The sequence below is a fragment of the Equus asinus genome, chromosome 2, assembly GCF_041296235.1.
Source record: "Equus asinus isolate D_3611 breed Donkey chromosome 2, EquAss-T2T_v2, whole genome shotgun sequence".
NCBI classification, from domain to species: Eukaryota; Metazoa; Chordata; class Mammalia; order Perissodactyla; family Equidae; genus Equus; species Equus asinus.
The window spans coordinates 140,418,605-140,562,783 of NC_091791.1; the positions used below are offsets into that span (position 1 = coordinate 140,418,605).

At 41.7% G+C, this 144,179-nt stretch overlaps 1 protein-coding gene across 3 annotated transcripts; it reads left to right on the plus strand.

The window, feature by feature from the left end:
- Nucleotides 1–6,802: 6,802 nt before the first annotated feature.
- Nucleotides 6,803–97,962, plus strand: ALDH1A2 (aldehyde dehydrogenase 1 family member A2). 3 transcript variants are annotated; one of them, XM_014839447.3, is made up of 14 exons: nt 6,803–6,934; nt 7,225–7,423; nt 44,586–44,690; nt 44,869–45,009; nt 47,894–48,023; nt 59,809–59,870; nt 61,873–62,001; nt 62,128–62,241; nt 84,241–84,343; nt 86,050–86,234; nt 87,643–87,807; nt 88,509–88,666; nt 88,990–89,064; nt 96,109–97,962. In XM_014839447.3, exons 2-14 carry the CDS (start codon nt 7,307–7,309, stop codon nt 96,179–96,181), a joined length of 1,557 nt encoding a protein of 518 aa, XP_014694933.1. In that variant the 5' UTR covers nt 6,803–6,934; nt 7,225–7,306; the 3' UTR covers nt 96,182–97,962. The 3 variants fall into 3 exon arrangements, with proteins under 3 accessions (XP_014694933.1, XP_070356924.1, XP_070356932.1); XM_070500823.1 differs by lacking the exon at nt 6,803–6,934 and adding an exon at nt 7,020–7,145; XM_070500831.1 differs by lacking the exons at nt 6,803–6,934; nt 7,225–7,423 and adding an exon at nt 7,595–7,965.
- The last annotated feature ends 46,217 nt before the right edge of the window (nt 97,963–144,179 follow it).

Genomic DNA, 144,179 nt, shown 5'->3' on the forward strand with positions numbered 1-144,179 from the left:
ACTGAAAGTTCAGGCTGTTTTAGTTACATAACAGACTCTTTTCTCTTTTCACAGCAGAAAAGTTGGAGCCCTTTCGACTGGCAAGCAGATGTTGCCCCAGTGCTGCCTCCATATTCATTAGCCCATAATGAATCCATTAATTGAATATGTAAGTTTGGCTAATGAGATGTAAGACATTTCTTCAGAGTTAAAGGGTAATAATAAAAAATTTAAACTGCAACACCAGATCAAGCATTTAAGAGTTGATAAATGTGAACTGGAAAGTGCACAATTCCAATATAAATTAGTTAATTGCCTCTGTTAATTTAGGTGAAATACATTAGCAGAAAGGTCAATCCATTTGAGGCTTGATGTGTTTTTCAAATAGTAAATTGAAAATAGCAAATCAAAGAGCACCACAAAGAAGGAGGCACGGAATCCGCTTTTCCAATCTGGAGATGGCAGAATGGACTCAAGTAACCCCACAGAGTTAACCTTCTGTGGGTTGACCAGTGGTTCCCAAACCAGGCCGTGTCTTATGGACACCAGGAAGCTTTGTTAAAATATCAATGCCTTGGACCCTGCTTTAGACTAACTGAAATCTCTGGAGGTGGGACCAAGCATCCGTATTTTCAAAAGCTCCCTAAATTACTATAATTGGAACCTGGGTTGAAAACCATTGGACTATCCTATGAGTGTTTGAACCTCCAGTTAAGCAGGAGTAAATCGGCGACATCAATCTCCAGCAGGTACGTAAGCATAGAAACATGACCTAGTGTCGTACCTAATGCTCTCTTTTCTTCCTAAGTGGAGAAAAAATAAGCTACCCTTGGTCCCTCCTCTATTTTCTCTTCTGCTTAGGTCTGTACCAAAGCCTGCTATACTTGAGAACATTTAAGTCAGATTTGGGGAGTGGGAGGCAATCTCAGCTCCATGTATTTGCTTTAGGGAATTCCAATTTTACAAATAGTCAATTTACCGGATAACATTAGTTACCTTCACAGTAAAACATATCAAAGTTGGGCCATGTTTTGGAAAATGTTATCTTTAACTCTTGTGTCTTATGTGCCGCACAGCACATAGAAGAGTATAAGGCCCATGGAAAGCCCCAGCAAAAGCATTTGTGATTAGGTCAGTTCCTTTCTGACATCCTTTTTCCTTCTCCTTCTGCACTTGCATATTCTGACTTCTTTCCTGTCTCATATGGCCCTTGTATAGCTTCACATATGCAATTACTGTCATTCTACACACTTCTTTTTTTGTTCTTCATAGACTCTATGTCAATGCTTGGCTCATAATGTATCATCACTGAGTATTTGCTCAATGGAAGCCACTGATTGATAGAGGGAGAAAAAAAGAATCCAGGGTTAGCAACAGCAGTCAAGGAGTCACAGATGCTCGCACCGGAGAATATGCAGGCCTGAAGCAAGACACCCCTCCTCTGTAGTTTGAGGCTGCATGTCCAAATTAAATGCCTGCATCCTGGATCTCACTGCCTCCCATTTTTGCTCTGTGCTTTTCACAGATTGAACTGTGTGGTCGAGAAGAAGGAGGCTAGCATTCCGCCTTTGTTGTCAAGATATATAAAGTGTTCCTCATTATCTTTTCAGTGGCTCATTCCAGCATGGAGAAGAGGGAAACAATGACTGTCCCTTCAACCTCGTTTTCTAGTGAACATGAATATGGATCCCTGTTCCAAATATCACCAAAGTTCCTGTGAGAATTCCTATGCCCCAAGACCCTTTGGGTGAATGACTGCATAAGGGCAGAAGGGCTTGGGGAAGAAGCTTATGTTTAAGAATGGGAGAGTCTTAAAGTAAGTAGCAACAGTTAAGAGCTACTGTAGATGTGAAGAGTTTTAAAAGTAAAAAGAAAAATGCAAACTAAGGAACAGGAAAGGAAAATAAAAAAGCAAACTTAACTCAGTTACATGCCAAGCACTTCTCTGGGCAAGAAGAAAATATAAATTCTGGAGCTTGCCTATTAGCAACTCCTCTTTGCCCATCGCAATAAAAATGGTTGCTTCTCATCTGAGACACACCCACGTGACTTGCCCTGGGGTACTGCATGCTCTGACTGACTGCATGAGCCCCACTGCAGGGTTCTTAAGTCATTTACTTTCTGTGGTTAACTTGGCTAATGAACACTATGATTCTTTTCCTAAAAGTCAAAAGGTCTTTTAATGAAAATCTATCTCCTAAGCTAACTATACTCTAAAATTTGCCTGCATTCTGAGATTTTTTTCCTCCAAACTAATTCAAATTAAAACTGTAATGTCTCCAAAGATTTCTCAGCAGCAGCAGCTAAAATAGCTTGAATCTAAGCTGTTGCTTTTTAATGATACTCACTTGCACATACGTGCCATCCACTGCAGAGGGAGCTAATGCCTTTTTCCTCGGGCTGGTCGGAAAAGGCTGCATAGCTGGGATTTTAATTTCTCCCTCTGCCTGTTAAGTGTGATTATTGATAGAGTTCTGAGGTCCTCTCCAGACCTAGATTGAAGCATCTAAAACATAGATGAGGTGGAACTGGGCTTTACAACAAAGACAAATCTAGTTTCCACTTTTAAAATAGTCTCTTAAGATTCCCAAAATGTGGAGGACCTATTTTAAAAGGAAATAATTATGTTTTGTATCAAAACATGACTTTTGGAGTCATAACCAATTAGGAATCTACTCCCTGCAGCCATAAATACCCCTTTTCATAGAATACAGTGACCAGAGGCCACATTGGGGCATGAGGCACTTCACATGGAGAGAATTTTTACAGTTAATAAATGCCATAATCTCAGCCTCTTTTCTTCTAGATGTTGGAAGGAAAAGAATAATTAAATGAGCGTTTAGATCCCAAATAAAAAGTTATTATTCATGTTAAGTAAAAATATAAGTGAATTTATTTTCTAGATGTTTTCATAATGGGTCCAAAATACTTCATTAAGCATTTCTGGATAAAATTATATAAGCCTCTTTATAACCTTTTGTTAATAAATTAAATACCATTTCTCTGTAAATACACCTTGCATTAAGCTTTGCTGTTAGAGTTTTCAGGAAACATTTCAAATCAAGTAGCTGAGCACATCCCACTGGAGACAGATGATATCGTTAGGAAACACATCTCTGCAATAAGCACCGAGATCATTCTGCATACAACCCAAGGGCCCTAATTTTTCAAATATTTCAAACAGTGTGCCCCTTTCAAATCATTAGACTTAAGGACATTTAAGGAACTGATTCAATTAACCCAGAAGATAGAAATGCTATAATGTGTGATTTATTTTTGCAGATAAATTAAAATGCAAGTGTATCTGTTAGAAGAGGTAGGCTGTCATCATGGTTAGTAATGGGAACAGGAAGGCAATTAGGCAGGGCCACCTGAGGCTGAAATAGCCCCTGAACATGGAAGCTTGAACTTCAAGCCGGACACTGTTATTGTCAAACCCAAAAGTGTTCCTTTTGTGGGAATCTGTGTTTCCCTCATTGATTTCTAAAGCATGTTTCTCAATTTAACAAACACTTTCCCTCTTTAACTGAAAACTAAAAAGAAGCCTACCTGGCTATGATTTCATAACTTAAAATCAAATTTCACATGAAGCTGATGGCTTAAAATTACAACTTTGCATTCTATTATTTAGGTGAGGAAATATGAGGCAAGAATTTATTTTTCTCCTCCACAACTCCAGGATATTGGCTCCACCAGGCCTAATAAATTGTTTTCACAAGGAACTACAGCATGCTGTAGCTTACGTTCCCTTGTGCGAGGGGTTTTAAACAAGATGTATCCTAAACAATAAATAATTACAGATGGGGGATGGTGCAGCAGGAAACATTATAAGGGTGGGAAGAAATGCTTCTTAACTGAATCAGGGAAAAGACTGAAATTCAAAAGGTTAGAAATCTGACAGCGGTTGTGGGGAAGACTGTCACTTTTACCATCATGAAATGAGAAGATAATAAAAGGAAGAGAAGAGGAGGAATGAAAAAGAATGTGAGAAGAGATGTTAAGACAGCCTCAAAAGTAACTAATAGCAGGGGCTGGCCCCGTGGCCGAGTGGTTAAGTTCTCGCGCTCCGCTGCAGGCGGCCCAGTGTTTCGTTGGTTCGAATCCTGGGCGCAGACATGGCACTGCTCATCAAACCACGCTGAGGCAGCGTCCCACATGCCACAACTAGAAGAACCCACAACGAAGAATACACAACTATGTACTGGGGGGCTTTGAGGAGAAAAAGGAAAAAATAAAATCTTTAAAAAAAAAAAAAAAAGTAAGTAATAGCAGAGTAGCCCTATGAGCAGAAACCAAGAAGATGCCCATTAAAGAACTAGTTAAAATTCACTGTTCTTTTCTGCTAGCTCTCGTCCCTCATCTTGAATGAAAGAGCTTTGACAAAAAAAGGCTGCAATCATGAGCTGAAGATGGGGGAAAATTTTTTTTTCAGAGGATGATTCCATCAAGAAACAAATTCTTAGAAATCTATGAATAGAAAAGTTTATGGTAAGAGATGAAGCAAGGGAAACCTAAAGTCAGGAAAAGAAAATGTTGGAAGTAGTCAACAGTGCCATAGGGAATATGCTTCGTCTTTTGCTCAAATCACTTAACAAAAATTCTTATGAAATAGTTACTATGTGCTTCAAGCTGTTTTAGGAATTGAGGAAGGCACGAGGGAAATAGAAGACGTGGTCGCCATGCTGATGACTTTCCTGTCTAATTGGAGAGGAACTCTTACACAAAAGAAGCCATAAGTGAACAATTCGAACCAGTATGCTGTCTGTCACTGTACTAGGCCTCTTGGTTATGTTTATGAGAAGACTCCAAAAGATCCTCTCTTTCCTGCTTGAGAAGAAGGGAATGTATTTGCTCTGCCTCACTGTGCAACAAATGCTAACAACCGAGCATATTGTTCCTTCCTCGGGAGAGATTTTCCAGCCATGGTGACAGAACTTGGGTTAGCAAGCAAGAGGTGGGTCAGGGTGAATAGGCCCGTCTTACGCTTTGAGAAGAACGTAAATCAATGGTTTCTAGTTTGTGATAGTCTTTCTCGGCAATATTCATTCATCAGTTCAATTTATACAGATTTCCCTTTTCTCTTCCTCAGAAGCTTTTGATGGCTTCCCAGTGTCTCAGGAATTAAGGTCATTACCACCTTGAGTCAACTGCCTTGTCAGCCTATGTGTTCCTCCTCCAGTCACACTGATGTCCACTATAGAGTATTCTCACATCTCTGTGCTTTGCTTTTGTGGACTCTCCTGCCTACACTGTCCTTCCCTCCCTTGTTGAAGCCTCGCCTTTCCTTAAAAGGCCCAACTCCAAAGTCACCTTCCCCAGTGAGCTCTTCTTTGATGGAGCACCCAGATCACGTAGCTGATGCTCTTTTGTAACCCTCCCCACAGCCTCTCACAGTCAGGGATCTGTCTCTCTCTGTGGGCGAGCGTTTCAAGCTCACTGACAGCAAGGGCTGTCCCTCTTGTTTGTAACCCAGCCTCTAGCATGGAGCCTTGCACTGGAAGGGGCCCAAAACACTTTCGAGGAATTGTTCCACGAGCATCATTGACTTCCCTTGCTGCTACCTTACCCTTCTCTCCCTAATAAACTCCAAGACCTTACTTTTCTATTCCTCAACTGTATCTCTAATTCACTAAGGCTTTAATAAAAGTGTGTCTCATAAACACATACTGTTACTAAAGCACAAGTTTGGGCCATAGAGATCCCTTGTGACTCAAAATTCCCCAACCACCGAAGCTAAGGTCCATAGTTTCTTCACTTAGGGAACCTTGAGTGAAACAATTCACTCAAGGAACCTTGGCTAGATACTTTGGGTTCTGAGAGGCCGCAAGTTATTGCTATAGCCCTAATGCTAAAATGAAAGATTTTTGTCTGTTCCTACTGTTGTTTAGCATGAAAGCCCTGAGGATTAAGCGGTTTTAGTTACTGTTAAGTATCTAAGGCAAGATCTTTTCTGGCTCACCCTTAATATCCAAAGAAACGGGGTTCTAAGGGGTCTGAAGACAGTGTTTAAGATGAGAATCAGTAGGCCCCTGTCAGGTTTACACCAGGAGTGAGGAGGGGAAATGACCTATAATGGTGTTTTCATCTGGACCTCAGATTTAGCCCACTGAGCCCAAAGCCCATTCTGGGATGGGGGTCCCTGGGTTCTTGATGACCTTCTATATGCTCACCTCTAGAGTCCCACAGACTAGAAGGCGGCTTCTTGGAGCTACAGAAACACTTAAATTAGGGAGTGTAGATGCGGAAGCTCAACCCTAAAGGGGCAGTTAAGTGAGGAGGTCAATGTCTGGCAGGATGGTAGCTGTTAACGTGAAGAACAACAGAAAAGCAAAACAAGTGTATCCACGTGTATTTTGGGGCGACGAAGGTAAGGGCTGGAAGGAGGGATCGAGCGGAAAGACTGGAGGGGCCAGTGAAACGTGCAGCTCCGAGGCGTACATGAGGACCAGGTCCACAGGCTCCGGACGGGCCGTCCCGGCCGGCAGAGGGCAGCAGCTGGGCGGGAGAAGCCTGGCGAGGGCTGCCCGGCGTCGACCGGCTCGCGGGGATACTCACTCCGTGTGGGGCGAGGGACTCGCACTCATCACTACCCGTCCCCGACCCTGCGGCCACCGCGCCCCTCGGGCCCCGTTACGGGGAGTGGCTGGGTGAGGGGGCGGGGCTCGCTGCGGAGGGCCTGGCCCTCTGCCCCGGGAAGGAGAGCGGAGGGGGCCCCCACCCCGAGTCCCCGGGAACGAGAGGGACGGGGTTTGGCGGGCCCCAGTACGCGGCTGGGAGGGGATCTCCGCGCTCGCTGCAGCATCGCCCGCCCCATCCTCGGCTGGACCCCTGGGCGCCCCGGGAGCCGTCCTCCAGGCCTCAGGCTTCTCCGCCGACACCCTGGCTGCTCGGGTTCCCGGCCAATCCCCGGCAGTTCGGCTTCCCAGGCCACGACTTGCGCCCGACAGCGGCCAAGGTGCGCCCCCGCCGACGCTTTCTGGAGTCGGGTCCAGCTCGCCGAGTCCCGCGCGGCAGCTTGGCGCTCGGGCCGTCGACGACAGCCGCGGCGTGGACGTGGGCTGGTCCCCGGGGCGCCGGGCGCACTTGACCGTGGGCGCCGAGCATCCGGGCGGCGCGGCGCGGGAGGCGAGCTTTATGTAAATCGGGGCTGCGCCCGGGCGTCCTAGGTAGGATGGACCAGCCCCCCGCGCCTCGGCCCTCACGTCCAATAAGAAAAGCCCCAGCTTGACACCTGCCTATATACAGGCGAGCGCGCCCCCAGCCCGCGGACCGCGCGCACAGCCCGCACAGCCCACGCCGCGGGCCAGCGAGACCTCGGCCCGCCACCATGACTTCCAGTAAGATCGAGATGCCCGGCGAGGTGAAGGCCGACCCCGCTGCCCTCATGGCGTCCCTGCACCTTTTGCCGTCGCCCACGCCCAACCTCGAAATCAAGTACACGAAGGTAAGGGACAGCCGTCTACAGAGACTTTCTAGAACCTTCCTTCCTTCCTCTCCGTCATCTGTTAGGGGGCGAGGGAGGCGGGATGGAGTCGGGGGCCGGGGTCTCCTGGGCCTGTCTGTCATCCCCGCGCAGCCGAGGGACGCCCCGTCCTTGGGGCTGAGGCTTGTGAAGTCCTGCCCGGGTCTGGGGACACCTCGGGGACTCGCCCCCACCTGAAGCTGAAGCGCCGCGCCGAGGGCTCGCCGTCAACGGCTCCTTCCCCGAACCGCATCTGCCGCCGCCTTCTGAGTCTGTTCTCCGGGTCCCCACTGCGGCGGGGAAGGTGTCGGCGCCGCGTGGACTCCTCGAATGGAGAAGCAGGGGACCGTGCAGTCGGGCTGTCGCTTCTTCCCGGCCCTCCGCCTTCGGGGGCCGCTCGGGGCTCGTCCCGCCCGGGTCCTCGCAGCCGGCACGGTGCGGAGCGGCTTTCCCGAAGGAATTGTCAAGGACGCAGCGCTGTGGCCGCCCTCGCAGATTTCCTGGAAACCTGGCTGCGGAGCACGGTAGATCCCATGTCAGCGTTTCATTCGGATTTTGTAGGCAGTGGCAGTTTTCCTGGAAAACTCGCAAACTCTTTAAATTTTGTGCAAATGAACGGGTTCGCCTTTGAACGGAAAAAAATTATTGTTTATAACGAACCCTGACATCTTGGGTTTGCCAGCAGGAATTTCTTTTCGTTGTTGGACCAAGGAAAAAAAGAATATGCGTTCGCCCCCTTAATGTAAATTGAATTTACTTTCTTTCTACAAATACGACATCGGAAAAATTTATTGATCACACACGGGGGCATTATAATGATATAGCATTTTCGTGGGGGAGAGGTAGATGGGGTTTAAAGTCGTGTTTCTTGGAGTTCATTTTACAATTCTCTTGTTTGATTTTCTATTCCTTTCAGTTGATTTTTATCTTAAACTTCTCCCGATTGACTTAAACACATACTGAGCACGTACAATATGGTTAAAGTTGTTTTCCATCATACTTATTACAAGATAAACTAAATTTTGTCGAGGAGTAAATTGTTTGGTTCTGGCTTAATGGTTGAAAGAGAAACTTTTTAAAACCCCACGTCAGAATATTGAGATTTTACTTGCATTGAGTTTTAGGATACAAATCAGGGTGATTCGTGTTTTGATTGCCGATTTAGGTGGATTTGGTGTACCTGTTAGCTTTTTTAGATGGTGTGACAAATTTTTGAAAGCCGTTTTAATGAGAAGTCGTTAGTGGTTACAGCCGTTTAGGCATTGTTTGCATAATAATTGTGGCAATGTGTTGCACGCCGGGTTTAGGAACAAGCTGGGAAAGCATGCAGCATAAAAGTTTTGTTTTATGAGGGTCTCTAACCTCTTCAGGCTCTCTTTTAAGGTCTTAAGATGCAAGATCCGCGAGGGAGAGAGGACCTAACCGTAGGCACTGGCATTGGGAAAGTCTAATTTTAGTCTTACTTTTGATTTGATTTTCCTCCCAGCCCTGGAAAGTTGTTTTCCGCATGTAGTAGGTATCTCGGAATTTAATTTGGAAGCTCTTCCAGTTCTCTTTTCTCTAAACACCCCCCTCTCTTTTTTCCCTCTTGTTCTCCCCCAGTAGGAAAGACAACTGATTTATAGCTAATTGAAGCCTTTAATGTGGGCTCTTTTAGCTCTGGGGGACTTTTATCCAGTATCCACTTTCCCACTTATTACAAAGAAAAACAATCAGAAATGAAATAATGGATTGTAACTTGATTCTTTAATTTGTGGGGAGGAGGCTCCTTATTTTTGGTTTGACAAACAACCCTCATAAACACTGAGTAATGCTGATCTAAAGGCAAGCTCTTTGCGCGAAACCTTGTAAAGTCAGGTATCTGAGAACGTTCGCGGCAGCTCTCCCCCTCGGCTCTTTAGGGAGACTTCTAAATTCTCCGGGACAAGCGTCGTGGGCAAGCAGCTTCTTTAACACGAACAGCAGAAGCTGCTCTTTTGGTAGCCGAGGGTAATGGATAATGATTTTTTACTTAAAAGGAAAATAAGATTAATGGAGAGGTTTTTAAGAAAATTCGCTTATGATCAGAAGTGAGGGAAATTATATCAGCAATTTTAAGCAGAAGAATGAACGAGGTAGAATAGACAGTCCTTTAGAACAGTGATACCACATTCATTAGGAATTTTTTAAAGGGTGATGGCTAAAAATAAAATTATTATGTTGGAGAGCTTGTCGAATAACGTCTGGGAAACAAATATAATATTTGTGTCAGAAAATGGTACCAGATGTAGACGGATCCTTCATCATTTTTGTCTTGTTAAACGAATACATCTTTAGTGAAGGATGCTATGATAGGATCTTTGAATATGATTTTGGGACCAACTTAAAGTCACAACTTATGTGTAAATGGTCATATTATGAGACTTTCAAGTAGCACGCGTTTAGAAAACTTTGCACTTGTGATCTTGTAGTTTTCTGTATTTTTCACCATTCTCTTTCTTCTTCTAAAAATATTTTACATTTTTTATAAAAGGGGAATGGGGGAGAGCGTTAGAAATAAAAGTTACTGCCTTTGTCTGTCAAAGGTTCAGTGAAAATGCTCCAGAACTAAAGTTCAATCCCCAAGGATGCTAAAAGGGCGAAACTTGAGGTTCTGTATCGACTTTCAGGCAGTTAGACTTAGTTTTAAAAATAAGCCTACCTCTCTGAAGTTCCAATACCCATTTTAGACTAATGATCAATGACAATACCGTCTGTGGAATATGTTATTTTTATTTCCCTAATACAGCAAGCTAGACACCAAGATTTAAAGATGGCTCTATATTAAGGAATATGTTTGGGAAAAAAAAAAAGACTGAGTTAGTCAAGAAAGAGTGATAACTCAACCAACATGAAGTAGCAAGGGGATCACTCTGGAGTGAGAGAATGTGTACTCTCCTTGCTTGTATCCTAAGGACACTGCTTAACAGCTAGCATAGGAGTCTGATTGCTTTTAGTTATGCTTTTATGAATTAAAGATTTTCTGAGTTGCTTCTGTTTGATCAGTCTGGTTTTTAGAATTCTGTATAGCTGAATATATTACAGGAGTACACACGTTGTAAAGTCAAGTCTAGCACTTTACCGATTGCCCTTAACTGCAGGGGAGATCTCTGCCAGATTCCCAGAAGGTCTTTCCTATTGGAAACTTTCCTATCCCACCCCTACCTTCTCTATTGTCTCAATCATCAATTCTGGCTCTACTAGTCCCTGCTTCCCCCGACCTCCCCACTACACACACACACACAAACACACACACACATTGTGCAGTCTCTCTGTTGATCACTTTTTCAGTGAGAGTTTATGCCCATAACCTACTGTAACACAAAGAGTTAAGTTTCCCTCCAGCATCTGATACTGTGGGTAGCCAGGACAGAGGGAAGAAGGGGACATTTAGGGAGTACTGACTTACTAAACCAGAAGAGAAAAAATAAAAGACAGTAAACTGAAAATTAGAGCTAACGTGCGTTGGGTAACTACTATTTATTTTATTTGTTCATTTAACAACCTTTTATTGAACATCTGCTGTGTTCTGGGGTCAATTTTGATTCGGTTTAAAAGATATTTGGATGGCCATGTTCCTAACAACGGTGCTTGCCACTATGCTAGCTGGGCTGTGGAAGTGTCCGCCTTCTGGCAGCTTAGGGTCTCATTAGAAAGACTGAGTGCCAAAAATTGGTTGTCAGCGTGGCGGCAGTTCAGTTGATCAATGTAATAATTACAGTAATGGTAATAATACTTATAATGCTGCTTACATTGTTTATATGGCCTAATGGTTTACCTAGCCCTTGCATATATATCTTATTTGATCCTTGCAAAACCTTTTAAAGGAGAGAGAGTAGAAAGAAGTAGTAATTGATAAGGAAGACCTTGGTCTTGACTTTTAAAAAATTGATAGAACTTTCCTCACCATACGCTTTGTTTTTTCTAACAGTTACATACTTTTTTTCTTTTTGAGAGAGAGAAAGAATTTAAATCTTTATTTTTTGTGTTGCTTCTGTTGCACACATGGAGAGACTATGAACTGGTCTACTCCTCTTAAGAAGGAGCTACCTTGTGGCTTTTGATTATCTGACGTTAAATTACTGTTTTTGATGTTTCTATGAGGGTTTTTTTTTAGGTCTGGGGCAAGATTCTTGCCTGTCTCAGGGATCATTTCTTAAAAGATGATGTGGATCTAGTGGCTTCCAACCCTCTAATCAAGATTGTCTGTCTTGATCATAAATTGTTAATCAAACTTCATGTTGATAGTGGACCTCAGGCTTTCAAAGAATGCTTTTTCATAATCGTACAGCTTTTTGATGTTTGTGTCATCTCCATATAGCCCAGGGAAGCTAAACAACCTCATCGTGGCACTTAAATTAGATCATTCTCCTGGGGTCCTGCCCCGATGCCTCCTACTATACGGGCTTACATTACCATATGGAATCATCGTTTGCTGAGGCACTTCTGTCCTTTATTTCCAGAAAATGAGGAGTGATAGTCTCTCTAGTTGGGGGTAGAATATTCTCTCCGAAGAGCCTGTTCTGTGAGGTCTGATTTACTTTAAGCCAGGCGTGCATATAAGTTCTCGCTGCATTAGACAAGCATGATGATCAAACCATGACCAAACCAAAAACATCTCAAATACCAATAGACACAGTTTTCTCTCAAGGCTTTCTCAGTTGGATGATGGAATACAAATACTGATGTATTCTTTTGTCTTTTTAATTATCTTAGTGACAGCTTGCAGGGGTCAGCGAACTACGGACTGTCTGCCTGATTTTGTAAATAAAGTTTTATTGGAACACAGCCACACCTATTCAATTACATATTGGCTGCGGCTGCTTTTGGACTACAATGGCAGAATCAGGTAGTTGCAACAGAGACCATATGGCCTACATTTTAGAGAAAGTTTACAAGCCCTTCACTTAGAAAAATAAAGTCTTGGGGTTAAAATAGGCCGTTGTTCAAATCTTGGTCAGATGTGTACTTATTAGCTGTGTGGGCAGTTAACATTTATTTATCACATGGTGCCAGGTATGGTGCCAGGTTATGGAGATGCAATAGTAAACAAGGTATGGATGGGGTCTCCTCCCAAGGAGTTTCTTCACTGAGTGCCAACTTCAACATCCATCAAAATTGAGATACTTGTTGTCAGGATTAAATGAGCAAGTTTCTGGAAGCAAGTGGCATATAATGACAATAGCCAAGGGCTAATTCTATTTCATATTGGTAAAGTGATGATTGCGTTCCAAATTAATGGAGACCCATTTTAAGAACGATCAGAACTGTATGATCAATAAAGTTTTACAAAATAGGCTGTTGTTTACTATTTTACTTATCCATAAGAATTTAATATTCCAGGTAACTATGGAATCCTTATATGTTTTCACTGGATTTTCATCAAATGGGATTCCTTGAGGTTTCCCTACCAAGATCTTATCTTTACTAAAAAGTCATTAAATCAGACAATTTCCCAGCGAGTATTTTAGTAATCATATTAGATGTCTGACACATGCCAAAATTCAGCATTAATATGCCTCAGTATACCCACTTGGCTGGGCCTAAATGTCAGATTGCAAGCTGCCATTTCTGATATTTTAAGTATTTTGGACAAAGATGTTGCTAAGTCATCGGTAGGTAAATCTGGGAAGTATGGCAGCATATGAGGACATTCTCAGAAGACAGATATCTTTTGAAAGTGGGAAGCTGTCTTAGTTTATATAGTTTAAAACCGAAAAGACATTCACTGGTCCTGAGTGCCCCATTTGGGGGCACTTCACCTTCCAGAAAGTAAAAGCCCCTTGCAGTGACTATTTTGAAAGCCCTCCTAACATTTCTTTAATTTCTTTATTCACTGTGACCAGTCATTTCAACTCCAGTCATTTCCCCTCAAACACTAAATCTAATGCACATGGAAGTGATTGCCATAATGTCACCTTGGTTAATTTTTAATTGTTTTTTCAGACATGTCTTTGAGCTCTATTCCATTTTACCTTTCAGATATATATTATCCAAAGTTGGAATTTCTCATCTCTGGCATTTCTCTATTGCTTGTTTGTCTGCCTTTCACATGGAGTTATGTTTAAATGGTTTCCCTTCAAAATCTTAACTCTTAATGAGTTTATTTACAGCAAGTGTCTGTTGTGTCACATGATTTCAACACTTTTCAGGCTTTGAAAATTCCAGTTGGAATAATTATTGGGTGCTTTCTCCATCTAGACTTTTGCTGGGCTGGCAACAAAACTTCCCTGGGGCTAAACAGGGGGTTTATTGACCTCTGGAGAATGTGGTTAAAGATTAGAATGTCTGTGAGTGAACATTCTAATTTGTATTGTAGAAGGAAGCTTTCCTTTTACTCCAGTTCAGCTCTGTTACCTCCAGAAGTGGTTATCTGCTCTGTTTCCTTTCCTCATCACAGTCTGACCTTTGGAGAGCCCAAGTAGCAGTTTCTTTATCCCCAGACCTCTGGAAAGATAAAACGATTGCCCAGTTGAAACTGGAAACACCTGTCTCTTATTTAGAAAGAATTTAGGATATCATGGATACCAAAACACTTTCCAATCTTGATCATAAAGTATAGGGGAAAAAATTCAAAATAATTAAAGATTATAATTTTATACATTTTTTCATGCATAATTGTCATTCATCTAGTCTAAACCTTCTGATTTCAAGTCTGATGACTCTTAGAGTTTTTTGCCCCAGGTCATTCCTAGGTATCTTTTAAAGGTTAAACTCAGTCAAAAAGTGGTATAAGTTGTGTGGCTCTTTCCACAGGTAGGATGAAACCTATCACCAGGTAAGTGGATCTGGTGAAATATTGTGGGTTTCGTAAGCCCACTAACAGGCAAAAATAACCTACTTCCTTGCTCCCCCACCAATACACACCCCAAATCTGTGGGCTGAGGTGTGTGTAATGATGGAGGATTTAGGGTGGCAAGAAGAGGGGAAATGAGAAGACCTCACCTGGGAAGACAACATTATGAAATGTCTATACAGATCTACAGAGGGTAACTTATAGTTTTAATTTCCTGGGTGTGAAAATTGGACTTCCTCACTGAATGCTTTTTGGGAGGAGATCAGGAATCAGTATGAGACTGTTTTCGTTAAATTCTCCAGCAAACGTGAAACCAGTGAATACTGCCTCATCTATATTTAGAATCTGATACCCAATCTACCAATATAACTTGATTTTCACAGGAAAGGTTATCTAATTGTGTTATCGCAGGGTCATTTTTATTTTTAACTGCAGCCAGATCTGCCCTTTTGCTTCCCTGAATTTATTCATTTGTTTATTCATTTGACATTTATTAGAGCCTCTTGTGTACAAAGCACTGTTAGTCACTGTCTGGCATGAAGAGATGCATAGATGTGGGCCCTGCCCTGAAAGGCTGGAGAGGGTTCCCGCTTGGGTGCAGACGTGCACACGGTGGTGTGGTGGTGGTGTGTGGTAGAAGATGCTAAATGCCTGAGATGAATGTGCTAAAGCGCTGTAGGATTCAGAAGGTGAAGAGATGTTTCAGGCTCAGCAGGTCAAAACACACTGTATTGTTAGACACACTAGACAGGAAATGAAATGTTTCAATCATACAGAAGAGTGTAGACAATAACACAATAAAAATGAGTATACCCATAACCAGATTTGTTAGTCTTAACATTTTGTGATATTTGCTTCTAATTTTTTCAAAGAAATCCATTGAAGCTCTCCCTTTGAACTCCCATTCCCCGCTCTTTCTCCCCCTTCCTCAGAGGCATTTATCTTTTTCACAGGTGTATGTATGCATACCTGGATATGTATTCATAGACAATATATGCTTTATGAATGTTTTCTGTTTTGCATGCTAAATCTTTTTATATAAATGGTACCATGATGGTATATCCTTTAATTTGCTTTGTTTGCTTAGCGTAATATTTTCAAGATTGACTCATGTCGTTAGATATACCTGCAGTTCACTCATTGTAATTGTTACATGCTATTCCATTCTTTGAACATATCACAATTTTTAATTCATTCTACTATTGACATTTAAGATACTTCCAGCATTTTGCTATTACAATAATGCTGCATAAAACATTCCTGAGCATATTTCCTATGTGCCTGGGTGAGAGACCTTCTAAGATATAGACTTAGAAGTGATACTGCTGGCTCATGGCGTATATGGGGCTACAACTTAACTAGCGATTGCCAAATTTCTGTCCGACATAGTTAGACGAGTTTCCACGGCCACCAGCAGTATGTCGGAGTCCTCACCTGTATTTGGAGTTCTCGTACTTAGTAAATTTCGCCAACCTGATGAGTGTGAAATGTTATCTCATTGCTGTTTTGATTTGCGTTTCATTGATTTCTTGTGAGCTTGGGCATCTTTTCATATGTCTATTGGCCATTTGGTTTTCTTCCTTTGTGAATTGGCTAGTATATCATTTGCTCATTTCTGTTTGTGTATGTGTGATTTTTACTGATTTGTAGCAATTTTTGTATATTCAGGATTATAATCCTGTGACAGTTATACACCATGAGAACATTTTCTTCCCCCTTGTGCTTTTTCTTCCTTCTCCTTCTTTTTTTGGTATAGTTGTCATATAGTTTTAAATGCCAATGGAGAAGAATTTTTCTTTTTTTTTCCTTTGTTTCATGCTTTTTGGTGTCTTGTTTAAGAAATCCATTCTTATTCCAGGTTTTTCCAGATATGCTTCTGTATAATCTTCTGAAAGTTTATTTTTATTATTAAAGATTTTACTTTTTGTGTTTGTGTCTTAATCCACCTGCAGTCGGTATTTGTTTATGTATAAGGACACAGATAAATCTTAAGGACAGGTGATGTAACTTAGAGGAAAGGCAACCAATATCAATGTGTAAAGAATTTTTCAAAGTTGTACTCTATGCGATTTGACCAGAATGTTTGGCTTTTCTCTTTTCTCCGTAATAGGACAATATCAGAAGCTAGTCCTTCGTTGGTGGATGATTTTAGTACATGTTTATGTCCTTAAACTAAGAACAATAGTGCATGCCATAAACCTGCCTTTAAGGGGTCATTGTACAAAACTCCAGGATAACGTGATCATTGTAACTTTTTCATGTCAAGACTGATTTCCCTACCTTTCTTACATTACTGCAACAGAATACGTGCTCAAACGTTAGCACGTGTGGTTTCTTCCTTTCTCTCACTCACACACACACCTCCGACTCATTTTTGAAGGGCCATCACCTGGTAAATAGATGAATTCTTCACTGTGTGCTGTTTTGTGTATAGGACTGGAGAAAAACTGGAGAGGTGACAGTTAAATAACGTGAAAAAGAATTTCTAATAGAAAGAACTTTCTCTTGAATAGCTAGTTCAGTACTGTGTTTTGTCTTGTTAGTTTAAAGAATTTAAATTAGTCCTTAGCACCAGGCTTCAAAATAACATTACTTTGTATTTTGTTAATGTTTTAACTTACTGTGTTTTAAACTGAAAGCTGGTGTTATACATTTATCTTTATCTTTGGGTTTCACAAGTTATTCGATCCATACGCATGTGCCTCTAATTCTAAGGAAGCTACTGAGGAAGAACTATTCTCCAACCTTAAAACGTAATCTGGCCTTCTGTGTTTATTACTCACGCAATACCTAACAGGGCTGGCCCCACACGTATTTTTTTAGGATGAACCTATGTTCTCTGAACAGCCATGTTGCTCGTTTGCACTACTCCTAAATGGTACAATTTTTGCCTTGTGTTACGTTTTACTGTGTAACTCCCTCCTCCTAAACTGTACCAGATTATAAACCCTTTTTCATCTTGGTGTTTCTGAAGCATCCAACTCAGTGTCTCACAATGTAAATGCTTAGGAAATGTTTGTTGAATGAATACTTGTTATATTTTATAATTAATAGCTACTAATAGCTACTCCCTTTATTAATAATACTACAATTTCCAAAGTGCTTTTCACATATAATTACATTTAATCACTGTGACAGTCCTACGGTGTGGATATTATATTAATATCCCCCATTTTATAAGCAAGAAAATCAAGCGTGTTCAAGTTAAATAATTTTTCCGGGCTCAGTAGTTGGTAGGTGGCAATTTCAGGACTTGAATGATCGTCTTCCTTCCCCGCTTATGACAACAAGAACAAGCATAAGAAGCACAGCAAAGACAGTCAAATTGGAACAATTTGCCTGAAGCTCTGCTGTGTTTTACAGGATAATCCCAAACCCAGTTTTCTGACTACAAATCCCGAGCTGAATTCTAGTTGGTATTGTCGTGGCTACCATTAGCAACAAGTTCAACCTGCCGTAAAGATGAGAGTATGCATTCAAACCAAAAAAAAAAGAAACGAAAAGAGAAGGTATTGACGTGCTCGCCCCTTTAGGTATGAGTGACCTGGGTAGGTGTGATTCTTTAGACGACGGTAAAGAACTGTTTCTGGATTCTCACTGGTTGGGTAGTCACACAGGGCCCTTAATAACACCTGTTTTTTTTTTTTTTCATTCAAAAAGTACTTTCTTTGTTATAGTTATTGAGATTCATTTGGGAGTGAGGATGGATGAGATTGTTGAAAGCAAGTCTGTTTCACCTTCTTTCTAATGCCTCCTCTCCCTCTTCAGGCCATCGTCTTGTGTAACTTGACTGTGACCTGTGTGGGAGAGACACTTGCTAGAAAGAGTTGGGTGGATGTATTGCACCTTGCCTTTTATGAGCAATCATTTCTCAGTAAGGCTTTATTAACTACTATTAGATCCGTTTCTTACGTGTAAGCTCAGTGGGGATGCGGAGTAGAGAATTAGAGAGTGTTCCCCAGAAATTCGTGCACTATCCAAACTTTAATAGAGTTTCAGTGACAGAGGGTGGTGGTGGTTGGGGAGCACGATTAATGTTTCATTGTAAATGGCTCAAAAATCCTATCTCAAGAAACTGCTAACAAGTGATCCCCTTTAAGCCAGATCTTATAGTCTCCAGATTTCTCTGTCTTCACTTTTAGGCAGAACACATTTCTCTTTCTCCTCTGCTTCCCAGTCAGACTTACCCCTTCTTGTCACCTTTTCCGTCTCCTTTTTAATTGTTACGCACTTGTGCTTCTCTTCTGCTTCCCTAAGTATTTCTCTCAGGACAGGCCCTGATGAGCCCCATTTCTTGGTTAGACTCATTTACCTGTTTTCCTAAAATCGTTAGTTATGCCTGGGAACCTTTGTAGTCAGCTTTTCCAGCTGTTGGCCTAAATGGCCCTTAGGGAGACCAGAAGCAATGAACCTGGAATAACCACATTTGACTTCCGCGAGCCCTCTTGAGAATTTAGTAATTACTTAATGGATTGAATTGGTGACATACACTGTTCCAGATAACAGCCTGGGTTGCATTAAATTAACCTTCACAAATGGGTATTTATTGGTGTACTTTTAAAAGACTACATGTGTTGGCTGTAATTGCTCTTCCGTGTTTCTCCACGCTGCTAGGTATTTGTACTGGGTGAAAAATTTCTCAGATTAGAGCCTGGGTGGTAGTTCTAGCCATTTAGTGATGTGTGTCATTGTGTTCAGCACATTGAGCATAAATCCTGTCTTGTAAACAGCAGGGAGACTAATGAGGTTTGCCCACATTCTGGTATCATTACCAGGAATTCCAGCAGAGAAAAAGAGAAGGCTTCGAAACGAAGTACACAAGACAGAGGGATTTTTGGAACTCTTGATCTGAATTAAGGAGAGAGATTTCTGCTGAACATTTAGTACAGACGTATGTACAGATATGGGTACATAAACTCCAATTAGCTAAAAAAGAAACCAAACATTTGCTTTTAATGACTACTTGCACAGTCACTAACTTAGCTCTACAGAGAGCTAATGAGGGGCTTATTTATGAGTGTCTCTAATTGTGAGTGGTATAAAGGGGACAGCTATTGAAATAGCGCAGCTGTTAAAATGATAGCATGCTTTTTACTTTCTTGGAACTCTTCAACATTTCAGCCAACTAGAATTTCAGACCAATTTTAGTCTTAGAATTTTTGGAGGGATGCTGCTGTTATTTTTATAGTGAAAAATGACTTCTGAACACACCAGATCTCTTGCAAGAGGCCTTTCAAATGTGGTTTTTTAGGTTTATTTCAAATCTGTGTTTTTATTATTACTGTTAAATAACTTGCGTGTTTTATAATGTCCCATCAGGGATACAAGTGTTGTTTAGCGCCTAGACTAGTTTTCTTCCTGGATTTGAGTTTTCGTGAAAGCTGGTATCATGGCAGCCTTGACACAAAGTGTGGTGCACACATCGTTGTGTTTGAATAAATGAGTGAATGAATTAATACTAGAAAATAAAATTATCTGGTTCCATTTGCCGAGTTACTAGGAGACAAAATGCCAGGACTAGAAACTGAATTCCAGGGCCTAGTGTTTTGAAATGAGTAGCTTTCTTCCTTTGAAGAAAGCGTGCGCGTGCACACACACACACACACACAGTCTTTAGGATGGAAAACTCCCCTCTTCCGTTCCTTCCCACTCACTTACCTCTTCTGAAGTGTAAACCCCTAAGGGTGCACTGTAGAGTAGTGAACAAGGCTGTGGTCTGGGCATTAGAAGACCACTGTTCCGGTCCCAGTTCTGCCACTGATGTGTGCTCATGTAACAGTTCCTTGTACGTGTAGGCACACAAAAAATGTTCATTGAATTAATGAACGAACAAATTGCTTGATCACTCATTGAGTACTTCCTTCTGTATTAGGCTCTGGGGATATGAAAATGCCTTGTGATACTGGGTAAGTTACTTAAATTCCTAGACGTCGGTTTTAGTACTTCTAAAATGACAGTGTGGAATGAGATGCTTGTTTATTAATCCACTTACTTATGAAAAGGACTGGCTTAGAAGTGCTATGAGATTTCTTTACCCCGCCCTGACTCTTCAGAACGCTTTAATTTCCTGGGCCCAAACCTGGCATTATGAGGCTCAGAAGAAAAATGCTGAACTTGTTCACACGTCTAGTTGTTGTCTTTCTGGGACCCAAAATTTTCACTCAAAACAATCTTGTTTAAAATATTTTCCCAAGGATGTCCTTATAATTACAGAGAGTAGTCGACAGAAATCTGTGTTAATGATTCTCCTTATATAAGTGAGTGATTTGCAGTGTCATAAAGATCCACTGGAAATCAAAATTTTTGTTCACTGAAGACTTACAGGACTAGAAATTAAAGCAATAACTCCCAAGAGAAATAGCCCTTTAAATCTTAGAGAAAATGGATTTTAATACTTGGTAATGGTGGTAGAAAGAAAAGGTTTGTTGGCACTTTTCCTCCAAACCATTTCAGCTGCTTTTCTGTCGGCCTAAGCTCGTGAAAACCATGGTGGGTCGGGTGAACTCTGTGGAGAGGGAACTTGTCAGGAGCTTAGGGCTTTTCACTTGAGTCTAATAGAGACTTAGCACTTTGCAGGTCAGTGCCACTGCTATTTGTCTCTGACCTAAGAGATCTGCAGTTCTTCACATCAAAACCACATCTTGCTGAGCAGAGATCAAACGCAGGAAGGTAAGGATTCTGCCAGTGATTTATCATGCCAGGGAGAGTGATCAGGCCAGATGGGGCCACTGCAAATGAAGTTGACATTCTGGCAGTTTCTCATATAGGTCTCACATGTAGTTATGGCTAGTTTTTCTTGTAGAGGAATTCCGGGTCAAGTGGCAGCTTTCAGTGGCATTTCTTAGCAAGACTTACCTCCAACATGAGGTTTGTTTCAAAATCAAGTCCTAGCAAGATTTTTCTAATGTTTTATTTAACTGGCAAATGGGGATTTCTTGACCAAATATTTGAAGGTTAATTTGAACTTTTCATTTGATGTCTCCTTTCCTCATTTTTCCTTTTCCAGGAAGGTGCCTATTAAAAAAAAGAAAAGAAAAAGAAAAATTAAGATGCTTTGAGGTCTAGAAAAAACCTTTCCTCCTAAATATTAGATATAACTTTAAGGTAATGAAATTGACTATAAACTGTGCACACTTAGGCTTGTTAGTTCAGCTTCACATTCATTAACTCAGAGACTTTAGGAATGAATTCCTGCAAATATTACCATCCAGTGCTGGGCTGGGGGAATGCATCCCATAGACCTTTTTGCATATTTGTGATCACCAAGAACAAAGAGGGAGAATTTAATCATTTAAGTATAAAATAGGTATAATTATGTTTGAAAGTATTTGCTAAGATTTGAGTCAACGGCAAGAATTTTAATTGAAAGAAAAAATTCAATAATCCCTCTCTTCATTTAACCATGTATGTCAACAGATACATGAAAATGATTGTGCTGCATAAAATTCAACTTACTTTTTGTTTACACTCACAAGCGAATGTTGAGTCTCCCGTGGAGAAATCACTCATTGGTTGGTTCAAAGGCCTCTTCAACCTTAGGCTACGCACTGTTCCTGGCCCTCTGCCCAGGATGTTTGCCTTGTATCCTCAGTGGAAGATGATATTGATGTTTAAATGTAGTAGTTCATGCCATTAACTTCTAATTCAATGGAAGATACCAGTTGTCCCTTTTGTGTTTTGCTTTTTCTTAATGAGGAAAATTACCATAAACAGAATGGACTTGGTGGTTAGAACCAGGTCTCATCCTGTAGTCAAAGTTCACTTGATTCCCTGAGGTATCAGTTTATCTGTTCATAAACTGGGAATTATTATCCTGACTGATGAAGTACTTCAGTTCTGCAAGGAGCAAGTTTAAGTTATAACAATGAAATGGAATTTCTCCTAGTATTCACTTGGCATCCTTGGAATGTGTACAATATCCATGAAAACCTGATAAGATTACCAGATAAAATATAGTGCATCTAGTTAAATTTGAATTTTAGGTAAATAATGAATACTTTTTAAATATAAGTGTGTCCCATGATTTGCCAGTGATTTGGGACATACTTATACTGAAATTTAACTCATTGTTTTTCTGTAATTCATATTGAACTGGGCATCCTGTATTTTTACTTGCTAAAACTGGCAGTCCTAACCCGTTATGCACATGGTTTGTGATTTTTATCTGTGACCAGCAAATAAACATAATTTTAATGTAAAATTAATTGGCAATAAAATCAAAGACCAAAGGAATCCTTTAAAATTATTGCACTCAAATACTGAAGAAGAGTGAAGTAGACAGACTTTCTTTTTTAACCCTAGCAAATACTATGAATAAATAAGGCAACTAGGCCCATTGCAAAGACAGCTTAATCTCCTAAATGAATCCCTCCAGCCTTTTAATTCAAAATCATACAAACAAAAACATTGAGATAAGCTGGGTGCTTTTTCAAATGGGGACCCCTGTGGCTTTGAAAATAAACACTTCAGCCTCCTTCCCCCCACCCCCAACACCCACGCTCACACTCGCTAGCCTTTCTGATGTCTTCTATTTGCAAATGAACAGGCTGAATTCTGAGAAAGTCAGAATACTAATTGAACCTAGGGAAGATAGGCAAAGGAACATTTGTTTCCAAGCAGAAGACAAAAAGAAACATGTTATGACTTGCTTTCTCAAGACTGACAGGAGGATGGTAAAGCCCTTCCCAGTTTCCTCTTCTCAGAGCACATTCCCACCCGCCTGCTAAGACCCTCTCAGGGCCAGGCAGCCCTAGTAAGTTTGAACCAGCCGGCCTTAGCCTGTCTCTGTGGCAGACTCAGAAAACAGTAGCAATCAGAAATTCTGGGAGACCAGTTAATGCGTTGGATAGCCTTCACTATCTTTACCTTCTTCCAGCTTCCTTTTCCCCTTTGTGTCTCTGATGGTTTGGCAAAGGGGTCTTAGTTACTAGCAATAGAAAAGAATAAGTGAATGAAGAAACAAACACACACAGAACAAGGAGTGACTAGCTTCTTAAGAGCACTGATAAATTGCCTTAAATTGATTGTTTACATTCAGTTGAATCAGAATCAACTAAAAGTTTGAATGCATGCTATGCCAGGCTTTTCAATAATCCAGTACTTTATTTAATTCTTACAACCTCTGGATGGGGAGGTTTTATTGTCTTATTATACAGATGAGAAAAATCGAGCCATAGAAAGTTTAAATGACACACCTAAGTCACGCCATCTAGTAATCTTTATGCACATAGGAATTCCACCCATTAAGAAATCATGTGAGAACAGTGGGGAGGCAGAACTTGATCTTCGGACACCTTTGTCTATTTTTGTGGTTAAAGAAAACCAAAAAGACCTCCGTGCGATTCAGCTTCGGTGCTAGTCCCACCTGGTGGTAGAGCTAAGGGAGACGGGGAAAATTAGGCAGTGTAGGTCTGTGGTGGACACATCCTGCCATAACCTCTGGAATTCTGAATCCAATGAAATACTAGGACTGCCCTAATCTGTATCTCAGGTCCCTGAATTACCCCCAAGCCCTTGAATCTGAGTGATCCACGCAACCTTATTCTGGGAAAGAGACAAGCAGCTCCCCCTCACTGGCCCCAGTTCATTTGGATCCAGCCTTGTCCCCACAAGGCTAGCCAAACTGAACTGTCCTCTGGGGAACGTGACTAATGACCTTTTGTCTCTGTACTCTCATCAGTGTCCTTTCACTTTCAGAAAGAGACCTTGAGGATAGATGGTTATGTGAGAAGCTGGGTAGATCTTTGCTACCTAATGACTAATGTCCTAACTTATTTCTGTTTACAACAGTAACACAATTTGTGTAATCATTGCATGTTTGTGTGATGTGTTAGGCATGCAACATTTATTTTCAAATACTCTGGCACAATCACTTTAGATTAACATTTTAAAGCTGTTAGAAAACGTTGCCTCTAGTTTCTCCTTTCTTTTGGCTTGTGCCCTCTGCAGACTTTGAAAGTCTAGTTTGCAGTTTTTCTGGGTGAAAGCTTTCCTTGTTTCTGCTTTTCAACCTAGGATTCAGGATAAGTGGGGTTCAGAGCATACAGCGTGGGCCCATTATTTAAAACTTTTAATTGATTTAAAATTAGAATTGATAAATTAGTCCTTGTCAAAGCAAGCTTTGTAAGACCACACTTTTTGCCAGTAAAAGATGACACCTATTGAACAAAGGCCATGCCTCTATAATATCAAAACATTGACTTTAAAGTGAAAAATGCAATCAATCATCTAGGTGTTTTCCTATACAATACCATTTGGGTGTTTTTTCACTTTTTAGGCAGATGTTTTGGCGTGAAGCCAAGCAAAGAATGGAAGTCAACAGAACCACTTTTGCTCTAGCTACCTAGATATTTCAACAGGAAGGTTCTCCCCCATAAATGATTTGAACACTTGCTTCATTATTTTACTTTAGATAGGAAGCCTCTTAATTGGAAGTAAAAGAAGATGGGGATTTTTTGCATTAAAGTTAAAAATACCTTTATTACCTTTGATTGTAATATTCAAAGACTGCCAGCTTTGCAGAGTAGCATACTCAGGTGCTCATCGATAGAATTGTTTCTAACAATAGAACTGCAATTTTACATGGTTGAATGATAGCGCCGTCTGTTGTTTGTTGTGTATAAATCTCTTTAAAGTATATCAAGTAGCAACAGTGGCGCGATCACGTAAAAGGAGATAACTAACATATGACAAATGCTCAAACTCTTTCTTTGTGCTGCTTAATTAAAAGTAATTGAACTTTTTCCTATAAATAGATCAGTCTGGTTATCGATTTGCTATCTGGTACTCTTCTTTGATGAACCAAAGGCAGTTTAGTGGCAGGCTGAGTAAAAGGCAACTCTCCAAGGCACAGTCCACTGCAGGGTTTCATACAAATCGTTTGAAGCATTTACTATTAAAAAAACAAAACATTTTATTACTGAAATAAAACATGGCAGCTTTATGTTAAAGATTCACTGAAGATAGGAAATTATTTACACCTAACTCCTATTAATGCCTGCTGCTTTGAGAATTCCTCAGGGTTTAGATTCCTCAATTAGAAAGTTCATGGCGGCCTCTCTGTATTGTCATGGCCACTTTGCTGTGGGCTGAAAAGCAGTAAGTCTCGTTTGTCCTGGGTCATCTTCCTGCTCCGGAAGTGGCCAAGTGACGTGGCTTGGCTTGCATGGCGAAGCTTCACTGTTTTGTCATCTTTATCTAAGTAACTGCTGAGATTTAGAAAACAACTTAAAGCAACTTTTAGATGAATCGGATCCCTGTTGACAGCCAGTCTGAATTCCTTGTTCCGTTTTCACTTCTTTCCCCAGTAACATAATTTGTTATATCTTTGAAACACTGCATGTTAGGATGTACAGGAAACCAAATGAAGCCAGGAGACCTTTCTTCAAGGAACTTAGAAAGGGGAGAAACTTCCATTTTAGCCAGCTAAGCCTTAGCCACATTCACATTTTATCTCACTTAATTGTACAACAGCTCTGAAAGGTAGATAAGCCTTATTTCTGTTTTTACAGAGAAGGAAACAAAGCTCAAAGAGTTTGAGAGTCTATTTAAGATCGGTCAGGATTACGCAAGTGGTAAAAGGCAGACTGGTATTTGAATGGAGATCTTTCAACTCTGGTACCTCTCTTCTAGTTTGGTCTATAAGGAAGATACAGGAATACATGCAAGATTAATCATCTCCATCCTTGATGAATTTCCTGATTTCTCTACTTTGTTTTATATACATACACACAGACTTCATAACCATTAACCATCATGATTGACTAAATTAAGCAACTTCAGTCCCTATACTTGTCTTGGGGAGAACGGACTTGCAAGTTACTTTGTTATCCTGATAGTCTCTTTTGAAAGAAAGAAAATTGCATAAGCCAGCCCAATCACCTTGAATTGGCTTTCAAGAAGTCCACCTTTATGATCTTTACTGTTTTAACCCAGAAACACAAGCATGTGCTCCATTCATATTTCAGACCACCTCTCTTGGACGCGCTGAGACGTGTGTTCCTTTCAGGTTTGGGAAGGGACACTTCTGTTTGGCAGAAAGCCTTCATTGCAGTGGAGTATTGTTCCTGTTAGCATTCTTAAAGGCATTCCACCAAGAAGAGAATAAAATTTCTGAGATGGGGAAATATATGACACTTCCTTCCCAGGTGCTCAGAATCTAGGAAGCTATGAAATATTTACGGAAGGAAATTGTTCTTACAGATCTTTTTGAAATGCCTTTGTGGAGTGTCTCTAATAATATGCCATTATGAATTTTCATTTTAATTCTTTTAGCTGGGAGAAGTACCTGTGAGCCAAACAGCTGTGACTGTTTTATAAAGACTTTGGCATGTGATGCCCTTTTCTTAGCCTTGGATACCTGGATTCTATAGAGAAAGGAACATATGAAAAAAGAATCACTTTGATGCAGTGAAATTGTAACCAGCTCCTAATTCAGTCAAGGTTGGCCATTCCATCTTCCTCTGCTCATCCAAAACCAACCATCCTGTGAGAAGTCGTTAGGTAGGGATTGGTTTTGAAGCCCCCTTCCTGGATATTCAGATATAGCCCTGTGGTTGTTAGAGTGCAAAAATGTTCTTTGCTAAGCCTAGGAAGACAGTTTCCTATCTGAGGATCACAATAGTCTGACTGCTGTCTGTCCTCTGGCAGAAGTTTCTACTTCTGCACCTGGGGAGACTGCAGAAAATGTCCCAGGACTTCATCCCTAAGCAGAGTCACATTAGGAATATAAATCACCACCGTTTCCCTGACACATTTTGCTTTCAAGAAAGGAAATGAAAAATTATTTTGCTGTCACTTGTGTGGATTTGCTGAAGAAAAATGGGACTCAAGCAAGATTCCTCATGCTGAATAATTTTTGAAGAGACATTGTGAAAGAGATGTAGTGAATATTGCTCAGATTCCCCGGTCACCCATCAAATCGGCTTTCTAAAGAAACATCAACAAAAGTTAAATTTAGAAAAAGCACCACAATGGGAATTGGAAAATAGGGATTTCAGTCTCAACTCTGCCGCTAATGGGATGTGTGACCTCCGGCAAGTCATTGGACTTCTTCTGATACATTTTGGGGGGGAAGGCGGGCAGTTCCCAGTTGTTCTTGGTGATGACTTTGAATAGGTTTTAAAATGCTTGTTGTAGGACTCTTTTCCACCTAAATTTCACTTTGTCAGGCGTTCCAGGTTTCAGATCACTCAAGAGAACTCCACTGTTATGGGCCAGTGCCCCAGAGAAAAGTGGTCCTTTTTGAACCACCTTCATTCTAAAGGGTTTTAAAGGGTTTTAGCAACATACTGTGGTCCTGCAGTCTTTTTAGGTGAGTAAATAACTCCATCGTCTTGGCGGTGTCTGTCTGGTATATTGGTTGTGTGTTCAAGCTGCACATATTTGGAAAAGGAGGCAGTCACTTTTGAACCCGGAGGATGGACCCTGCTGTGGGCACGGAGATGTGTTATTCAAAAGATTATGAAACCAACCTGCGCTTAGGGAAGGAACAAGACAAACCTACAGTGTCACAGGACTTCTGGTAAACTTTCATATTGAGCGCCCACTGGTGGCCACATGTGTTCTTTATCCAGTACCTCAGATGTACAGAGTTCTAGGAGTAGGAAGTCCTTAGGGTTGCCATCTTCCATTCAATTGGTAGTAGCTTTCTAAAGTGCCATGTTGGAAGGTATTCAGAAGTTTAACCAAAAGTGTCATAAGCAATTATCAATGTCTGTCAAGGGGGCTGGACAGAAGATTTGTATCACAGGTGCCATAGTCTAGCCTGTCTTTGGTCACCAGGTCTGGTACTGTCATGGATAAACTGAGGGCTGAGGAAACCGGGAGACTTGCTGGACATTTAGTGTGAAACCAAGACCAGAACACAAGCACTTCACCACCTCTTCATTTTTCTGCTGTAGAAGAAAATAAGACTGTTAAAGTGGTTACCCCATGTAAATAAGCCCCCAGGCATAGTCAACATAAATAGTAAATTGTCAAGTGGCCACACTGCGTAAGTGCTAGTGGTCGAATGAGGAGACTGCAATTCCAGTTTGCCGTTCCAGGCTTCAGATCACTTAAGAGAACTCCAGTGTTATGGTCCAGTGCCCCAGAGAAAAGTGGTTCATTTTGAACCACCTTCATTCCAAAGGTTTTAGCAAGGTACTGTGGTCCTGCAATCTTTTTAGGTAAATCAGTGACTCCATTGTCTTGGTGGTCAGGTGTCTATCCAAAACCAGGTTCTGGATGAAAACAGGTTGTCTTAACCTCAATTCAGACAAGAAAGAGTAGGAAGCATACAGTATTCGTGGGATGGTATTCAATGCAGATTGAGGGCCCAGCTTCTCTCGATAGATGAAAATCGTTCTAGAATTCCAAGAACTTTGACTCCTGAAATTCAGAACGTACATTGTTTTGCTTTTTGTTGGAAGAAAGTATTTGCTTCTTATGTAATAAAAATACATATCAGACATTTATTGAACAACTGCTACTTCACTTTTTCCTTTTCTGGGTACTAGAGATGCAGAAATAAAGAAGGTGTAGTGACATCGCATGAGTCCTTATGGAGCAAACGATCTAGTGAGGGACGTAGGTAAACTGTTAGCGGACAGTATAGCATGTAGGCAGAAGTCAGGTCAGAGGTCCAGCAGTTAGCTCTGTCTGACAGGATTTGGGAAGGCTTTACTAAGGGGTTGTATTTGAACTCAGTTTTGAAGGATGACTAAGATTCTGCTGTTTTGTCAGCTGAATAAGGGAGGGAAGCACAGCATGTTCAAAGATCTTTATTAAAGTTTCTAGCATATTATAAATTGGTGTGGTTTTAGGATAGTGGGGGAAAGGGAGGAGGAAATATGGTGTTGTTTTGTCTCTGTGTGTTTTTCGTTTACATAAATGGTATTGTGCTCTGGACGTTGTTCTGGCTTAGAAACTTGGTGAGGAGTGGCCAGCGGTGAGACTAGAAAGGTTGATTGGGACCAGATTATGAAGGAACCTATCTCTTGGGGAGAAACATGTTTAATTAATCATTGTGACAGTGCAAATGGCACTTCAAGGTTATGCGGCAGTGAACGAAATTGAGCGAGGGCACTAGTCTCTTACACATGCCAGTATCGAGGACTGCGAGGTAAAGGTAGCTTCTGAGTCCCAGCTTTACTCCATTCCTAGCGGTGGGCAAGTTTCTTCACATCTCAGAGCTTCAACTTGCTCGTCTATAAACAAGGATAATAATGGGGCCCAGCTTATATAATAATTTTGGGGATTAAATGAGTTTTTACATGTAAAGTGTCTGAAATAGTGCTTCGAACATAGTAAGCACTCAGATGTTAACTTTTATTATTCCCCCGACTGATTTCATTTTTAATTCTGACTTTACAGTAAATGTCCTAATTATATTCTTTCTATTGCCTTTGGCCTAACTGAACACAGATCTTTAATTTAAAGTTGTAGTTTAGCGGAGAAGAGCGGAGAAAACCAGTAACGTTGAGAGGAATGGAAGCGCTCTGTACTTAGCTGCAGGAGACTAGGTCTAAGTTTTTGCCCCACAAATTATTTGCCGTCTAAACCTGCCCTTGTAACATAGACCTTAGTCTGTTCATCTGGAAGGACAATACCTACATCACAGATTTCTTATATAGATTAAATGAAATAGTGAAAATGCTCAGTATGTGAGGGGCACCAAATAATGTTAATAATCTAAATTATTTATCGAATGCGTGTCGTCCACGTACTTAGGATTAAAACAAATTCCTGTCCCTGGATCATGTCCCTGCAGGTTGTTTAGTGTTCGTGGTGTAGCAGAACCCGTGTCGATGAGCTCTGAGGGACTCACTCTTCCAACAGTGCTGTCTTTCCAGCTGTGGGCTCAGAGCCAGTGCTTTCTTTGATGAAACCTGAGTCCTCTCCTCAGAAGGACGTTCTCTTGGCTTCTGTCAGGCATGGCGGGTTCTTCGGTTAGATTTCTCGGAGGCACGCTAATTACCTGTCTAGTGTTTTATGAAATAAGGACATAAAATGTATTATCCTTGGAGCATATTCACAGTAGGTATTCAACAAGTATTTTTGAGTGTTGTTACCGCATCATATTATGGGAGCTGGTACTGTGTTGGTCTTCCCCCCTGCAGTGCTGAATACTTGTTTCAAGGGCAATGGCTGATTCTTACTTATTTCTGTATCCCCCAGTGCCTAGCATAGTGCCTGACATGTAGTAGGTCGTAATAAATGATTCTGAATAAAGGAAGAATTAATAACTTCAAGGGAGATAGAACAAAGATGCCAACTGCCTCCCCTTTCACATGTAACTCTCCTCCCCTCTCTTCTCTTCCCTCTCTCTTTTCAGCTCCGCCCTTCCCCCCAGTAATCAGTGTTGTGAGTCACTTACTAGCCTTAATTCGCCTTTTTAGAAGATAATATTTCTTTCATTTCCTCTCTTCACAAAAATGAAAGGTGACATGTCTTCATTATAAAGAAATGGCCTCAGCAACTTCTGGAAAAACTCTAGTGGTTAATCAGTTACTTTTAATTTAAATATATATGCTTAATGCTGAATTACATTGTAAAACTCCCAGGCTGATTTATGGTCTCAGTCCGCCTTAATTAACATCGATTCGAGGGGGATAGTAAATGGGAATGGCCTTCACAATTGAGGCTGAACAATGAACTCTCTGGGTGTTGTCCAATTTGTAACATGATTTACATGGAAGCGAGCCCTGCCTTTCCCGGGGTTATCCTTTTTTCATCTGGTGTTTAGGACGGGTTATATATAATCCATAGATAGGAACATTTGCTGTCAAATACTTTTGCTGATTTAGAGCTAGGCCACAAAATGGTCACTATTAATAAAGAAGGAGAAAAAAACCTAATCTGAGGCTTTGCAGGGATTCCAGGTTCTTGCTATGTGTCATCGCTTGTCCAGTCTGTGGCGTTTTTACGAAGTGGCCATAATGAAAGTCAGATTAAATGCACAGGATATATACATTTAATCAACAGCCATTGGAGTCTGTGGCGCTGGAAGAGTTATAAGAGCCCCGTGAATGCAAATTTATTGCAAAAGAATTCAAGGGGTGGGGGAATGAATGTCTGCTGAATGGTACTACCTGACACAGGACACCGAAAAACTTTCCAGAGTGAGTGATTTAAGTGTAAGGTTTGGCTTGTAAAGCTGCCAGCTGCTTGGTTTCAAAACTTGAAACATTTCCAAAACATTGGATGAGGCACTTTATATGTGCACTAGAGTAAATACTCTGGTTTTACTGCCAATTTAAATGTGCTCAGTTTACAGTAATGAGCTTGTATAGGCATTACCTTGTTTATAGAAAGTGGAACAGGAAGAAATGAACATTAACCATTACCAGTAGCAATTCCCATTGCCTTCCACCACAACACTGAGGGCAAGTATAGTTTCTTCCAGTTTGGGAATATGTCACAACTGATGTTGGGGTGTACTTGCCTTTCATGCCGTGTTCAACAGAGAAACAAATGCTGTAATTCAACATGCCTCTGATAAGGCTCCTCAGACCAGTTGACTGTTTCTTACTATTTTTCCTAAAGCAGATGTCAACAGCATTCTCAGATATGGGGATATGGGACAGGTTGGTGCCCTGATTACACATAATTGAATTTGTTTTAGCCAAGTCTGTTTTCTACAAGTCAGTCAGTCATGAGAGTCAGTTATTTTCTCTTAAAAAATTATTTAGGTGTGTTTTGATGCCCTACATGGAAGCAGTGGCCTTTGTCTTTGGGATGGCTGGCACGGGAACCCCTTTACCCCTCTTGTACTCCTAGGAGCATATACTGCAGACATATAGATATATTTAGCCTGAAAGACATATTTGCTCAGCCTGGAAAAGAAAGAAAATGAAAAATCTAAGGATACACTAGCAAGCACAATACTTAGAATAAGCACTCAGTAAAAACTGTTAAAGGAGATAAAAAAGGAAGAGAAGAAGGGAAGGGAGGGTGTTAATAGGAAGAGACCATGGAAACCCCTATCCTTAGAGACGTATCCTCATGACTTCAGCTGTGTTTAGACTGGACTTTTCAAAACAAAAAAGTCCCTACCAATTGCCAGGGACTCCTTCTCTTTATTTCTGCGTTTCTTTGCATGGCTTCTGAGAAACTTTTGGCCCAAGCACACATATTACAAATATTAGGATTATGCTACCCAAGGAATACCACATTTCCCCTGCAGTGTAATTCCTTCTCCATTGGGTGGGATACCAGCAAAATGCAGAAATTGACCAAAACCCCAGGCATGGTAGATGTCTTCAAATACCGGGATTCTGATGACACAAGCATGTGGCTATCAGATTGTTCTCATGCCGTAAGCGCTGTAGGTTTCCAGGCTGGCCTTGCTTTAACGCTTTTTCTAACGGTATTTTCATGGTGACAAAAAAGAAAAGAAAGCTGGTTATTCAGCATTGAATAGTTCAAAATATTGCATACCCAAACTTTCGTGGGAGATGTTTCACCTCTTTCTGTTTTTCCTGTCACACCCTCTCCTTTTCCCTCTGTCTCCACCGCCCTTCATCCTTGGGTCCCTTCTCAGTTCATTGTTTCTCAATATAAAATCTATAAGGCTTATTTTTCTCCATTTCTTCTATTTTAGCAGAACTATATTTAGAAAAAATAATTGTTTTCTATCAGTATTTTTCAATGTTCATTTTCCTTATCTTTTAAAAGTTTCCTTTTTCTCTTTCCTCTTTAGTATTTTTCACTTCTTTTAATGACTGCTCTTCCTAAATGTGATTAAATTGTAACATTTTAAAAATTCCTTTCTCATCTCTTCCTTCTTTTCATGACTCTGTTTGACGTGGCTTTATGAGTTTCTGCGCTGTTTACTCTGACTCTGGATTTCTGTGATTTGGGGGCCTTGCTTGCGGTGCCTCGTCTGAAGACAGTGCTGTGGCAGAGGCCGGGGCTGAGGGGCCAGGGGTCACTCGACCACTGGAGCTGCTGATAGGGCCCAGGGACTCTTAGGAGGGAAGGAGAGAAGCTAAACTTCGATTTCTTCCTTCTCTGTCACGTTCCTTAAACCAGATTATCAGATACTCTTCAGAGAGGAGCTGAAGGCAAGCAAGAGGGGCTGATCAGGCCAGCTGCATCATTTTATTAGGGGTAGGGTTTCCTTCTTCTACCTTATCCATTCCGTACCCCGGGTCATACTTCCTCATTATTTCTTGTTTCCCTGAAGGCTTCTTCTAACCTGTCAGCCCACACTGATCTCTCTTTCTCCGAAGCCAATTCCTGCAATGTTTATCTCCACCATTCATCTGGGCACTAAATCATAGAGTGTCTTATGTTATTTAACTTTCCTGAAAGTAATCTTGTCTTTGAAACATGGTTATAAGCTCCAGGACAGCAGAGTACATGACTTCTGTGGATTTTCAGTAATACTTACAAACAACTCCATGTTTAGAGTAGGCCTTTAATAAGCTGTTTGTAGTTTTTTCTGTGAAATCAAATTTCTGCTCAGCCATTCCTTTCCCTCTTAGTGCCAACTCACACTATTTTTGTTCTATCAAAGCTGGTTCACAGACGAGTATTGGGAGAGGGTTTACCAGGTCCCTCAATTTTATGAAGCAGTTGCATTGTGACTGAGCCATAGCCCTTCTTTAGACTCTTTTTTAGATTATTATTTTTAAACTTACATCATTTAAGTAGTTAATAGTTGCTGCCTAGGATTTCCACTTCTGGCATTAAAGTAAACTGTACATTCTAAAGGCTCCTTCGGTCACAATGCAACTAGATCTTGTATGAATTTAATGTGTGTGTATAAATATATGTATTTAAATACATTTTCCAATGATTTGTTGATAGTTTATTGATCTTGTATCCTGGGACTTCGCTAAATTATACTTGTAGCAGGTTTTAAAAAATTGATTTCTTAGGAATTTCTACATAGACAATCATTTCATCTGAGAATAAAGATAAATATTACTTATTTTATTTTCAACCTTTTTGCTTTCATTTGTTTTTCATGCTTTGTTACCTGGCGTAATATCAAATGTTATTACAATATTAAATAGAAATAATGAGAGCAGCTATCCTTCTATACATTATTCTTAATGTATTGATTAATTAAAAGGGTGGTGATCTGAAAATGAATCAATGGGCTGAAGGAAAATGAAAAAGCTCTGTTTTCTCTAGAAGCAAATTCATTACCAGCTAGAAATACTAAAGTAAACCTCCATCAAACAGCAGCAGAATACTCAATTTTCTCAAGTTCACATGGAACATTCACCAACGTAGACCACAGTCTGGGCCATAAAAAACCCTTTAACAAATTTAGAAGGGTAGAAATCATACAAAAAATATACTCCCACACCACAGTGGAATTAAACTATAATAACAGAAAGATAGCTGGAAAATCCCCAAATATTTGAAGATTAAACAACACATTTTTTAAAAAACATATGGATAAAAGAATAAGTCTCAAGAAGAATTAAAAATATTTTGAACTAAATGAAAATATAACATCAAAATTTGTGGGATGCAGTGAAAGAAGTATTTAGAGGGAAATTTATAGCATTGAATACATATAATAGAAAATAAGAAATAGTCTAAGCTTTTACCTTAGGAAACTAGAAAAAGAAGTGCAATATAGACTTCGAAGAGAAGAAAAATAATTTAAAATATAGCAGAAATCAATGAAATTGAAAACAAGAAAATAATAGACAAAGTCAATGAAATCATACCCTGGTTCTTTGAAAAGATCAATAAAATTGATAAACATCTAGCTTGGCTAACAAAGAGAAAAAGAGAGAAAGCACAAATTACTAATATCGGAAATGAAAGAGGTGCCATCATAGACATTAAAAGGATAATAAAAGAATATTCTGAATGACTCTATGCCCACAAATTTGATAACTAATGGGTCAATTTTTTAAAAGACTCAATCTACAAAAACTCACACAAGAAGAAAGAGATAACTTGACTAGCCCTCTATTTATTAAAGAAATTGAATGTGTAGCTGAATAAAGCTTCTCACAAAGACAACTCCAGGGTCAGATGACTTTACTGGTGAATTCTACCCAATATTTAAGAAAAAAATAATGCTACTTCTACACAAACTCTTCCAGAAAATTGAAGAGGAGAGAATACTTCCCAACCCATTCTTTGAGACCTGCATTACCCTCATACCAAAACCAAAGATAATAGAAAAAATTTATATGGAAAACCTTAAAATCCCAACACCTACCAAATTGGCACCCACCCCTCAGATATTCATCACTTTTTGTCTTCCCTTCTGTAGTTCTTTTGAAAAGCAGTTATCCTGACCCAAGACTTGGCCCCTAAATGGCCTTGAACTATACTGCATGGCCTTCTTCTTCCTGGTTCCAGACGTTTGGACCCAAGGGCAATAATTTAATTTACGTCTGGAGACTGGCTTCCAAAGATACTCTTCTCAGGAGGTTGACCTAAGAGACGCAAAAGGAAGGAATAGTTGATGGTGGGAGCTGAGGCTGGAGACCTAATATTGACTGTACTAGGTAGGCCTGTATCTGTTTCAGAAACTGAACCGGTAATTAATAACCTTCCAAAAGAAAAAAGCACCCGTCCACATGGTTTCAGTGGTGACTTTTACCAACCATACCAATTCTCTGCAATTTCTTCCAGAAAGTAAAAGCAGAAGGAACACTTCCTAACTCATTTTATGAGGCCAGTATTACTCTGATACCAAAACCAGATAAAGATATTATAGGAAAGGAAAACTATAAACCAGTCTCTCTCATTAACATAAATGCAGAAATTCTCAAAAATATCAGCAAGTAAAATCCAACAATGTATAAAAAGTATTATACATCACAACCAAATAGGATTTATTCCGGGTATACAAGACTGGTTCAACATTCAAAAAGCAATTGTTGCCATCTGTCATATCATCAGGCTAATGAAGAGAAACCATATGATAGTATCTACACATACAGAAATGGCATTTGACAAAATTCAACACTGATTTATGATAAAAACTCTCAGTATCGTAGGAGTAGAGGGCAACTTCCTCAACTTGATGGAGAACATCTCTGCATAAAACCTATAGCTAACATCATACTTAATGGTGAGAGACTAGATGCTTTCCCTCTATCATTGGAAAAAGGCAAGATGTTACCTTTCCCTCTCCTATTCAGCGTAGTACTGGAAGTCCTAGCTAATGCAATAAGAAAGTAAAAGGAAATAAAAGGTATAATAGACTGTCTTTGTTCGTGGATGACACAATTATCTATGTAGAAAGTCCCTAGGAATTGACTAGGAAAAAAACCCACAAAACCAAAAAACCCTCCTGGAACTAATAAGCGATTATAGCAAGGTTGCCAGATACAGGTTAATGTATAAAAGTCATTTGCTTTTCTTTATGCCAGCAATGAACAATTGGAATTTGAAATAAAAAACACAATACCATTTATATTATCACACCAAAAAAAGAGAAATACTTAGATATAAAAATAACAAAATATGTACAAGATCTTTATGAGGAAACCTATAAAACTCTGATGAAATTAATCATGGGATATCTAGAGGAATAGATATTCCATGGACAGAAAGACTCAATATTGTTAAGATGTCAATTCTTTCCAACTTGATGTATAGATTCAATGCACTTCTAGTAAAAATTCTGATAACTTATTTTGTAGATATCAACAAACTAAGTCTAAGGTTTATATGGAAAAGCAAAGACCCAGAAAAGCCAACAATATTGAAGGAGAAGAACAAAGTTGTAGGACCAACAGTTTCCGACTTCAACTTACTGTGAAACTATGGTAATCAAGACACTGTACTTTGGCAAAAGAACAAGTAGATCAGTGGAATAGAATAGAGAACCTAGAAATAAACCCACACAAGTGTAGTCAACTGATCTTTGACAAAGGAACAAGGCGATATCTTTGAGAAAGGATAGTTTTTCAGCAAGTGGTGCTGGAACAACTAGACAAGCACATACAAAAGATGAATCAAGAAACTGACCTTACGCCTTTCACAAAAAGTAGCTCCAAGTGGATCACAGACCTAAATGTAAAATGGAAAACTACAAGACTCCTGGAAGATAACACAGGAGAAAATATAGATGACCTTGGGTTTGGCAGTGAGCGTTTACAACACCAAAGGCATGATCCATGAAAGGAAAAATTGATATATTGGACTTTCTTAAAAAAAAAAAAATCTCCTGACCTGTGAAAGATACTGTGAAAGAGAATGAAAAGACAAGCCACAAACTGGGAGAAAATATTTGCAAAACACATATCCAGTGAAGGCCTCGTGTCCAAAATATACAGAGAACTCTTTAAATTCAACACTAAGAAAACAGTTCATTTGAACAGTGGGCAAAAGGTCTAAGACATCTCACCAGAGAAGATATACAGACAGCAAATAGGCACATGAAGAAATTCTCAACATCATATGTCTTAAGGGAAATTCAAACTAAAATGAGATGCGACTACATACTTATTAGAATGGCCAAAATCCAAATAATTGACAACACCAAATGCTGACGAGGATGTGGAGCAACAGGAGCTTTTGTTCGTTGCTGGTGGGAATGCAAAATGGTCCACTCACTTTGGAAGACATTTTGGCCGTTTCTTACAGTGCTAAGAGTAGTCTTACTGTGTGATCCAGCCGTCGCTCTCCAAGGCATTTACCCAAATGAGTTAAAAATTTATGTTCACACAAAAACCTGCACACAACTGTTAATAGCAACTTTATCCATAATTCCCCAAAACTGGAAGCAGCCAAGATGTCCTTTAAAAGGAGAAAGAATAAACGAACTGTGGTGCATCTATGCAATAGAATATTTTTCAGCATTTAAAAAATGAGCTAACAAGCTGTGAAAAAACATGGAGGAACCTTAAATGCAAATTGCTGAGTGAAAGAAGCCAGTCTAAAGGGGCTGCTTACTGTATAATTCAAACCATATGACATTTTGGAAAAGGCAAAATGATGAAGACAGTAAAAATATCAGTGTTTGTCAGGGATTTAGGGGGAAGAGGGAGGGATCAGCAGGTGGAGCACAGGATTCTTGGGGCAGTGAAGAAACTATTCCATGTTGTACTGTAATGGTGGATACACGACATTATGCATTTTTCAAAACCCATAGAACTGTACAACACAAAGAATGATGCCTAATGTAAACTGTGAGCTTTAGTTAATAATAATATATCAATACTGGTCCATCAGTTTTAACAAATGTACCACACTAATGCAAGATATTAGAAGAAACCGAGGAGGGGAATGGGGGTACGTGAGACCTCCATGTACTGTCTGCTCAGTTTTCTGTACACCTGGAACTATTCTACAAATTAAAGTATTAATTTTTAAAACCAAAACAAAACCACCAGGCAGATTTGAAAAAGAACAGAGGAGAACTTTTAGAAATAAAAATATAAACATTGAAATTAGAAGATTAGATCTGGGTAAAGAAAACTGGATGATAGATCTGAAGGAATTACGCATTGAAAGCACATAGAGAAAAGGAGATGAATGGAAACAACGTAAATGTCCTTGAATAGAGGACTTATTGAATAAATTAAGCTCCCCACATGCATGCACACACATCTACATACCTGTATACATATGCACAGATGTACACGTTAGAATACAAAGAAACCATTAAAAATGCCTATAGCATATTGTTAAGTTTTTAAAAGGCAAATTGTAAAGCTTATGTAGATTTGATCTGGTTTTGTAAAATTATATACATACATGTATGTGGGCCTAGAGAGATGTCCAGAAGGATGGTCATGAATATGTGAACTTTAGTTATCTATGGATGATGAAATTTGAGGCAACTTTTTACTTTCTACTTTGTGCTTTCTTGTATAGTTTGTTTGGAAGAGTGTATTCCACATTTACAAAAATAATAAAGCTAATTTTACATAAAATATTTTTTAAAAAGGAGTTGGAAAATATGAGTGGTTAAAAGACGTTGAGGATGGACTAAAAAGGCATAACACTTAGAGTTCCAGAAGGAGAGAATAGAAAGAATGATATTCAAGGAAATGACAGTAATGATTAAGAATATTCCAGAACTTATAAGAGACAAAAATTCACAGACCCTGTAAGCGCAATGTTTAACTATCAAGATAAATAAAAAACAAGTTTATGCTTAGACATACTGTGATGAAACTTAAGAACACCAGGACAAAAACATGATCTGAAAAGCAACCAGAAAGAAAGGCAAGTCATCAACAAAGAAATTATAATCAGAGACTTACAGCAGACTTCTTATAGACACCATTGCAAGATAGAAAATATTGGAATAATAGCCTCAAAGTATAGTGGGAGAATAATTGTCTACCTAGAATTGTGTAACCTTCTGGGGGTACCTTTTGAGAAGGAGAAGGAACGATAAAAATACATTTGGAATTGAGACTTTACCCCAAATCAATCTTTACTAAATGAGATTCTAAGGAATCTTGAAATCTTGAAAATAAAAATAAAAAAAATCTTCTTAAATATAAGAAGTCATTTTCTGTATAAAATAATTTTATAACAAATAAGCCCTTGTAGAAGAGCAATTAGATTTAGTATTTGAAGGCCCTTATAATTAGGAGGAATGTTGAGAGAGATATATATAACTTTAGACTTCAAGCTGTTAAATATGCATGATAAAATATCATAGATAACCAATGGAAGAATGGAAATGTAGTGTACAACTTCTAAATCAATAAAAGGGGAAATTGAATTGTAAAATGAGCAACAACAACAAATATTAATCAACTAAATAGAGAGAGAGAGACAAAAAAGGAGAAAATAGGAAGTAAAATAAAGTAAGCCAAATAAGCATCAAGTCCAAATATTACACAATATATAATATAACGCAAAATATAATCACAATAAATACTGAAGTATTAAACTTGCCAGTTAAAAGACAGAGATTTTCATTTTGAATAAAATCTAGCCATACATCGTTTAAAGAGACACATCAAAAAAATAAAGATACAGTTAAGAGTAAAAGGATGGGAAAAGATATATCAGGAAAATGCTAAATAGCAGCTTAGGTAGCTTTACTAATGTTAAACAAAATAGGCTTTAAAACGCAAAGCTTTGTTAGTAATGAAGAGGGTCACTTCATAGTGATAAATGGTTCTCTTTTACCAGAGAATCAAGAGTTACATACTTATATTCACTAATAAAATAATCTAAAATTTATAAAGATAAAAATGATGGGGCTAAGGGGATATATTGAAAAGCCTGCCACTAAAGTGGGATATTTCAACACAGCTTTCTAATTATTGGTAGGACAAGCAGATAAAATGTTAATAAAGATCAGTTTGTCCCATTACTGGTGATGTTAACTTTGGTCACCTGACTAAGGTGCTCTCTGCCAAGTTTCTTCAACATAAAGTCACTCTGTTTCCCTTTGTAATTAATAAGCAGCTTGAGAGGAGATACTTTAAGACATAAACGTTTAATTTTTCATTATTTTGTTCACTAATTTTACCATCCATTGATGAAGCAGTGATTACTGTGCTGTTTGGCAACTGATGATTATCTAATTCCATCATTTCTTTACAGCTCTTAGTTGGAATTCTATTGCAAAGAAGAGCCTTTTCTTATCCCTCATTTATTTATTTATTCATTAAAAAATTTATATCACTATGGACTCTTGGATGCCTTTCTCACTCTATGGGTAATAGTTCATTACCATCATTATTTATTTTGTTGCTTAAATTACTTGACTATTGGCCATTGGGAGCCCCTTTGTGTTGGCTCCTGTGTCTTTTTGATATGTCCTCCTCAGTTTTTGAGCATGATTTCTGGCATCACAATATTCCAGGATCATCTTGCGCTTTCCCTGCTAATGCCCCGAAATAAACTATTTTGCCCAGGAGCCCCGGTCAGAGAAGAACACTTCACACCACATTCAAAACTTGTGAAATTGCCCAGAGAAGCTGAAAATCCTCAAGTATTGTGGGGGTGTTTGCTATCCCGTGTACCAACAAAGTTGTCAGTACAAGTTTTTTAATGTTGTGTTATAAGGCTAAGTCTACACAAATATTAACATAGTAAAATGTCAAATATTTTAACCTTGGGAATACAAGGAAAAATAGTCATCACATTTACCATCTGGGTCCAATGGACTTTTTATATTTTTGAAAGTTTAAGTTATTTTATGAAAGATGTATGGAAGTCAGAACAGAGTGAAAACAACAAAATAAGAATTTAAACATAGCAAACCAAGTTTTTCTTCCATATTTTCCTGGTTTTGGAGATGCATGTACCTGAAAAGGGCAATGACCTTTGAATGCAACTATCTGCTTATCAGCCATCATGGATGAAACTGGAAAAACTGGAAATATTCCTGTCATAAATACTGATTCTAGGTTTTAAACACGTCTTTAATAGGCCTTAGCTTATTGTTGCTTCTGGTTCTTCTCGCGTGTGCTTTATCATGATGTAACACTGGTGAAAAGTTTGAAGGCTCATATGTTTGTAGAAAAGAGGATGGCCATTTTTTTGTTCCATAATTACAAAAGCATTTTCATTTTGGTTTCTTAAGTATAAATTAGATTTATCGATTCAGTGAACTTTTTTATTTCTGCATAATATCTGTCCTTCCAATCACCTTGGTATATACACCTACCTTCAGCATGTGTCCATTTATGAATCATATCAAGTAGATTTCTGCCCACAAATATCGTAAAAGATAAAAGGATTGTCACATGTCCTTTTAGCAAAACAGGATGTCTGGGTTCTTGTTGCAAAATATCAAATGATTAAGTCCTTCCTATTGAATGACTAACTGGGTTAGAAGATGATATTTTCTTTTTGTTTTATAAATATTTTGTTTGCTGTTTGAGTCTTGAGTTTGAGAAAATTTATTTATCCTAAAGACTCATAGTCCGAGATTTTGCTTATCCAGTCATTTCACCCTTATCTGTAGGGTCTCTAGTGTTTTTGTCTCGTTGCCTTCATCTTCTGACTCATCTAATGGTTGTGAAATGTCTCTCTCGGTTAATTTTCTTCTCTTGCTTATTATGGACAGAAATGAAAAATTGTGAATTCTTAACTGTGTTCAGTGAAACCTAAAAAGGATATGACAAAGATGGTGCTTTAGACATCTTTTATACCTTTTTGAAAGATGATGCATTACTTTGGACAACACAATAAAAAAACTGAAGGATGATTAAATAGTGATGATGTATTTATTCATTTCTGGGCAGTTCCGTAGCTTTTTTTGTTTCCTTATTATTTTAGGGGTTTTTTTTTAGTGTAGTTGGAAATAATTGATGAGTAATGATGAAATTATTCCTAGAATGATGAAATAGCAAAATGTTTCAAGATATAGGATAAGATCAGTAAGATCCCATAATATATCTCCAATTTATAAAATGATTAATGGACCTAAATGATGATAGTAGGAGAATGAATTTTGTCTAATTAAAAAATAAGTAATTTTTCTCTTTGATCTTTGAAAAACCTCTAAGAAACAATAAAAGTCATGAACTACTAATCCTTAAAAATAGAACTGCTCAACAAAGAAGCTTAAAAACTAAAATTGGATCCTCATGATATTACAGAGGTTAAGAAGTTTGATTCAATCAAACAGTGAATAAAAGGACTAAGTTACATTGGCACGACCCTTTCTTCCTTAAACCTGATAATACGCTAGAAGTGAATCCATAATGAAAGTAACCTCTGAGCTTTTTTCTTTTGTTCCATTGGAGATTATGTTGTGCTTTTTCAAAGGAGTATGCAAATAAGATGAGCTGTGAACTGTTGGGAAATTTGTTAATTGGAGTGAAAAGAGAAGTAGATCAGGAGTCCAAGAACTACAGCTCTAATTCAGGCTTGGACGTTAACTAATTGTGTTTCTTGGGCCAGGCAGTCCTGGAAACCATTCTCTGGTGGAAAGAGCAGTAGATTTTGAATCAGAGCCATGATGAGAACCAGCTTCTTCAGACTCTTGACCCCGTGGCCTCTCGGTTTTCTCTTCTTTACTAGAGAAGTAGAGATAATAAAATCCTGCCATTGGGGTTGTGAGTATGCAGTGAGCTGCTAGAGACTGAAAGACCCTAGAGGGCTGGAGCTCTCAGCCGTCTTTGCCTCTCCTGTGTCTAGAGGTATCTAAGTATTTACTGGATAATTGGATACATTATGTTTGTATAAATTGTATATTAAAAACTGTAAAATGTTATACAATTACAAGGTCACTGTATTTGTGCTCAATACATTTGTATTAAGTGCTTATACAGATTTAAGGGTTTTTTTTCCCTTTATCTTAAAAAGCCTTCAGGAAAAGGAGACTCTAGTTTAATCAGTGCCTCCTTCAACACAGGATCATTGTTTTGTCAAATAAGGGAAAAAGCAAAGCTTTAGAGTAATCTAGAACTTAATATATAAAATTGTAGATCTATGCTCATTTAGCCTCATCTGTGATTGTTAAAATGGCAGGCAATATCAAATCAGTGTGTCCTTGTGTTTGTTCTAAATTGTGACTGACTGGCTCATAAGTTCATTGTCATGCCATATATTTTAGAGAGTAAAATATCTTTTTGTATTCTTTGAGCTTTCATAGTCCAAAAAATATTAGTTTAGTTTTCTGTCTTAATATCAATAATAATTTCTTTGCCTATATTTTCCCTTCTCCTTTAACTCATTTCTTACAAATTTTCTGAGAAATTGACTTGAATAAATTCTTAAACCATTACTCTCTTTGCCATTTTAGTATAATCTCCACTTCCTGTGTAAGGAAATCAAATCTCTTAAGAAATCCTAGAGAGACTAATTTGGAAGTTACAGGCATTTTCCCTTTGCTGAGCCTTGTAGCCTACCCAGCAAAGGGAGAGACGTCAAACTTGGATTTACACATGTAACTTATTTAACTCACCAGTTAAATAAGAGTCATTGCTCAGTTCAGGATCTGACTGTAAATCAGACGAACGCTTATTCCAGCACTTTCAGGTTTCCCTGTGAAGTCACTCATGCCTCTGACAGAGAAACTAGGATCTAAGGTGTGATGACTGTCAGTTTGATCCACGAATTACCCCTTGTGGATATTGACTGGAGCTTGGGCTATCGATAAATATTTTCTCAGCCTCAGTGGTTTGTAAGTATGTGAGACTCTGTCCTTCCGTGCTTGTTTGACGCTCTCACTGGTTGACAGGTTCACAGGTAAGGGCTATTATTAATCTTTGGATGACATTGAGGTAAAGATATCATAGAGGAAATTCTTGAATTAAGGGTGAGACTGGACTGCATATCATTGAAGCGTCTCTCGTAACTCTTTCAATTCTATGCGTTAGTTATACACCAGCAAACATATAGAACAAGTGTTGCTACCATGGTACTTCCGTAATACTTCGCCATTGACTGGCTTCTTATCACCTGTCTCACCCATTCTGTTGTCTACTCCCTTAGATTTTTATTAACAACGAGTGGCAGAACTCAGAGAGTGGGAGAGTGTTCCCTGTCTATAATCCAGCCACAGGAGAACAGGTGTGTGAAGTTCAAGAAGCAGACAAGGTATGTCCTTCTTAGAAGAAGATTCCCCATGAAATAACTACCTTCAGACAACAGAGCACCAAACTTATGCTCTCTAGACACCACTGATGTTCACTCGTCACCTTTTTCGTGAAGTAGATGGTTCTTCCTTTGTTTGGAGTGTTCTCTCTCTTCACTTGTGCCTCTTCCTCTCCAACAGGCAGATATAGACAAAGCAGTGCAGGCAGCCCGCCTGGCTTTCTCTCTTGGGTCAGTGTGGAGAAGGATGGATGCTTCAGAAAGAGGACGTCTATTGGATAAGCTTGCAGACTTGGTGGAACGAGACAGGGCAGTTCTTGCAGTAAGTAGCCTAAGAAAACATTGTCTTTACCCCAAATTTACCATTCCACTGAGATTTAGATTCCAGAGTCTTTCTGAAAATAGGATGCGAAGTAGACCTGGGGGACAAACTAAAGAGTATGTAATGCATATGAAATAGATGTTTGGCTTTCGGAATCAGATGGGGAAGTGGAGGACCATCTGAGTGTCTCTTACTGAATTTTTTGAAGAGCAAAACTATAGCTTCCCATGACTAGTAAGGACCTTCCTGCCTTCCGTCCCTGCTCTCAACAAACAAAACAAAACAAAAACAGCTAAGCAGTGGGAGAGTCACCACACTGCTTGCAAAAAACAAATACCAAATGATTCAGTTGAGAATCAAATAGGACTGGCTTTGCCCTCCCCGGAGTTAACCCCTCTCGACTAAAGAGAGCCCTTCAGAAGCAGAGGCATGATGTGGACCTCTCATACACTTTTGCTCTCTTTGTTCTTCCGTCACATTCTAGAACCAGCAGAAAGGAGAAATAGCAGCTTTCTTTCACTAAAACAATCATTTTCTCACATAAGGAATTTCCCCTCTCCTAGTGGTTTGTGGTGGTTGTTATTTTTGCTGTTTTTAAAATAAAAGTCAATTTCTTAGAGAATACACATTTTTTTGAAACTGGAAGCATTTTGGAATATCTGTGCTGTACAACAGGGATCTCCGCCTGGATGACCCACAATTGATCAGTTAATATTTAGGGCATCCTAGTTAGACAATGCCCTGTTCAGACAGGTCTTTCAAACCATGAGCACCATATCCTACTCTCCCTGTGGGAAGGCAGGCCACTATTGGGCTTGCTTCGGGAGAGGGACACGCTAGTGCCTTCCTCAGTGTCCCTTCTGCCAGGGCTCTTCCTCCTACCATCCCCCTCAGGGATCTGTTCATACTATGGGAAGAAAAATGAATCCTTTATGGAGATGGTTTGGAACTCTAGCTATAGGTAACACTCATTTGTCTATAAAAACATTTTATAATCTCATTCTTCAAGGAGTACTGTTCCAATCAAGTGTCTATGCATATTGTGAAAAAGGTGTTTCCTGATGAAGTAACTCCTTGGAGATTCACAGGACACTGAGCATATTAAAGATTCTCAAAAGCCCTACTCAGTGTTTCTCAAACTTATTTGAGCCTCAACACTATTCTTTTGGCTAACCTATCAATATTGAGCAAAACTGAATTCTTTGGAACACCTTGGGGAATGCTGGTCTATATCCTTGTCTCTTCACTAGATTATGATTTCTTTGAGAGTGAAAATTGTATTTTACTTCCTTCTTTTTGTAATCCTAGCACAGTTGCTGACACATAAATGGTCAGTGGGGGGCACATTGATGGTCTATAATTGTCTGTTTAATTGAGTTAAATCTACACAGTATTTGTAGATGAACGGTATGTACCAGATGATGATACAGTTCATTTCTGCAGTTATATTTTCATGTCATAAAATTCAAATGCCGTCCTTTTTCTGACGTATGTCTCACTGATCAAGTCTGTTTTCCCATCACACTTAAATGAGATTCCTACTTGTAAACACTACCAAGCCATGAGAGGAATGAGTTTTAATAAGAGGTAGCCTCTGGAATATAAGGGAGCTCCTGACCAGAAAACTGCAGTTAGTGCTGCATCCAAGTACACACAATTGAAAATGACCCAGGCCTGGCAACTCTCAGGTATATTCAGCTGTGTCAGTAGCTCATAGGGACCATTTAGGTGGCCCAGATTCTGGTTGTTGACTCTACTTCACTCTATGCTGTGTAGACCTTGGCTCTATGCCAGCTGCGTGGAGAATGTAATGCCCATCTCATGGACATATAAATATTCTAGAAAGTACTGGGAAATAATTTGAGTCCCTTTAAGAAGTGTGAGCCAATGTACAGAGATAAGTAACATGATATTTTAAAATGAATTTCATCTTATGTACATAGTAAGTATCCAGTTGCACTGTAAATAATACTGTTTTCATGTCATTGAATGGAGAATATTTCAGTTTTAGTTTTGTATCACTCCATTAATTTTCACACCAATATGTATTATAAAACGTCCTTACAGAGGACATAAGACTACAAACATAGGTTTTTGTTTATTTCATTTGTTAAACTTGTAACACCTTTAATATTTTTCAAGTCAAAATACTCTTTTCTCATTTCAGTGTATTCATTTGTAATTCTTTTTGTTACAGCTTTAACCAGTTTAGGAACATGTCATTACAATAATAACATTCGTAATCAAAACTGCTTAATACCTCTGTTTTTATTAAATAGACCAGTTACTTTATTCTTAATAGATAATGGTTGTTAACATAAATATTTGCAAAACACCAGCCCTTAAGTTGTTAAATTATGAGCTTCCCTCGAGGAGACCTTGTTTATTTGGTGGTAATAAATAAGCTCGCTGTGCGCCATGGATATTCCGTTTCTCAGCAGGGGTCTTGGCAGCTGTGGAGAGCGTTTTATATTCTCATCAGTTGCATAAAGGCCCATGTCCCTGCTCCTCTTTATGGATTCGGATTACTGATGTAGACTCCAAAAAATCCCCGTGCAGCTCTGATCATTAATATAACAGAAGCTAGTTTGACAAGCAGAACATTTCTTTATCGTTAGTTGAAGAAATGCTGTGTTTATGGATTTGGATAGTGGTTCCTGGAAACCCAGAGGCGCAAGAACATGCACATGTATATTCATTGTGGTTTTTACTGGAAATGAAACTAAACTGGCAGAACCAAAAATCTTTTTATTTGGGAAATCAAAATTGACCAGGTATGCATCACTATTCATATTCACTCGTATTCTCTCTCTTCCAGTTTTCTTCTGCTCCAGAAATTATTTAGTGTATCACTGGAAAGTTCTCTCCATTTCTTTCCCTGCAGACCATGGAATCCCTAAATGGTGGCAAACCGTTCCTGCAAGCTTTTTACGTGGATTTGCAGGGGGTCATCAAAACCCTTCGGTATTATGCAGGCTGGGCTGATAAAATTCACGGGATGACCATTCCTGTAGGTATGTGAAATTTGAGTACATTGAAAAGAGAAACATGAGGTTCCACCATAAACACACTTTCACCACCAAACACAAACAGCAGTCACATAGGATCCAGATCTGAGCACACTTAGAGCAGCTTGAACCGAACAAAGAACCAAACAAATTCCGTCACAACTCTGACGACGTCCCTATTTCTGTACGTAGACAGTTTGCACATAAGTGCAGGGGCAAGCCACTTACATCAATACATCATCAGCTAAGGAACAGTATGTGTTTGTCAGCTGCTAAGTGCTTAGCACTGTGCTTGGTTAGGTTCTGGGGGTGTGGAGAGGCATTGGGCAATTGGGAGTGGGGAAGTCAGGGAAAATTCCAAGAAGATTAAGACTTGGTCCTCGCCCTCCTGAAACATAAGATCTACTTGTTTGCAAGGAAATTCTATAAAATGTTAACAATTGTTGTCTCTTAGTGGTGAAGTTATGGATGATATATTTCTTTTTTTATATTTCCTGTTTTTATTGTTAGTGCCATCAAGTCAATTCTGACTCCTAGCGACCCCGTGTACAGCAGAGTGGGACCCTGCCCGGTCTTTTCACATCATCCTCTCACCTTCCAGCGCTGTATCAGACAATACTCCACTGCTGTTCATAGGGTTTTTGTGGCCAATTTCTTTGGAAGTGGGTGGCCAGGTCCTTCTTCCTAGTCTGTCTAGTCTGGAAGCTCTGCTAAAACTGTCCACCATGGGTGACCTGCTGGTATTTGAAATACTGGGGACATAGCTTTCAGCATCACAGCAGCACGCAGCCGCCACAGTATGACAACCGACAGACGGGTGGTGTAGTGTCCTGATAGGGAAACAGACCCAGGCTGCAACAGTGAGCGTGCCCAATCATGACCTCTAGACCACTAGGGCTGGCTGTGTTTCCTGTCACGACCATGAATTACTTGCACAATCTGCAATAACTACAACCATCCTTACACATTTTTTTTCCTTTTTTTTTTAAGATCCAGGTTAGGAGATAACACTGACAACACAAAACAAAGATCCCTACAGGAGAGTCACAGTCAGGTGCTAAGTCGCGTGGCGTGGCCTGTCAGTGCTGCAGTGCTTTAAAGGAGAGAGAAAGTATCCAAATTCCATCAGTCAATGGAAAGGTCTTGCTCTGAGCATGAATACTAGTGATAGCTAATACCAAATTGAGTGCTTCCGCAGCATCTCCAAAGGGAAAGTATATTGTAACATCCTCATTGACAGAGGAGGAAACTGAGGCGTAGAGAAGTTAAATAGTTTTCCTAATTCACGCAGCGAAGAGTTGCAGAGCTGAAATTTTGACATTAGAGCTTGGTGAATTACTTCAGTAAAGGATCCATTTGAGATACAGGGAGGAAGAGATGGCATGACTGAAAGGGACCGACAGAAAGAGATTTGAGGATGTCAGGAGTAGTGAATAGATATAAGGAAAGAAATACGTGTTTATCGAGCGGCTCCCAGATGCTGCTAAGTACCATGCCAGGTACTCTACCTGTGTTCTCCAGAAAACAGCCTGCTCTCTATGTGCATCCCAGGAAGAGTGGAAGGGATGCTGGCACTTTGGAGCGCCCTGTTAGGGCCTTCCTAGGCTGGGGAGTATTGATTTACCAGAAAAGCGCATGGTTGGCTGACAGTGCAGATGACTTAGAGCAGTGCTTCTCAAAGTTTAATGTGCACATCTATCCCCTGGGATCTTCTTCAAGTGCAGTTTCTGATCGAACAGGTCTGGGGCGGGGCCTGAGATTCTGCATTCCTAACCAGCTGCCAAGTGATGCCTATGCTGCTGGTTCTCTGCCTTGAGTAGTGAGGATACAGAGCCCAGCAGCACCCAGGTGGCTGTTGTGATGCCCCATTTAGGCCTGGGGCAGAAAGAGAAGAAGTCACAATGAGAGTGGAGAAGGGACAGAGAAGAGATTTCAAAGGACTGTTTTCAAATGATCTCCATGAGTGATGGCAACATGTGGAACATTAGTCTTTAGATAATGGGTTTCCGATTATAGGTACTCTTCCCCAGCATCCAGAGGGTTCCCTTGTTCAGCAGGCTCAGAAGGATGGAGAAGATTACTTTTAGGGGATGCCAGAATCTTAGTTCAGTCCTGGCTCTAAGGATATTACAGAACCACGCTTCTCTAGCATCACTTGCAGGATTTGGGAATGACCTAAGTGAGGCCAAGTCACTATTTGGTGCGAGCATACCTGTTGGAGGGCCTAGGAATTGAAACTTCATCAAAAACAGAACATATATATGGTGATGGACAAAAGTTAGACTGTCGGTGGTGAGCACGAAGCAGTGTTTACAGAAACTGATAAATAATAATGTGCACCTGAAATTACACAATGTTATAGACCATTATGACCTCAATAAAATAATTGGGAAAGAGAAAACAGGACGTATGTCAGCCTTCTTAGGTTGGCCTCTCCTATTTCAATGCAAAAAGATAAATTAGCAATATCAAAGGCCCTAGTTTTTTTGCTCCCCCCTCCCCACCTACCATTTCACTATTAAAACAGCAAATATGTTTCAGCCCTTTAAATTTATCTTTTCAAATGATTTGCAGATATCTTAGAAGTAAGGTGACAAGGAAGGTTATACACATAAATCTCAATTTGTCCTACCAATGTCTTAGGTTTTTTTTCTTCTTTAGGAGACAGGACCCTGGTTAGATAGATTTGGTGGAGTCAATGATACGGTTTGATGCTTTACTCTAACTTTGTCTGACAATAGAAGTGATTGGTCCATAAACTCCACTGTTTTCATCTGATGCTCTTCAGAGATCCTGAGGATGTTGACCTAGGAGTTAGAAATAAGGGCTTAGAAAAGGCTTTCACAGTAGCCTCTCCCGTCTTTACTCATCAACTGGTGTTCAGCCTGTGAAGGGAAAAAAGTGAGGAATTCTCTTAAATGCTAAGTAAATTTTTGTCTCCCTGATTTTTCTTGGAGTGCGTTTAGAGGGATACCAGGATGAGGGACTCTCCGGGGAGTCAGGTCTGTAGGCAGACCTCCTAGGAGGCCGGGGCTTTGGCATGTAAGGGCTCTTGCTGTGGTCCCTCAAGTGGATGAGGAGAGGATGGAGGCAAATGTGAACTTGGCAGCTTTCCTTTCTGTTCCTTGGGCTTGCCTGTGGGCTACTGAAAAGTCAGCTCACGGCCCCTTTGGCTAGCTCAGTGTTCAGTGAAGCTAGTTGGACTAAACCAGGGGGGCTGTCCAGGAAGATCAGGGAAATGGGGTGTCATTATTATTCGCTTATTTATTCTCAAATTTGTTCAGTCAATTCTTTTGTGTTTATATGTCATTTGTAACCCCATAATTTAACATCGGTTTGATTTTGTCTCTGCATTCTTGGCTTTTTCCACTGAAATCTGGAATGTGAGAAGGCTGTTAGCCTTTAAGCATGAGGTCATTACTGTGTTACGTGCATTTCCCTGTGAAACCCCCTAATTTTGAGTTTGGAACTATAAAGGAATATTGCATGTTATATTTGCATAGCACTTGAGAATGTAGAATGTTTTTTCACATACAGAATCTATGTGATTCTGTGAGAAAGATTGGATTTTAAAGGGTCTTGTACCCATTTTACAGGTAAGAAAATGAGACAGCGAGCAAGGGTTTAATGTGAACAAGGTCACGTGTCTAGTAAGTGGCAGGCCTGAGATTCAAACTCAAGTCTTTTTCTGGCTAAGCCACTATCTAGACCCTCTTCTTATAGAGACCAGTTTAGCAGGGCAGGAAGAGGAAGAGACCAATCTCCCCAGTGATGTCTTTAACCCTCTGCAGATTTTTAGATTAATGCACAGTTGAGTCTCGTTATTCATGGTCGTTACATTCTGTAAAGTTGGCATGGACACTGAGTTACTGAATACTGAACCATAGCCCTTAGAGGAAGTACACAGTTCTGTCTGATCACCCATGAAAATAAAATTGAAATTTTTTTTTAATATAAGATTGCTTTGTCATATTGAATTATACTCCCTGGTTCATCCAGCTTAGCTTCTCCGACACTAAAGGGTAAGAACCAAAAAGCATGGGAAGAATTATGCTGTTATCTTTTCCACTCCTTCCCATTTAGGAAGGCCGGGCAATCTACCTTATGATGGGAAGAGCTCTCCCTTCACCTCCTCTGCCAGGCAGCAACTTCAGCCTCTCAGTCATTCCCTCATTCCTTCATACATTCATTCATTCTACAGATATTTTTTTTTTTGAGTACCTGCTATGTTTAAGGTCCTGTGTTAAGCACTGGGGATACCAAGGTGAGTAAGTAAGATGCTCATAGAATAGGAAGGAAAACAAGTAGATAAGCAATTGCAGTGTAGTGTGGCTTATTCAAATATGATAGCATGACAGTCAATGGGACACCGTAAGAGAAGCATCTCACCCCGTACTAAGGCTTCTTGGAGAAGGAAGTGGGATGTACACGATGATACCTGAAGGGCAGGTAAGTAAGATGGAGACAGGGCCATCACAGGTGGTGGTAATAGCCTGTGCAAAGCATGGAGGGAAGACAGTACAGTGCAGTAGTGGATCTGAAAAGATAGCCAGATATAGAGGACAGTGGGGCTCTGGGCCTGGGTAAACCATGCTACAAGTTTTATTCCATAGCAATGGTGAGTCACTGAATTATTTTAAATAGATGAGTGCCTTGATCAAAAATTCATTTTAGAAAGAGCACTTTGGGGGCCAGCCCCATGGCCGAGTGGTTAAAGTTCCACGTGCTCTGCTTTGACGGCCCAGGTTCGCAGGTTCGGATCCTGGGTGCAGACCTACTCCGCTCATCAGCCATGCTGTGGAGGCATCCCACATATAAAGTAGAGGAAGATTGGCACAGATGTTAGCTCACAGCTCATCTTCCTTAAGCACAAAACAAGAGGAGGATTGGCAATGGATGTTAGCTTAGGCTGAATCTTGCTCACAAAAAAACGAGAAACAAAAGGGTGGAAAGAGCACTTTGATTACATAATGGATAATCAGTTGGAGAGAGCAAATATTCTGCATTTTTTCCCTCCCCCTGAAGGGTGGCCTTCCTGTAGAATATTTGGGAAGAGGAGAAAAGGGTTTTGGCATGACCACTGTTGAGCCATCCGCTGGACAGCTGTTTCTCCCTCTGAATTGAGAGCTTCTCCCATCCCTCTCCGTCACGTCCCACTCAAGGCCCACACTTGGATGTTACTGCAGGTCATGCAGTATCACTTTGATTCACAAGGGTCTCAGTGTCGTTCCCTTTATAACACTGTCTGTCATTTCCTGCCATGGTATCAGTGGAGCCGTTCTTTCTGACCGTAAATCCTGTGCTTTGACCCTTCTCCTGTGGCAACTCCTAATTATGATGATAAATAATAATCATTACTATGATTTATTGAACACTTTCTTTGTGCCCATTATATATCTCTAATCTCATAGCAGCCCTGAAGGGGAAGTATTCTTTTCTCCATATAGATTATTTTTAACCTATATCAAAATCTTCTGCTCCTCTCCTCACCAGAAACTCCTTGTGATGGAGGCAGGATCAAAGCTTGTTTTTAATTTACTGAGGGAGAAATGGGGGTTAATTGACTTTCATTACTTGTGATTTTTCTCTGTAACAAGTGTTGATTGTATTGATTTTGTGATACATAAGCAGAGAAAATGTAGTTCATGCTTTAAGCTGAATTCTGCCATAAAAATGGCTTTATGATACATTAGCATATAGGAAAGGTTAAAAAAACTACCCAGGTCATATGTAATTATTTTATTCACTTCACCCCCTTCCAGTTTACCTGTTAAGCTAAAGAACAGGCTCAAAATGTGCAGACCTTGACTCAGATCCTGAAGATTTGCCTTCAGCAGCTTGGTCTAGTTTAGTGTTGTCAACAGAGATCTCGGATGGTGAGATCTTGTGCGCTCAGAAGGAGAGTCAGGAGCTGTTCGCTCTGCCCGCCTAAGAAGAACCTGGGGTGTTAGAGGGAGCTGAAGGGGTGGTGACAGGAGGTCGTAAAGTCTGCTTCACATGTAACCTCATTGAGAAGTTCACCCTGAAAAAGTCATCAGGAGTCCCGAACACCAAGCTCCTCATTTTTCAGACTAAGAAACTGAGGTCCAGAGAAGGAAAGTAACTTTTTTTCAAGACCACATAATGGAGTAGTGGTAGAGCTGAGATACTTCATGACAGACTCAGGAACAAGTGGTCTAACTGGTGAGGAGCCGGCTACCAGCAGATTCCTGAGAGGAAGAGTTTAGCATAACTGTGTACTAACGTAAAGTCTCTGTTTGTGTCGGCGTTTATAGAGTTTATCATTATAGCTGTGAAATGTTCAGTGAGGTCTGTTCAGTGTCAGAATACATAGGAATCTGCTAGGGTACATAATGGAATAGTTCAGTGTAGTTGGTCTAATTGTTTAATACTGCGGTCATCAGAAGGGTTACTAGCTCCCCAAAAGTTAGTTCTGTACACAGATTAGAGATTGGAAGGTGACCTTCCATTTACAGAATTGTGTTACAGATTTTTATGCTATTAAATAAACTCATTTTAGTGTTACCAGGTATATAAATTTTGCTGTGGTTCCTGAAGCACTCGGTATTGTAATTGGGAGCTATTTCTTGAGGTCCATATTGGATACATTTCTCCTCAATTTCTGGCACATTTCAGATTTTTGTGATCTTATTGATTGTACGTATCTCGTAATCATGCTCAATCTAGTTTATGTATAGACTGTGCCAAGGCTAGATATTCTTATGAGAATAAAATTTCTATCAAAAATTTTTTTCAAGCAACTATAAAATCTGCTTTAAGAAATATGTTTACCCTGAAGGAATAATCCAAATAATTAAATTGTTCTAATTAACTAAATACCTGCTGTCTCTCCTGTGTAATTTGATGAACCCCATCTAAGAACATAGAACAGTGGTTCGACATTTCACAGATATAGAAGAGGCTTATTCTAGTACTCACTTCTAGGGAAAAATTGACTTTCTTAGTATAATTCTAGAAATGGCTCAATCTGCACATATTCAATAAAATTTGCTCCATAGTTCAACCAAATTCATAATCTAATAAAGTATTTAATTTTATAAAGATTTTTACATTCTCCACAAGGTGGAAACACTCAGGTATAAAAACACATGAGAAAAGTTGTCTCTGGCTGTGCCTTAAACTCTTTTTAAGAGCAGTATCTACTACTCTGTATTTTTTCCTTTTTTGAATGAATGGAAGAGAGGCTGAGAGATAGTCTTACGCGTGATTTTGTATTTCTGTTTTGGTTCTCATCTCTTCTTTAGTTTTCTCCACCATATGTAATGTTCTAACTCGTTGGCTCAGAACGTGGTATTCAGGACGTTTCTCTGGTATCCTCATCACGTGCGTCCTTCCTTGCTGAGGCTGAGCTCTCTCTGTAATGCCTCACATTTGCTAAGAAGACCTAAAATCATCATAGCCTGTAAAGGAGTATCCGTGTTTGGGTGGAGATTTTCTTCTATATCAAGCGGATATGCTTTATAGCGTAAAGCTAGAGAAATGAAGGGACAACCTTTTAAGTCATCTTGCCTTATTTAGAGAGCATTATTAACATAAAAGATGGGGAAATGGGCTGTAGTTTTTCTTCTAGGCAGAGAAGAGTACTCATTATATATCATCTTAGGTTTACAAGAGAGAGAGAAATAACACTCTGTCACCCTTCTCGTAGACTCTGCCTGGATGAGAGAGGAGAGAGGCCCTCAGTCCTGGGCTCCTCCACCCAAAGGGAGAGAGTGTTGCTCGGCACTGTTCCCTTTAGAACTTAGGATACCAGAGTTTGTGTGAGTTCTTTGTGTCCACATACCACGTCCTCAAAGAGTCATCTTCACCCTTCACAAAGGAGTTGTCATTTTCCCCCAATTTGCACTCCTTCTTGACATTACACTCTGATTCTGTGGTTTGTGATATCCAGCTAAATCCAGCACCTTATTCACAAGAGTCTTTAATTTGTTCCTATGGGTAATGAACTTGAAGTCTGGGGACCCAGATTCAAGTCCAGGAGCCACAGCTTAACCAGTTATATCACTTTGGACTTAACCTCTCAGTTCCATATTTTCTCTGTTTATAGAATGTTGATAATAACAGTTGCCCTATCTTTTTTCATAGAGTTGTTTTGAGTGTGAAATGAGATAAGAATGCGAAAATATTTTGTAAGTTTCCATAGAAATGTATGTTTTTGTACTTACTTCACTATTTTAAAAGTATTAACAACATTGATCAGTTTCTCCTACACTTCAAGCTCCTTTCTGGCAAATTAGTAGTTATCTGAGAGGCAAAAAATAAACACACAGAAATATAGACAGCAACTGTAGGTCATCATGATCCTGCAGACTTCCCCGTACCCTCTTGGTTCCTCTAAACCTCTCTGCTCAGAGTGTGGTCTGTGGACCAGAAGCAGCGGCATCACCCGGGAGCTTGTCGAAATGCAGACTCAGGTCCACCCCTGACTTACTGATTCAGAATCTGCATTTTAACAAGATCGCCAGGTGCATATTGAGAAGTGCAATATGGCATACCATATGGCGCTGGGAGCATCCAAGACGATTCTATCCGGTAAAGTAGTGAACATTTTTTATTTTAATTATGAGGTTTGAATATTAGAAGAAAATATTGCTAGCTCATGACACCTGTTATTTCATAGATTTTCCTTAAGGTGAGGCTAACAAGTAGCATTTACATATTTTTAAAAGATCAGTTGATTTAACAAATTATTAAGTAAGTAATAGAGTGATACTTGGATATGGAAAAAATTATGACGGTGGCTCTTGAGTGACTGGCTTTTGGGTAATCTTAGTCTAGAAGTGTGGTGGGACTTGGAGCAGAGTCCTAGTAGGTGTGAAGGACCACAGAGGTGCCTTTAGGCCTAACCAAGGGGACACGTAGAAGGTACAGCATTGTGTTTGCCGGGCACCTCAAGTCAGACTAGGAGTGTCCAGAATCATCTTCCACTAACCAGACGAGAATGCAGACAGAGCTCAAGGTCTAGGGCCCTTTCTTTATCTCTTTCACTCTTTGGGGAAGAGTTCAAGCACCAAATACCCTTCATTTCTTTATTTACTACTTAAAGGAACTGTAGAGATAGAAGATCCTTCAGTCCCGTCCTTTATGTCAGCCTTTACCTAATTGTCAGATCTGTGAATCGTTTATCTAAGAAAGTTTTCGTTCCTCATAACTCAGTTTCTCTTGGGACACAATTATGGAGTCAAGTTCAATTCTTCATGAGGTCACCTTTTTAAGATTTTGCCGACATTTTTTCCTTCTCTCATTTCTTCAGTAACTTTCAAAACTATGTAGGTAATACAACTAAATTCTTCAAAATTTGGAATGTAGAGAAGGGAAATGCTTTATGAATTATTATGCTGTGCTTGTGCAAGTGCCCTGTGTGTTTTCTCAGAACCATTCTAGTTTCCCACACATGCTGCTAAAATAAACACCTGTGTTCTTCTTCAGTTCGTATTCCCATATTTTTCTCAGCCCTTTTGCATTCCATGTAGACATTACACTCTGATTCTGTGGTCTGGGATTATCCACGTGAATCCGTCACCATAGCCAAATTACACAGTGTAGTTGGGGAGGAATTCCTTGCAAAGAAATTCTCTCACCTGTTATCAGTGTCATTACTCTTCATGAAAAACCTTTCCATAAAGAAGAGCCTGACATTACATTCATATCTTCTGAAAAAAAACCCATGAAACATTAATTGGTGTTAATGTTTAAAAAAAAAACATTCCCAGAGATTTATAAATTGAAGAAGGGTAGTAACTTACACTATTGTAGAGAGTCATATCTGTGAAGATTCTTGAATTGTCCGCATACAAGGCTAACATAGTTAATTTTATTTTTAAAATATTACTCAGACTTTTTATTGTCATCCTGTGGACAGTCTCCACTTTTTGGCTCTTTTTTTTGTTGTAATGGAGATATAATTTCCTTCCTACATTGCTGAGCACTACCTGCTTTGTAATTTCTTCCATTTAAAGTAACATGCATAAAACAAAATGAAGAGACAAGCAGCAGATTAGGCAAAAACTTTGCAAATACACATGACAAAGGCCTCATTTCCTCAACATACCTAGAGTTCTTCCAATGACTGAAAAGATGAATAACCCAATAGAAAAATGGCAAAGGATATAAACCTGAAGAAAAACATTGAAAATGGCCAGTAAACATGAAAAGATACTCAGTGCATGTATCATTAAACACAAATCAAAGCAAGTTGCCATTTTTCACCCGTCAGGTTAACTGAAATTAAAATGTTTGCAAAACCCTGGTGTTAAAGGGTAGGGAAAAATAGCATGTTATTGGAATTATGAATTGTGTAATGTTTCTGAAGGGCGATTTGGTGATATTTATCAAAATCTGAAATGTACATGAACTTTAACCAGGAAAGTCCACAGATATGCAAAGATATATAAAATGATAGTGTTGCAGCAATATTTATAATAGCCTAAACTGAATGCAATCTCTATGCCCCTCACGACAGTTTACGGTAGTACCGTTATTTATTCAGCCAGTGGAATAACACGCAGCCGTTCAAAAGATGTTAGGTTTATATGAAAGAAAAAAGTGGGAAAAAACCCAAACACAGAAAAAGGAGGAAGAGGGAATAAAAGGATGCTTCATATACTTATATGTGAAAAAAACTTTTTTGAAAAGATTTACCAGCAACACCTGTTAATTCTGGGAAGAGGTCTGGGAAAGAGAGAGACCTTTAATTATTTAAAAATGTGTAATTCTGAATTTAATTAAAACAATTCTGTGTGCTAAATATTAGTGATTGAGGTGTGTTGAAGGACAATGGTAAACAATCACACCATTTCTCTTCCCCCAGCCGGCACCCTCCACCTGCGCCCCCTCCATCCCCACCCCTGATGGTGACGCTGTTCACCAGTGCTAACTGGGGGTCTTCGCTTCCCCTGAGAGAGAAACACATCAGAGAAGTGTCCAAAAGGCTGGAGGTGGAGGGAAAAACAGAGACTTTGCCCAGTACCAGACATGAAAAGGCATATGCCAAAAACGTGCCTTTCCTTGGTTATTTCAATTAGCCATTTAAAATAATTCAGATAAACGTCGTGGCATTTTCCTAAAGAAGCATTTGGTCTGGCCTTCCCGGGTGCTTATTGCAATTGCCTGTTGCCCCTGTAAGGAACACGAGGTTGTCAAGCCGTCCTCATTTCCACTGCGAGTTTGCGGTGGAGGCTCTGGGTTCTTGATGGAGTTTTTGAAGTGGGCTTTTGCCTTCTTGCAATAGGCCTAGATGGGCCTTGCCCCTCAGCCCCAGGAAGTGCATTTGGACGCCTGGATTGTCGTGGAATAGACCTTTTCCCCTCCTCACCTTTTCCGGTTGCCTAGCGCTTTAAATTTACCCAATAGCATTTTACTTAGTTTTTCTTTTAATACTTCGGAAGGTTATCTAAAATTTTGAAGTACCTCAGTTTTTAAATCAGATAACTGTTCTACATGCATCGTTTTAATATTTAATATAAAATTTAGTATTTAATATTTGCCAGTTTCCAGCTCCCCCCGACATGGTTCACGCAAGGACTTCTTCCAGTGTCCTCTCGTGTCCTTTTACCTTTGAGGTCCTCTTGTCAGTACTCTGCCCGGGTGTCTGGGAGCCATATCTGGAGATGCCCTATGCCAGGTAGTGACCCTTCCACCAGCTTTCACGCACAGTTGAGTAGGATGATTTTTCAACTTTATTTCTGTTTTTTGCTGCCACATGAGTTCTCCCTCTGCATTTTTGTTCTAATCTGAGCTCCCTGGGAGTGACCATGCTCATTTCTTTCAGATGGAGACTATTTTACCTTTACAAGACACGAACCCATTGGAGTGTGTGGACAGATCATCCCGGTGAGTGTATCTCCTCGCGCTTCGTATTTATTTTCATTTGAACCAGTTCTCTTAAAGATACATAAAACACAGACCTCAGTGATGTGTGTTTTCCATTACTGGGGGAAAAAAACTGAGCTCATGTTGTTGACATATCTTTAACAGCCTCCCTGCAAATGCTTATTTGAACAGGTTAATAGGGTTTCAGCTCTGTTACCAGGAGTTGAGTTCTCAAGTCGTGGAATTCTCATGATTAAAATAAGCAAAGCAAAGCCCAGTGTATTAATAACCTGCCCTCGGTTATGGATGTCCATTCTGCTTATGGAAAATTAATGCTTTGTTATATTTGCTTGTTTATTTTTTAAAACTGTGACTCACCATCTTTCCAGGCATATTGTTTTATATGGTCTTTTAATCCCATTCTTTCCCACTGTTTCTTTTCACAAGAATCTAGATAGAAGACTCTACAGAAGACACAGCAGTACAATTAACGTCACGGTCATAATTGAAACCATGCCGGGCTGTTGTGTGTCTTGTAAAGGGAAATAGATGTAGTGCGTAGTGTTTGGATTGGAACATTAAACATTGTCTTTTTTCTTTCTCTCTCATACACAGCCTTGGCTCTGTACAGAACATCGAAGCTTCCAGCAGTACTAGCTAAATCGTTCTGGCAAGGATTTCAGGGGAGGCTCAAATTAAACTCTTACAGTATAGACAAGTTTTCTCTTTGCAAAATATGGGAGAATAATTCAAGATAATCTTTGGCTTTGGGGGCCCAAGATTTTTGAGATGTAGTACTGTTTTCTTTAATGATCTACAAGTTCCAGGTTACCGTGAAATTTATTAGAGAATGAAAAGGGAAAATGAGAGGTTTGGTTTAAGTCCTTCTGCTCCTAAACCACCCAGGAAAATCCCACTTGGATCAGAGCAGGGTTAAGGTCTGTTGCCCTAATTGCAGGACCTCGAACCTGCTCTTCTTGCCCTTCCCAGATCTCGGAGCTACAGCCTTTGCTGAGAGGACAAGAGCCGCTTGTCAGCCAGCTCCGGCTCAATTACCACACTCCCAAGATTTATATACTGTAGATGGAATTAAAACATCACTGTGGACTCCCAAGTTTATAAACAACTAAGGGGAAAAGAAATTGGGTGTTTGGTGAAGGCAAGACACTTGTATATTTTTGCAAGCTTGCCAGGGCCAGTAAGAATCTTTCAAGGATGGCAGCTGAGATGCTTCAGGCAGAAACACATTGTGGTCAGGGGCTGAAGCCAGGGGCCAAGATTTCTGTTTTCTTTCTTAATGAAATTATCAACGACACCTGATAGTACTGAGGCTCATGCCTGCGCTTATGACAATATGAGCTTAATATCCTTTTAAAATCAGTGGAAGCCTTTTTAGGCCCCCAATTGAGATACTCATATATGCTTTTTAGTCTCCATTAGTTTATTTTGTGGTCGAAGGGAGACAAACTAAAATGTTTGCATACTCATCAGTAGATTTACTTTATTTTTTTGATCGTCTGTTTGGTGACAATACATGTATGCCAAGAAGTGATGCTGCCTTGAAATTCACGTTGATTCAAATATAATTCACAGCTGGAGTTTGCTCTTCCAGTTCTTCCACACTGAAGAGCTGTCAAACCAGCCTGAAATCTCTGGTGTAAAAATCACAAATGCAAGTAAAAGGTTTCAGACGCAAGACCTTAGTGAAACCAAAGTCTGATTTTGAAAACATATCAAGTAACAACAATGAAAAACCAAAACTAAGAAAAAACAAAGACTCCCTTTTCCCCGTGAGGTTTCTTTTGGTGGGTGGTTGGAATATAGAATTTGCTCAAGAGAAAAGAGGAGAGATTTTCAGATCAGTCCTATTCTGTTCTTAATGAAGTAATTAAAAAATCTGAACATCTATACTTTGTGGTGGGACGAGATGTATGTTGAGGACTGGCCTGAGAAGTCACAGCTTGAAAACAAAGTTGTGGAGGAATATTTTTCCGTCTGTCAACCTTGAGTTTTTCCCTTTCAGTGGAACTTCCCCCTGCTGATGTTTGCCTGGAAAATCGCCCCAGCTCTGTGCTGTGGCAACACAGTAGTTGTTAAACCAGCGGAGCAGACACCACTCAGCGCGCTCTACATGGGAGCCCTCATCAAGGAGGTAAGAGAAGCCGACCGCAGGAGCGGCTCCCGCTGCCCTTACAGTTGGGGCCTACCGGAGCATATCTGATTTAACGTGCTTCATCAGCTTTCACAAGCCGTGTTTCCTCCAATTCTGTTTTGTTAGGCTGGCTTTCCACCGGGAGTCATCAATATTTTGCCAGGATACGGGCCAACAGCGGGGGCAGCAATAGCTTCTCACATCGGCATAGACAAGATTGCGTTCACAGGGTCCACTGAGGTAGGTACCTGAGAAACCATGGGTGGGGGGCAGCCCTGCAAATGAGTAGAAGGTTTAAAAGAAAACTGAAAATATCAGCTGGAGGCTGGATCCCAAAAAAGCAGTGAGTATCCAAGCTCCCTGGGGGCAGCATTGATGTCACGGCTAGAACACTGGTGAAAGTCAAAGTGAAGGCATGCATTGACCATTGGATGCCACAGATCTCCGAGCGCTTTTGTAGTGCCGTCTGTGTAAAATCTGTCCCAGAAAAACAAACAAAACTCTATATATTTTGAAATGAAAGGAACGCATATTAGAGGCAAACACAAACAAACAAATAAACTCTCCCAGAAGAGACTGTCCCAGAAGCTGGGGTTCTGAATACTTTCTTGAGTCGAGAACAATAATGGCAGAAGCAAGTTAAGAAGCTGGAAATCTAAACTAATCTCTGGTTAAAATGAGGTTCAAATAGAAACACAGCTTTCCCTTCTCTTTGTTTCACTGGATCCTGTCGTTGCAATGGGCAGATAATTACGCCCGTGAGCCATAGGGGATAATACAGAGGAGGGGTCAGCAAACTTTTTCTGTAAAAGGCCAGATAGTAAATACTTTAGACTTGGCAGGCAGTACAGCCCCTGTGTCAGCTGCTCAACTGTGCCCTTGTAGCATGAAGTAGCTGTAGGTAATGTATAAGCTGAGCATGGCTACAGGCCTACAGAACTTTATTGGTAGTGAAATTTGAATTTCATATAATTTTTACACATCACAAAATATTAATCTTCTTTTGATTTTTTTCCAACCATTTAAAAATACAAAACTGTTCTTAGCTTGCAGGCCATACTAAAATAGGCAACAGGCTAAATTTGACCCCTGGGCTGTTGTTTACTGACCCCTGATATAGAGTCACAAGTCTGCTTAGAGAGATTTCTTATAAAATGTTACTCCTCACTGTCTTGGATTCAGGTAACAGATGATAAAAAAGAGGATCTGATTTATTGTTTCAAGTAGAACTTTAAGATGTCGTCACTATTGAGCAAGGGATGTTTGCAGCTCTAGAACAGTGCTACCTACTAGACATATTATGAGAGAAATATTTGTAGTTGAAAATTTGCTATTAGCCACATTAAAAAAATTTTTAAAAAACAAGTGAAGTTAATTTTAATAATATGTTTTATTTAATCTGGTATTTCCAAAATATTATCATTTCAACTTATGATCAAGATAAAAATCATTATCACTGTATTTTGCATTCTCTTTTCAATGTGAGGTCTTTGAAATCTGGTGTATATTTTACGTTTATAACCTGTCTCAGTTCAGACTAGCCACTTCCAAGTGCTCTGTAGCCATGTGTGGCTGGTGAATACCGTATTGGACAGCGCAGGTCTAGGGACTGGGTTATATCAGCTGATACAGTTCATGATACTTGGTTAAACTGTCTTATGTTAAAAATTTTCTTAATAGATTCAGTAATAAACCTGAGTGTTAATTTATAGTTAGAGATTATTGAGTTTTGATGTTTGTCAGGAGCTAATCATGTTTGTTTCAAAACCTTTTATTCTAATTGTATTTGTTATAGTAATTTTGTGATTTTAATGAAATCTGTGAGCCAAAATGTGAGTTTGGAAGGGAATTATTGTTTCTATTTAAACTAAGTCTAAAGATTTGCTAAGGGCTAGATGCTAAGGAAAACTGTGGTCAACTAGGAGTGGGCAAGACCATTGTAAAAGATTGGGGAAAAATATAAATCTAGATAGAATGTGTACTGGATTGTTTTGCAAATGTTTTTAAGTCTTCACTCCACTTTAAAGAAACTGAAACTAGAAATCTTAAACAATATTTTAGGAGTATGCTTTAATCAGAAAGGACAAGTGGACCCATAATTAAAGAATAAAGTCCTTGGTTCTATTGCCAAAGACTGGAAAATGAATGTATATATATTTTTTATTAAAATGAAATACTTAAATTATCTTTCCCTGCTTTAGCCTCTTTTTCACTTAACCAACCAGTGGTCCTGGTTGAGTTAGTTAAGAGGCTTCTACTGTATGATTTTTTTTAATAAAATTGAGATCATGATATATAAAGTGAGATGTAACACCTAGTGTGTCAGTACCTGTAGAGCTTCGTTCTTGCCGCTAGCTGAGTAGAATGCTCTTGCATCAAGGTATTGTAGTTTAATTAGACTTACTAAGGTACACGTCACATTTTTTTTTCCATTTTTCCTTATTATACAGACTACTGCAATAAAAGTCCTTGGGGATCCAAGACGAATTTTGTATATATACAAATATATTATATATGTATAAGATATTCTGTTGGATACATTTTAGAAGTGGAATTGCAAGATAAAGAGATGTATGTTTTAACTTGCTTATTACTAAGAATACGTTAGAGGGATGGTTTCATTTATAAGATCTCTTTATGTATTAAGTGTGTTAATCTTCTGGTCCTTGTAGAATTTGCAGATATTCCAAGTTTGTTCTTTGGTTTTAAAGTTTTTTTAAATAGAGTTATTTGCCATGCACAAGTTTAAATTTGTATGTGGTCATATCTTTCAGTCTTTGTCTTAATGGCTTTGGGTTTCCTGTCATCTTTAGAGAAACCCCTTCAAGATTATGCAAATGATCCTTAACATTTTCTATCAGTACCTTTATAATTTTGTTTTTGTCTAAATCTTTAATCTGGTTGGAGTGTATTTTCACGTGTAATGAAAGGTGAGACCTAAGTTTACTTTTTTATAAATTACTTCAACACCATTTATTAAACAGTCTATCTCTTTGCAACTCACTTGAACGCAACATTAAGATTATAGGATAAATTTTCATATGTACATGTTTCTGTTTTAGGACTCACAATTTTATTTGTCTGGTCTTTCCCTAGTACCAGATTGCTTTAATTACTAGGTTTAAAAGATGTGTTGCAATATGGTAGGCAGGATACCCTCTTATTTGGTTTTTCAAAACCTTTTGACACTTCTTGACCGTTCTTTCAGGTAAAGTTTCAAATCAGTTTTCTAAGTGCCTTACCTTCCTCCCAAAAACGCTCACTGGAATTTTGATTGTCCGTATTAAATTGAGGGTAGGGGCTTTCTCCAAAAGACTGACTCCTCATCTAGTAACATGGTATAAATCTCTTTGTTTATTTGTCCTGTAATGTTCATCACTGAAGTCATCATACAGGTCTTAGGCATTTCTTGATAAATTAGTTTTTAGGCATTTAACTTTTTCTTCCAAGGATATTTCAGTCTAAAACCTGAGCACCTCATTTCTTTAAAGTCACAATATCATGTATGGGAAAGTTATATTCAATGGATGACCTGCTCTTCCAGGCCAGACAAGAAGTGGTATAGTGAGTCAGCAAGAACATAAACACTTGTTTCTAGGTTGCTTGGGTTCAAATCTCTCTTTGGCCATTTAAAAATTTTTTTAAACTTTTTAAAAGACTATTGAAGTATAATTTACGTACAATAAAATGCGCCCATTAAGTACCAAATGTACACACTCATATAGCCATCACCCAAATCAAGATAGACTATTTCCACACTGTAGAAAGATTACTCATGCCTCTTTGTGGCTAACACACTTGGCCCCAGGCAGCCATTGACTTTTTATTAATTTTGCCTATTCTAGAACTTCATGTAAATGGAATAATACATTATGTACTCCCCTGTGTTGGTTGTCGTTCAATATTTAATGAATTATTGATATAGTTGTGTTTAAATCTCCCATCTTAATTTTTGTTTTCTTCTTGTCCCATTTGGGTTTTTGTTCCTTTTTTCCTCTTTTCTTCCTTCTTTTGCATGAATTGAGTACTCCGTTTTATCTTTTATTTTGGATTATTAGTTATACCTCTTTTTTAAGTGGATGCTTTAGTAATTACAATATACATCTTAATCACAGTCTGCCATTAAATGCTATTATGTTACTTCATACAAATGTCATAACTGTACAACAGAATTCTTCCTTTTTTCATCCTGTCCTTTATGCTGTTGTTGTCCTATAATTTACTTTTACATGTGTTATATACCCATAGTACATTGCTACTCTTTTAAAAACTCAACTTTTTGAAAAATTTTCAAAATGAGAGAACAAAATTATTTTACATTTACTTACATACTTGCCATTTCCGGCCCTCTCCTTTTTCTGGTCTGGGCCCAAGTTTCTTTCTGATATCATTTCCTTCTGTGTAAAGATCTTTATTTAAAATTTTATGTAGTTCAGGTCTGTTAGTGACAAATTCTTTCAGCTTTTTGTTTGTCTGAAAATGTCTTTATTTTGTTTTCATTTTTTATAACTTTTTTCTGAATATAGAATTCTGATTTCAGAGTTTTTCTTTTGTTTTATTTTACCTTCAACACATTAAAGATGTCATTCTGCTTTCTTCTGACTTGCACTGTTTCTGATGAGACGTTAGTAGTCACTCTTATCTTTGTTTTGCTGTGCATAATGATTTTTCTTCGGCTGCTTTTAAGATAGTTTCTTTTTACTGCTTTTTAACAATTTAATTATGATGTGCTTCTGTGTAGTTTTCTTACTAATTGAGGTTTAGTGAAAATTCTTGGATCTATGAATTTATAGTTGGATTTATGAGTTTATAGTTTTCATCAAATTTGGAAAACCTTGACCATTGCTTTCTTCAAATACGTCTATCTTTTTGCTTTTTTTATTTCTGTTCATTTTTGAAAGCGTGCTGAATATTGTGGCCATTACGTTATTGAACACGTGGATTTTGTTGTCTTTCTTTAAGAGTGCTGGGCTTTTTTTTCCTGACAGGCAGTTAAGTCGACTGCAGTACAACTTGACTCTTTTGGCACTGAGTTTTAAGCTTTGTTAGGACTAGTTTATCTTTTACTAAGATACTAAAATGTACTAAGATTACTAAATTCAGATCGTTCTGGAGTTTCTATTGAATGCTGTCAGTGTTCATGTTGAACACTCTTTCCACTCTGGCTGGTCAGAACTCCAATATCCCACTGCCCTGTGTGAGCTCTGGGAATTATTCAGCATACGGATTACCTAGTCTTTGTTCTTTATCCATTCTCATGGAGTCTCAGCCTACATATTCCCAGCTTAGCATTCAGCCAAAGACTCAAGAGGACCCCGTGCAGGTTTCTGGACCTCCTCCCCTGGCCCGATACTAAGCCCCTCACATTTTAGTCGCTTCAGCCTCTATGAACTCTAATCTATTCCATCAATTCAGCGGAACCATGTTCTACGTTGGTCTCCCCATCTCATGCTGAAGTCTAGGAAGTCTTGGCAGAAAGATCTTCCTTTATTTCTTTCTCTTATCTCTAGAATCACAATCTCTTACTGCCCCACGTTCAGCTTGAAGAAAGCAGTTTCATGTACTTTTCTAGTTGTTTATAGTGGGAAGGCAAGTATAGTGCCAGTTACTCCATTATGACCAGAAGCAGAAGCCTCTGTGGCATCTTTTGATTAATTTTGATGTTGTTCTTTGAATTCTTCCTTTAGGTTTCAGGCAGATCACTTATCCTCATAGTTTATCATTGCCTCCAATTGTATGTATTGTAGTCAATGAGGTTACAAATTTATTACTTCGCTTGATATAACTAAAGTCTTAAGAATACAACCCTAAAGACATTTGGCTTCAGGAAAGTCCTTGGTTTGTTTGGTATAGAATATTTAAAAAGTACTTTAGTCCCATAAATAGCTTATTTTTAATCTCTTTGGGTGAATTGATTTGCTTATCAGTTTAGTGTTGATTTTTTTAGCTTTGGCTTCAGAAGATGACAGTTTCTGGTCACATAAGCAGATTTTGTGGGGAGGAGTGGCATTCTCTTTGGAGTCTGTCCCCTAGGCATTCTCCTCACTACTGCAAGAAGTATCTGATGTGTAGTCAACATGCATTATAAGTATTTTTTAGCTACATGAAGAAGGAAAGATTGAATTTGAGAAATGAAAACTTAATCTCAGACCTAAAAGGTGATATATTAATGGAACACTTTCCTTCTTTAAAATGCCACCAAAGGATTAGAGTTTAATATCTTTTATTTTGTAGCTATACAATTATGGACTAGTCACTTAATTCTGTACAAAATTGTTTTAATAATAGTAAGCACACATATTTCTCAAGGTTGTGAGAATTAAATGCAGTATGAGTTTTGTAAAGTGTAAGCAGTAACCAAATGTTAGTTTGTGATGCGACATCAGCATCCCAAGAAGGGAAAGATCTCTGGGAGTTGAATGGTCTGTCAGGTCATCAAGAGAAAGGGAAATCTGATATAACTCTTGTAGGATATGGTTAAATAGAGTGAATTGGGAAGAAGAAGCCGTATTGGTCAACAGCTGGAGGCTGGAGAGTACAGAAAGTCTTAGTGGAGTAGAGTGGGGATTGGGGAGAAACGTTAGGAGGCAGATGAACTAGAAAGTAACATTCTGCAAATCAAGCCATTGAAAAGAATTCTCAGTTAAAAAATTGAGGCCAAAGTTTAGAAGACCTTCTAGAAAAGACATTACATGAAAACTGTACACCAGTATCCTTTATGAATGTAGACACAAAAATCCTCAACAAAATACTAGCAAACAGAATCCAGTGACATGTAAAAAGGATTATACACTATGATCAATTGGGATTTATCCCAGAAATGCAAGGTTGGTTTAATATCCAAGAATCAATCAATGTAATAATCTATATTGATAGAATAAAGGACAAAACCACACAATCATCTCCATAGAGACAGAAAAATTATTTCACAAAAATCTAAGACCACACAGAAACTTGTCAGAAATGTGATTCCTAATTGCCAAAAAGTGCAAATAACCGAAATGTCCATCAAATGAGGAGTTGTTAAACAGAATGTGGTATCTCCATATCCATACAAGGCAATATTCAACCATGAAAAGGAATGAAGTATTGATACATGCTACAACATGGTCGAACCTTAAAGACATTGTGCTAGATGAAAGAAATCAGTCAAAAAAGGCCACATATTATATGATCCTATTTATAGGAAATGTCCAGAATAGGCAAATCTATAGATAGAAAATAGATTAGTGGTTGCCAGAGGCTGGAAGAAGGGGAGAATGGGGAATGACTGCTAATGGATATGGAGGGTTTTTGGGGGATGATGAAATGTTCTGGAATTAGATAGTAGTAATCATTGTGATGGTTACACAACTCTCTGAATATGCTAAAAACCATTGAAATGTACACTTCAAAGGAGGATTTTATGGTGTATGAACTATATCTCAATAAAGCTGTTAAAATGGATGATTTTTTAAAAGTATTTAAGATTTTAAATTGTAGATATTAATAGCCAACATTGATATAGCACTTACTGTGTGCCAGGTACCTGCTAAATGCTTTGCATATATCATCTCACTATGTCTTCACAACAATTCTAGGAGATACCCAGGTGAGCAAAGGGTGACTGGGAGAGGTTAGATTACCTGCCCGTGGTCACATGCTAGTAAGTTGTAGGTCTGAGAGTCATACCCAGAGCCTATACTCCAAACCACAGTCTTACGCTGCCTCCCTGGCTGAGGAACTGTACACCATCCCATTGGAGGAGGGAGACATTAAAAATCCAGAAGGACATATCAAAGGGGATACTTAGGAAGGTTAATTTCTACGTAGAGCATGTTTTGTTCAAAGCATGGTTGAAAGTGTCTAATTCTAAAGGGCTATAGACACTGTTCTAAGTCAGTTGTTTCCCTTTTCTTCTAAAATTACTTTAAAATTCATCTTTAGCCTCTTTACATCTCATTTGGTACAATATAGAGCTTCCCTCTGACACCCTCTGAAATAGAACTTAAAGTTTTAAACCCAAGATGTCTTAACTCAATTCCACAAATATTTGTCGAGCACTTATTAAATGTCAAGTACTATGCTAGACCATAGAGAACTTGTGTGATTCCATCTAACCCAGGTGATAATCTGTGAACACGTTTTGAGAGTGTTCACAGTGTGGTGTGTATGGGAGTATGGAGGAAGAGAAGAATAATTCTGCACCATTATACTTAAAAATTTCCTGATGTTGAAGATGCTTTCTAAGATCAAGGCTGGAACTAAAATTCTCTTGTTCAACATAGTTTTCACATGTATCTGTGCACTAAGGAGAAATATCGTTGGTTCAGGATATTTAAATTTAAATCAAAAACTACTTCATTCAAAGATAATATTTAAGAAAAAGATAATTCTACATTTTAATTCCACAGTTGTTAATATTCACAACTTGGAAGAATGGAGGCCTATCTTTCTTTTCTCTTTGGAGAAAATGAAATTGTAGTGGTATGGGAACCAGAGTACAAAAAGGACTTGGAGGAAAGGAACCCCAGATGTGGGGACCCTTGTGAGAAACGTGTTGCTTGATGTTGGCATATAGTCAACAAATACTGGTATCATTTAATTCTCAGAATCATTTCCCGTGCCTGATCTTAAGGCCCAGCACTTTCAAAAAACTTAATACTTATTTTGCTGGACTGTAAAATGGGAGATTAGGTTTCACTGTTGCCTCTCAATAGCCAGTGCCTTTTCATTTTTTGTCATTTCAGGCAGCTCTACTTTTAACAGGCATCCGGAGCTGTAGATTTTAAACTAGTTCAGTGTGTGTCTGTCCTTTAGAGTCTCTTCTGGAAGTGAAAAGTGTTATAGAGATGGAAAACAGCACCACCACCAAAAACCAGCCCTAAGGACCTAAATCATGACAGATGGTACAAGTTGAGGAGTTAGTGTCTGATTTCCTTGTGCCCTGAGCTCTTGGTAGAGTGAGATGTTCAACGAGTGCCAAACACATAATTCCAGTGTTCTAATGAAAGTACTTAATATTTAAGGGATGCAAAAGTGTGTAAAAGTTAGGTCAAATGTTAGGTTTTCCCCTATACCTATTTCACATAAATCATATTCCTAATCCTCAGGTTGTATTACTCTCACCTACATTCAGGCCGAGTAATTTGCATCTACAAAACTATCCAGTGGCTGCTCGTAAGCAAAGGCAGTAACCGAGTTGAACAGTTAATAATCAGTCCGATCAATCTCATGATCAACGAACACCTCCTCCTAGAATTTTACATTAGTTTAGGAAATTTAGAGCTTTAATGCAGTTCAGCTTGAGTTAATTTCTTTCAATCCTTTATTTAGAGTCTCTTAAAGGAAAATAAAGTATCCTCATCACTTTGCTAAAATGAAAGCTTGAAAGAACGCTGTGTCACAACACATACGTTGCCTCTCTGAAAAAACTAGAGGAAATCTTCACTTTTTCAATAAGAAATTCCAAACACAGTCTCCAAATCATACTAAAAGCAATCAAAATTGAGTGAGATACTTCAGACCCATCTCAGAAAACTAGGCATAATTTAAACCTCTATAATGGTGGTGTGGATTCGTTCATGGTACGTGTTATTATTTAACCTCTCCAGCCCTCAGATTTCCTGTCTGTGGATAAGGGATGATTGTACCTAAAGGATGAACTGTGAGGATGGAATAAGCTAGTATATCTAAAGTGTTAGCACAGGGCCTGGTTCTTAGTGAAGTGTCAGTAGATATTAGCTATCATTGTTTTCTGTTTCTTTTTACTTGAAATTCATGGAATAATTTATGCTTGGGAAAGTGTGGTATAGTAGAAGGGAGCAAAATTCAACCAATCGCAGCTCTCCTCCTGTGTGACCTTTGGCAATTTATTTCGTCTTTCTGATCTCTCATTTCTTCATCTGTTAAGAGGCCCTGTGAATACCTGCTTATAGGTTTATTTGTAGATTAATTAAGATCATGTATTTGAAAGGCCTGGTCCTATTGTTTGGCACATTGTAAGAACTCAGTAAATATTAGTTGAACCTGAAACTTCCATTTGCAAATAATGTGTCTGTGGAAAACTAATTCCTGCTCTCCTCTGGCAGTTTTACTTTTCTTTTGTTTGTTTTATGGCTTTTATAAATATTTTACAGATATTTTTGTCTTCTAATAAATGTTTATTTTTTCTGTTTTTTGCTGTTCTATTTCACTTTTTTTTGGAAGATCGCCTGGGTGCTTGCTTGGATAAACTGATTCTGAATCCTTTTTCTTTTTAAGTGAAATAGTGTCCTTGATTTAGAAAGTAGTGCTGGAAGAGAGCATTTGGTACCTATTAAGGAGCTCACTTAGGACTCGGCTATGGCCTAGAGCAGGGCCACTCCTTTAACCTCAGTTTGCTAGAACTGAATTCTGGTGTAGGAGGAATTTCTTTGCAGCAAAATGTAATCTAGTTGCCATTGTTTTTCAGTAGTTCTTCAAAGACTCCCTCACTGGCAGTGATGGGGGCATGGAGCTGGTGGGTGGAGAGAGGGGCTATTTAGATGCAGATTCCTGGGCACCACCCAGGATCTTCTAAAGTAGAACATTTGGAAATGGGGTCCAGGAATTCTCATTTTGATAAGCTTTTGTAATGATTCTTATGTTTATTAACATTCAAGAACCACTAGTTTACCCAGAATTTAACTAGTTGGGTTGTATTCCAGAACATGTTCCCAGGCCCATTTAAGAAAAAAACTACAGCTCTGAGTTGATGACTTTGATCATCTTAGAACTGAGATTCCTCTTTCGTCCAATAAGCATTTTAATTCCTCACTGTGTGCCAGGCACTGGCAAATTTGCCCTTAAGTCACTCCTTATTTTCCAAATGAAGGAACCCTGGGTCCACCCAGCTTACAGAATGTAGAACTAATTCGTGGTGAAATTACCTGAGTTCTTCATGAATGTATTCCTCTCTCTCCTCTCTATTTCTTCTGTGTTCCAGGACTGTTCACCAGAGGGTTTCATAGGTCTAGCACAGCTCCAATGCCATCGCACTGCACCATTCTGCCCCCAGGGCGATTATACCCCATCTGCATAGGTTATTCTAGGGAGACCAGAGAATCTAACTGATGAATTCACAGAATTCCGATGGTCAGATTTTATTCATAAGCAGTTTTTGTTGATTTAGCTCTTATCTGCATTGAAGCACTATTCCTAAAGGAAGATCCGAGGTTCATTTCAGTCATAACTGTCGGTTTCTGAACACGGAAATTAACCACCATCCCCACTCCAACTCCCTTCGTCCCCTATAAGACCATCAGTATAAAATCTTTTTCACCTGTAGTAACCTAATTGATCTATTTAATTTTTTATTTATCGATATGAAAGTAATTGAATGAGTCAACACAATATTTCATTTAGAATATTTCCCTGAAATAGCTCACTTATAATTATTAACCTCTCTTTGGAGCTCCAGACTTCCATTTCTAACTGCGGAGTGGACATCTCTGCCTGGATGTCCCAGCTCCTTAAGGTAACAGACCAGCTGACTCATGACCTGGCCCCAGGACCGTCCCCTGCTCTCTAGCCTTACTAAGCTGCGTGCACACCCCCAGATACTATGTGCCTTTCACAGTTCTGTGACTTTGCACATGCCATCTCTCCGCTGGAAATGACCTCCCTTCCCTTATCCACCCAGTGAGTCCTTATCTCAGTGATTTTCTTCTACCTTCTGTGCAGAGAAATGAGAACTGGTCAACTTCTATAATGAATATGATGTTTTATTCTTATTTAGATTTATAATCTCAAATGTTGCCTCCTTTTAGATCCAAACGTCGTATCATCTTTTCTTGGCCTCTGATCTATTCTTTATTTTCACCACCTTTTCCTTAACTTTAAGTTTCTTTTTTTCTCTTCACTTATTCTCTTTCTCTTTCAGGCTCTAATTATTTTAAAATTTAATTAATTTATTGCTAATGCATTTGACTTTAATTAAAACCATTAAATGATATTTTAGTCAGGTAGATTCAATATAATTTCCCTACCAACAGTCTACAAAGGACAACAAAGAGATGTATGGCATAATTGCTCTAATAAAGCAACTATGTTTTTGGTTAATGTATCTTTGTTAACAGCTTTATTGAGGTATAATTGATATACAATAAATTTCACATATTGAAAGTGTGCAAGTTGATAGCTCTTGACATATTATCCACCTGTGAAACCATCACCACAGCTCAGATAGTAAATACATCCATCACCCTCCTAAGTTTCCTCCTGTCCCTTTGTAATCTCTCCCTCTTTCCCTCCACCCCCAGCCCCACCCCCACATTCCCAGGCACTGATCTGCTTTTAGCTACTGTAGATTGTTTACACTTTCTAGAATTTTGTGTAAATAGAAACATACAGTATATACTCTTCTGTCTGGCTATTTTTACTCAGTACAATTATTTTGAAATTCATCCATGTTGTTGTATACATCAGTAATTCATCCTTTTGTTGCTGAGTAGTATTCCGTTTTATGGCTATATCACAATTTGTTTATCCATTCACCTGTGATGGATGTTTAGGTTGTTTCCAGTCAGGGACTACTACAAATAAAAGTTCCCATGAACATTTCCCGTGAAAATTTTTGTATGGATATGTATTTCCTTTTCTCTTGTGTAAGTTCCTAGGAATAGAATGGCTGGATCATATGGTAGGTTAGAAAGTGCCAAACTGTTTTCCAAAGTGGTTGTACCATCTTATATTCCTCCCAGCAATGTTTAAGACTTCCACCTCCTTCACATCTTCACCAGCATTTGGTATGGTCACTCTTGTTAATTTTAGCTCTTCTAATAGGTGTATAGTGTTATCTCAGTATAGTGTTAGTTTCCACTTCTCTACTGTTGAGCATCTTTTCATTTGCATATTTTCTACTGTGTATCTTCTTTGGTGAAGTGTCTTTTAATCTTTGCTCATTTTTGGGGGGGTTGTTTGTTTTCTAATTGTTGAAATTTTTTTTTGCATATTCTGAATACAAGTCCTTGGTGCTTTGGAAATATTTTCTCCTAGTCTGTGGCTTATCTTTTCATTCTCTTAACAGTGTCTTTTGAAAAGCTGAAGTTCTTAATTTTGATGCTGTCCAATTTATCATTTTTTTAGTTTTCTGGATGAGGCTTTTGGTGCCATGCCTAAGAAATCTGTGTCTAACTTAACATAGCAAAGATTTTCTCCTATGTTTCCTTCTAGAAATTTTACAGTTTTGTGTTTAATGTTTAGGCCTATGATCTATTTTGACTTAATTTTTGTGTATGTTGCAAGGTAAGGATCTAAGTTTTTTGTTTTCAATATAGATGGCAATAGTTCCAGCACAATTTCTTGAAAAGATTGTTCTTTTTCTACTGAATTGCCTTCATGCCCTTCTCAAGCATCACTTGGCCATATTTGTGTGGGTCTATTTCTGGACTGTGTTTTGTCCCACTGATCTGCGTGTCTGTCCCTTCACCAATACCACACTATGTTAATTACTGTAGCTTTATAAACTATAACATGGGAAATTATTTATTTTCACAGGAAGAACATTAAAAACTAAATATGTAATCTTCGATGATACAGATATTCCAGTGGGGAACTGAGAGAGAAAGAAAGGAGAACTTGGGAAAGAGAATGAGGTAGATAGTGGCCCTGTGAAGGGCTTGCTCTTAGGAACACTCGTGGCAGTGAGGTAGCGTATTGCAGTGTGCCCAGAGCAAGCGTCAGCTTAATTTTTCTGACAAAGTCTACGTTTGCTATTTCCTTCTCTCTAGAGAGGCTTACATTCACTTGGAACGGAACCAATCCTGTGGCCTGCAGAGTATCTCCCAGTTTCTTCTCTGGAATGATGTCATTGGCAGACAATAGAGAACTGAGGGAGAAGCATTTGTCTAGATTATGAAAGCCAACTTGTAATTCTCCATATTAATGGCGGCAGGTGGAGAATTTTCACAGGCAAATCAAATGATCACGTAATCTCCAAACCCCTTTTCAGCTTGTTTTCAGCAATTGTTTTTACTTCTTTATCCATCTTTCCTTTTTTAACTTTGTGGACTACTTGGGAAATTGTATAGATTCTTCCAGAGGGAACAAGTCACTTAAATGTGTATTTGAACGTGGCTCCTGTTGTGATTACCTTGGGGAGAGGGAACCTATTGGTGCATGACAAAACGCCTGGAACAGTCAACAACAAGAAGCTTATTTGAGATGGCTGCTTTCCATTTTACTTTAGCAAAAGGTCTTTAAAAAGCAAACAAAGTTACTCAGATTAAAGATAGGATTAATTTCTCCTTATGCAGCTAAATACATAAGCAATGCATGTAAATATTGAATAAGTGGATATGAAAGGGTTCTTGTAAACACAGAGTCAATAAACAACCTCAGTAAAGTACAGGAAAACAGTTCGCATTTTGCTTGGTATGGTGTTTTCTTTATTCAGTTAGATTAACAAACCATGATTTCATCATTAGTCAACAAGATAGTAGAGAGACCATCAAAGCAAACTACGGGAGAGTCCACATTGATTCGTGCCAAACAAATGTTTGTAGCTAACAGCTGTATTATCACTGATTCTCATTTACGCAGCCGGGGTTCTCCTTTCATTTCCTAAGTGAGATGAATGTCGTGTTGCTTGATACAGGCACCCTCTCTGCTGCTTGAGTCATGAATCGGGTCAGCTGTCTCCTCTGTGCAGCCTCACCCCTCTGTGTAGGTGGGGGAAGTGGCCTGCTACAGTTTTAGCTATTTTTTAAAACAGCTAATGGGCCTCTTTCTAAGGTTGTATGAGTCTGTTAGTGAACCATCTAGCATTTGGATCAAAAATACCAGTTGGATGTGTCAAAACCTTTGGAAGTACAGGTTTTAAATTATTAGCTTTCTTCCTTTTCTTCTTTCTACTTAAATCAGAACTTGAGTGCCAGAGAATAAAAGAAAGCGTGCTGTAGTCTCTGCCTGCCAGAGAGAGTCCTTGAGTTCCTCTGCAGTAGGTTTCTCTGCTCAGAGCTGAGGCTGAGTGTGAATAGGCCCTGAGATGCCCACCCCTTCCGTGCACCTAGTTAGTGGGATGGTAGTACCTTTGGCTTGAATACTCCAGGCTTCTTCCTATCACAGCAGACCAAAAACTCAAAATCTTGACTTTTTTATTAATCTAAACTAGAAAGGGAGAGTCTTAAGTAACCAAAGGGATAGCTAAGTCTACAAGGCAGTCAATCTAGAATATCTGTTAGTTGGGGATTGTGTGTTCAGCTGTCAGAATTCTACTCATAGCAGAGGGGACCTAATCCCCAGAACATCTGGAGAAGAGAAACAGGAACCACAGAGAGAAGCTAGAGCGGAGCAAGAAAAGCACTAGGCTTGATATGAGCATTCTGAGTCCAGTCCTGGCTCTGCCACGCAGTGGGTGCCTGTCAGCAAATGGTCTCTTGACCAATCTGAGTTGTTTCTATTTTTCAGCTATAAAATGGGGCAATAATTCTTGCCTCACAGAATTGTAATGAAGATTAATGTTTGTGGGAACAACCAGCACAGAATATGCTCAATAAACAATAATGTTAAACAATTGGAAAATAGAACCAGCGATGAAAGGTTAGAGACAAGTAAGAGAGAAATGCCCTTAAAGATTCTTTAATCTCATGGTTCCTAACCCTAGCAGCACATTAGAATATTCTTGGGAACTTTTTAGAAATATCCATGCCTGTGTGCCCCCCTTCCAGACTAAAATAATCAGAATCTCTGGAGGTAGAGCCCAGATGTAGAAAAAGATTTTAAGTGCCCCAGGAACTCCGACGTGCAGCCAGTGTTAGAATCATGAAGCCATCCTCTTCGTTAAAGATGAGTATATTTAAGCCAAAGCTAAGAGGGAAGCCCAAGATCATTCTGCTAGTTGTGGCAAAGCTAAGCCTTGGACGTAGGCATCCTGTGTTCCATTCTCTCACCTGTCTCCCCAAAGACCTCCCGTTCTCTGAATTCCAGAGACCACTAGAGCTGTCCTGTTCTGGCCCATTGACTCAACAGATGTTATTGAAAATCTTCTGTGTACACACACACGTATATAAAGGTAGAGTTCGTCTGTTCGCAAATTCAATCTGGTGGAGAAGACAGCTAATAAAGCAGAACAGTGAGAAAGTTATGTGGGATCAGAGGAGCAGGACCGCCAAACCCTGTGGGGAGGGTGGGTCTGGAAAGCTGGCTTCTCAGAGGAGGTGGTGGAGGCAGTTCTGGCAAAATGAGTTTATCGAGTAAGCAGGGGGAGGAAAGCCATTTCAGGCAGATGAAACAGCTTATCCAAAGACGCTGGGGCCTGTACCAGGAAGGGCAAGTGGTTTCGTGTGGCTGCAGCGGTGGGTGTGCGGTGGTGGAATGGTGACGAAGAGCCGGAAACACCGCATTAGCAGTTCTACTGGTTTTCGTAATCTGAACCTCACAAGTGAAGTTTTGAAATTGCTGTTATCACTTAAGTTAGAGGAACTGCTTAAATGCCTTGGTCCTGTTACTTTCTGGTAGAAATCTGAACAGATTGATTTGGGCTGTTATTTCAGAAAGACAAAAAATATTCAATTATACATATTTTTGGCATTTCTATTCCCATCATAGTTGGGATCAGTAAGCACAACAATGAAAATTAAGAAACGAGAGGAGAGAAGAATCATAGAGTCAGTCTGTTTGGAGTTTAAGAAATGAAAATATAGGGGCCAGCCTGGTGATGCAGCCGTTAAGTTCGCACGTTCCGCTTCTCGGCAGCCCAGGGATCGCCAGTTTGGATCCCAGGTGCGGACTTGGCACCGCTTGGCAAGCCATGCTGTGGTAGGCGTCCCACATATAAAGCAGAGGAAGATGGGCACAGATGTTAGCTCAGGGCCAGTCTTCCTCAGCAGAAAGGGGAGGACTGGCAGTAGTTAGCTCAGGGCTAGTCTTCCTCAAAAAAAAAAAAGACAAGAAATGAAAGTATATTGCAAAAAGCAGGCGTCTTCAGCCAGTTTACTGAGATCTCTACTAGAGATCTGTCTATTTTAAACAAAGTTGGCATATCTCTGAGAAAGAATCCACCCTAATATGTGTAATTAGCTAGTCAAGAAAAAGAAATATCTCTGAGAGAGAACCCATCCTAATGTGGGTAATTAACTGATTAATAAAAAGAAAAATTTTACCCAACTTTAGAAACTCTGTTCAGGGAGCAACAGCCTTGAATAAAAAAGGTGTGGAAAGCCTTCTGTCTTCCTTTTTGTCCTGTGTCACGAATCGTTTTCCAAGCAAAGCGCCGAGTTGCACCTCCTACCCTGCGGCATTGCCGTGAACATGATTCTGGACATTGTGCCTCTTCCAGGGCTACTCCTGATATCAATCTTGAAGCCTATTCAAAACAAGGATGGGAGTCAGAGTTGATCCGTGCCAACATTCCTGCTGAGAATTAGCCCAGTTCCATTATGTGTGGGGGAGCCCCAGTTACCCGCCCTTGCCTGTTTGGGGTACACGGATACAGCTGAGAGACTGCAGGGAGTGCAAAGTTAAGAAACCACATGATAGGAACACTATCTCCAACTCTTTCATAATGAGCTCTGTGTGGGAAACTAAAAAAGATCAGGGTTTTCTACCATTCAGCACAGCTGTGGTGCTGCTTTGAAAAGCTACTTCTGCTCTGTAAGGCAAGAAGAATTCAAAAGAATTGCGGACAGACTCTCAGAATGAGCAGGGGCTCAAGGAGTTCTGTGTGTCTTTTTAATCTCTTCCAACTACCTGGAGTACGAAGGGACAGATTAACTGCTTGCCTTGTGCCTTCATTCATCAGAGGAAGAAACCAAGGCCCAAAGAGGGGAAGTGGCTTTCCCAAATTGAAGGGAAGTTAGGAGCCAAGCCAGAGTTTGTGGTACCTGCGTCTCCTGACTCCTAGGGGCCGAACTGTAGTCCATAAACCTCAGTATGGTTATCATTAGCCAGGTTGTCAGAGACAGGACAGGAGGTGTAATAAGGGTATATTGTGAAATCGTTTCTGATTGGAAAAAAAGATAATGAAGAACTCAAACTTTGGTGACTTTGTGACTTTGTCCTATTTAATCTATATTCACATACAGCATTTAGCTTCTCATACTGTAAGCTTATCTATTTTATCTTACAGATTGCCTATTCCATCAGAATAGGGCTTGGTTTTATGAAGTTCATCTCTATTGACTTGACTTTTAAGCACTCAGAAGAACTGTGCCTCCTTGCAGCCTCATTTATCTCACCCAGCACGTCCACCTCCTGAGCATGTGTGAAGGCATTCTGTGTGACCATGTAGCACAAGTCCCCAAGGACCCTCCTTACTACTGTTCCATCTAAGATGGCCGGTGAACACCAGGCCTTTGTTTGATGTCTGCATTTTGCTCTTTCTTACACTTTCTAACCCCATAGCTTTTAGTTTTGCAAACCTTTGCATGGGATTTGTAATATTTTAGGTTGGTTTGCAGACAACCTACCATGTTTGGTAAGCAGACACGGAGTGAGTTCTCGCTTGAACTCTTCGTTTTAAACATTATTCCTCCCTCTGAAGAATCTCCTGCTGTGGAGCTGCCTCTCTTCTCCTTCCCCTCACCTCCTTTCCCCTCGTGGTAATAACAATGGGGAGTGCCTCCTGTTTGGGGTCACTTAACCTCGCTCCACTCACAGACGGAATTCATGAATAGTAATGTGTTCTCCAAAGAGAGTCCAACCTGGAAACTGAGAGTGTCGTGGGCAGGTCTATGACACCTGATCCCGTAATTAGTGAAGGTTGCTGCATCCTCGCCCTGTTTTATGGGGAAGGCCCAGAGTAGTCTGACTCAGGGTTATAACAAAGTACTGCAGAACCATAATTTCATCTGTTCAGATCTAAAATTGTCAGATCCAGATTTTTCCCTAAGTGGACTGCAAAACTGCACTGCCAGCTTTACGTGGGAGTCCTCTCAGCTGTGGATTCCTTGTCAGTGAGAGACTGTGCCCAACATTGCAGCTGGCACGTAGAAGGAGAACCAGGAAGATGTGTTGAAGGAAGGAGATTGGTAAAAACTGGGATTTTTCAAGTATCCTGTCCTGAGGCCACTCCAGATGGAAGTGGTCCTCCAGTGGCCTGACTCATCCAGTTCTTTCTTGAGGCTGGGCTGTAACTTGACCTTCTTCCAAAGATGAAGAGGAAAGGCACTATTCATCTGAGATTTGCCTTCAGTGTTTAGCACAAGTTTGGCTTCTAAGGAAAGGCTGGCAAAGCATTGATGCAAGAAAATTATTCCTAGGTATTTTTCTATGATGACCATACGTTGAGCAAAATTTTTGTATAGTTACTGTAGCCATGAGAATAATCACTGGACAACATTCCTAGGGGCAAAAAATATCGACTCATAGAGTGATTTGATGAATGGCAGAGAGTAAGACTAACAGAAATGTGATGCCAGCTGGGCCAGCACTCTTTACCAGCCCCAAACATTTATTCTTACTGTGTGGAAAATCTATGATTTCTCCTTGCTTTTGCTTGTTTTTAAAGTGTCAATCTGAAGGCAGAATGTGACTGATGATTTGTGATCATCATTTGTGTCTACAAAAGGGTGATATTCCTACTCACTTTGAAATCCATTTGGAATTCAAGGACAAGGTTTTGGAGGTGTGCTGTACACGTTGGGTGCTTGGTAAATACAGAAAGGAAGGCAGAATGCTGGAGGAGGGGATGGAAGGAGAGGGAGTGAGCCCACACTTGGGCCCTGGAGTCAGCCTGCATAGCGTCCAACAGCTTCTGCCAGTAACCTGCGAACATCCATTGACTTCTAACTCTTGAGTTTGCTCATCTTTAAAATGAGGTAGTACCTACTTTGTAGAGTTTTTGAGAGGCCTAAATGAGTGAATGGGTGTAAATGTCTGACACAAACCCACTCAGTAAAGCTTAGTTTTTAATGCAACTAATAATATTCATAACTTCCAGTGATTATCTTCTTTGAGAAAGCTCTTGTCTGTTTGTCTTCCTGGACTTTACAATGAGTCTCCACCAATTAACAGGGCAAAAGAGCCGAGCACACTAAAATGCCTCAGAGGAACAGGCAATCACAGGCCGTAGCCTTCTCACGGACCCCCATGGTGCTCTTGCCCCCTCCTGCCCTTGGGTGCAGGTTTCTCGTCTCATTAGGGGTCTCAGGCTTTGGTCATAATTCTCACCTGACTGCTGGTCTCTTGCCAGAACAGAGGACCAGGTTCTCCTTTCCTTCCTGTACATGGATTTACTTCTTGAAGGAGAGGGAACATGTTGCCTGAGGATGGGGCCTTCACTAACCTGCCTTCCTAGGGAGTTTATCTCGAGGTAGAAGGGAGACAAGCTGCAAGGCAGAGAAGGGGCAGTCTGGCTGATGCGCTGATGTTAGGGCCAGATGTTAGTGCTTCTTATCTGCTCGGTAAGTAACATTGTTCTGTAAACTAAGAGACTCTAATTTTACCTTTTTCAGAGACATTGCTGTTTTTTCCCCAAGGTTAGGTTTCCTCAGAATGAGAGTTATGTTTCCTAAATTTTTTTGCCATGAGATAGAGTAATAATAAAAACACAAAGGCATTTAATCCAGCTAATGAGTAGAATTGGAGACTAGGGGGCAGTCAGAGAGTTTCCCCAGGGTTTTCCTGAAGCAGTCGACACATGTAGACAGTTTGGCAGATGAGGAGACCTGCTGTGGAAGGTCTAGTTAGTACCTCTCTTACAGTCACCTCCATGTCCCTCACTGAACATGGAAGAAGAGGGGCCTAGCTTCTCATGCACATGGTTAGCACATGTGGGTGCTTACTGTGCGCCAGGCTGGGGTCTAAGGGCCGTATATCTGAAATCACTTCATCCTCAGGACAACTAAATTCTGAGGTGGATACTATTTTTAGCTCCATTTACAGAGGAGGGGACCCAGGCCCAGCAAAGCTAAATAAATTTCCCAAGGTCGGATAGTTGCTAAGTGGCAGAATCAGTAAACAACTCAGGCTCCAGGGCCTTTTCTCTTAACCGCAACTCTTCACTACTTGGGCAGTAATTGGTCCTACTTTGAGGATCTCAACAAGGGACCAGAGGAGTCAAATGTAAATTTAGCATTTCTCTTCTCCAGGCTTTTAAAATACTTAATTTTCAGTACGATTCCAGGCACAAGTAGCATTTTGCATCTCAACAAGAGCAGACTGCCTATATGGACGATATGGTGACTCTGCATTTTCCATCAAGTGACCTCTGCCCTCCAGGAGAGCAGCACTCTGCTCCAGGTCAGGTCATCCGGAAGGAGTCAGTGAGCTGGAGTTTGGCAATGCAGGTTGTTCATTAGGGATCTCTGCTGAAGGGGAGCGGACACAAGGGGAAGTCCAACTGCACTGCAGCCCTGATGGCTTCACCCAACCACATGCGGCATGGTGGAGCATCTATGGTCTCCCTGAGTTGTCCTGTGGTGGGCTGAAAGGGCAGGGCCTTTATCCCCCTGCCACCTACAATCAGTGGATGTGGGACTTCCAGGGGAGGGTATCCCCTTGAGCAAGGGAGCTCATTGTAGCTGAGGCAGACTCTGAAGGAGCTGACAGCATTCCTAGTCTCTGAGGCAGTGCATTCTTCCTTGGATGGGGGCTCTAGGTGATGTATCCCGGTTTCCACTTTGACGCTTTCAACTTCAGTGGAAATAGGAGTCTACACAACGATAAACTCTTTCTCCAAACTCAGCCTATCGTTTGCTTGGATTCTGGATAAACGGGCAGTATGCAAATCAAGACAGATCCTGAGCTTTCTGGAATCCTTTTACTACAGTCCTAGGCAGAGGCAAAGGCATAACATCGAGCTTATATATATATATATATATTTGGACCATGTGATTAAAGTCATACCTGGCATTTTTGGAGATAAATGAGGAATGTGCGTTGCACTCATCATGTCTTTCAAGTGGAGCCAGTTGGCTTTTTTCTAGAGGCCAGAGTCCAAAGCTAAAAGCAACAATGCGGTGATGGAAAATCTCTAGTTACATTCTGTTTGCCACTTGTCTTCAGGGAAATCTTTCAGAGATTCATATTTGAGATTTAACCCCCTTTTCCTTGCTGCTTCCATCATGAACTAAAGCAATCATCTAACTCACTTCAGTGTGGACATTACACTGTATCCCAGCTGACTTATATCTTATGCACACAAGTTGACCACAGGAGCTGTTCCTGTGTCACCCAGTGGTGGGTTTGTCTTGCAGGATCCATTACTGCTGCATCCCGCTGTTGCCCACAGCTGGCTTTGGCCACTGACTATCTCATTGGCTAGGTGTGTGAAATGTCTCTCTGTTTCCTTTCTTTCAGGTTGGAAAGCTTATCCAAGAAGCTGCTGGAAGAAGTAATTTGAAGCGAGTAACTCTGGAACTTGGAGGGAAAAGTCCCAATATTATTTTTGCAGATGCTGATTGTAAGTCAACCTCACATCTCATACATGTCCAGGCACATTGCTCTTCAGTGCTCTCTTTCGTGTCTCCACTTCTGATAGGACGCTAAGAAAAAGATCTTTGAAGCTAAGGGCATTCAAGAAGAAGAATCTGAACCCTTCCTTCTAAGGAGAAAATAGTTTAATATTGGGAAAGAGCACTTATCAATTGACAACTGAATACAGTTTGTTTTCTAGACACTAATAAGCCATTTGACTCAGTGATTTTGTAGAACAGGATAGAAGAGATGAAGGCTTGGTCATTGCCAAATGGTAGAAAGACCAATGGTCTAAGCCTCTGTCAGAACACCTGAAACACGAGCTCTCTGCCTAGATTCAAGAAATCTGCAAGTTCTCACATGTAGCTTTGGAGATCACTAAAAAAATTCTAGTTCGCTAACCCTGCCAGCGTTTTCCCAGACCCACAATCCTTTCTCTGTTTAGTCATCCCAAACCCCTTCTGTTGCTCCCTTGCCTTTCAGTCAAGATGACAGCACACTATTCTCAGTTCTGTATGAACAGACCTGAGTTGGAGGTGATTGCGCTTGGCAGTAGGACTTTCTGGAGGCTTGGAGCAGTACCGAGGAAACCATGTCTCCAGGCAGGATGCTGTCTAGCCCACTGCGCACAGGTGTGGTCTTTCTGTTTTGAAAACTTTGCAGGGAACGAAGTGCCCAAATCTCTCTCAGTCATCTTTTTTCTTCTTCACATCCTGCCAAGCAAAGCTGCTTCCCCAATTTCACCACTGGAGAGGTGAGAAAACAGAAAGCAGATTGCCTGAATTTCAGCCCCAGCTTGAAATTTTCAGAGTTCAGCTTCAGCTTTATACTAGTTGTCAAGGGGATCGGAATTCTTCTACCTGAATTCCTCTTGAGGAGTAGACAGTCCATTGACATGTCATTGATTGATTGACTCAATCATTATTAATATTTAACAACTAGCATACACTGGATTTATTAATACTCTCTTGAAGTATAAGATAAAAGAGATGAAAATGAAAGAGTTGTCATATGCTATTGTCCAACTCCATGTAAATATAGAGGAAATTTAATGTCTTCAAAGAAGTGTCATTGCGTTACAGTTTAATTCACCAAAATACTAATTAAACATACAGCTGCAAGGTCCTACAGGTCAGGGTTTGCAAATTGGCAGTCCAAATACAGGATCTAGCTATGTTTACCTGTCTAAATAGTACACAGTGCTTAAAAAACAAAAACTACACGTTATAAATACTGATTTCTGTTTTTTCTTAAAATTGCAACTCGGGCAACCACGGGCTTATCTTCATGCATGGCCGCAGCCAGATGTAGTGGCTTTCCTTCCGAGTCTCCCTCACATTGTTTTCCTACCTGGTAGATTCATACTGTTACATTATCTGCTGAGCCCCTTTGAATATTGGGGTTTGAGACTCCCGTTAGAGATGACTTGGTCCACTCCCTCTTTTTACAGAAGACAGGGACTCACAGAAGTGAAGATGTCCAAGTTAACATAGCAAGTAACGTGAGGGTCTAGTTAGAATCAGAACTAAATTGCATTCTCGGTCCAGGGCTCTTCACCCTGCTACTCACTATTAGGCTCTGTGATGAGCATGACATTACACTTGGGGCTTTGGAGAGCGGAGGGAGGTGGCTCTGTAGACAGGCCCTCTGCAGGTGAAGCAGTGTTGAGAACATGGCTGTTTCCTCTCGTAGTGGATTATGCCGTGGAGCAGGCTCACCAGGGCGTGTTCTTCAACCAAGGCCAGTGCTGCACCGCGGGGTCTCGCATCTTTGTGGAGGAGTCCATCTACGAGGAGTTTGTGAGAAGAAGCGTGGAGCGGGCCAAGAGGCGCATAGTGGGGAGTCCCTTTGACCCCACCACTGAGCAGGGACCCCAGGTAGAGAAATCATAAACATTCCCTTTCTTTACTTAATTTCTGGTGAGCATGACACTCTAGTGAGACCCAACAAAGTACCATCTTCGTTTTTCTGTTGCCTCATTACTCTTCTGCTTTATCTTCATGGCTGGAAGTGTGGCCAGTGAGGCATTGCTTATTTCTTATGCTTCTCTTTCCATTTCTAAATTTCATCTGTGAGAAACTAAGGACTTAGGGTTGCTTTAAGGATACCTTGAACTTTGGGATAAATTGGAGTCTCTCAGCTCTAAGGAAAGACCCAGGCATGACAAGGTGGATCTTGACACTAGAACCCAGCCCCAACCACTGGACCTCAAGACATCCCCATTGATGCAGCAGTCAAGGACAGTGGGTATCTCTTATTCCCGGAAGTCATTTATCCTTTTACCACCTGCCAAGGATTCTCTCCACCAACCTGACCTACTTTGGGGATATCGCTTGTAGCTTGTAAATGTGTAGGAAATGACGGGCTGTCTGCTTTCCGCTCTGCGTGCGTTCTCTCTTGCTCTGAATGCTTCGTGTACTGTGGCGGACTGGTGAGGGCCTGCACAGTCCCGCAGGATGTCCTCTTAGCTCTGCAGGTTCTCCACAATCATCCAGGCATATTTCCAGATGGAATTCTGGTTTCAAACGGTAGATAGAATCTGAGAATTTTTAAGGGAATATGTGGACCAGATCTCATCTGGGCCACCAGAGTGTGGGTTTTCCTGATAAGAAACAACATCTCCTTGGTTTTGAGGCCATTTGAGAGAAGATCGATGTTCTAGCTGAGCAATTCAAACTCAGGTGAATGTAGGTTTTTATATTATTTACCGTAATAATTGAGTGATAACTCTGTAACTTTGGGGAGCAAGACTGACCTTATTTTGTGATCTAGGAAGCTAGCCTTTACTCTTTAACTGGATCCTTTGCTCTAAAGGTGTAGTAGTAGTTCCATTAAAAATATACCCCAATAGGACCTGATGTGTAGCAAATGTAAAGAGGCTGTATGTTAGCTCATCTGTTGTTTTCATCTTTTTAGTGTCAGTACAAATTGCTAAAGTATTCATTTGGTTATAGAGCTCAATTTTCCCCCTTGTAAGCAGTGAATAGCCAGTTAGCCAGTGTCTGTATCGTTTAGAAACATTGCCTGAATCTTCACCTGGTACTTCTGATTCGGCAGTAATCATCAGAGGAGTCCGTTTACTGGAATTCTCAATATATTGGGTTGAACCATTCAAAATTCCCATTTTTGTAGATCAGAAATGGTTAAATAACAGCAGTTCCATATGATTTGACTAGGTGTAATAAAGTCTTGAAAAAAATCACAAATGAGAGATTCTTGAGAATATGCTTATTTCCATTTTTATGGAAGATTTTGCTTGGAGTCATTAGGTAATTTCTTCTGTAGATTGATAAGAAACAATACAACAAGATCCTGGAACTCATCCAGAGTGGTGTGGCCGAGGGTGCCAAGCTGGAATGTGGAGGCAAAGGGCTGGGCCGGAAGGGGTTTTTCATCGAGCCCACGGTGTTTTCCAACGTCACTGATGACATGCGGATTGCAAAGGAAGAGGTATCGAATACGGACTTCTAACAAAAGCCACATCTTTCCTGGGATGGTTTCCAGAGCATTTCCAGCGAACGATATTAGAGTTTAATTCTTTGTATTTTATATACATTATATAATAGCAATAAACATGGCTATGAAAATCCCAGTTTCAGGAAAAAAGTTAAACAAAAAGGCATGCAAGCTAGATGGAGGCCAGGTGACATGCTGTATGACTGCAGTTGTTATTAGCCAACAGAACACTCGTAATAGCCAATCATCGGTCTCAGTAATGCACTGGGAGCACTTCAGTTCCCCCAAATGGGAACACTTCACTTCCCCCAAATGTGAGTCACAAGGGTGTTAACCAGGAAAAAGATAACATCCAATCATCATGTTTATGTGAGAGAAAGACCAGTTGCAGATAAGCCAGCCATCTAGAGCGGTAGTTCTCGGTTCCGGAGCCATGCCTGCGGCTCATGGAGAACCAACACACAGTGGAATCAAGGGAGGCCAGGGAGGGTGGGGATGTGGTGGTGTTAAATAAACTCTAGGGGTAGATTCTTATGTAATCTTATTCTGGGAAAATGTGGGATATTTTACAGTTTTGTGTTACTAAACTTAAATGGCGTTTAAATAACGAAGGCAGAGTAACTTTGCTTTGAAATGTAGAAAGCAGGTGAAGGCATGGCAGAGCAGTCATGTTGGGTCAACCTATTTCATTGCAGATCTTTGGCCCCGTTCAGGAAATTCTGAGGTTTAAGACTATGGATGAAGTTATTGAAAGAGCCAATAACTCAGACTTTGGACTCGTAGCAGCTGTCTTTACTAATGACATCAACAAGGCCCTCACGGTGTCTTCTGCAATGCAGGCTGGGACGGTTTGGTAAGATCAGAGTCAGTCTCGTTGTTCTGGCCATAACACCTTCTGCTGGTGGTGGAGGGGTCTTATAATTCCCCGGAGCCTGGGTGAAATAAATGCACGTCTTTTGAAAATTGGGGGAAGACCGAAGGCAACCAGACTTCACCAGAGAAGGGATGCCCTCCTCACTGGCTAGATCAGGAAATCAAAGTAAATCTTAAGCTGTAAATTTTTCATCTGGAAAAAAGGAACTAAAAAATAAAACTTTTAAAAGAAATATCACGTCAGTGGGATTATTTCTGTGCAAGCAGAATTCATACTAACAGTACTATGTTTTGTTCTTTTAGGATCAATTGTTACAATGCCTTAAACGCCCAGAGCCCCTTTGGGGGATTCAAGATGTCTGGAAATGGGAGAGAAATGTAAGTGTTCAAAGCTGCTGGTGCCTGCAGAGAAGTAGGGATTGTGAATATCAGCGTAGAGGAAAATAGTTTAATTCTCTTACTGTCATCCATTCATTAAACAAACATTCTGTTGAACACATACTACTGTAAGCTGAGCACCGTACTACATGTTACAGAAATGAATAAAACACAGCTCCCTTACCTTAAGTGGGAATGGAGAAGAATTAATGTGCCAGTAATTCCATATAATAAAGGCTATTATAGAAGCACGTCAAACATCATGTAAGTACAGAGGAAACTCAATTAATTTTGCCTAATGGGGTCAGAGAAGACGTCACAGAGGAAATAACATTTCATTTTTTAGGAGCAGGCATTCCAGGCAGAGGGAACAGCAAGAACAAAGACACGAAGGCATGACAAATGCGGAATCATCAGGGAACAAAACCGAGTTTGGTGTGTTTACAACAAAGGTCACCAACTGCCAATCCAGGGACAAATCTGCAGAAATGTTTTGTTTTGCCCCACAGCATTTAAAAATCTTTACCTGCTGTTCAAAAATGAGGAGGCTTTACATAAATTCTGGATTTCTTCCTTATTTTCATTCCCCCATAGCAAAATTGCCACAGCTGTGAGCACTGCAGTTCGCCATATTTCCCACCACTCCTGTTGCTTCTGGGGGCTGAATATTGGTTGTCAGTCATTTTATACACATGGAATTCACTCACTCACGTCACCTGCTCGTAGGTTCTTTGAAGCTGGGAATACAGGGTTAGGGCACAGGATGAATGGGGGGACCTGCTGAAGATACAGTAGAAAGGTTGGCTTACACCCAATCTCAGAGGGTTTTAAAGGACGTTCTATGGGAGCTGAGTAGATAGCAAAATTTTTAAGGCCAAGATTCTCGGCATATAGAAGATGTTTTGACAGCGATTACAGAAAGAAGACCCCTGAGAAGGATTTTGCAATAACAGTAATAGATATCATTAATTAAATGCCTGCCCTGTGTCTGACTTTATGCTAACTTCTTTCCTAACATTGATTTGGTTGATTTTCACAATGATTCTATGGGGTAGATATGCGTGTCTTTGTATTACAGATGGTTCAGATGAGGAACTAAGGCTTCGAGTGGTTAAGTAGCTGGCCCAAGTCATACAGCCAATAAGTGGCAGATCTGAGATTTGAAGCTAGGTCTCAGTGGCTCCAAATGCAGTTAGTTCCCACAATATCCAGCCAAGGAATCCCGGGCGCCAGGCCCAAGGACTCTTCAGGCACAGGATCAGAGCTAGGCTGAGTCCTCCTGCGATGCTGAGGACCTGAAAAGTGGACCTGTAACAGAGAAAACTCGACTCAAGAGGGATTTTACTTGCAGTTGTCATATATAAATGGATTTTTTCAGTGGCATTCTGAGGATGAATGGTAGCCAGGGTCTTCTGAGGTGACATAACCCCCCTTCGAAAAAAATTTTTTTCCTTCATTTTGAAAGGAGCTAGATTCATGTTTTCTGAATCCTGTGACTCACAAGAGGGAACATCTCTTCCCATTACCTCTGCCATTACTGAATGTTTCCTTTTTTGAGCAAATGCTTAGTTCACAATCAATCCACTACCAAGTATTGAGCATATGCTATATGGTAAGCCTGATGCTTGGTCTGTGGGGGAAGATGCAGCTCATTGAGGGGCTTAAAATTTTGTGGATAAATGAAATACACAACATTGAAAGAATCAGAAGAATTCCAGAAAAGACTATGAAGTGATAGAGGAGTTCAGGGATGGGAGAGATCATTGGGAGCTGGAGAAGTCTGGAAAACCTTTAGATATGATCTAATAGAGGGGTTTGAATTGGTCTTTAAAGGAGAGGAAGCTTTGGGTAGATGGAGAGAGGGGAATATTTTTTGCAGGCAAAGCAAGGTAGCAGCGGGGAAAGAGGGAGTAAAGGCATTGTGGGAGAAATAAGTATGGTGTTTGGGGGAAAGTGCAGTGAGCCCATAAGACTAGCTCCGAGGATATTCATGCTTCAGATACTTTAGCTGGTAATTTCTAGCCCCAGCCATTAAACCATAAAGCAGGTATAGCTTTGAGGCTAAAAGCAGAGCTTCTAGAATCACACTGCTCAGATAGATATCCTGCCTACCACTTAATACCTGTACAACTTTGGACAAATTGCTTAATCTCAGTAAGTCTCAGTTTCCTCATCTACAAAATGGGGATAATTATAGTACCTACCCCCAGAGGGTTGCTGTGAGGATTAAGTGTTAGGATTAAGTACTACGCCAAACATCCAGCAGAGGGTCTGGCAAACTTTCAGAAAATCTTAGCTGCTAGCATCATATTGATGAAGTAGGTGAGTGTCATAGAGGTGATCCTCTCTTTTCTTAACAAACATATTACTTTGGAAGTGTGGCAGAATTTTTCCTCATTTCCAGCTAGTATCACCAGCTTACGTCCTGTCTCTGGCACTGCCAGGGAGAAACTGCTTTTGCTTGCACCCTTGCTTCTGGCTTTCCGTCCCTCTCGCTTGCTTTACAGCCAGAGCCCATAACCAATCTGGACCCTGTTTGCCCAGTTGTTAGCATTCCTTCAGCTTTTGTAACGTCTTCACGTCCTCCAGGTATCTCTTCTTAACTTGCATGGGGCCTTAACTCTCTGCTTCCACTTTTCAAGATGCCTTCAACTTATTTCATTTCTTGCCCCTGTATTTGTGCTCTCCCAGTCTCTGAACTGTCGGGGCAGTCACTGGTTCTGGGAATGCTGCTCGCCTTGACTGTTGTTACAGATCATTAACAGGGTGAATCATGGGCATAAAATATACTTGTAATGAATAATCGCTGGTCAATGGCTCCTAATCCCAGGCTGGGCCTGGACCCTCATCAGAGGCAGGCGTCCTGCCAGCACTCAGGCTTGTGACATTGTCCAGATCCAGTCTTTTCCTATCGGAAGCGTTCCCCCTTTCTAGAAATATGGTCCAGGAGACAGTTTGCTGGGTCAGAACCACACAGAACAGTGACCAAGAGACTGAAGAACAGCCTCTCTCAACTCGTCTCATAGGCTCTGTAGTGATGGCCTTCCTGGTACGGTTAACAAATAATTAGGAAACAGTGCTCTCTGATGAGACTCACTTCATCTTGTCTAAATTGTATGGTTCCTTGTCCTCACTTGCCTCCCAAACGTGTTATCTTCCTTAAATGACCTAGAGTGGTAGGAAACGCTTCAAATAAAAGCACCTCTCCTGTCCTGGTCCCCACTCTTCCTTCTCATTTAACACAGTCCCAGAAACTCCACATAACCCTCCATCCGGGCCGAATCGTTCTTCGCATGGCCTGCAACTCCATGCAGCTTTGGTCCCTGACATCTCTGCCCACCTCTAAGAGGAACAGAGATGGGAAGTAGGACTTTCTGGAATGAGACTACAGGGAGTGCTGGCGGAGCCCCTCAGCTCGCCCCCACAGAGAGCTGTGGAGAGGGCTGCCCTCTGCAGGTCACCTGAGGGGCCGGCCTCTGACTCCTAGGTTTGAGACTGGCCGGAGTCTGTCAGTGCTGCCTGTCCAGCTGATTCTGTCTGTTTCCCTCTCCTGTGCTTTTCCTTACTTCCTCATTTAAGCTCCCCTGAGACAAGGAGTCGTAGAGCTCAAGCTATAAAATATGTGTCACAAACCGAGGGGATGACAAGAAAGCCGTGAACCGCAGCATTTTAAAAACTAAAGACACAGGCTTTGAAGATGAGAAGCATTGTTAGGATACTCTAAATAAGGGCTTCCCAAGTTTGCGTCTGTGTGCACACGTGCATGTGTGTGCAGAAAGTCACCTGCCATCTGGGGGAAGGGGCTTGCTAAGCAAGCCTGTCTAGGGACCCACCCTCAGAGATTCTGATTTAGTAGATCTGGGCCAGGGCCCAGGATCTGCATTTTTAACAAGCTTCTGGAATGATTCTGATGCAGGTGGTCTGGAGACCCTGCTCTGAGAAATGCTGCTGTAAGCCAAAGAAATGGGCAGGGAAATATACACCGTAAACCAAAATCCCTGTTTGTTTTATGTGTGAGTCTGACTGATTTCCTAAAACAGCTGGCTGAGAGACACGGAAATCTAAGATCTCACCTCACCTGTAGGCATGCCAAGTTTACTTCAAATTAGGGAATACAACCGCGTCTGCCTGAGGAGCAGGAGTGCAGGCTTCTGCATGTGCCGCTGCCCTGATCCATTGTCAGGCTCTGCGGGTGACTGTGTGGAGAGGTCGGGACGTGTCGATAACACCACGTCTGCGTTCCGTGCAGTAGTGGAGCTCCTCCGTAACTGCGGAACTGTGTGTGCACAGAACTGAACTGGAGTAAGTAGAATTTAAGGCGATTTGAGAGACAGACTCTGGAATGAGATGGTGAAATAACCCAAGACGCTGAACTTCCGGGCTTTCGGAGACCTTACAGCCGCAAAGGGTGGGCAGGTAACCAGCTGTGTCACAATCTCCTGGGTCCCCCTCAGACTTACTAACGCAGAATCTTTGGAGGAGGAGGGTCAGGAATCTATGGTTGAAGCAAGCTCACGACTAATACTTATATTTGCTGACATTCAGGATACTGCCTGAGAGATGACTGGTCACCAAGAGCATGAGGGTGACTCGGCCGGAGTCACACAGCCAGTTAATGGCAGAGCCGAGTTGGCACTCCTGTCTGCTGAGCCCCAGCTCCAATGTACTTTTTATGGCAGATTTGAGTCCGGAGCAGGCTGTGTATGGACCATGGTGGCAAGTGGCTGCCTGGGACCCAGGAGAGGAGCACCTCCAGTCCAGCAGGATTTTCCATTGCCTCACACACCCAAAGAGTACTAGGATCCGACAGTCACATTCGAAAGCAGCCATCTCGTGAGACTTCTGACTGTGGACTTCCTTCCATTTCTCACAACCCAGTTATAGATTTGAGCGGGAGGAAAGTGGTTCGGGGTCTGCCCCAAGTGCGTGCACAAGCCAGGAAACCAGAAGGGAGTAACTTCACTTCAAACAGGAGCCAGATGATGTCCGTGATGAAGAGACATTTTCTGAATTGCCCAAGGGCAGGAAAAAGTTCAGAAAGAGCCAGAGCTGAGCTGGTAATAAAGAGACTGGGAGCCTGGATGGGGCTAATGAGGGGACCATTTACTGAGGGGGGCATTTCCAAGTTTCTTCTTCTCATTCCTGTGAGCAAGATGGCCAGTGCCGATGAGAGAACAGCACGCTTGCCCCAGGTGCTCCTTGGCTGCCCGCTGATGTCCCTGGGCCGTGTCAACTCACGTGCCCTTGGTGCTCAGAGGAGCTGCTGGCGAAGTGATTGGAACCTTGTGTAGGGCCATGGGGATTCCTAGAAGGAAGCAGAAGGAGTCATTTACAGCAGATCTCCACTATAAAGCCCAGTTACAGTAACTTTGTGCTTTTTATATGTGACTGTTTTTAAAGACAGCCTTTCCTAATCCTTTCTTATTTGAATGTATCTCCAAGTGTTCTTTTGTTCTTTTCTGACAGAGATGGCAGATCTGTTAACTGGGTAGAACTGGGGAAGGGGTTGGCAAGAAGTGCGCCGGCCCTCCGTTCCTCCCTTCCTCCCACAGTGATCAAGTGCCTTCCTCGAGCCTGATGCCGTAGGCCACACGCTAGGTTTGGTAGAGGGCAACCAGCCAGATCAGTAAGATACAGATTCGTGGGGGGGACAGATCCTCAAGCAGCCCCTCGCTGTGTGACAGCACTGTGATGGAGGCGGGTGCCAAGCGCTCTCAGAGCACAGAGGAAGGGTGGAGAGCTCCTGCTGAGAGTGCCAGGAAAAGCTTCACAGAGGAGTGACTTTAAAAAGATTAGAAGGGAAAAATCTCAAGTATGTTAAAGAAAAGAAGTAGGAGAACATGCTTGATTTTGCAGTGAAATAGAGAAAAGAAACCAAAGGCAATTAAAATGAGGTAAAAATGAGCTGGGACTGGAGAAGTGAAGAAAGGAACGTGGTAGCAACGAGGCTTTGCCACACCCCAGCATCCTTAATACGGTGGTTGGAAAACGCCTCGCAGAGTGTCTGAGGGCTGGGCAGGGCTGTGCCTCCGGTGGCCACCTAGACAGACAAGTGACCCAGCTCCCACCGCCGCCCTCTCAGGCCCAGCCACCTGCAAGCTCCTCAGAGGCTGGGACCGATTACTTAGTTTCTCCTTCACCCAACCCTGCGTGGTGCTGCCCCATACTAATAACTCAGTAGATGCTTGTTTATCAAGTGAATGGCGTTCCTTGGTCCGTGACCAACATCCCAGAGGGCTCTGTGAGCCAGGAGGGGAAGTGAGGAAAGAAGAGTCTTGGGGGACAGCTCCCTACCACTTCCCAGTTCTTTTATAGTCAGTTATTTTGATTTCCTGACTGTTTCCCCTGGCTCTGGGGGCATCTGTGGACAGTGCTTATTCAGGATTATATGTTTAAGGCATTGCAGGTGATTTGTGTTCCTCTGTGGTAGGCCTTTGGGTATTCATTTCCATTTATTAACTCTAAGGACCAATGAGAAGGAATTTAGAATACCACCCGAGAGGCCCCTAGCCTGGCAATTTTGTTGTTTTCTCCCAGTTACCCATGGACTAGATCTCTAGGAGAACAGACACATCCTGGGGGTCCCGTGACAGGCATGTGGGGTCTGAAGAGCAAGGCACACATAGTCCTGAAGAGCCAGTGCTGCCTTGGGGAGAAACTGGCCCAGGCGTTCAGAGACCTGGGGCCTGGTCCTGCTGCTGCACCCAGGGCCCACCAGGGGCCCAACCTGGTCTCTGTAACTGCTGGCCCAAGCTAACCCCCAGGTCTGTTTCTCTGAGTAGGTGAGAATCATTGCCTTTCTAGGCTATATTGTGAAGATGAATCATCATTTACCTTTAAGAAACAGTGATTGCTCATGAAATGACAGCTTTCCCAGCTCCTCAGAGGATGGCTGGGCTGTCCATCCATTAGGAATTTTTACAAGAAAATCCCAGGGTCTGCTGTCAGTAGGTGGTCAACTGCACCTTCCCAGGACTCTTATCATCGCTCAGCTTGGGCTGCTTGAGCCTCTGGTATCTGATTCTACCCATCTCTTTTTTCCAGGGGAGAATTTGGTTTGCGAGAGTACTCCGAAGTGAAGACTGTGACAGTAAAGATCCCCCAGAAGAACTCTTAAGATGGCCAAGAAGGAAGGTGAAGGCCAGCCTGCACGCTCTCCCTCTCTGCTTTCCCTGTGGGGCCCAGCTCTCAGGAATTCAAAGCTGATACTGGGTCCTTATTTAAAGATTTAAATGATAATATGTAGGCCAGGCCAGTCACTGCATAACTAGAGCAAACCAGTTGGCACTCTGTGAGGGATCACCTAATGATACCAAATATGGGGAGAGCGGGATGAAGGTAAGAGATAGTTGGGCACATCCACTGTCTCCTTCCGCAGTGAGGGGCAGAAGGAGGGAGCTGTATTCGCTGATGCCTTTTGTCACAAAACTTTCCTCCTGAGGGAAGGTGGCCTTTCCGTTGTCTTCATTTCCCCCTTCCGGCTCTCCTTGCTGACCCCTCTCCCGCTCCTCCAAGGAGATCTCAGTTGAGCTCATTTGGGGCAGATGTTTGGGCCGGGAACAATTTTCCAAGGTTTTGCAGCCAAATTACTATTTCATGTTATCCATTTCTTCAAAGCAAAACATGAAATGGTTTTAGTTAGAGCCAGACCAGACTGAAAATGCCAGGAGCTGGTACCCTGCAGATGGACTAGGAAGTGAGAACTTGGGATAGTCCTGACCCAATCTGGTTGCCTTACATCCATAAATAACATGAGTGAAAGATCAGGAAGATGAGATCTGGAGACCATCATGTGTAGTTCACAGCTTCTGAGCTTGTTGCATGGTTTTGGGGTGGGAGGTTGTGCGCGTGCAGGCACATGTGTGCCCAGAAACACATTTAATTCCTTCTGGGTTATTCTGGAATAAGGCAGGGGGTGCATTGTTTTTCATAGATTGATAAAATCTTTTCCAAAGCTAATCTTTAAAATCAACCAAAAAACGATCTGAGTAGGCTCAAGAATTTGGAAAAAGGTAATGTTGGGTGCCTTGCAGAAGTAATTCCGTTTTCAGCACCGGCTGACACTTCTTACTGAGTGAACAGACTCTGCAGCTGGAATCTGTAGCTTCCCCTGCTCCGGCCCCCACTGCACCAACTCCTGCTGTGCCCCGTGCTGTGGTGCGCCTTGGGCCCGTCATGCCCTAAATCCCTGGGCAGTAACCTGGGAACCCTGGCCGAGCCTGGAGGTTGCCTTTTCCATTCGCAGAGTTCCGGTGTGCCACGATTGCCGTGCTCCACCAGAGCTGCTCCATCATGCCTGTGGCTCAGCCACTCACCATTCTTGCCTCTCGGCTTCCAAGCCGGAGGTGTGCGGCAGCCGGTCTTTTTCCTCCCAGCCACACACTCCTCTTCTGCTTTCCGGTGAATCCACCAGTTCGATGTGGGCAGTGTCGGCTTCCTTTCCTTCTTTCCTCTTTCCGGCCGCCAAATCCAGTCCAGTCTCTGACCTAGATGAAGATCATTTATTTAAAAGTACCAAACATAATCTAGAGGTCATGGAATATGGGCAACATACGCAGCCTTCTCTATTTAACAGCCTTCTGCTTTCTGGCCATACCGGTCTTCTATTATAACCCCTGTCTAGTCAGGAGGCTTTAAAGAAATCTCTACTTGCTGTTATTGACAAACGACAGTGCATTCAGTGGCCCGATGCCTTGAGAGATGCCACGTTTCTGAGTTCTTCCATGTGAATGTCATGCTCTCCTCCTATAGCGTGTGTCCAAGTGAAAATATCCATTAACCAGCTAGTTACCTTTACACTGCAATATAGAATGTGAAAATGAAGATTTATTTCTTTTAATTTACTTAAAAAGAAACCTCTGTGCTAGCAATAAAGCATTTATATTGTGTACTCCTTGGGATTATTTGGCTGTGTTTGTAAGTCTTTGTGTCATCCTAGGTACATTTGGGACCTCCTCTCAGCTGCTGGGTTTTTCAGCTGTGTTGCTCTCTGGTTACTGACCAGAAGTCTGGGAGGGTATTTTTACAGAGTGCAGGAAGGTAAACAAGACCCTTATTTTCTGACACTCTTTAAAACCCATGTATGCGTACAGTTTTGTGTGGCAAACAATGTAGCTATGTATGAAATATATGAAGTGAAAATTTTCATTGAAAGTAGCCTCCACAAAAGCTGAAACGTTAAAGGAGTTTTTAAGGCCTTGTTCTCACAAACATGAACTACGTAACGAGAGCTCACACTGCTGATGGCATTTAGCAGCAGCTTTATTTTTATTTACCAAAGTGAAATGAAGTCAAAAGCTGACAACCTGATGCAGTATTTTTGCAGCTGGAGCAAGGCAGCTGTAATGGTGACTGTACTACCAGCTAGAGCTTGTTTGCTCTCTCTTGGTTCTCAGGGTTGATCTTTTGGGGAGTGGTTTCTACCCTTTAGACCTGCACCTCCCCTGCTTCCAACCCTTGGAATCTCCACCCAAGTCCCGGTCAAGTGAGACAAAAACAAAAACGGATGACCTAGCCCCAGAGGAAATCAGACGTGGGGAGTGGCGTGTTGCTCTGGACTCAGAGTCATTGCTCTGACTGCTGATTTCTTGTCCCTCAGGGGAACAGATTGAGCATGGGAGAGTGCAGTCCCCAGGGCACTGCGTTGAACTGTGAAATATAAGATGTGGGCTCCCTGCAAATCTACCTCATGTTCATTACTTTGAGCCAAGAGGAAGAACACGACACCATGAGAACGAGATAGGCATGGAGTAATTATTTTAAAGTTCTCTGGAAGACGCCACTGTAGAGCTTATAAATAGCAGGAATTCGAAATAAGATAGGTGTAATTTGATGGTTCTTCAAAGCATAAAGTTCCTCAAACCTTATCTCTTTGTGATCTCAACATAAAGGCAAATGATGGCGTTACAAATATCATTACAGAAACTAACACAGAGATGCTCATCGGTCATTTGTCATCAGTACTGCATATTTATGGGTTTTTTTCTTACTGTTAACCCCTGAGATCTCCACTGTACCCTTTCCTCTAAAACAATCTCAGTGCATTCATATTGATGATCTCATTCTTTTTCCTGATATTTTAGACAAGAATATTGTGATGTAGGGACTAAAGGACAGAAACAGTGACTTTACTGGACTGTGTAGTAGAATAGGAAGGCATCCAAGAGAAGAGGACAATCAGAGAGGGGAGTTAGTAGAAGCAGGTTTTGAACTGGGCTTGAGGAAGGAATGTAATTTGAATAGACATGCGAGCAAGAAGAAGGCATTCCTGGTAAAAGAGTAACCTGCCGGGGCACAGAGGTGCGGCCAAGGCAAGCTTATGTGATGGTAAGGAGATAGACTGGCAAGTGCAGGCCCCATGTGCTGGCCAGATTGCAGAGGGTCTTGGGGGTGAGCCAGTGTTCCATGTTACTGTCATAGGATATAGGGAGTCTCTAGTAGGTTTTGAGCTGGAGAGTGATGAGGCAATGGTTAGAGCATACTGAATCTGGAGCAGAGTGGATGGGAGGAGAAACAGACTGATTATGAGATGAGGCTGGTGTGATACTGGCTTGGGTCATGGGGATGGAGAGGAAGGAAACAAATCAGTGGTGAAGTGAGCAGAAGTTGAATGAATGTGAAAGAATGAAAAGTAAATGAGTAGGATTTCCAGCCTGGTTGAGTAAGGAAATGGCAGTGCCACTGCCACAGAAGTTGCAACATGGAACAAGGTTTTGGGGAAAGATCTTGACTTCAGGCTTTGGACATGTAAATTTTGGAGTGATGACAAGATATCCAGACAGAAATCTCCAGCAGGCAATTGGAGAGAGGGGATCGGAACCAGGCTCAGGTGACTGGACCATGGCATGAACATAAAAGGGAGGGCTCTATGTACAGAAAATGCAAGAATAAAACAACACCAGGGCCACGGAGAAGGAGCCGAGCAGAAGGAACGGAGGCTGTAGTCGGAGACATAGGAGGAAATCAGGCCGGAGGTAGATACTCACAGAAGCCCAGGGAAGAGACCTCAAGGAGGCAGGCAGCAGGAAGGTTGAGAGGACAAGGATGGTTTGAGGAGCCCCTGCCTTAGGGGATTTTGAATTTCTCTTTTCACTTATGAAGTTAAGACTGGGGGTGTCTCTTAGCTGAGGGAGATGATAAGCAGCCACTGCGGCGCATGCACTGTATGCCCAGAGCAGGGAGGACTTTCACAGAGCTGCACGGTGCTCAGCAACAGCCTTCACAATCCTCATGCCTCTCCTGAGCCGCCCTGCAGGCTCGTCACCAGTCAGCCAGTGTTTACGTGGCACCTGCTCTGCGCTGCTCCAGGCTCCTGCCCACCTCAGAGGCCCATGGAAAGAGAGGACAAGCGCTCACAATGGAGACATGCCACGTTAAGTTGGAAGAAACTAGAGCTGGATGAGCTGGCGGAGGGCGGGAGGAGGAAACTCGCCTTGGGATAAGTGATAAAGAGCCAGCAGAATTTGGAAAGGTGTGAAGAGGAGGGATAGCGAGACTGTGGGAAAAAGTCTCCACACAGAGGTTGTTGGTGCCACCTTGGCTGCATTCTTGGCAGAGAGAGGGGTTCTGCTGCAGCCAGAACGGAAATGCTCATCGCCAGGTATATGTATTTATATAGTCATTTATTTCTGTAGTTTTTTTCTTTGACTGACATCCCAGAAATATTTAAAGTCAATCACAAGAATGCTTAAAATGTAACAGGAATAGTAAAAATGACAAAATCACATGAATTAAAAGTGGGAGTTTCAAAAAAAGAAAACAAAGATGGGAAATTAATGCAGCCACAATGAGGCTGGAAAATACACATTCCGCAAAGTCCTGTCACTCTTCTTAGGGGTCGCTGTTATCTGATGAGAGAAGAGCTGACCCTGCAGACTGGTGATCCTAAGAAGCTAAGCTCCCTTCCTCGCTCCCCTCTCCTTCCCTCCCTCCACAGATGTCCAGCCGCTGGCACAGGTGCTGGGATACAGAGGGAGGCAGGCCTGGCTCCCACCCCTGTGAGGCTCAGTCTAATATGGTAACTCACAGCCAAGGGTCAGTGGCCTTCTTTGCCCTCTCACTGTAGCTCCTTGCCAGGCCCATACTTGCACTTTATGGAAGGATAATATAGAACCTTTCCCATGTCCTCTTGGTTGGTAATCCAGAGTGACAACTTGCCCACAGAAATAGCTAACAAAGTGGCAGAGTGAAGCTGTTACACCAGAGGGCCAGAAAAGTGATCAGAAGTCCTCACTTGGAGTCCTTTACCAGCCATTTACAAGTTGTGTAAGTTTTACAAGTTGTGTGAGTAAGTGACTGGGTAAGTCACTTAACTTCTGTGTGGCCCCGCTTCCTCCTCTGTGGGATCCCGATGATCGTTCCTGCCCTGCCCACCTCACAGAGTGGGGTGAGGATTGAACCTCATGGATGACGTATTTCTTCAGTTGGTCTGAGACATCGTGCTGCACCCACACGACTCTGAACAACTACAAAAAGCAAAAACAAAAGGACCCTCTGTTGCTTTGCTGATCAGTCTGCAGGACACGAGAACACGTCCTTGCTCACCCAGCTCTGAGGCCAGCCTGTAGACCCTCACTCTAGGGTGGGTTTCCTGTGAGTTTCCGGGGAGGCCTCCTGGCCTGGTGGGGGACCGCGTCTGAATTCCTCAAGCCAGCTAGGAGCGAGGGAGATGAATGCAGCTGCGACTGTGCCCCAAGTTTTGGTGTGTATTCAGCACAGTGTTCAGACCCTCTGTAGGGTGATTACAAGACCCGCAGGCTCTGGCTGGGCTGTCTGTGCCACCCCGAGTGTCCCACACGACTGCTCCTCAGCAGACACCGGCCGGGAGCGAGAGCATGGGAAAGTCCAGTCTGCAACGGCGTGAAGCCCTCTCCTAAGCAAGCACATTGTCGAATTCTCACTTGGTTATTGGCTAGATTAAAAGGAAGCTCAGCTGGCCATTTAGCCTTTGATGTGAAACTACTTGGATAATGTTTCCGTGAGCCATTTATCTCTGTAGCAAGGAGGAACCTGAAACCAGCATGGCCTGGGCCGCAGTCCTGCTGGGGCATGAGCGCCTCTTAACAGTTTCAAGGTCCTTTGGCCTTGCTTTTTTGGTTTGTTCCTCAAGAGCAGGTCCTTGTCCTGCTTCTCCTTCTCATGAAGTAGATGTTATTCATCAAGTGGGCTTGAGTTGCCTGATTTCTTTTACAGCATGGTTCCCCCAGTCTGTTTTCAAAGATGTACAGCTTGTTTCCTATTTTATATTCTGAGTGGGAAAAAAAGTACACCAACCCAAGCACTCCTGAGCTGCACAGAACAGCGACCCCTCCAGTCCCTACCCCAACTGAAGCCAAACTCGGGAACTCCAGGACCCTGGGAAGACCTCTCTTTTTCCAATTCCAGGCAGATACGTCCACTTTACGGCAGGAGAATGTAGGACCTTTCCCAGTTCCTCTGGGCTGGTAATGCAGACTGAGAGCTCGAGACTCCCACGGGGGGAGCCGAGTGGCGCTGAAGAGCCCGTAGTGCTTCAGGAGCCTGCCAGAGCTTGGCGCTCCCAAAGGAAGGGTCTGTTTCTTAAACTTCTGAGATCCCGGTCTCCATTTCCCAAGTTAGGTTCATTCATAAACAACACAGGATTCGTGTAAAATTGAATAAATTCCAGATGCCACTTGTTAATACAATTAGCTCATGCTCCCTAGTGGCCCTCAGGGAGGTGTAATGCCCACGAAACTCTCAGAGTCTGCGGCAACGTCCACTCCCAGCCCCTAATTGTGTGTGCTGGAAGGAATGCTGTGCCCTACCGAGGGAGTGGGGACAGCAGCTTGTCAGACAAAGGTTGGGGACCAGGAGTGTGTGTGTGTATATGTGTGTAGAGTTATTTACCCACCACGTCTAGTCTTTTAAGTTCAGATCTGACACACTCTAATTCCATAAAGAGAAGCCTGTTAGTAACATAAAGAGCTTCTCCGATGGACAAAGGAGCAGAATTCTAAAGCGTTCCACTGCTCACTAGCTGTGTGCCCTTAGAAAATTAGTTTGCTGTCCAAACCCTTAGTTTCCTCACTTGGAAGATGGGGTGATAAAATTACCTACCTCACCGTTGTCAGGAGAGTGGAACAAGAAGATGTGTGCCAAGTGCTTAACAGTTCCCATTGTAAGAGCTAAAAAAAAGTGGTAGCAATTAATAAAAATGCAGAAATAAATCTGTCTTCCCTAGTACTATAGTCCCGTGGAGGGTGTATGTCTCACATTCCCTTGGGGTTGGTCAAGCACAGCTATGGCTTTGGGTTCCTGTGCAGAAGCGAGGCAGGAGGACACCTGCTGTATGGTGGCCCGAGGTGTCAGGATTGAAATCAGGAACTTTGGTGAATGCTGCAAGATTGGCAGGATAATGGTCATTTAAAATCACATGTCTGTGCCCTGTCAGTTCTGCTCCACCTGCCCAGTCACTGAGATCTAGAAATTTCCTTACACAGAAGATGTTGTCCTGGCTCATATTTGTCTAAAACAGGTAGCAAGGAGGGGGGAATTGGTGAGGAAGGCAAATATTCACTTAGAAGAGGGTTTTGCCACCTGTGCTGAATAAATGTCAGCTGTGTTGAGGTGGTTGTTATTATTGTCGTTATTCTTGTTACCCAGCTCCAGGAACACAGTAGCTTTTCTGCTTGGGTCGGGGGAGGGAATCACTTGTCTGTTTGAATATTTAAATTGAAGCACAGCTGAGAGTCTCAGGAAGGGGATGGTAACACCTCTCGAAGAGTCACATTCTTGAAAGGCACCTCGTCTCCCCAAAGCTGCAAGCTCTTGGCCCTTTCAGGGTAACGGGGGCTGCTCTGGCCAAGATGTTGAAAACAGGAATCCTCTCCGAAGCAGGGACCCACGTAAAATCAGCTAGGGTAAAGGAAAGCAGAGCGCAAAACTGAGAAACGCCCAGAACATGTTCCTCTGCTGCCTGTTTGTTATGTTTCATTCCCACAAGAAACTGTGATTCTTACAAAGGAGTTACAAGGCTGACCCGCAAGAAGAACTGATAACCTTAAAAGACCTAGGGAAAATAACACCAGCCTGGAAACTCACTCAATCTCGAGGTCTCTGCTTGGGGCATGATGACCCAGGATTCTGATTTGGCCTTTATTTCTTTTCCCTCTCAAAGATAACAAATAAATTAATGCGAAAAGCCACATCCATATTGGAAACACTTGTCTTTTTTTTTCCGCTTACCCTCAGCGATATCAAGGGCTTTGTAATAAATAAGCTTGTCAGGAATTTTTTTCAGGAAACTAAACCACAATTTTCGTCTTGTCTATTCAACACATTGTTCAGAAATGTTTTGATAACCTTTAAAGCCCTACTCTAGGAGAGAGGTTCCCATACCCTCCAATTAAATTCTTTCCTATTTTGAAGGTCATTAAGACTTTAGGAGATGTGCTTATAGATGGGTTGGAGTCACACATCCGTCTCCTCAGCTGAGGAGGCGAGAAGGTCCATGCTAGTGAGGAGAATGTTCCACAGGGCCACCAAACAGTGCTGGGCCAGGCCCTCCCTCCTTGGGAAGGAGAGCCTGGGGCTATTGGACACAGCTGCCCACTAGGGAGGGCTCACCAGTGGGTGGATGCCAGGGACTGCACAGACCTAAAACAGTGAGGGTGGAGGACCCACTCCATGGGAAGGCTGTGAAAAACTCTGAAGGAGGGAGTTATTCTTCACTTCCCCAACCCGCCAGATATGGTCCTCCCACCCTATCAAAACCTGGGCATAGCAGGGACTGGAACAGATATGTATACACCCATGTTCATAGCAGCATTATTCACAATAAAGATGGAAGCAATCCAGGTGTCCATCAGTGGATGAATGGATAAACAAAATGCGGTCTATACATACAATGGAATGTTATTCAGCCTTAAAAAGGAATTCTGACACATGTTACATGGACGAACCTTGAAGACATTGTGCTAAATGAAATAAACCAGAAACAAAAGGACAAATATTGCATGATTCCACTTATATGAGGTCCCTAGAGTAGTCAAATCCATAAGGACAGAAAGTAGAATAGTGGTTGCCAGAGTCAGGGGAGGGAGAAATGGGAAGTTAGTGTTTAATGAGTTCAGAGTTTCAGTTGGGGAGGATGGGAAAGTTCTGGAGATGGATGGTGGTGATGGTTGCACAATAATGATTGTACTTCATGCCTCAGAACCGTACACATAAAAAAGGGTACATTTTATGTTATGCATATTTTATCACAAGAAAAAAAACTCGCTCATAAAAAGATTTGATAAGTCCATAGATATTCAGGGGTATGTGGCTGATCAGGCTTAGGGTGTTGCCTCTCTCAAGGACACTTGCATTTTAGCAGGAGAAAAGCCTTAAATCAAGGCTCCTTGTCCCAGCTGGTACAGGGAGACTCACAAGGGAATGAAAATAGAGCATCTCTTCTTGACTCTCCCTTTCTCGGACACATACCTGGCTTTCTTCCCTCTGCAGGAGCAGAAATCACTGGAGATCAAGTGTGTCCATGCTGACACACAGCTTCCCGTGCTGGGGCCTCTCCAATCCTAACAGGCTATTTTCTATCTTTAACTTTCGTTTGGTTTCCATTTCTTTTAGTGAATTCCAAGCTAGTCTTCTTTCTTGTGATCGAGACTGAATTTGCACTGAATGGTCCCCTTTGCCACCCACCTAATCTGGAAATGGCTAAAACCATGTTACTGGTGCTCAGAGCTGCAAAATATTGTGTTCCTGGAAACTGTTTCCAGAAGGACAAGTATATCTTCCAATGCCTACCACTGACAATGTAGATTTAAACAGAAAAGAAATATTTAGACAGGGATTATATAATAGAATTTTGAGTTAAAGGGGACGTTTGAGATTATTCAATGTAATGCCTTCATTTTACGAATGTAGAAAATGAGCCAAAAAGAAAAGCGACTTCACACAGTAAACCTTTCAAGCCAGGTCTTGGGACTTAAGTCCACTGATTTTTCTCCTCTGCCTCCTGGGATGGAATTTGGGAAAATTGTTATACTAAATCCCTCGTATTACTTTACAGAAAGTAAAACAAGTCATTAATTGCAAATGTTTCCAGAAGGGTTCACGTAGTGTTTTTTAATAGAGCACATTAGCCCATTAGTACCCACTAAACACATCATCACTCAGTTTACCAGATTAGCTTGAAGAAAGCTGGGTTTGAAGGGCAAGGGATCTGAGAAAGAAAAGTCTTTCTTGTGCAGAGAAGTGGAATTGAGAGGAAAAGATGCTGGAGGTCGCAGTGGGGTGAGGGTGAGTGCTGTCATGGTTTGGAGATCTGGGCGCTGGAAACCAAGATTTTTACTTGCTGTTCTGTTTCTAAGCAATGGTGTGACTTGGTGCCATCCCTGCCCCCCTCAGAGCCCAATTTTCTTATCTGTAAAATAAGGGTCTTGCATGGAGAGGGAAGAGACATCCTTGAACTGGCATCGGAGTCACTTTAGAGAATTGGTTTAAAACACTGCCCCATTTCCTCCCTGGTTTTTTGATTCAGCCGGACTGGAAATTCATATTTGTGGTTCATCTTGTTTTAAGTGGGAGTTTTTTTTACTTATTTTTGAATAGCTGCCTTAGGTTCAAAACTCAAAAGCCAAAAAAATAGAGTATTTGCATATTTGAAGATTTCCTTCCAATGCCTTGTCCTTCGTCCCCCAGCCCTCTTTCCAGGAGCGATTTCTTGGTATCTTTGCAAGGATGTCATCGACATTGTTGACATGTAGCCCAGGTCATTGTGGTGCAGCTGGTTGCAGGACAGGCATTCGAGACTCTCCTTATCCTGCAGACGAGGGAACTGAAGCTTCGAGTTGTTAAAACATCACGCCTCACAAGTGTTTGGCAACTGACAGCGGCTCTGACACACAGTGCTCTCAGTTCTCTGCTTGGTGTATGCTAAGACCCAGCCTGTGTGTGCTGTTGTCTTCCCGAAGGCCACTGCTCCCTGAGATTGGAGGGCTATGGTGTGTCCATCCCCAGCACCCCTCTCCTCTCCTGCAGATGGGAGAGCTGACTTCTGCCCCTGGCATGGGACCCTGCCAGGAAGGGTTTCTCCTGAGCTCAGAGCCAAACACCCAGCAGTGGTTTCAGGATTGCTGGATGAGTGACTGTGTGGACCCATAGGCGCTGCTTCAGAAGGAAGCTCGGCAAGGCAAAAACGTGCCTCTCCCCAGGCCCCTGGGAAGATACAAGCTCCGTCATGGGTACTGCCTCTCGCCCTCCTCTCTCTGTCCTTTGCGGCATCACCAATTTAAATGCGGGGATTGTTTCCCAAAGTTGACTGATTTCCTATCTGAAAAACCTTCCCAGAAAAGGAGCTGGAAATTCTAGAGAGTAAATAGCCTTCGTTTCCAATATTTGAGTCAGCAATGGACTTAAAGATCTTCTAGTACTGGTCTTAGCAACCTTCATTTCCACATACCCCCACCCTTACCTAATAAATAACACAGTGAAGCTTCACCAAGGGTCTGTTTTTGGACAAATTATCTTTTCAACACTTGGATCAGTTTACTTCATAGCTTGGTTGTTTCCTGTTCCTCAGCATGCAATCGGCTTGCCTCGGAGCTGGCCGTGAGTATGGGCTTTGTGTGGGAGCATACGAAGAATTCCTTTGCATTGCTTAAAATCCAAGGTTCCTCACTCTAGAGCTCCCATGGGGGCAACCCCATGTTTTGGGAGGGCCCTTGTTTAGCAGTCCAGGCACCTGGGTTCTGGTCCCAGCTGTGTGCTGACTCCACGCCCTAGGGGCCAGCTTTCCCCTCTCCATATGCTGGTGCCTGTCATTCATGCAGTGTCTTCACATTGCATTGTTCCACTTCAATCTCGCCATGACCCTGAGTGAGAGGTGTGATGAATCCCATGCCATTGATGGCAATGAAATTTGAGGGGAACACGGAAGTCACAGCGCAGGAACTAGAGTCTAGTCTTCTTCCAGGCGTTGGGGTGGAGCATCAGTAGAGATGATGGGACCCCAACCCCCAGCTTCTGCCCAACCACACATCTCCATTACCACTCCTCACTCTCCACTCATCTCCTCCAACCCCAACTCACCCACTTGTTATTGTTCCCACTCTCCTGGCACCTGCTCCCTCTGCCCAGAAACCAGCCCCACTTCCCCGACTTCCCCTTTTCCTCTGTCGTTCCTTTATACTGTCAGCAGGATGATCGGCCCATACTCAGTATTGGCTCTGTGCCAGGTGCTGGGAATACCGAGTGAGTGAGAGTGTTGGTTGTCTGGAGCTCACAGTCTAATGTGGGAGACAGAGAAATCAATAAAGCACTCTAGTATCATAGGTGCTGTACCAGGAAGAGGACAAGTGACAATGTGAAAGCAAAGGAAGGAGGTGATCGATTTTGGTAGGGGAGGAGGGGCTGGGCGAGTCTGGGGGGAAACTCTATAGACAAGGTGACATTTGGGTTTTTAAATACTTCCCTGCTTCTAAAAAGGATTTTAGAAAGACAAATATAGGGCGGGGATCAGAGAGTGAGAACATTATGGTTTATTATGTAGCCTGCTACATATCAAGCACTTTTTACTTGCCTGGTGGCACATAGCTGGAAGATTCAGAGGCATGTCCAAAGCCTAGAGTCTTACTTAGTTTCACACTGACTCCCTCTCACACAGTGGCTTCTAGGAAAAAAAAAAAAAAGTGTAGATATAAGCAAGAAAGAAAACGCAAAGTACCTGGAATCAACCTAAAAGGGAAAATATCTGTCCATCAAGGAGGTGTAGATCCTGGCTGTGCATCAGCACCCCAGTGCGGTGCCAGCAAAGCCTGGAAGACTGATTCAGGAAGGCAGGGGAGGGGAGCAGGAATCAATGGCCAGGACGTGTGAACACCTGGTGCCCGGTGTGTGGAAAGGCTCGGTCATGTAGCTTTTACTGTCATTGCCCTCCTTCCTACAATGGGTCAGCAAAAATCATCCCGGGGTGGAGGTAGGAAGGCCCACACTTAGCCCAACATCATTCTACAGGTAAGGAAACAGGTCACAGAGATTCATGGCTTGTCCAAGTGGCACAGTTAGCAAGCTGTCCAGTCCAGATTCTGGTTCCCGAGTCTTCATGCTCTAATGACACAAAATCAAATTCTCCAAGGCATAAAATCACGCAGACTTGGCTTCATTTCTGTGCCCATAAAACATTAATGTCTCCTTCTTTACACACACCTTACAAGACCTCCTTAGGAAAAGTACAACTCCAATAAAAGCCTAACTCATGGCATGAATATTTTGCTTGAAGGCAGAGGCAAAGGGAACGCTGGTTATAGTGATTCTCCTGTTCCCAATCAATACTCCAAGGAAATACAGCAGTCCCTCTTATCCACAGGGATACACTCCAAGACCCCCAGTGGATGGCTGAAACTGCAGGTAGTACCGAACCCTATATATACTACTGGTAGATATATATACCCATATATATGTATACCATCTACATATACTATGTTTTTTCTTGTACATACATGCCTATGATAAAGTTTAATTTATAAATTAGGCATAGTAAGAGATTAACAACAGTAACTAATAACAAAATACTGTCATAAAAGTTATAGTAGATCTCAGCAACCTCAGCATGTGATTTTTTTTCTTTCCTTATTAAGTCGAGAACTTTCACCTTTCACTTAAAGGAAGCACTTTATGGCTTCTCTTTGGCATATCCGAATTGCCAGCATCACTACTCTTGCACTTTGGGGCCATTATTAAGTAAAATAATGGTTGCTTGAACACAAGCACTGCGATACCATGCCGGTGACGATATGATAACCAAGACAGTTACTAAGTGACTATCCATACACAGCGTGGATACTCTGAATAGGGGGATGGTTCACCTCCCAGGCAGGATAGAGCCGATGGCTTGAGATTTCCTCACACTACACAGAATAGCATGCCATTTAAAACTTATGAATTGTTTACTTCTGGAATTTTCCATTGAATATATTCGGACTGCGGTTGACCATGGGTACCTGACACCCGGAAAGTGAAACTGCGGAGAAGGGAGAATTACTGTAAATCACTAACAACTGATGTTTGTATTTCAAAGCACTTTCATGTATCATCTCATTTGGTCCCCAAGACTCCATGAGACGGGTATCATCATTATCCCCAGATTACAGAGGAGGAAACTGAGACTCAGAGAGTGTAAGTAGTTTGCTCAAGAGTTTTAAAGAGGATTTAAGTTTCTACTAAATTAAATGGCAACTTCAAAATTAATTTAAAAAATAAGCAATGGAAAACATTTGGAATATTGTTTTGTTTTTGCAGAGTTGGGATAGAGACAGGTTAAAACATCATCTATGAGAACGTGTATCTGTGGACATATTCTCGAACAGAACCATTTTCAAATATCTTGCCTTATTGACAGAGTATGCATGCAGATGTTTGTTTCAGAAATTATAATTATCATCCCTATGGAAAAATGCTTTCATTCAAGATATATTAAAGGTCAAAAGTATCATTATGAAACAGTGATCATAATTTCTGTTATACTTTTATCCTGGTTTTGGGTTGCAAATAAATATAACTTGATAAATAGAGCCAAGTAAGCTTTTAAGAAAGTTTCAAAAAACTCAATCCAAACACGTGGTGCACTATGTGAGGGGCTCCCCTTTGTGGGATGCCATCTGTAGATAGGTCCAGAAGTAGCGGGGGTGATACAGAAATATTAAAGAAAAATACTGCTCATTGCGTGCGGAAAAATGCCTCTGGGAACAAAGATGCTCAGCTCTCAAATGCAGGGCTTGTATCTGCGGAGAAGTGTTGGTTGATCGCATTCCGTCCTGGCAGAGCCACTGTCCATCTGAAAGTTTGCGTGAATAGAGCCAGGTACTTACCTCTCTCTAACCCACAAAGTTAATCAAGGGAGGCTTATTGGAGTTGGACAGGTGTGTCCAAGGAGGCATAAAGTATGATATAAATGAGAGAAGAAGGGGCTCGGGAAACAAAGGAGAAGTTTCTGAGCCGTAAGTTCCTTTGTCTTGGAGAAAAAAGGCTGCCTGGGCTTCCCTGAGTAAGGCCTGGGCCTGGGAGGAGAGTCCTGAGGGAGAAAAGGAACCCTGTCTCCTGGGAAGGAGGGACTGCACAGGCTGGAGAGTATTTTAATGCACTTTTACCTTTGGGTGGACAAGTGGTGAAGTGCAAAATGCAAATGGTGCAACAAAGAAATGCAAATGGGATGCCTGTTTGCCCAGTGGAGCCCAGGATGTGGCTCTGAAGGTGATGGATGGAGCGGGCTCCTCAGCTCAGCCAGCTTTCAGATTCAGACACCCACTGCTCCTGGACTTTGGGTGATCAAATTCTCACAATAGCATCTGAACATTTTTTGTTGTTCTGGTACGGACTTACCATCTTTTAAATGCAGCTGGCGGGGGAGGTGTTAGTGGCCTATCTTCTTTTCACAGAGTCTGGTTGAGCACACTCATCAGTACACAGGATTTGTGTGTGTGAGGAAGATGGGCCCTCAATTAACATCTGTTGCCGATCTTCCTCTCTTTTTATTTTTCCTCCCCGAAGCCCCAGTGTATAGTTGTATATCCTAGTTGCATGTCATTCTAGTTCTTCTATGTGAGATGCCACCATAGCATGCTTTGATGAGCAGTGCTAGTTCTGTGCCCAGGATCCAAACCAGCAAAGTGGAGCATGCAAACTTAGCCACTCAGCCATGGAGCCGGCCCCCAGTACACAGGATTTACTTTCAACATCTTTCCCCCAACTTCAGAGCTTGGTGATGAGGCCAGTGGATGTCAGGGCATATCTCTTTGTTTGCCAAAAGATTTTTAAAAAATCTCCACCATAAGAAACAACTTAGATGAATTTGTGATGATAACCAGTGAGTGACACCAACAAGAATTAGTACTTTAAAAGCTTGTTCATGAAATGCATTCTCTTTGGGGCCCATGGAGAACCCACACCTTGTTCTCATGGTTTGGACCCCAATACCAGGATAATGTCTGCCCTCAAAGCAGCCATCACAGATAAATTGCTAAGAAAGAAAAGGAAAGAATATAGTACCAATGGCCTTGAGGAAAAATTGTGCTTATGCAGCCACTGAAGGAATCTCAATTTCTTAAGGAAATAGGAAATACACTGTTAGCAGAATGCCTGCCAAATTAGGAGCAAAAGTTAAGCATGCCCAGAAAGGAAACTCGGATGTCAAGGTTTCCTGTTAGTGGTAGACTATACTACAAATGGGCCCGATAGAGATGAAGTGGAGAGGATGTGAGGGGGGCCCCCAGCTCCTAACATGTGGTATGTGGCTCATTCAATGTATATTAGGCTTGAGATATCTGGGACTGGGAGTAAACTATAAGAAAGAAAGAGAAAAAGTGAAGGAAGGAAGGAAAGTAGAAAGCAGGCAATGAGCGAGGGAGGAAGAAGGAAGGAAGAAATGAGAAAGACGTTGAGGGCATGCACTTTGTTGCAGCTGCTCCATGTGGGAGTCCACAGGGTCTCCTCAGCACCATAAGCTGTTCTCTGCTGCAGAAAGAAGTGGTCTGATCAGATGGACAAGTTGAGCACAAGCAGGCGACCAGACAGAGGGAACGAATCCCAGAGACACTGTTCTTGACATCTGCCGAAGAAAAGGTGGAACGTGTGCTGGCCATTCAGATCCTTCCCTGGCCTCCAACATGCACAGGGAAAGGGCTTCTCTTAAAATTGTCGATTTTTTGGCAGTGGAGAGAAACTGGAGACCCTGAAAACAGGAAGATGCAATGACAGAGTTAATTGTGAGGATTAAGGAAACACAGGTAAGTGGTACAGGTGTTTGCTTTGGTTGAGGGTCTTAACCCCTGGTCCTACAGTTAACCATTCACAGTTGCAAAAAGAGGACCACAGCCCGGTGTGTCCTCACAGTCCCAGGTGTCAGAGCCAGCAGGGCCACTGACATCTCTATGGCATGAGACAGGACACAACACTCAGGTTTTGATGCCGAATCTGTAAACACAGAATTGGATAAGGGCCTTGGTAAAGTTCATTTCACCTCGGAGAACCAGTAAGTCTAGGATTCATCTCTATTTAATTCTACTTATAATAAATATCTGAGCTAAGGGCGAGACATTTAAAATTTGTTGAGGTTTTGAAATAATCCCCACTAGTGGTGCAAATCTCCTGAACACTCAGATTCACGGCAGTTTTGTCTGCTATTGCACAGTTAATTGTTTTTCCTTTGGAGAAATTCATTTTATAACAAGAAATCAAGGAACTAAAAAAAAAAAGTGGAAAAACAAATCTCTACCTATCTATCCAACCTATAACTAGGAGAAAGATGAAGATGAAGTTTCAGCTGTTTTTTCCAAACTTAAGTTACTTTCTTTGCCTAGATAGGAATAAGATGTTCATTTGGAGTGATTTTTTTAAAACTGTTTTTTCCCATTTTTGTGGATGAAATAACTTAAATATTTAAAATATTCTCAAAAATCTATTACACATATCTGATGGCAAAGAAGGAAGTCTAAAATGCTTAATGAGTCATACTAAAGGCAATGACTTGAAGTACGGTGGTTACCTGCTGCCTTGGGCACAGGCCATCTCCCAATAACTTGCTATATTTCTTCTTGATCCAGCTTTCAAAATAAAAGGGTCCAGCCATTACTGGGTGTTCCAAGGTGACGGCACCCTCATTCGCCCTTGAGGAGCTTCCCAGTGAGTTTATCCATCCATCAGGCCTCTGACCTACAGCTTGGAGAAAAGGCTGAGGTGTCTGGTTTCTGCTGACCTCGGGGAAAAGGCTCTTGCTTTTAGATGCACAGGGCCAGCTCTGTACCAGATGAAGAGGACAGTCTAGCCTGGTCCTTCCCACCCTGATCTGAGAAAAACTTCAGGATTCGTGAGAGCAGAGGCTGCCGATGAGTGGTTTTACTTAGGCCATTGTGCATCTCTTGCACCATAGAATAACTCCAGAGTAATCTGTGACAAGTCACTTACATATGAAGCAGCTGTTGACTGTCCATGAACACCGAACTCTGGCTCTCTGAGGGCACACACATTTTTATTTAGCCTGTGGCTCTGATCATAGAACACCAGCATGCAGGGCATTGCCACACACATTTTAGGTCCCTGGGCAGAGCTGCCACTTAAAGAATGATGAAGGTGCTACCCTAAGTTATACCCATGAAAGGTGAGGGATGGGATGGGGGTGGACTTAAACCCATCTTTGCATCAAAATCAGTTGGGGCTTTGCTCAAATACAGGTTTCCAGGCACACCAAGACACACCAAATCAGTATCTATCTGGGTGGGGTCTGGGAACAGCACTTTTGAAAATCTCCTTTCAAGATCCATATACCGCCGGCCCTACATTAATCCTTGGGCTGGTGTTTGGAAACCACGGAACTAGACAACCATTCCCAGTATAGTAATTTCCCAGAAAATAAATTGGTTTCATCTAGAACTCTGGCTAAGCCCAAGAAATATTTCTGACTTGAGAGAGGCTCTCTGTGGAAGTTATTCATTTTAACTTGGCTGAAGTTGTTGCTGTTGCTTTTAACCACACACGACTTAGTTCTCATTTGTAATCAGACGAGTAAAAATTAAAAGTTAACTCTATGTCTATTTTTAGGTTATTATATATGCTGGCTGATGAGGAAAATTCAGAATAGATATATAGAATATATATTCTAGAATATATATTCAGAATGTATATATATTATAAATTATATATTGGTCAACTGGAACAGTTAAAATGTCTATGACATTTCAGCTTTGGGATTGTACAACTTATACAGTGTCTCTCCAACACAGCTGTGGCTAACCCACTGAACTGGAATAGGTTTTCTTGAAAAAATACTGGAAACGTGCCTCTGCTTGCAAAGTTTATATTATTTCTTTTAGATGGGAAGAATAGCTCTGAATCTTGCTCCTTTGGATAACATGATGTTGTCAATGACATTCCAATCCTTTTCGCTAAACCAATGAGAAGAGCAGAATGCAGGAGCTGTGGGCGTTCATTTCTCTAGATTAATTTGCTGGCAAAGATTTTGTTCAAACTTTGCACTGAACCAAAATCTTTTCCAAGACTCTTCAGAGTTCAGTGAAATTGTTTGTTTGAATAAAAACTGCAAATTGAAAAAACCATTTTTTTGCTTGTTTGCTCTAAGATATTTTACACACCATGCTCTTGTCCAACTTGAGAAGAATCAGTGGTAGACATACCACATCAGGAGGCATGAATACAGTCTCTCCAGTTGTTGGAAAACTCATGGAAGCCTGTAGGAGATCACAGCCAGTGAACTGAGCAAAGAGAAGAGAAAGAGTCATCTTGTATACAAGCCCAACCCCAAACTTAGAGGTTGACTCATCCTTTCAGACAACCTCTCTCAGGTGTCTTCTATGTAGCACCAAGATTGGGGATGTACGGAGACTAACACACAGTTCCCACAGTCAAGAAACCTTGAGGGAGAACGACAGGTATTAAATAATTATAATACTATTGGATAATTCAAATACAGTGCAATTAGAATATACAGGACAGGGGCCAGGCTGGTGGCACAGCGGTTAAGCACACACATTCTGCTTCGGCAGCCTGGGGTTCGCTGGTTCAGATCTTGGGTGTGGACATGGCACTGCTTGGCAAGCCATGCTGTGGTAGGCGTCCCACATATAAAGTAGAGGAAGATGGGCATGGATGTTAGCTCAGGACCAGTTTTCCTCAGCAAAAAGAGGAGGATTGGCAGCAGATGTTAGCTCAGGGCTGATCTTCCTCAAAAAAAAAAAAAGAAAGAATATACGGGACAATTCATGAGTTGGATCTTACGTGATGCCTAGGAGTTCACTAGGTAAAGAAGGGAAGGACATCTTCCCTGCCTCCCAAATATTACAAGCACAGACAAAATATTATTTGTGGGCAATGGCCAGTGGCTTAGTGTGGCTGGAATACAGGACTGTGAGATGTGGTTTGCCTGAGGCTGCAGGTCTTAGCAGGGTCCAGGTCATGAAGAGTAGTAACTCATGCTCATAGTTTAGATGTTATCCTTCAAGGCATGGCGCAGCTTTTCAAAGATAAGATTTCTGATGGCAGGATGGATGAAGGAGATGAGACTGAAGGCATGGAGAGCAAGTAGAGGTCTATGACAAAGTCAAGGTGAGTGGTGATGGGCATCTGAACCAAAACAGTGGCAACAAGGAGGAGAGAAGTCAGATGTGAGAGCTCTTTGGGGGATGCACTTGATAGAATTTGATTGGATGAGGATGACCAATGGACTTCAGGTGAGGAGGTAGGAGGGAAAATAACTGCCCGAGAGTAGACACTTCAACATCTTGTCTTCTCTACTCTCTCCTTGCTGCCATGGTGCCGGTGTTTTCTTAGATCCCTGTCCTGTTCTCTTGTTCCTACTTTTTCACTTCATCCGTGAAGAACTGAACTATCACCACCACCATCCACATGGGGTCCCATCACCACAATCTTACAAAGTGCAAAAGCTCAGGCCACAAACAGAAGCTTGTGCAGCAGTGAGTTCTTGGTATTCATCATTTTTCAACCACAAAAATAACAACAAAAACATTTGCATATGGCTTCACAGTGCCATTTTTTTTCGCATCTGTGCCTCACTCGTGTCTTACAACCACCCTTGTCTGTAGGAAAGACAAATTTTATTGTTCCCATTTCAGGGAGAGAGAAGCTGAGGCTGAGTCCACAGTCCACTCTCAGGGCAGCAGTATGGAGCAGCCTAGGAAGCCCGTCTGAACCATCCCAGACTGGCCTCCTACCTCCCGCCTCCTTGATGTCAGGCCTGTTACCCAAACTCTCAAAGTCTCAACTTCCTTCTCTGAAAATGGGAACAAGAAAAGTACCTGCCTCCTGGGATCATTGCACAGACTAAAGGAAATAACGCATGTAGGGTGCTTGGCACAGACCTGGTTTAGTCTTCATAAATACCAGCTGTTGCCTTTACAGCTCTTCTAGCTCCACAATCCCAATTGGTTCTCTTTTCCCACGGTGTCCCCGCTCCCAGGAGAGGAGACATTTTTTCCAAAGGCTATAGTTTGCCACTGGATGAATTTCTGTGTGCTGACAAAAGAAAACACATCAAAAGGAAACATGAATGTTTCCCTGGGCCTGCTATATCATTCAATAGCCACAGCCCATGCCCTGAAGTTATTTCAAATACAAAACAGATAGTGTCAATGAAGAGATGTCCATTTTTTAAGACCCACTCACAGGTTCCAAGAGAGCTTCCTGTTCTTGCAGGAAGGGTAAGTTTGATAGAGTGAAATTCAACATGTCTGTGTATCTTACAAGAGGACCAGCTACAGGGCTCAGGCTGGGTCTTTGACTTGCCCTACTTGGCAGCTTCAGAAGCTGCAGTCAGAACCATGAGGATGTTCCCGAGATCCTGGCAATACTAGACGTCCACCTTGGTGACAAGTCCAAGGGGCCAAGCAGGGTGTCCTCCTTGTAGCCACTTAGTGGCTGGAAGTGTTTCTTAAGAAAAACGTGTTTCCAGTTCCTATGTCAGGATCTATTTCCACCTCATATGGCTTTTCTACACACTTCTCCCCAGTGTTAATGATCCCTAATGAACAACGGGAAGATGGTGGGGGGGGGGGTGCGGGGAGGAGGATAAGCGTATTGGCATATTATTTTGGGGCATGATGGGGAAAGATATCTGAAGGAAAACAGTTCAGGAAGAAAGGAAGAGGACTTCCATTCTGCCGGTGGAATAAATGTTTGACTGAGCAGCCTTCTGTCCAGCTGGGGAAAGGCCAAGACTAATTTAACCTTTGGTCAAATGGTTGGGAGTTAGCTAGTTTCCTTTTTCCTCTTACATCATTCCCAGAGATTCAGACAAAAATAACATGGTCCCGATTACATGACATTATGGGCTCTGAAAATACACCAGGGAGGATAGTGTTGAAACCCCTTGGAGACAAATTAATCCTAGCAAAGAAACAGCTGTAAGATTGATACAAACAGAAGAAACAACAGCATATTGATTCCAGGTTTGTTTAAGAGTTGATTTTAATCCAAGCAATTAAAGAAAAAGGTTAAAAGCACTAATTTGGGAACATTTCTGTTACTTGAAGATGGTGCTTTATGAAATACTCATCAATCCTCCATGTGCAATAGTCTGCTGTTTGGCACACTTTGGGATTTAATTCCTAAATTTGATTTTTTTTTTATCCTTATTGTTTAAAAATGAAATAAATGCAATGAGAAAGAGCTGGCCTCCACTGAAGCAGAGTTTCAGCATTAGGCCTTCTACTGTGGAAGCCAAGGTATGGGAGTCACAGCTGCCCTGGGCCCAAACCCGGCCCTCAGGGGCTGGGCCCCTGTCCCTCCTCCCTGGGCTTATTGTGTCCAGAGTGGACACTGAGCTTTTCCTGAGAGCACAGCCAGCAGCCCCTTGGAGGACAATCTCCAGGACTTGTATGCACCACTCACACTCAAAAATCGAAATATTTCCTCTCCCCAGGACGCAGTCGCCCTCTCCACATCTGCCTGCTTTGCAATTGGGCACCAGTTGGAGGCCCCACATGAACCCTAGAATAGAAATCTCACAGCTGGAGCTGAACTCAACTGAAAGGAACACACTCTTAGAACCCGAGGAAATTGATTGTAGTGTCTGTGGGCATGGTTTCTGTACTTAGACTGCCTGAATCCAAATTCAGCTCTGTCCATTGCTATTTACTTGACCTTGGGCAAGTCCTCCTCTGTGCCTCGGTGACCTCATCTGGGAAATGGAGGTAAGAATAGCATCTATGTCACAGGCTGGTTGGGAGAATGAATGATCATGTTTGGGAAGTGCTCAGCACAGGCCTGACAAATAATAAGAACAAAATAATGGAACTGCTGTCATTGTCAGTTGTCTTGGAGGTCTTGGCAAACCTACTCGAGAAATTGGGTGGCTTCTGGTCCCCCTGAAGTAATCTTCAGGACTGGGCTTCAGAACACTTCTGATCACAAAAGCAAAGACTATCAGGACAGCAGCCACATAATCAGTAAAGAGTCCCAGTGCTGGGACTGGCAAGCAAGCTGAAGAGATCTGGGCCTTTCTCCTGGGAATAGTTTGGGCTCTGCTGGGGGAGGGGAGGGGAAGCAGTCACTGGGGAAGAGGGAGGGAATTCATCAAGAAATAGAAGGCAGAAGTCCCAGCACAAAAGGGATGTTGAAGCTTAGGAATATGTTTCCATATTCACTCACTCACACACTCATCCATCCATCCATCTATCCATCCATCCGTCCATCCGTTCATTCAACAGATCTCCATTTAATCTGTGCCTGGAAGGCATCATGCTAAATTCTGTTCATATAGAACAGGCATTTAATAGAACTTAGAGCCTAATGGCAGACACATGTTTAAACCACAATCACACAAATAAATATTTAATTTAAAATTGTGTAATTTTTATAGTTTATTTCAAAAATAGGACACTTTAATAGGAAATAATGGGGAGCCTACTTTCGGTTAGAGTTCAAGGGGTGCCTTACTGATGAACTGACAGAAATGACCCCAAGCAGCTAGGGAGATTTGAACTTGTGCCTCCTCGTGTCTCAGATCAAGAGCCTCATCCCACCAGCTCTGGCCCTCATTCACTTTGGTCCTGTGAGCTATCAGCTCTTCTGCCTCTGCAACAACAGCCCCAAGAGCCAGTTCACCCCTGGGAATAGGCATCAAATTGGTACAAGGCCTTCATTCTCTACATGCAGAAACTGGGGCCAGGGCTAGGGTGGGCATTATGTTGTCCATAGTCACACGGCAGGCCGGGTCTAGACCCAGAACTCCTGAGGCTAGGTGAGGGCCCTCCCTTCCTCTCATGACTCAGAGCTCACACCCTAACCTCTCTGATGTCTGACTTCTGCCCAAGTCAAGAAGGATGGGGGGCAAGTGTCTCTTAGAGAAATGTCTCCAGAGAAATTCTTTCCAAAGTAGTCCCACTGTTGGGGAAAAACTTAGTCCCTTCTTGGAGACTCCCGATCTACTGTGAGTTCTCTCCAGGATTCCACCATTAAGAATAATAAAAAATGAAATAAAATGAGCCATTACAGGGCATGTTAAAGCTAACACCTTCAGAATGGTAATCGCTGCTTCTCAGTTCACTGTGTTTGTATTCTGTCTGGCCTGGCTTCCAGCTTGCTCCAGCCCAGAGGGAACATATTTCTGAATCTTTCTTACTCATCTAGAGACTTTTGCTAGCACAGCACATAACTAGTGGGACTTCAACTCAGATCTTTTGACTCTAAGCCCAGTGCTTTTCAACTCCAACAAGTGAAGTTAGTAACAAATTCTTTTGGGGATGCATGGAGGTTACAGAAATGGCGAGTGTTTCAAATGGTGGTTTCCCAGGGGAGACGGAAAGAGGCAGATGGTCACTAATTTATTCAGCAAACATTTGCGGGATGCCAACAAGTCAGGCCTTTGTGGATTTCCTGGTGAATAAGACAAATTCAAGTCCCACCCTCATGGAGCTAATAATTGACCAGGAGATTCATGCAATAAACACATAAATACCCAGATAATGATTAATTACCACAGTGCTGAGGGCGAGGTGGGGTTTGTAGAGGGAGGGCATAAAAGAACTCAAGATCTGCCCTCCGAAACCAGTTCCTGTTTTTGTCTGACCCATCTCAGAGAACAGCACCTCCTTTCCAGGGTAGAAATCAATAACTCAGGGGCCATTCTCATACCCCCTCACTCCCCGTTATCAATACCAAATCCCCTGATTTTGATCCTAATCATCTTTCAGAATTATGCATCTCCCTCCATCTTCACTGCCATCGTCTCCACTAGAACCATCATCCTTGCCTGCGCCACTGTAACACTCCCACCCACTTAAAACCTCAGGGTCTCTTCGCTCTTAGAATCAAGACAAACTCTGGAGCATGTCCTACGAGGTCCCGGATATTCTGCCTTTCCCTCTCTCCCCAACCTCATGCGGAAACACAGCCTGTACTCTCTGCTCCAGCCACCCCAGACTCTTTCAGGCCTTCATATGTGCTTTGCTCTCTCCTGACAAATGATCTTTCCACAGTTGTTCCTTTGCTTGGAAAGTTCATCTGTCTCCCTCACCGCCTAAAACAGCTTTCCCCAACCTCCCTAACGAGGTCCAATTTCCCCCAATAACACATTCCTGGAGCTTATCACAGGGGCACTCTTATGCCTACCAACTTGCCTGTCTGCTCCCACAGGACATGAGATCCACAGGCATATGTTTGTTTTGGCTTATCACTATATCTCCAACATCTGGCCCAGGGCCTAGTACAGAATAAGGAAGGAAAGAATGAATGAATGAATGAATGAACTCCCTGAGGAAGTTTGAGTTGAGATGTATGTGAAAGAGAGCAGAAGCCAGTTAGATAAAGCAACTGGGGAGGAAGGAACGTTCCAGGGCGAAGGGAAAGCACGCCTGTGGAGAGAGGAACTGAAATGGACCCTCCCTCACTTTCCAGGGAGAAACTGGGGGCATCCGAGAGAAACCTTAGAGAGATAGTGCCCTCCATTCTGAATAGGACAGAGAAACGGAGTCTCAGCCAACGTGGAGGTGGGGGCTGAGGCAAGGGGCTCGTTGTAATGCACATGATTCAGGAAGGAGGCAAGCATACATATGGCACAAAAAGCCCATAGTTAGTCCACAAGGTCAGAGTCATGTAAATAGAAAAAGAAAAGTTTTCTTCATAGACAAGACAGCAGCATCCTCGGGAAAAAATTAATTTGCACAGGGGCACATGCTTGTAGGCGATTCAGGAAGAAACCAGTGACAGGCGTCCCCCAGGGATGAAGACCAACCTGCAGAGGAAGCAATGACTGTCACTCTGCCCACCGTCCCTATGAGCTGGGAGAAGCCTGGGCAGAGAAACGAATGGCCCATGAGCATCTGCCAACGTCTGAGCCAGGGGCACAGCGGGCAGGACAGGGCTCCGGTTCCCTCTTGAGATGGCTGTGTCCCAAGGAACAGGGCCTGGGGTTTAGTCTTAGTCAGCTCAGGCTACCACAACAAAACACCCAGACTGATGGCTTAAACAACAGACATTTACTTCTCACAGTTCTGGAGGCTAGAAGTCCAAGATCAAGGTCCCAGCAGATTGGGTGTACAGTGAGAGCTCTCTTCCTGTGTTATAGATGGCCGCCTTCTCAATGGGTCCTCATGTGGCCTTTCTTCAATTGTATGTGTATGTGGAGAGGAAGCTCTGGTCTCTCTTTTTCTTCTTATAAAGGAACTAATCCCATTACATGGGCTCTACCATCACGACCCCACCTAAACCTAATTACCTCCCAAAGGCCCCACCTCTTAATACCATCACATTGGGGAGGAGGGTTTCCGCATGTGAATTTGTGGGGGACACAAACATTCAGTCCAGGACAACTTGGAATGTGGAGAGTTCAAAAAGGGGTCCAAAAGTGGGTACAAAGATGCTTGGGGAGATAGAAGGGTGGAGGAGTAGGGGCACCATCTATTCAAAGACCAACGTGAGGTCATACACCCCGACCCTCCCTTCAGCCTCAGGGAGCAGTTAGCCTGGTAAGTCAGAACTCCCGGTTCCCCCACTCCATACAGTTTTGGGATGTTCTCTTAAACCTTCAGGAAAATAATGACTTATGACTAATTTGGAGTTAGCATGTGGTCTGTCAGGGGGAACAGGCAAGGTGGTATTAGAGGTAAGGAGGGACGGAAGCCACCAGGGGGGTTTCCAAGGGCCCCTGATTGCTCATATGCTCACCTGTGTACATCCTGCAATTACTAGGAGGGCAAAGACTACAGACCAGCAGAGGACCCTGGAAGCCCAGGAGACTTATGGCCCCTTCCTTTGATATTTCCCTCCCCTCGGCAGGTTCTAAGGGAGAAACCCTGTGCTGCAGAAAGGCAAGACCCTGACATATAGGTTGCAGATGCTAAATTTTGTGTTCATAGGCTAGAAAGAAGGCCATGTGCTCTGTGCAGGGTACGGTGGGAGAGCTGCAGGGTGGGGCTGGAGAGGTGTGCAGAAACCACTCCCAGCAGATGTGGTAGCCTACACTCAATCTGTTGGACTCGATTGAGGGCAATGAGAAGCCACAGGCGGCTCTCAAGAGTGAAACACCACAGTGCGAGCTGCATTTTGAGATCATCCTGGCTATGGCATGGACAGTGGATTAGAGGGAGCAAGAGTGGATGCAGGGAGGCCACTGGGAAGCTACTATGGAACCCCAGGTGAGAGGGCATGGTGGCCTGAGCCGAGTGATTACAGACAAGATGGAGGGAGGACATGGCTTCCAGAATGTGGTGATGAATGGTGACAAAGGGTGAGAAGGAGGATGCCTCGTAGACTACACCAGAGTTTCTGATACGCACAAACTACATCATGGGTGGCGCCGTTGCCTGGGGACACTGGAGGAGGATCCCACACCCTTCTGAGGAAGCCATTTATGAGGCTCTTTCTTCAAGAGAATTCCACAAGCAGCTTCCTGGTGGCAGCGGCTCCTGTTGATGAAGTGTCTTCCCTCCTCTGCACAGCTTTGTGTGAGAGTGGGTGCCTGTGGGGGTTTCTGGTTTGCTTTTCTGCTTTTGAAATGACTGGTCCTCCTTTCCTCCTCTGCACGCTCTCTGAAGTCATGTGTTTGGGTAAGTTACATAAGGGCCCTTCTGGAGCATCTCTCCCATCTTTCTCTCTGCCCTTGCACCTCCCTGCCCAACAGGACAGGCGACCACATTGGCTCCAACAAAATGAATTTGCCAAGCACCTGCCTTGGAGGGCTGGGCTTAGCTCTCTGCTCAAAAGCCAACAAAAGACTTGGGATTAAAATCATCCTTCTTCCTTAAAAGGTTTAGATCTCTGTGACTCCCTTTCCTGTGGCCCCAGATAGATTTTGGGGATGGGCTTTGTGGTTAGTATAATAAAGAATATGATAAAGAATAATAAAGGAAGAATAATTAAGAACATTATCTAAAACTTGGCTAATGAATGCCAAGTAAGTGCCAGTTAACTTTGTTGCACTTTTTTGACGTTCAGCCAAAGCACTTTATCTTTTGGCTGCTTCAGTTTTTCCGCACGCAGCCCCTGCTTTCCCTCTTAGGCCTCGCATTCGACTTCAGCAGCTTCATCTGCGCCCTCCTCGCATCCTTCTTCTGGCAGCTTCTCTCTCTTTGCCGTCCGTTTGCTGGTCGCGGCTCTCCCTCCCTCCCCCAGCCCACCCTCTCCCTCTCTTTCTCTCTCTTTCTCTCCTTGTCACCATTTGTTCTCTATCACCCTCCTTTCTGGCTGGCTGATGTTGGAAACATTTCAGGAATTTTTAATTGAAAATACCATGAGAACTGTTATCACCTCCGCTTCACCAGGGAGAGAACCGTGGCCGGGGGGCGGTGATGGGTGACTCCCGGGGCGGGTGGGGTTTAATATCTCACCCAGGTTAACTGGGGCAGCTGGGCTCTGCTAACCTAGGCCCCGGGGTGGAATGTGAGAAATGAAATATGGTCTGACGGCGGGGAAAAGGGTGTGTTGAGTAACCAGAAATTCCTATAAAGTCTGAGGAGGTGGGAGAGAAGGACAGGATGAGGAATTAGTTAAAAGAAACAAAATAGCCAGGAGTTCTACTGGGGGCTCTCTCTCTCTAACTGTCCACCACAAAAATGGCTGTGAGGGAAAGCAGGTACCACCTGGAAGTGGAGAAGCAGTCAGGAGGCTCCTTCCTCCCCGCCTGGAGTGCTCAGGCCCTCCTTCTGTTCTCCCAGCTGTCCCACCCCCGACTCTGCAGCCTGGGGCAGATGAGCTCAGCCTCCTTTGATCTGCTCCCCTGTGAGGTCACCAGCTCTCCCCTGAGGGCTTCTCCCAGATCCCAGGTCAGCCTTCACATCTGCAGGGCCTCGGAAACTGGGAGGCCGAGGAAGAAGGCAACCGCGCATCGTGGCAGGAGGTGGGCTGGCTGTTCTTACATAATGCCACGACAGAAAGGAAGGATCCTATTTTCACCAGTTACTGTGGAATAGGGAAGGCAGCCAGGGACACTGGGACTCTGGGGAGAGAAGGTGATGCTATGGTTTCTTACTCCTCTCCTACCTCCTCAGTTGGAGTCAGGGGCTATGACAGACTCACAGAGAAGTGGAACTGGAAGGAACCAGAGCAGCGGGCGTCTCCTCCAGCAGTCCTCAGCCTGGGCCCTGGATTCAATGAGCAAGCCCTCCACTTCACTTCAACCCGGGGAGCTCCACCTGTACCTCTTCTCTATAGCGAGGGTCTGTGCAAGATTTCGAGAAAAGGATTCCACAGCTGAAAAAATAAAAGAAGTATAACTTTGAAATCCACTGATTTGGTCCAAGCCCCTCCTGTTTATATATGAGGCCCAGAGGAGTTAAGCGATGAGCCACAATAATACAGTGGTAGCTGCATGGCCAGCCCAGCCTTGGGCCTCATGCCCTCGGCTAATTTCCCCTGTGACTGAACAGCCTTGAAGGAAGAGGAGCAGGGCCACAGCACAGAAGAGGCTGATGGGAGTGGATTTGCCCGTCTCCATCCTCCCAGACAGACTCTCACAGCTGCGGTTACTCCAGGTGGGAACTGAGAACTGGAAGTCCCCTTTTGTTTCCCAAAGTCATAAAGGTATGCCTTTTCACGTCTAGAGCAGAGCGGTCAGTATGACTTTTGAGATAAAGCATTATTACTATTTCCCTCTGAGCTGTTGGGATTGATAAAGCCACTTATACCACCTCACAGATTATCTAGAGCTACATGCTGAGCTCCCTTACCCCCAGAGCTAAGAATCCTGGAAATCATTTGAAAGAGAAGGAAAGAGGAGAGGGAAGGAAGGAAGGAAGGGTGGAAGGAAGGGAGAAAAAATACGTATATTTGCTTTTGCCAGATAGTACATATGACTCTTCTATTCCTGAAGAATAGTCTGGAAAATGGGGATGTAAAGAAGACAGATGCTTTGGGCCAGCTCCCACCACATGTCAAAGCTAAATACTGAGATTTTATGGGGCATTTTCCTCTGATAATTTTCTAAAAGGAGACAAAAGCAGAGAAAATAAAACCCAGGAAGAAGACATAAAGCTGAAAGCGTGCCACGGAAAGGGATGTCAGGAAAAGCCAAACATCTGGGCAACGAGATGGCGGGACCCAGGGTGTTGGTGAAGACGCTGCCAGCGTGTGACCGGAAAGGATGAATTCTCCTGCCCAGCCCTGGGGCCAAAGCAGGGTAGCCCTCAGCTCCCTCCTCCCAGATGGCCCTCTCTAGGCCCAAGCATGAGCAACTCTGCTAGCTCATGGTGTTTTCTTTTTCCTGAAATAAAATATCATCACCTGATCTTAGCTAAGTAACTGTGAACTTGTAAAAGTCTGTTTGTTGTTCCCCGGAGACCCATTCCAGTGGTTTTGCAGATGAATTTGTTCATTCAGACACTTTGCAATGTTTCTTTAATTGTTTCTCACGGCCCCGTTGTGAGGGATAATTATTCCGGCCCCCTCACTAAACCCTGTTGCTGGTGAGTAAACTGAGGCTCATGAAAGGGGTGACATGAGAGGCAGAAACCACCACGGAGCCATCCCTTCCACCGTCAGACACTCGCGGGCATTTTCCAAATCTAGAACTCTTGCGGAACTCCCAGACTGCGTGTTTCCAGCTAAGCCCAGACCGTCAGACCAGGCGTCTATTTGGTTTGGCCAGACCCAGCATCCTGTTGATAACCATTAAATAATTTTACAGTGTGTCAGGAGCGTCAGCAAAGCTAGTGCATTTTAGTCTTAGAAAACTAGGAGTTCGGGAGATGGAAACTAACGAGGACGGGAGTTCCAAGGAGTCTTTAAAACTATTGGAAACTTACAAGAAAAGCATTTTGGGAAATAGATTTGGGATCGAGTTTTCATTCTTCTAACTAGTGAAATATATTGCTTAGGATGCTTCTCTGCCTCCCTTGGGGTTTGGTCCTGCACAAATATACAGGGAAGTGTTAATTATTAATTAATCAATAATATTAATTATAACATTTTATGCATGTTATAATATATTATATAATATATTATAATACATTATTACATAATACATAATAATATGATAGTATATTATATAATATATTTGTTGTTATTGTTGTTAATGCCATCAAGTGGATTCCAACTCCTAGTGACCCTGTGCACAGCCGAGCAGAACCCTGCCTGGTCTTTTTTTGCACCAGCCTCTCGCTTTCTGGCGCTGTATCAGACAGTGCTCCTCTGCTGTGCATAGGGTTTTCGTGGCCAATTTTTTCAGAAGTGGTTGGCCAGGTCCTTCTTCCTAGTCTAGAAGCTCCGCTGACACCTCTCCACCATGAGTGACCCTGCTGGTATTTCACATACCGGTGGCATAGCTTTCAGCATCACAGCCACACGCAACTGCCACGGTAGGACAACTGACAGATGGGTAGTGTGGTTCCCTGACCAGGAAACGAACACAGGCCACAGTGGTGAGAGCACTGAATCTTAACCACTACATCACCAGGGCTGGGTATATATTACCAAATATTTTATCACATTATATATAATATAATGTATATATTACATATATATAATATAATATATATTATATATAATAATTATAATATACATAATATATAATATAATATAATGTGGTATAATATGCTAAATACAATAATATGTTAATATATATTTATAATATATAAATATGTATGATCACATAATCATATAAATAAATATAATATAAATATTATATTAAAAACTAATAGAATATATTGTAATAGAATAATACATAATAAATATTAAGCAAATATCTGGTGCTGTGTGCAAAGCACTGTTTCTGGTCCTGTGCATATGTGTTGGGAACACGAAGCCGAATGAGCCCCTCTGAGACCGGTGGGGTGGGGTTGAGAGTCAGACACATCTGAGGCAGGAGGAGAGCATGGACCCACCACTACCCTCCCTTAATGGAGGAGCTGGAACTCCCCCATGGAGTCTGCTTCTCAGTCCTGCGCCAGCATTGTGGTTAAGGGCATTAAGGGCTCTGGAGGGAGAAGTCATGAAAAGTCCTCCAGAAGTAGGGCTCTGGACAGAAGGACACCTCCTTCCTTCACCTCCGCCATTTCTACTCTGTAATGGATTGTGACCCTTCTCCTCTTGGGCACAGTAGTCTTCAATACATTGCCTTGTACCCAGGGCTGGGCTGTCCTGGAGAGGGAAACCACCGCTAGGAGGGCCCAGTAGGTTGAAAAGGGAGCACCCCTGGTTCTGAGGGCAGCACTGTCCCTGGGCAAGGGGGGAGGTAATTGGATGTCAGTGTGGAAAGAGTCAGGGATTTCTTGAGGTGGGAAGTAGGGCCTAGGCTGGGGGGAGGGGACCTGGGGAGGGCAGTCCAAGGGGCAGGGGAGGGGACGAACACTGCCCTGGAGACCCAGGGGCTCCAGGTTCATCCTGTTTCTGCCTCTAACTTCCTGTGTGATGTGGGAAAAGTCACCTCTGCCTGGCCTTGGTGTTCTCGTTGGTGAAATGTAGAGCCTGGGGGCTGGGACTAAGTCTCCCTCCTGTCCTCAATGCTGAAATTCTGTCTGGACCCCAGCAAGAAAGGACTGCAAGGCCTGGACTCAGGAGACAGCAAAGACACACCGCACAATTCTGTCCCAGGATCATATTTTGGGTAAAAAAGAGAACTGGCCTGGAAGCCGGAGAAAGAGGTTCCGCCTCACCCTGGCCCCTTTTCTCAGCATCAACTTGGCAAATCATTTCAACTCTTTGGGCCTCTGTTTTCTCATCCGAAAAAAATCAAAGTTATCAAATTCAAACTTTTTGTGGCTATATTAAACAAATTTTTTTTAGCAAGAGAAATCTGTTACCAACATCCTCTTTGAAGTGGTGGGGAAGGCTCGTCAGTCTATCCCGTGACTTTGCTGAGTCATTTAATTTTTGTCGGGCCTCTATTCCCTCATGTGTAATATTGGGATAAGAATTTCTGCTCTGGTGGTCTCATAGGTAATCAGGAAGAAAATGAGACAAGATATGTGAAAGAGATTTGCAAACTTTAGAGTGCTGTGCAAATCTACAAAATCATATTCAGGCCTGTTGTCAACCCCTGTATTATCTCTGCTGGTCTAGAAGTCAAGTCAAGAGCAATCCCAAAGCTCGTGGCTACAGAAGGAAAAAGATGTCCATTCCTCTCCAGCTCGAAGCATGGTTTGGGGCCAGTAGCCCCCTAAGCCGGGGAAGCACCTGTCAGGTCGATGGGGCCCAGAGCAGCTATGGTAAGAGTTACACAGGGATGGAAGCTGGAGGCCCTTTTCCCCTCACACTTAACCATGCAGAGGTCAGTGAACAGTGCAGAAAAAGGAGCCGCTCCACAGGAGGAAGAGGTTTCTCTGGGCTGGGGCAGGTGCGTAAACCTTCCAAAAGGAGGTATGGTGGCAGTGTCTGGCTTTAAAATACTTCCATGTTCCTTACATAAGCACTTTTGTTTAGGGTTCCTGTGTCCCCTGACCCCCACATCCCAGCTGTTACCCTGGTGATCACCAGCAGCTCTGCCCTGGAAAGAGTTTCCAAAAGAAAAGCTGTGCTTTCCCCTTCGGGTCAGCCACCTTGCCTTCCTGCCCAGCCCTGTCCCCTGCCCCCTTGGTGCCCACAATGGTCCCTATGCTGCCCTCAGCCGTCATGTGCATCGTGTTTTGACCAAGCTCCAGCCTGTGGGACTCCCCAGGCTGGCTTCTAGCAGGAGAAAGTGGGTTTGACTTAGCCCGCTCTTTGCTGCCCTCACTCTTCTGCTCCTCTTGCTTCCAACAGGCTCCTGCTGTCTTTAATTAAGCCTGTGGAGCCTCCCCCAGGGCTGGCCCTCACGAAATGAGGTGACCCAGCTCACCAGGGCTGCTCCCCAGAGGGCCCTCTGCTCCGGGCTTATCACAACAATTTCTGCTTCACATTTTCCACAGAACCTTGCGACCTGCACAGGATAACACTGCCTGCAAGTGCAGGAGCCAGCCAGAGCGCTAGATCCCAAATAGGAGGCTCTGGATGCTCTTGGTGCCCAAAGGGCTACATTTGGAGAGATTGCCAGTGAGAGACTTAGCTTTTTAATACCAAGGAAAACGGCTCCTAGGCAAAGCCATAGAGGGCCAAGTCGCAGAGTCAGTACAGCTTTGCTACTGGCCTTGAATCCCAGATGTCCAGCTGTGTGGGTGTTCCAATCACCTACTCAGTGGAATCTATACTTCTAAGTCTGGGATTCAAGACCCTCAACAACTTTCTGCTCTTTGCTGTTCTAGGGTTATAACCTAAAACTCTAACGCAGATTCTCCAGTCTTGCAAAAGGAAGCTACTGGGGAGTACAGCATACTGGTTGTATCAGTCAGAACAGGATATGTTATGCTGTAGTAACAAACATCCGCACAATCTGTGGCTTAACATGAAAGCTTCTATTTCACAGAGCTATTCAGAAACCCAGGCTCACAGAGGTGTCACGGTTTTCTGGTGGGACCATGTGGAACACACACAGGTTCCTTAGCCATCATAAGAGATTAAGATTGGAGAATCAGCGTGTGAATGCCAGTGTCTCTGTCATGGTAGATAGGAACCCAAGCTTTGGAGTCAGATAGAACTGGATTCAAATCCCAATTCCACTGCTCACAAATTGTGGATCTTGGTCAACTTAACTTTTCTGAATCTTGTTGAGTTTGGGGTTTTTTTTCATTTTTAAAATAAGGTATACTGTACAAACACATATGGTAAATTAACCCTCTTTAGTGCACAGTTCTGTAAGTTTTGTTACATAAATATAGTTGAATAACAACCACCACAAGGTGGACATAGAACATTTCTATCATCCTCCCCAAAACCTTCCATTTCCTATTATAGTCCACTTCTCCTACCCCAGCTGCTGGCAACCACTGATCTCTTTCGTGCCCTTATAGTTCACCTTTTTAAGAATGTCATATAAATGAAATCATGCAATATATAACATTTAAGTCAGCTTAATGCACCTGAGATCCATCCATGTTGTTGGGTGTCTTAGCAGCTTATTCCTTTTTATTGCTAAGTAGTATTCCTTTGTATGGATGTACCACAGTTTGTTTACCCATTCACCTATTGAAGTACATTTGGGTTGCAGTCTTTGCCAATTATGTATAAAACTGTTATAATATTTGTGTACAGGTTACTGGGTGAACATTAGCTATCATTTCACTTGGGTAAATATCTAGGCCAGGGATTTCTGGGTATCATAAGTGTCTGTTTAACATTAAAAGAAATTGCCAAACTGTTTTTCAAAGTGGCCATGCCATTTCGCATTCCTATGAGGAATGTATGAGAATTTCAGCCTTAGTACTTAGAGTTTTTTATGGCTGTTTTATCAGCCTCTATAATAGGTGAGTAATAGTATCACATTGTGGGGTTTTGGGGTTTTTTTGGTGAAGAAGATTGGCCCCGAGTTAACATCCACTGCCAATCCTCCTCTTTTTGCTTAAGGAAGATTGTCACTCAGGTAACATCTGTACCAGTCTTCCTCTATTTTGAATGTGGGATGCTGCCATAGCATGGCTTGATGAGCAGTGTGTAGGTCTGCGCCTGGGATACGAACCCGCAAACCTTGGGCCGTGGAAGTGGAGAGCTTGAACTTACCCACTATGCCACTGGGCCCGCCCCTGTTTGTTTTCATATTATTAACTTTTGAGAATTCTTTATACACGTAGGTTAAAGTCCTTTATAAGATACGTGATTTGCAAATATTTTCTCCCAATTCGTGATTTGTAGTTTCACTCTCCTGTTAACGTCTTTCAAAAAGCAAAAGGCCTTAATTTTGATGAAGTCTGATTTATCAGTTTTTCCTTAGATGAATCATGCTTTTGGTGTTGTATCTAGGAAATTCAAGTTAGCAAGGATTTTCTTCTAAGTTTTTTCTAAAAGCTTTATAGCTTTAGGCGTTCCATTTATGTCTTATCAGTTTTGAGGTAATTTTTATATATGTTACAAGGTATGTATTTAGCTTCATTTTTTTCCATTGGCTATCTGTTTGGTCCAGTACCATTTGCTGGAAATATTGAATTGCCTTCTTTTCCCATTGAATTGCCTTTGCACCTTTAGAAAAAATCAATTGATATAAATGTGTAGGTCTATTTATGGTTTCTCTGTCCTGTTCCATTGGTCTATATGTCTATTCTTTCATCCTATCATACTGTATTGATTATTGTAGCTTTATGGAAAGTCTTGAAATCAGGTAGTGTGAGTATCCAACTTTGAACTTCTTTTTTTTTTTAAAGATTGGCACCTGGGCTAACAACTGTTGCCAATCTTTTTTTTTTTTTCTGCTTTATCTCCGCAAACCCTCCCTGTTCACAGTTGTATATCTTAGTTGCAGGTCCTTCTAGTTGTGGGATGTGGGACGCCGTCTCAACGTGGCCTGACAAGTGGTGCCATGTCCGCGCCCAGGATCCGAACCCTGGGCCACCGCAGCAGAGCGCGCGAACTCAACCACTCGGCCACGGAGCCAACCCCTGAACTTCTTTTTAAAAACTGTTTTGACTATTCTGGTTTCTTTGACTTTCCATAAAAAACTTTAACGAACTTGTAGATTTCCACAAAAAATATTTTGCTCAGATAGATTTTGATCGGAATTGTACTGAACCCATAGATCTATCTGGGGTGAAATAACATCTTAATAATATTGAGTTTTTTAATCCATGAGCATGGTATTAACTTTTCTCCATTTATTTAGATACTCTTTGATTTCCTTCATTGGTGTTTTGTAGTTTTTTTGTGTGTTTTGTAGCCTTTCTATATGTTTGTAACACAGATGTTACACATATTTCGTAAGATTTATACCTATATATTTCGTGTGTTTTAGTGCTTTTGTAAACTCACTTATTAGCTTACTTGGCTTTTAAAAAATTCCTTAGCATCTTCTAAATAAATGATCATGTCATCTCAAAAACGGTTTCCTATCTGGATGTCTCTTATTTATTTTCTTGCCTTATTGCACCTACGCTCGATTTGAATAGGAGCGTTGGAAGCAGACATACATGCCTTGTCCCTAATCTTAGGGGGAAAGCATCAGTCTTTCACTATTAAGTAAAAGGTTGGCTGTTGGTTTTTCCATAGAAGGCCTTTATGAGGTGGAGGACGTCATCTTCTAGTCCCAGTCTCCTGGTAGTTTTTAAAATCATAAATGGATGTTGTACTTTGTCAATTTTTTGCAACTATTGGGATGATCATATAGTTTTTCTTTTTTACTCTGTTCATATGGTTAATTACATTGACTTTTGAATTTTAGACCTGTCTTGCATTCCTGGAATAAACCCCATTTTTTTTATCATATATTATCCTTTTTATATATTCATGGATTTGATCTGTTAAAATTTTGTTTTACATCTATGTTCACGAGATTGGTCTGTAATTTTGTAATTTTTTTTTCTAGTTTTCATATCAGAGTAATGCTGGTCTCATAGATTGAATTGGAAAATGTTCCATCCTCTTCAATTTTCTTGAAAAACTTATATAGAACTTGTATTATTTCTTCCTTAAATGTTTAGTAGCATTCAGCAGTAAATCCATCTGGGCCTTGAGGTGTTTGTTTGTTTGTTTGTTTCTGTGGTGGGAAGGTTTATAACTCCAGATTCTGTTTCTTTAACACATGTGTAGGGATTTTCATTCTCTATTTCTTCTTGAGTGAGTTTTGGTTGTTTGTGTTCAAAAAGGAATTTGGCCATTTCATCAACGTTGTCCAATGTATTGGCATAAATTTGTTCAAATTATCTTCTTCTTATCCTTTTAATGACTTTAAGACCTGTAGTGATGGTGCTGCCTTCATTTCTGATATTCTTAACTTGTGCTATAATTGTTTTCCTTTAATCAGTCTGGGTAAATGTTTATTAATTTTGTTGATCTTCTTAAAGAACCAACTTTTGTTTCATTGGTTTTTGTCTATGGCTTTTCTTTTTTCTGTTTCATTGACTTCTGCTCTTATCTTTATTACCATTTGCTCCTTTTCTTTTTTTAGGTTCTTAATATGGAAGTTTAGGTCGTGTTTGAGATCTTTCTTCTAACATTATATGCATATTAGCTTATACTATTAGCATATAAATTTCCCTCTAAGCACTGATTTAGCTGTACCCCACAAAGTTTGAAATGCTCTGCTTTCATTTTCATTTAGCTCAAAATACTTTCTAATTTCCCTTTTAATTTCCTGTTTGAGCTGTGGACACATGGATTATTCAGAAGTCTGTTATTTAATTTCCAAATATTTGGGGATTTTCCAGATATCTATTTGTTATTTCTCATTAATCTCATTGTGCTCAGAGAACAAACTTTGTATGATTTTAATCCTTTTAAATTTATTGAAACTTGGTTAATGGCCCAGAATATGGTCTATCTTGGTAATGTTCCATGTACTTTTAGAAAGAATGTGTTTTCTGCTCTTGTTGAGCTGTTTCAATGATATGTGAGCAAACAGAAAAACTTCAAATGAGCTTAAGTCTGGCAGAGTATTAAGTAGCGCAATAATGGAAGAATTTTCCAAACTATAATTATAAGTTATGAATGACAAGGTCTCTGTTATAATCCATGAAAAGGACCAGGAATTTTGTTCTCAAGAAAGACATAAAAGATTTGAAATTATAGCTATGACAGACTGAGCACTCACAGATATTATCTCATTTAATCCACATAGCAGCCTTTTAGGAGAAGAAAGTCTATCCTGGTTTTATTGATGAAAATATTCAGACTTCTGCTATCGTGCTTAGAGTATGGAGAAAGGCCAGAATTTGCAGTCATAAATCAAATATGTCCTTGGGCAAGTCACCTAATCTCTCTCCGATCTGTACAATGGGAAGGATGCTCTTCCTACCTTGCAGGATTACACTGGGGCTCAAGTAAGATGAGTAAGAGACAGTGCTTTGAAAGCTATAAAGCCAATCAAATAGTCATCACTATCCAACCAACCACACTCTCAGAGAACGACATGTGATAAAGGGAGTAGGACTAGACGTGAAGAGACAAAAAGATTAAAACCCAACTCTACAAAGGTGAAGGCTGGAGAAAAACAGTCTCTAAAATCATACAGTACCCCAAAATTCTAAAATTAGAGACCATCTTTTGAAGCTTGAAAGGGACAAATTCAGGGCAAGTAAAAGAAACTATTACTTTACATCGTGAATGATAAATTTTTGTAACACATTACCCCCTGGGTGTGGTACATGCTGAAAACACAAATGGTTCAAAAAAGTTTAGATTAATTTACAGGTAATAGTTAAGGAATTATTAGGAGATACTATGATTCTTTGATACACACCCCTAAGCTATCAAGATTGAAATCAAGAAGATTTCTCAAAACCTCTTGGTGCTGTCAAGGAAAAACCAGAGCTGGACTGCAGTTAAAGTGGTAAAAGCAGGTTTTATTCAGGACTATTGCAACAGGGGACAAGAGATCTCAGAAGATAACCAGGCTCAATTTGGAATATAGCACGGGCAAGTAGGAATATAGCCAAGGAGCACAGTGAGGTTAGTGGATGGAAAACTACTAAGAGGAAACATCAGGGGTAAGAGAATTCTGGCTAAACCAACCTAACAGGGTTCTTGCTGAAGACAGTTCAGATTGATCACACATCACCTGGGGGATGGTGGAAGATGAAGAACCTGATCAGTTATCTTCAGAGGGGGTTGGGGGGGAGGTTCTGGTTAAGCTGACTCAGCAGGGTTTTTGCCAAGACTGGATTTTACAAGAAAATGCACAGATAGGCCTAGGAAAATGTTCAGGTCAAGTGAAGAATCTTTATCAGTGCCTCTGTCAGAAAAAGGACTCTAGGTTGGATGGAAAAGGCCAACTCCAGTATGGTTGGATGAAGCCTGGGTCAATCCACCAGTGCAGAGCTGATCCAAGAATATAGTACTTGCAGAGGCTGCATCTACTGTCAGAATCTTTTAAAAGACCTTTGGGATAACATTAATGATAGAAATTCTGAATTTGAATTATGGTCAGAAAAGAGGCCTAGGGGATGGGGCCATTATGCGCCCCCCTCCCACCAAGTGGGATCTGGCAGGGGCCCCAGTTTCTCTACCCAAAGAACACGCTGTGGGTAGATTATTGGTCTCATATTATACTCCTCCCTAGCTACCCACTTTCGAGGCCCCCCTGGAGACTTTGTCATCTCCCAGAACTGCTCCATCTCCAAGGTCTCAGTGTCTGATCCAACATTCTCACTTCCAGGCCTTCACCTCTACAACTTCTTCATGACATCCGGCTTCTGACTCCTCCATTTCTCCCCATTGTTCCGTCTCTTTCTGGTTCTATTTCTTTCTCCTCCAGTCCAGATCCTTCTTACCAGCAACTTCAACTTCTGAACCCCATCCGTCTACATACCTTTCTGCAAACTTCCAGCTCTGGGTTATTCCAGCAAGCCTGGGTCCCCATTCCTGAACCTGGGCTTCTGAGTGATGCTAGAAAAACATCCCATGACCTTGGATGGAAGTCATCATTCATTTACTGCTTTGCTCTGCAAAGCTTCTCATCCCCTAGGTATCTCTGCCTCTCCCACATTGGCCACCAAAAACCCTCTCTGCTCTCCTCAAACCCCCTACTAACCCCTGCCCCATTCACTCAGTGGATGATTTCAACCCCTGCTATGAGGTAGGCTCCCTCCCCTTCCACCTAGAAGCTGTCTGCATCCACCACCACCTTCACCTCCTTCCTGTCCTCTCAGGGGAGGCAACGTCTGAGGCTCATTCCTGCACCTGAGTTCTGACCCCAAACTTTCCTATCTCCTCCAGGCTCTTGCTCCATTAATTATTTCTTCCTTTTAAAATCCCCTCCTCCCATTTATTCAATCTCATCCTCTTCACTGACTCCATCTTCTTACCCCATAAATACGGTCAAGTACCTTCTGTCTTAAAATTAAATAAATCAATAATCTCTCTTGGTTCTTGGACATCTGTTAACTACTGTAGGAATTTACATGACTTCACAGCTAATATTTTGGAACTTGTTCACTACATTCACCGTTTCTGCATTTTAACGTTCCATCCACTTCTCAATTCTTTGACGACATAGGAAGATGATTGTTCTGAGAACCACAAGATCTGGTTTCTGGTTTCAATAATGTTAGTCCAAAGTTGTGGGACTTCAAAAAGTCATTTCAAGATCTAGTGTTCAGCTTCCTCATCCCTGAAATAAAACATTTACTTTGTACTAGGCACTGATCTAAGGGCTTCACACATATTAATCAATTTAATCCTCCCATCAACCCTATGTGGAAGGCACTACTATTATTCTCATCTTACTCTGAGGCATAGAGAGGTTGAATGACTTGCCCAAGGTCACACAGCTGCTAAATACAGAAACGTATTTCAAAGCCACGAACCTGGCTTCAGTATCCATGTTCCTAACGTCTCTCCTGAAGAGCTACACTAAGGTTCTTTTTAGTTTCAACCACTAAAAATTGGAATAGTGACTCCAAGAAAAGACCTTTGAACTATGGAAGCAAGTCCTTCAAGGTGACAAAATGTCTCCCTCTGCACGTGACAGCCACTTTTTCTCTTCTGCACAATTCCAGACTGAGCCCCAGGAAGTCCCCACCTGCTGGGAAGCGGCCAACTGTCCTGCTCTTGCTCTTCTCCTGAAGTTCACCCCTCCCAGGATGAGGCGCCAGGGAAGGCAACATCATTCCTGAAGCTCTGCTCTCTCTCAGTTCTTCTCTCTTCTCAGCTAAACAGGGACTCCCATTCTCTCCTAAGAATTTCCTGGCGGTCAGTGGATGTGCTGAAATGAGGAGGACCTGAGCTAAGTCATCCATGGTCTGTGAGACCTAAGTGAAAAGGTTCAGTGATTTAGACCAACCATTTAATGCCCCAATCTCCATGTAATAAAGATAACCTACTTGCCCTGCCTGTCACAGAGGGCACAGGAGAACAGACAGAAGAGCCTGTGGAAGGAATATAAGCCAGGGTTTGTTTTTTATAAAGCTCTCCCTTCTCTTTTGCTTCTAAGTAGGAAACATTTTGGAAATGGAGTGGTTCAACCTTGAAACAAATAACCAACAGGGATTCTGGAATATTCCAAAACAAAGTATGTGATCTTCACCACTGAGACTTTGTGTTGCCTGAAGGGAGCAGGATCATCTGGATGACCTTTTGAGATCCCTTCCAGCATGCAGCCCCTCTGAATTCCAAGGAACAAGGGCTGGGAACAGGGACACAGTGTGAAGGAAATGTTGTTCGCACCTGTCCAGTCTGGGGCCCGACTGGTAAAAGGTGAGAACACACTGGAGAAGTCAGGAAATGGCTTGAAGTTTTCTCATCTTCCATCCGTTTCGTATCCTGGCTCCATGTGTTGGGGGCGCAGGAGCTCAGATTTCATAAACAGGGTCTGAGGAGGCAGGAAGCTCACGCCGTGTGAGCTGTTTTCTTCCCTCGCTTGCCCACATTTTACAAATCTCTTTCCTCCTTCCCTTTTCTGGTTTCTCGTCCCTTTGCCTCTGGCACTATAAAATCTTGGCAGACCCTGGAGCCAAGTTTATTTGGGTTGAATAAACAGTTCAATGAGGTTTCATTTTCTTGTTTCTGCCCTGAATTGGAGGAAGGGGAGTTACAGTGCTAAGCTGGCCTTTGGGGAAGCCATTACATAATTCTGCTATTCCTCCAGGAAGGGTTCTTACAAATAACCTTTATTTACAATAAATCATCAAGATGTTGAGGAAAATTAGGTCATTTCATACAAGAAAGGTGAGCAAATTGAATGAAACAAGCCCAAGGCCCCCTCCTCCTTGGAGGAGGACAGCTCCCAGCATTTACACAGCCAGTTCTTTGGAGCAGCCGCCCTGAACTGGCTCCTTTGTCCCTTTTTTTGAACGGAAAAGTTGCCTTTGAAAAGGGTCACTTTGACGTGATTGACCATTGCAGCTAAGCAATGTCTCATAATTAATTTCTTTTAAAATGCTCACCAAAGAAGTGGCTGAGGGTAAATACCTACTTATTCATCATATTTTGCTTTTTTAATCATAATTAAAATAATTTTAGAATCAACAGTATGTCTTTGTTAATCAAAGACTCAAAGGGTTAGGGGAACGTTCAGAGATGAACCCATCCAGCGGTTCCCACCCGGCCACTGGGACACCAGAGGCTGCTGGGAATACACAGATGCTGGGTGGGTTTGTTTCTCTTTGCACTTTTTTGATAATGGAGTGAAAAGTAATGAAGATGAAGATAAAAGAGGTGGAGTGTGTGTGTGTGCACGCGCACAGTCGTGCACTTTTGTGAGTATAGATGCATCAGATAGCTTCATAGACTGCGTGATTTATCCACTGCTCAAACAAACAATTCTAAAAACACAGCAGGGTCACAGGGTGATAGCACGCAAAATAATGGAGAACACAAAATAATCTGTTTGTCTCTCTCTGCCACCATCCCTATTCGCTCAGATTTCATCTGAGGACAAGGAAACCATCCAAGAAAGTGTAGACTATATATATATATCTCCAATATAGAGGTTTTTCAGAAAGAAGAAGTCTTGGGGCTGGCCCCGTGGCCGAGTGGTTAAGTTTGTGCACTCTGCTTCAGGCGGCCCAGTGTTTCATTGGATCAAATCCTGGGCGCAGACATGGCACTGCTCATCAGGCCATGCTGAGGCAGCGTCCCACATGCCACAACTAGAAAGACCCATAATGAAGAAGAATATACACACGTACCAGGGGGCTTAGGGGAGAAAAAGGAAAAAAATAAAATCTTCAAAAAAGAAAAAAAAGAAAGAAGAAGTCTTGCCACAGCTCTTGCCAGTGTCTAACAACCCACACTCCCAGAGGGTTTTCAGCAGAACTAACCTGCTGTAAAGTTCACTTGTCCCAATTCTGTCTTCAAGGGAGAGACCAAGTAGCTGTTTTCCAAATATTTATGTTATCTTAGATAATGGACTGCAGAAGGCCTAGGGGCCAAAGTGAAGAGTCTTGAGCCATTACAAAGTCTAATTCCTGGTCAGGAAACTGCCCTATAAGAGTGAAGTTGGCCCGATTAAACTCTTCCTAATCAGTGGAGGAAGTGGACAGGCAGGGCCTAGAGTTCTAGTTTGAGTTATAGAAACTAACATGCTGACAAGTCCTTTGGCCTCCATTTCCTGAACAGCAGAAATAAAATGAAGGGAAAAAGAAAGAGGTTGTATTTGACTATCTCTAAAGAATTCTCCTCCTCTAATGTTCTAAGATTCCAGAAAATGTTTAAGGCCTAAAGATCTTGTCATTTTGGGTGGAAGAAACAATGGAAGGAATAGATTGCTCTTCTATTGATGGAATCTTCACATCTTTTGCGAGCATTTAAAGAGTTGTCTCATCTACTTGGTTAAAGAGAGACAAATGGCATCCCCCTCCACCCTCTACTCCAACGTTAGTCCCATCTGTCCCAAGAGGATCCTGCAGAAACCTCTATTAACGTCTCCTCGATTGTGTCCAATAATAATGATGGTAATCATAATGATAATGTAATTATCCCAGTTTATTGATGTCAAGTGCATGTTGATTACAAATGGAACAGGAAGTATTTACTTGCCTCCTGCTCCTCCAGACTGGTTGTGAAATCAGAGCCGGGCTTTGGAGCAAGCATGAAGCCTGCACCTTTCATAATTGTAATGGGATCCAGATGTAGATCCGTCCCAGGAAGGCAAGTGATGAAAGCAATAAATGGGTCCCATGCACATATGCTCTGCCCAGGTGGGGTCCACTTCCAGCTCGCTCTCTGTGAGCCAATATTGTTCTGCATTTCCTCCAATTAACTCTGATGATGTAAAAAGATTAAAATGCATCCCCCAGGGCAGCTTACACATAGTAGGTGCTCGTTCACATTCATTCATTTATATTCCAGTGATGGCAGGGCATCTCAAGGAAAGCGATCTGAAAGCTGCTGAACACATGGCACTCTGAGAGTGACGCTGGGTGAGATGGAAATTTCTTGATATAAGAATGAGCCATTAGTTGGAGGCCAACACCACCGAAGGAAGAGCCTTTGAGGGGAACCACAACTGAGCGCTAAGGACTGAGCCTCAGGGATGGTGGAAGACAAAACCCAAGTGTGAAGAGTTGGAGAGTCAAAGAATTATGGCATCCTGGACATCAGGCAGTGGGAGTGTCTGGAAGGGAACCGTGTTCTGGACAGTCGTGCTCAGAGATCCTTCTTGCTATGGGAAGTCCGGCAACTCTCACTCTCTTGTTCTATTCAGTTTCTCAGTTGGAAGGAGGTGAAGTGAGATTTCCCTCTCTTGTTTTCCTCAGCATCCACCATCCCTCTCTACCCCTTTCTCCCAAATTTTGAAGTGCATTTCTGCAATATTAAGTGCATACATCTTTGTTTCCTCAGCTGAATGGCATAAGAAAAAGCTGTGTTTTAACATGGTTACAGACGGGCAGATCTTCACTAAATTTTTATGAATACCCACCTTTCATGAAAAGGGAGACAAGTGGACATTCTTAACACGTTGCAGAGACAAAACACTCCTGGACAGAAATTCACAAAAAATTAATTATTTTTAAAAACTTTAATATTTTCTAAAATTATTTAAATTTAGTAATTATTTATTATTATTTATTATTATTATTTATTATTTATAAATTATTTAAATTATTTAAAATTATTAATTTTTTTAAAAAACTAACTCATTTAGAGAGCCTCTTTACTTATCAATCACAGACGCCCAATTGCCAAATTATCTAAAATAGAAGTATCTTGATTTGAAAGCCACACTCTGTTATCATCTGAGTTTTTAAAAAAGCGATTTTCAACTTTGCTCTAGTGTTCTAGAGTATTTTAACCTTGTATGTGCAAATTGTATGTGTTTTTTAAAATTCTGTGTTTTGGAGGTTTATTGCAATGTTTAGATTATTGTCAGGAAATGAAACAATTCATATAACTGAATATCTCTGAAGCTGATTTGGTCAGGAGCCAAATTTTTTCTTTTTCAACTAAAAAAAAACTTTTTTTCCCATTATGTAAATATACATATTCATTATACGAAATTTAGAAAATGCAGATAAATCAAAAGAATAAAAACAAATCCATAATCCCATCCTTCATAACTTATTCATTAATGAATATTTAGTAACATTTAGGGTAACGTTTGAGAGTGGAAGGGAGCACTAAGGGATCTGCAGGACAGTGGCATAAGAGGAACTGTCCTCCAGAAGCCAGCACATGTGGCCACCCTATTTATCCAGCACCTACCATGCCCTGAAATTGTTGGTGGTGCCATGGAGACAGCAGTGAGCAAGACAAGTCTCTGCTCTCACGGGACGTACATTCTAGTGTTAACACTGACCACGGTTAACATCGGAGTATATGTTCTTCTAGTCATATATGTACATATCTTTTTCTTTCCTTAAGTAGAAACATCACATATTTCATCATTTTAATGAAAAACTTTTAAAGTGTACAATATGCCCTCCTGATTTCTTATATGGAGGACCCTCAATCCCATTTTGCATTTTCTAAGGAGGCAATGCAGGAAGGGACAGAAATCTTGCCCTGGGGCTCCTGCCCCTTCTTCTCCCAACCAGCTATGAGACTTTGTCCTGATCATTCCCCCTCTTTGGGCTCAGCTTCTTTATCTGCAAAATTTGGACAAAATTTGGACATATGCTCTTCCCAGGTGGGATCCACTTCCAGCTCTCTCGCTGTGAACCAGTACTGTTCTGCATTTCCTCCAATTAACTCTGATGATGTAAAAAGATTAAAATTCATCCCTCCTGGCACCAAGGCACCTAAAGTTTTAAGATCTGTGACTCCGTAGTTCTGTGATTTCCTTCTAACAATATGAGCCAAAAGTGGAGAAAATTCTCTGATTTTTCTGACAAAAATAAGAAGAAAGAAAAAAGCCTGTGCATTAAGATGTGCTTTATAATATGATGAATATAATAATTATGTGATGGACATGTTAATATTTTGCATATTTTTATATGATAAATATATTAGGAAAGCTTTATTTCCTAAAATGATTGTTAAATGCTTGAAAGAAGAGATATTTCTTAATTTACTCAATAGGCTCACTTTTTAGGTAAAAATCATCAACAGTGTCTGATGATTCCAGCTCCTGAACTCTGAGGACAAGCGATACCGTTCTCAAGTCAGTACAAGATGTTTTTCTGCTTCTGAGAATATTGAAGAGACCCAGTATCATCTTTGCTTGTGCTGTTTTAATCTGGATGCTAGTAAACATGTTCCTTTCCTCTGAGTCTTAGCAGAGGGAGAGTAAGATTTTACCAGTGTTCATTTGTCCATGGTTTTTGCCTGTTACTCATCTTTTGGCAAAAAATGAAGAGACACTGGATTCCATATGGTTTAGCAGATTGTAGCTCCGTTTGTAACACCATTAAAAATATTTTAAAGTAAATTCAATGAGCAAATTTACAATTATTTACCAATAAACTTTTCCTTTAAATGTAATGGGACATAATTTTATAATGTCTATATATTTTACAGTACTAAGTTAAATTGATTCTAAACCTGTAAAGAACAATCAAAATAACCATATGCATATATTTCAATGTTCCTCAAAGTAGCATTTCCAGTCATAAGTGAAAATAAATGGTTTCCAGTAGAGCTGTTTTAACTACCTACTTTTTTAAAAAATGTTATAATTTGTCTGGTTCTCGGCCAGTTATATAATGTGTTGATCACGAGTCCATTCATAGTCTGCCATCCGTGTGTGGAAGGCCTGTAATTCTCCTGCAAAGGGTTGGCTGTCAATCTCGTCAAGAGGCCTGGTAGGAAACTGGAGGAGAGAGGTGGGGAACCAGGGTGTGCAGCCACCATGGAATGTGCAGGAATGAGGGTCTGGTGGCAATAGGTCTTCTGATTTTTTAAGAGAAGCTAGAGCATGAGTTATAATGAGAAATTTTCAATGTCAGCTAATTTTTTAATACATTGTACAATCTACCCCAAAAATCTGTGGTCCAGAATCAGCCAGTGGCTGCCAGATGATGACAGCTCATCCTTAGGTACCCAGCAACAGGAGGAGCCAGACCAGTAGAAATCAACAGAAATGGGACAACTGTCGTACGGGCTGTGCAGAGAGCATCAGGCTCATGTGATGGTGTGTGGAGAACGAGGTGTTTAAAGGCAAGAGCATATTTTCAGGTGCCCCAGACTTACAATTTAAAGAGAAGAAGGACTCGCAATGGCAGAGAGAGAAGAGAGTTTGCTTTCTGAGACAGTTGGTACTCAGGCTTGAAAGTGGGGCAGTGCAGTAGGGGGCGTCTGTCCTCTGGCTACAGTTTCATACAGTGCCCTGG

What these genes read in the sequence shown, in the direction of transcription:
- ALDH1A2 (XM_014839447.3), top strand. Translation starts at nt 7,307, where the DNA reads ATGACTTCCAGTAAGATCGAGATGCCCGGCGAGGTGAAGGCCGACCCC. An exon ending in TGTGTGGACAGATCATCCCG is followed by an intron (nt 59,871 to 61,872) that starts GTGAGTGTATCT and finishes TTTCCCTTTCAG; the next exon opens with TGGAACTTCCCCCTGCTGAT. An exon ending in TGGGAGCCCTCATCAAGGAG is followed by an intron (nt 62,002 to 62,127) that starts GTAAGAGAAGCC and finishes CTGTTTTGTTAG; the next exon opens with GCTGGCTTTCCACCGGGAGT.